This window comes from Pseudophryne corroboree, chromosome 4 (genome assembly GCF_028390025.1).
Source record: "Pseudophryne corroboree isolate aPseCor3 chromosome 4, aPseCor3.hap2, whole genome shotgun sequence".
Taxonomy (NCBI): Eukaryota; Metazoa; Chordata; class Amphibia; order Anura; family Myobatrachidae; genus Pseudophryne; species Pseudophryne corroboree.
Window position 1 is genome coordinate 206,772,219 of NC_086447.1, and position 144,179 is coordinate 206,916,397.

General features: G+C 46.7%; 1 protein-coding gene across 2 annotated transcripts; it reads left to right on the top strand.

Moving 5' to 3' along the window:
• Nucleotides 1–25,576: 25,576 nt before the first annotated feature.
• Nucleotides 25,577–116,951, top strand: LOC134909210 (coagulation factor X-like). Of its 2 annotated transcripts, XM_063915862.1 has the most exons (10): nt 25,623–25,655; nt 27,581–27,782; nt 90,455–90,522; nt 91,962–92,116; nt 94,342–94,366; nt 97,906–98,019; nt 99,361–99,495; nt 99,703–100,331; nt 113,836–113,953; nt 116,029–116,951. In XM_063915862.1, exons 3-10 carry the CDS (start codon nt 90,459–90,461, stop codon nt 116,604–116,606), a joined length of 1,818 nt encoding a protein of 605 aa, XP_063771932.1. In that variant the 5' UTR covers nt 25,623–25,655; nt 27,581–27,782; nt 90,455–90,458; the 3' UTR covers nt 116,607–116,951. The 2 variants fall into 2 exon arrangements, with proteins under 2 accessions (XP_063771931.1, XP_063771932.1); XM_063915861.1 differs by lacking the exon at nt 27,581–27,782 and having other exon boundaries at nt 25,577–25,655.
• The last annotated feature ends 27,228 nt before the right edge of the window (nt 116,952–144,179 follow it).

Below are 144,179 nucleotides of genomic sequence, written 5' to 3' on the forward strand. Positions count from 1 at the left end.
ACAGCGTGTCTCTGTCCATGAAGACGTTGCAGATACACGGCTGGACTCTCAATATACCGAAGTCCCAGCTAGTCCCTACAATGCGTCTGACCTTTTTGGGCCTGATTCTAGACACAGACCAGAAAAAGGTTTTTCTTCCGATCGAAAAGGTTCAGGAGCTCATAGCCATGGTCAGGAACCTATTAAAACCAAAAAAGGTTTCAGTGCATCATTGCACGCGGGTCCTGGGGAAGATGGTGGCTTCATACGAGGCCATCCCTTTCGGCAGGTTCCATGCGAGGACCTTTCAATGGGACCTCTTGGACAAGTGGTCCGGGTCCCATTTACGAATGCATCAAAGGATCACCCTGTCTCCCAGGACCAGGGTATCTCTCCTGTGGTGGCTGAACAGTGCTCACCTGCTAGAGGGTCGCAGGTTCGGCATTCAGGACTGGGTCCTGGTGACCACGGACGCAAGCCTCCGAGGCTGGGGAGCAGTAACACTGGGAAGAAATTTCCAAGGTCTCTGGTCAAACCTAGAGACTTGTCTCCACATCAATGTCCTGGAGTTGAGGGCCATATACAACGCCCTGTGTCAAGCGGAGGAATTGCTTCGGAGAAAACCGGTTCTGATTCAGTCAGACAATGTCACGGCAGTGGCTCATATAAACCGGCAAGGCGGAACAAGGAGCAGAGTGGCCATGGCAGAAGCGACCAGGATTCTACGCTGGGCGAAAGGCCATGTAAGCGCACTATCAGCAGTGTTCATCCCAGGGGTGGACAACTGGGAGGCGGACTTCCTCAGCAGGCACGACCAGCATCCGGGAGAGTGGGGACTTCATCAAGAAGTCTTCGCACAGATCACGGATCGATGGGGACTGCCTCAAATCGACATGATGGCATCCCGTCTCAACAAAAAGCTAAAGCGGTATTGCGCCAGGTCAAGGGACCCTCAGGCGGTAGCGGTAGATAGTCTGGTGTCTCCTTGGGTGTTCAGATCGGTCTATGTGTTTCCTCCTCTTCCTCTCATACCCAAAGTGTTGAGAATAATAAGAATCAGCAGGGTCAGAACAATCCTCATTGTTCCAGATTGGCCACGGAGGACTTGGTATCCGGAGCTGCAAGAGTTGCTCACAGAAGATCCATGGCCTCTTCCTCTAAGGCAGGACCTGCTGCGGCAGGGGTCCTGTCTGTTCCAAGACTTACCGCGGCTGCGTTTGACGGCATGGCGGTTGAATGCCGGATCCTAGCGGAATAAGGAATTCCGGAGGAGGTCATTCCTACCCTGATCAAGGCTAGGAAAGACGTGACGTTAAAACATTATCACCGTATATGGCGGAAATATGTTTCTTGGTGTGAGGCCAGAGCTGCTCCTACGGAGGAGTTCCATTTGGGCCGTCTGCTTCACTTCCTTCAAACAGGAGTGACTTTGGGCCTAAAATTAGGGTCCATAAAGGTCCAAATTTCGTCCTTATCCATTTTCTTTCAAAGAGAATTAGCCTCTCTTCCTATAGTACAGACTTTTGTGAAGGGGGTGCTGCATATTTAGCCTCCCTTTGTGCCTCCGGTGGCGCCTTGGGATCTTAACGTGGTGTTACGTTTTCTCAAGTCACCTTGGTTTGAACCACTCAAAACTGTGGAGTTGAAATACCTCACGTGGAAAGTGGTCATGTTGTTGGCATTAGCTTCGGCTAGACGTGTTTCAGAATTGGCGGCTTTATCACATAAAAGCCCATACTTGGTTTTTCACGTGGATAGGGCAGAGTTGAGGACTCGTCCTCAATTTCTGCCAAAGGTGGTCTCATCTTTTCATATGAACCAACCTATTGTCGTGCCTGTGGCTACACGGGACTTGGAGGATTCCGAGTCCCTGGATGTGGTCAGGGCTTTGAAGAGTTATGTGACCAGAACGGCTAAAATCAGGAAGTATGAAGCTCCGTTTGTTCTGTATGCGGCCAACAAGGTTGGCGCTCCTGCTTCAAAGCAGACTATTGCTCGCTGGATCTGTAACACGATTCTGCAGGCGCATTCTATGGCAGGATTGCCGTTACCGAAATCGGTTAAGGCCCATTCCACTAGGAAAGTGGGCTCTTCTTGGGCGGCTGCCCGAGGGGTCTCGGCATTACAGTTGTGCCGAGCAGCTACTTGGTCGGGGTCTAACACCTTTGCAAAGTTCTATAAGTTTGATACCCTGGCTGAGGAGGACCTCCTGTTTGCTCAATTGGTGCTGCAGAGTCATCCGCACTCTCCCGCCCGTTTGGGAGCTTTGGTATAATCCCCATGGTCCTTACGGAGTCCCAGCATCCTCAAGGACGTTAGAGAAAATAAGATTTTACTTACCGGTAAATCTATTTCTCGTAGTCCGTAGAGGATGCTTGGCGCCCGTCCCAAGTGCGGACTTCTTCTGCAAGACTTGTATATAGTTATTGCTTACATAAGGGTTATGTTATAGTTTATCGGTTGAACCGTGGCTATGTTGTTGTTCATACTGTTAACTGGGTAGTCTATCACAAGTTATACGGTGTGATTGGTGTGGCTGGTATGGATCTCGCCCTTAGATTTACAAAAATCCTTCCTCGTGCTGTCCATCTCCTCTGGGCACAGTTTCCCTAACTGAGGTCTGGAGGAGGGGCATAGAGGGAGGAGCCAGTGCACACCCAGAGTCCAAAGCTTTCTTAAAGTGCCCTATCTCCTGCGGAGCCCGTCTATTCCCCATGGTCCTTACGGAGTCCCAGCATCCTCTTCGGACTACGAAAAATGGATTTACCGGTAAGTAAAATCTTATTTTTTTTCTGATTATTAATTTTTGCTTCTTGGATTTTATACACCCTCATTGCTAAGGCCATTGCCCAATGTCAGCCGATGTTGATGGAATTGCATCGTCAATGTCATGACTGGTGGCAGCAGCAGCTTCAGCACTAGTACTAGGAACTGGAAGTGGTTCCTGATCTCCCACTATTTTTTCCTCCAAATTGTTGTTCTCAATTTCACAGGACAGCACTCCTTTATTATTACAGCACACAGAACAGTGCCCCTTTATTTTCGCAGCACCCCTGTATACTTACAGCATACAGGGCCAGTATAATGTTATTTGAACAGCAACACCTGTACATTTTACAGCACATAGCAGTGTGCTTTTAATTTTTAACAACTGCACCTCTGAATTTTTACAAGATACAGGGCCAGCAGCACCCCTATATTTTCCAGCATACAGGAGGATAGTGCCCCTACACCCTGTAGAACACAGTGACAGCCAGGACAGCAACACCCATGTACAGCTGCAGCACATGAAACACCAGTGACAGCCAGGACGGCACCCATAAAACAGCACAGGTACACCACAGTGACAGCATCAGCACCCCTACAGAGCACACACTAACCCAACCCGACGTCACCACCCTCAGAGAGAGACAGAGGTCTGTCTGCTTCACTCTCCAAGTCCGGAGTGAAAATGGGCGCGACGCGCGGCTGTTTATATGGAATCCAAATCTCGCGAGAATCCAACAGCTGGATGATGACGTTTTGCTTCGTTCTGGTTTCCAAGTCTGGTGGGAAGTCCCGAGCCGGTCTCAGGAAGTAATGTTCAGTGGGGTTTGGTTCTCAGGGAACTGAACCTGCTCATCTCTAATTACATCACACTGCCGCATTGCCGTTTACAGGTCGATGCCTGGGCCAGAATTTACTTCAGTCCCGGCAGCAGAGGACGCCGCAGCTTTATTCATGGTCTGATACATTTTTTTTTCAATATTAAATTTTTATTCAATTTTTCAAGACAAGAATCGGGGATAGTATACAAAAAAGAAAAAGGGAGGGAGACGGGAAGGGAGCACACATTTATATATTTATTGTACATAAAAGAGCAGAACAAAGCAGACACAGTGCTGCGACTGACAACTTGTAATACACATGCACAATAACAGCATTTGTTTAATGACAAAAAGTAAAAAAGATAAATGAAATTGAAGGGTCCTGAAGGATAGATAGTGACGAGCTCAGCTGTCACTGATACCGATAAAAGAAAGGTTCAGTACCTACCAACCTACCTCCAGGTAACAACAAATGAAAGGGTGGTGATATATTGATTCTATGGACTAGCAGTCCAGTAGTCATTCCATGAAAACCATCCAATTAAGGGTCTGGAGGCTGAGGCGGAGTAGGAACTACCTGCTGTTTCATTTTCATAGTGAGAGTGAACACTTGGTTCAATCTGAGCAATCGTTGGAATATGTGGAGATCGTCAATTTTGTGTAATCTAGGATTTTGTTGTGATGAGGATATGACCCATTATGTATCTATCGTTGTTTGGTAAGTCACCACGATACAGGTGGAACAATGTCAAAACCGGTCCGGGGTCATTGAAATATTGAAAACTTTAGAAATAAGAGCAAAAACTAAAGACCACAGTTGGGATAAGGCGGAGCACGCCTAAAAAATAAGATTTTACTTACCGATAAATCTATTTCTCGTAGTCCGTAGTGGATGCTGGGACTCCGTAAGGACCATGGGGAATAGCGGCTCCGCAGGAGACAGGGCACAAAATAAAAGCTTAAGGATCAGGTGGTGTGCACTGGCTCCTCCCCCTATGACCCTCCTCCAAGCCTCAGTTAGGATACTGTGCCCGGACGAGCGTACATAATAAGGAAGGATATTGAATCCCGGGTAAGACTCATACCAGCCACACCAATCACACCGTACAACTCGTGATCTGAACCCAGTTAACAGTATGATAAACGCAAAGGAGCCTCTGAAAAGATGGCTCACAACAATAATAACCCGAATTTTTGTAACAATAACTATATACAAGTATTGCAGACAATCCGCACTAGGGATGGGCGCCCAGCATCCACTACGGACTACGAGAAATAGATTTATCGGTAAGTAAAATCTTATTTTCTCTGACGTCCTAGTGGATGCTGGGACTCCGTAAGGACCATGGGGATTATATCAAAGCTCCCAAACGGGCGGGAGAGTGCGGATGACTCTGCAGCACCGAATGAGAGAACTCCAGGTCCTCCTCAGCCAGGGTATCAAATTTGTAGAATTTAGCAAACGTGTTTGCCCCTGACCAAGTAGCTGCTCGGCAAAGTTGTAAAGCCGAGACCCCTCGGGCAGCCGCCCAAGATGAGCCCACTTTCCTTGTGGAATGGGCTTTTACTGATTTTGGTTGTGGCAATCCTGCCACAGAATGTGCAAGCTGAATTGTACTACAAATCCAACGAGCAATCGTCTGCTTTGAAGCAGGAGCACCCAGCTTGTTGGGTGCATACAGGATAAACAGCGAGTCAGATTTTCTGACTCCAGCCGTCCTGGAAACATATATTTTCAAGGCCCTGACAACGTCAAGCAACTTAGAGTCCTCTAAGTCCCTGGTAGCCGCAGGTACCACAATAGGTTGGTTCATGTGAAATGCAGAAACCACCTTAGGTAGAAATTGAGGACGAGTCCTCAATTCCGCCCTGTCAGAATGAAAAATTAAGTAAGGGCTTTTATATGATAAAGCCGCCAATTCTGACACACGCCTGGCTGAAGCCAAGGCTAACCGCATCGACACCTTCCATGTGAGATATTTTAAGTCCACAGTGGAAAGTGGTTCAAACCAATGTGACTTTAGAAAACTCAACACAACATTGAGATCCCAAGGTGCCACTGGAGGCACAAAAGGAGGCTGTATGTGCAGCACCCCTTTTACAAAAGTCTGAACTTCAGGTACTGAAGCCAGTTCTTTCTGGAAGAAAATCGACAGGGCCGAAATTTGAACCTTAATGGACCCCAATTTTAGGCCCATAGACAGTCCTGTTTGCAGGAAATGAAGGAAACGACCCAGTTGAAATTCCTCTGTAGGGGCCTTCTTGGCCTCACACCACGCAACATATTTACGCCAAATGCGGTGATAATGTTTTGCGGTTATGTCCTTCCTGGCCTTGACCAGAGTAGGGATGACTTCTTCTGGAATGCCTTTTTCCCTCAGGATCCGGCGTTCAACCGCCATGCCGTCAAACGCAGCCGCGGTAAGTCTTGGAACAGACAAGGCCCCTGCAGTAGCAGGTCCTTTCTTAGAGGTAGAGGCCACGGTTCGTCCGTGAGCATCTCTTGAAGTTCCGGGTACCAAGTCCTTCTTGGCCAATCCGGAACCACGAGTATAGTTCTTACTCCTCTCCTTCTTATGATTCTCAGTACTTTTGGTATGAGAGGCAGAGGAGGGAACACATACACTGACTGGTACACCCACGGCGTTACCAGAGCGTCCACTGCTATTGCCTGAGGGTCCCTTGACCTGGCGCAATATCTGTCCAGTTTTTTGTTTAGACGTGACGCCATCATGTCCACCTTTGGTTTTTCCCAACGGTTTACAATCAGGTGGAAGACTTCTGGGTGAAGTCCCCACTCTCCCGGGTGAAGGTCGTGTCTGCTGAGGAAGTCTGCTTCCCAATTGTCCACTCCCGGAATGAACACTGCTGACAGTGCTATCACATGATTTTCCGCCCAGCGAAGAATCCTTGCAGCTTCTGCCATTGCCCTCCTGCTTCTCGTGCCGCCCTGTCTGTTTACGTGGGCGACTGACGTGATGTTGTCCGATTGGATCAACACCGCCTGACCCTGAAGCAGAGGTTTTGCTTGACTTAGGGCATTGTAAATGGCCCTTAGTTCCAGAATGTTTATATGAAGAGATGTTTCCATGCTTGACCACAAGCCCTGGAAATTCCTTCCCTGTGTGACTGCTCCCCAGCCTCTCAGGCTGGCATCCGTGGTTACCAGGATCCAATCATGAATGCCAAATCTGCGGCCCTCTAGTAGATGAGCACTCTGCAGCCACCACAGGAGAGACACCCTTGTCCTTGGCGACAGGGTTATCCGCTGATGCATCTGCAGATGCGATCCGGACCATTTGTCCAGTAGATCCCACTGAAACGTTCTTGCATGGAATCTTCCGAATGGAATCGCTTCGTAAGAAGCCACCATTTTTCCCAGGACCCTCGTGCACTGATGCACTGAGACCTGTCCTGGTTTTAGGAGGTTCCTGACTAGCTCGGATAACTCCCTGGCCTTCTCCTCCGGGAGAAACACCTTCTTCTGGACTGTGTCCAGAATCATTCCTAGGAACAGTAGACGTGTCGTTGGAATCAGCTGCGATTTTGGAATATTTAGAATCCACCCGTGCTGACGTAACACTACCTGAGATAGTGCTACTCCGACTTCTAACTGTTCCCTGGATCTTGCCCTTATCAGGAGATCGTCCAAGTAAGGGATAATTAAAATGCCTTTTCTTCGTAGAAGAATCATCATTTCGGCCATTACCTTGGTAAAGACCCGAGGTGCCGTGGACAATCCAAACGGCAGCGTCTGAAACTGATAATGACAGTTTTGTACTACAAACCTGAGGTACCTGTCGAAGTCAGAAAAATGTCTCTATGCACGTTGCCATATTTGCACCGCACACTGGTCCGTGCTGCGCATGCGTGCGCTCTCCCGTGGAGGCGCATACCCGCAATAGCGTGCACTCGCAGGCGCGGTATGCGTATTTACGGTAGAGTTTACGTAGTCGTAGCGTGCGACCCATTCGTTACAACTGTTCACAATTAATGTAGTTTATAGATCATGGTCCCTTTGATAGATTCTGAAAGTTTGGTTAAAATAGAATGTCCCTGAGCTGAGGAGTCCCTCTTTGCATCGTACGAAGGGTCTAACAGGAATCATACAGCAGTGTTTGGTACCCATCGGAAGAGTATTTAATTAGCAATATTCCGGTGTTGGTTTGGAGCGTATTAATTGCTCGTGCGAATAGTTATGGACATAAGAAGTTATGTCCATTTATTTATTATTATTTGTTCTTACTTAGTCATGCATCTGAACAGTTGGAGACAGGCATCAGTAGGTCTCAAATGTCTCTTTGACCTCAGAGATCCCCCAAACAATAGTTTGCATGTTAAGAGGGCCTCATATCTACACATGCATAAGGTAAACACAGGAATAGTAATTGAAGATCAATTGTACTCCAAATCAGTATCTTTCCCGCAGACGGAGTACAATAGCCTTTAATTACACTGAGCTTTTGAGACTCAATAAGGAGGGCCAACACCTGTGTTTACAAATGGGGCTGGATTTGTATACAGGAGAATGAGGGCTGAGATGTCATTGTCTCAACTGAAAGTGGACATCATGAATATAGAACAAAACCCAGACAGGATTCTGTTTTGTATTCGCCAAACAATAGCTTCTCACTAGACAGGAATGTGTTGGTCATCACCCATTGTGTTACATAACCAAGGCCACTGATGCAGCTGGCTCACATGCTGGGAGGGACACACACTTCCTGTGGTTGACACACCCCCACAGCTGGAATGCAGGTATGATATACCCACTGGAGATCACAGGGCTGACTGACACTCAGAACTAAGCTAGCATCAAGCAGCATGGCGGCTACATCCCCAGGACAGAATTCCTTCCCAAAGGCTAAGTATAGAATCACATGGCTATAGAAGGAAATATAGACATATTGCTTTCTGGTTTAAATAGGATATTGTAACTTGGCTGTGATGATTGTTGGGTGTTAGTGTTGGTGCCCTGTGGAATCTGTGATGGTAGCTGGGATCTTGTTAATCATAAATACCACCATGCAGTACTTTTGAATATGTGCTGGTAGCAATGGCAGGCTGATACTTGTGAGTACCTGGTGGTCTGGTCTTGTGATAACTCATATGCTCTGGTTATAGAGATACTGTGTTTGCTTGAAATTGTGAAAGGTGATTTAGATTGTTTGGAATTGTAAAATCAGAACATATGCATTGTTTTGAGGCTTGGACATTTTGGAATAAAATGGAGTCTAGCTTCTGCCCCATGCGGCATTGTAGGGACGATTGTGTAGCTGGGTGTTGTGTATATAGGGACAGGCAGCATGGGTAAGCTCAAGTACTTTCTAAACAAAGATTCTCAGCATTGATTAACTGCGCAGCGATTGTTCCTCACATGTGTAAGCTTCGCTGCAACCATATTGTCTTTTAATGTTATTGTGAGCCAATCTCTCTCAAATCTCTCTCTCTCTCTTGTCTTCTCATCTTCTCTTATTTCTCCTTAAACTTAACTGTATTGTATTGTAGTGTGTTTCCTGTATAGTTATCTGGTTAGGTGGTTTATGTTATACTGTAGTGTATCATTTGTACTGTGATTCCTTTTTGCAAGTATATTAGTTATAATACATAGTTAATAGGCTTTGGAACCTAAACCAGTATCTGTGTATTTTCTATAGTGTTAAGTGTTCACTTGAGCATCGGTGACGCTCAAGCAGCTTTGTAGTTAGTCAGGTTACACAAGGTTGCACTTACACCCTGTACTCACATTAAGGTATTCAGTGTATTTCATTGGTATAAGGTTTTAACATAAAGGTATAGTGTTGTGAGCGTCTGCATCGCTGGTGACCTCCTCGTGGTCTCGAGCGTAGGCTACGCTACAGCGAATCATTCCCCTAGACATAACCAATAACGTGTCCTGTGATCACTGGGCCGTGAGCGAACGTGACGCTTGAGCGTCTCGCCTACGGCTTAGCGATCGTTACGCAGATAGCGTACCCATACGGTATTTCTTAAGCAAACAGCGTACAGTGTTCTTAGCTTCATAAAGGGTTGTTTATACGACAAAAGTATTTAGTATTGTCATACCCTTGGTGAGAAGGGTATATTGGGACGTGGAGATAAGCATCTTTGATGTCCAGAGACACCATATAGTCCCCTTCTTCCAGGTTCGCTATCACTGCTCTGAGTGACTCCATCTTGAATTTGAACCTTTTTATGTAAGTGTTCAAGGATTTCAGATTTAAAATTGGTCTCACCGAGCCGTCCGGCTTCGGTACCACAAACAGCGTGGAATAATACCCCTTTCCCTGTTGCAGGAGGGGTACCTTGATTATCACCTGCTGGGAATACAGCTTGTGAATGGCTTCCAAAACTGCCTCCCTGTCGGAGGGAGACTTTGGTAAAGCAGACTTCAGGAACCGATGAGGGGGAAACGCCTCGAATTCCAGTTTGTACCCCTGCGATACTACCTGTAGAATCCAGGGATCCACTTGCGAGTGAGCCCACTGCGCGTTGAAATTCTTGAGACGGGCCCCCACCATATCTGAGTCTGCTTGTAAAGCCCCAGCGTCATGCTGAAGACTTGGCAGAAGCAGGGGAGGGCTTCTGCTCCTGGGAAGCGGCTGCATGGTGCAGTCTTTTTCCTCTTCCTCTGCCCCGGGGCAGAAAGGAGTGGCCTTTTGCTCGCTTGTACTTATGGGAACGAAAGGACTGAGTTTGAAAAGACGGTGTCTTTTTCTGCTGATGTGGAGTGACCTGGGGTAAAAAGGTGGATTTTCCAGCCGTTGCCGTGGCCACCAGGTCCGATAGACCAGCCCCAAATAACTCCTCCCCTTTATACGGCAATACTTCCATGTGCCGTTTGGAATCCGCATCCCCTGACCACTGTCGCGTCCATAACGCTCTTCTGGCAGAGATGGACATAGCACTTACTCTTGATGCCAGGGTGCAAATATCCCTCTGTGCATCACGCATATATAGTAATGCATCCTTTGAATGTTCTATAGTTAACAAAATATTGTCCCTATCCAGGGTATCAATATTCTCGGTCAGGGAATCCGACCATGCGACTCCAGCACTGCACATCCAGGCTGAGGCGATTGCTGGTCGCAGTATAACACCAGTATGTGTGTATATACTTTTTAGGATATTTTCCAGCCTTCTATCAGCTGGTTCTTTGAGGGTAGCTGTATCAGGAGACGGTAACGCTACTTGTTTTGATAAACGTGTGAGCGCCTTATCTACCCTAGGGGGTGTTTCCCAACGCGCCCTAACCTCTGGCGGGAAAGGATATAATGCTAATAATTTTTTAGAAATTAGCTGTTTTTTATCGGGGGAAACCCACGCTTTTTCACACACCTCATTTATTTCCTCTGACTCAGGAAAAAATATTGGTAGTTTTTTCTCACCCCACATAATACCCTTCTTTGTGGTACTTGTAGTGTCAGAAAGGTTCAATGCCTCTTTCATTGCCGTGATCATGTAACGTGTGGCCCTACTGGACATTACGTTTGTCTCGTCACCGTCGACACTAGACTCAGTATCTGTGTCAGGGTCTGTGTCGACCCACTGAGGTAACGGGCGTTTTAGCGCCCCTGACTGTGTTTGAGACGCCTGGACAGGCACTAATTGATTTGCCGGCTGTCTCATGTCGTCAACAGTTTTTTGCAAATTGCTGACATTATCACTTAATTGTTTAAATACAATCATCCAGTCAGGTGTCGACTCCCTAGGGGGTGACATCACCAACACAGGCAACTGCTCCGCCATCACATCATTTTCCTCCTCATACATGTCGACACACGCGTACCGACACACAGCACACACACCGGGAATGCTCTGATAGAGGACAGGACCCCACTTAGCCCTTTGGAGTGACAGAGGGAGAGTCTGCCAGCACACACCCAGCGCTATATATATATACAGGGATAACCTTATATAAGTGTTACTCCCTTATAGCTGCTGTTAATATATTTATTTGCTGCCAAACGTGCCCCCCCTTCTCTTTTTTACCCTGTTTCTGAAGCAGGACTGCAGGGGAGAGTCAGGGAGCCGTCCTTCCAGCGGAGCTGTGAGGGAAAATGGCGCTTGTGTGCTGAGGAGATAGGCTCCGCCCCTTCACGACGTCCTTATCTCCCGCTTTTTTGTGTAAAATGGCAGGGGATTAAAATACATCCATATAGCCCAGGAGCTATATGTGATGTATTCTGTTTTGCCACCTAAGGTATTCTGTTATATTGCGTCTCAGGGCGCTCCCCCCCCAGCGCCCTGCACCCTCAGTGACCGGAGTGTGAAGTGTGCTGAGAGCAATGGCGCACAGCTGCGGTGCTGTGCGCTACCTTAGTCTGAAGACAGGATGTCTTCTGCCGCCGATTTCACCGGACCTCTTCGTCTCTTCTGGCTCTGTAAGGGGGACGGCGGCGCGGCTCCGGTGACCCATCCAGGCTGAACCTGTGATCGTCCCTCTGGAGCTAGTGTCCAGTAGCCTAAGAAACCCGATCCACTCTGCACTCAGGTGAGTCCGTTTCTTCTCCCCTTAGTCCCACGATGCAGTGAGCCTGTTGCCAGCAGGACTCACTGAAAATAAAAAAACCTAACTAAACTTTTATTCTAAGCAGCTCAGGAGAGCCACCTAGATTGCACCCTTCTCGGCCGGGCACAAAAATCTAACTGAGGCTTGGAGGAGGGTCATAGGGGGAGGAGCCAGTGCACACCACCTGATCCTTAAGCTTTTATTTTGTGCCCTGTCTCCTGCGGAGCCGCTATTCCCCATGGTCCTTACGGAGTCCCAGCATCCACTAGGACGTCAGAGAAAATATGTAAGAGTGAACCCTCATTGCCACAGTTACGCTTGGGGCTCTATCAAGAGCGTGTACCACCATGTAATACCACCTTCACCTACATGTTTCAATCTATCATAAATAAATTTAGGGAGTGCTGATATCATATGTGGCATCTGAGTAATACTAAACAACCAATGTCTAAGATGAAGATACTTGAAAAAATCCCTATGGGAGAGGGAGTGTTGTGTTTAGATCTGGGTATAAGAGAGTAAAGCTCCTGATGAGGATGCTTCCGCTAGTGAAATTAAACCCTGGGAAATCCAGAAGTCGTACGAAAGATTTGGGATCAGAGAAGCCACTCCTGCATGGGAGAGGTGAGTACAGGGAAGAGAGATGCCTGGGCTAGCGTTAGCAAACTCCAGCCATGCCTTTCATGTGTTCAAAAAGATGTAACCCTGATTAATGGATGGGGTCTACCGATGGAGGAAGCCATAAGCAATCTGTCACAGGAAAGGGCGAGACCAAATCCCGTTCTAGGGTCACCCACACTTTAGGATCATCCGAGGCAAACGAAGCACCTACTTGTGAAAGAGTGCTCACAAGTTGGTAGTTATGCAAATCTTGGTATGCAACTCCTCCTTCTTGCTTAGGGAGAGATAGAATTTTCCTAGCTAGTCTGGGTTTTTTCCCTTTCCAGATGTATTTGATAAAAGCGGTATGTAATTTATTTAGAAGAGATCTGGGTACTATTAGGGGTATGGATCTAAATAGATATAAGATTTTAGGCAGTAGCATAATTTTCAGTGCTGCAATTCGACCCATTTTTAATTTAACTTATCCTGAAGTCCCTGGATTGGATGCAACAATCATAGTAACATAGTAATTGAGCTTGAAAAGAGTCAAAATGCCCATCATGTTCAACCTGTATTAAATTGTGTTGATTATAATGTACCTTCTGAAGTAATGTTTTATGAGTATTTAACAACTATAAATCATGTTACACCCAGATTAACAACGCCAATATTTTAAATGTTATAACCTTGTATATCATTTTCAATCAGAAATGTATTCAATCCTTTTTTAAATGCATTTATAGAGTCCACCATTACTACCTTCCCTGGCAGTGAATTCCAAATCCTTATTGCCCTAACAGTGAAGAACCCTTTCCTCCGTTGCGTATAGAATTTCCTCTCCTCCAGCCTCAGTGAGTGCCCACGTGTCCTAAAAAATAAGAATTTACTCACCGGTAATTCTATTTCTCGTAGTCCGTAGTGGATGCTGGGGACTCCGTAAGGACCATGGGGAATAGACTGCTCCGCAGGAGACTGGGCACATCTAAGAAAGATTTAGGACTATCTGGTGTGCACTGGCTCCTCCCCCTATGACCCTCCTCCAAGCCTCAGTTAGGAACTGTGCCCGGAAGAGCTGACACAATAAGGAAGGATTTTTGAATCCCGGGTAAGACTCATACCAGCCACACCATATAACACGTGATAGGAACCCCGGTTAACAGTATGATAACAAATGGAGCCTCTGAAGAGATGGCTCACAACAAAACCCGATTTTTGTAACAATAACTATGTACAGGTATTGCAGACAATCCGCACTTGGGATGGGCGCCCAGCATCCACTACGGACTACGAGAAATAGAATTACCGGTGAGTAAATTCTTATTTTCTCTGACATCCTAGTGGATGCTGGGGACTCCGTAAGGACCATGGGGATTATACCAAAGCTCCCAAACGGGCGGGAGAGTGCGGATGACTCTGCAGCACCGAATTAGAGAATTCCAGGTCCTCCTCAGCCAGGGTATCAAATTTGTAGAATTTTGCAAACGTGTTTGCCCCCGACCAAGTAGCTGCTCGGCAAAGTTGTAAAGCCGAGACCCCTCGGGCAGCCGCCCAAGATGAGCCCACCTTCCGTGTGGAATGGGCTTTTACAGATTTAGGCTGCGGTAAGCCTACCGCAGAATGCGCCAGCTGAATAGTGCTACAAATCCAGCGCGCAATAGACTGCTTAGAAGCAGGAGCACCCAGCTTAGCGGGTGCATACAGGATAAACAGCGAGTCAGTCTTTCTGACTCCAGCCGTCCTGGAAATATAAATTTTTAGGGCCCTGACTACGTCCAGCAACTTGGAATCCTCCAAGTCCCTAGTAGCCGCAGGCACCACAATAGGTTGGTTCAAGTGAAAAGCTGAGACCACCTTTGGGAGAAACTGAGGACGAGTCCTCAATTCTGCCCTATCCATATGGAAAATCAGATAAGGGCTTTTACAAGACAAAGCCGCCAATTCTGAAACCCGCCTGGCCGACGCCAAGGCCAACAGCATGACCACTTTCCACGTGAGATATTTTAAATCCACAGTCTTAAGTGGTTCGAACCAATGTGATTTCAGGAATGCCAACACCACATTGAGATCCCAAGGTGCCACTGGGGGCACAAAAGGAGGCTGAATATGCAGTACTCCTTTGACAAAAGTCTGAACTTCGGGTAGTGAAGCCAGTTCTTTTTGGAAGAAAATCGACAGAGCCGAAATCTGGACCTTTATGGACCCCAATTTGAGGCCCAATGTCACCCCTGCTTGCAGGAAGTGCAGGAATCGACCCAGTTGAAATTCCTCCGTCGGGGCCTTCATGGCCTCACACCAAGCAACATATTTTCGCCAAATGCGGTGATAATGTCTTGCGGTGACATCCTTCCTGGCTTTGATCAGGGTAGGGATGACTTCCTCCGGAATACCCTTTTCCTTCAGGATCCGGTGTTCAACCGCCATGCCGTCAAACGCAGCCGCAGTAAGTCTTGGAACAGACAGGGTCCCTGCTGCAGCAGGTCTTGTCTGAGCGGCAGAGGCCAAGGGTCCTCTGTAAGCATCTCTTGAAGTTCCGGGTACCAAGCTCTTCTTGGCCAATCCGGAACCATGAGTATGGTTTTCACTCCTCGCCTTCTTATTATTCTCAGTACCTTGGGTATGAGAGGTAGAGGAGGAAACACATAAACCGACTGGTACACCCATGGTGTCACTAGAGCGTCCACCGCTATCGCCTGAGGGTCTCTTGACCGGGCGCAATATCTTTTCAACTTCTTGTTGAGGCGGGACGCCATCATGTCTACCTGTGGTTTTTCCCACCGGTTGACCAGCATTTGGAAGACTTCTGGATGAAGTCCCCATTCTCCCGGGTGGAGGTCGTCCCTGCTGAGGAAGTCTGCTTCCCAGTTGTCCACTCCCGGAATGAACACTGCCGTCAGTGCTAACACATGATTCTCTGCCCATCTGCGAATCCTTGTGGCTTCTGCCATCGCCATCCTGCTTCTCGTGCCGCCCTGTCTGTTTACATGGGCGACCGCCGTGATGTTGTCTGACTGGATCAGTACCGGCTGGTTTTGAAGCAGGGGTCTTGCCTGGCTTAGGGCATTGTAAATGGCCCTTAGCGCCAGGATATTTATGTGAAGAGAAATCTCCTGATTTGACCACAGTCCTTGGAAATTTCTTCCCTTTGTGACTGCCCCCCAGCCCCGAAGGCTGGCATCCGTGGTCACCAGGACCCAGTCCTGTATTCCGAATCTGCGGCCCTCTAGTAGATGAGCCCTCTGCAGCCACCACAGCAGCGACACCCTGGTTATGGCCGATAGGGTTATCCGCTGTTGCATCTGGAGATGGGACCCGGACCATTTGTCCAACAGGTCCCACTGGAACGTCCTTGCGTGGAACCTTCCGAATGGAATTGCTTCGTACGAAGCTACCATTTTTCCCAGGACTCGTGTGCATTGATGTACCGACACTTTTCCTGGTTTTAGGATGTCTCTGACCAGAGATGACAATTCCTTGGCTTTTTCCAGTGGAAGAAACACTCTTTTCTGGTCTGTGTCCAGAATCATTCCCAGGAACAGAAGACGTGTCGTCGGGACCAGCTGTGACTTTGGAATGTTTAGAATCCAGCCGTGCTGTTGTAGCACTTCCTGAGAAAGTGCCACCCCCACTATCAACTGTTCTTTGGACCTCGCCTTTATCAGAAGATCGTCCAAGTACGGGATAATTAAAATAAGAATTTACTTACCGATAATTCTATTTCTCGGAGTCCGTAGTGGATGCTGGGGTTCCTGAAAGGACCATGGGGAATAGCGGCTCCGCAGGAGACAGGGCACAAAAGTAAAGCTTTCCGATCAGGTGGTGTGCACTGGCTCCTCCCCCTATGACCCTCCTCCAAGCCAGTTAGGTACTGTGCCCGGACGAGCGTACACAATAAGGGAGGAATTTTGAATCCCGGGTAAGACTCATACCAGCCACACCAATCACACCGTACAACTTGTGATCTAAACCCAGTTAACAGTATGATAACAGCGGAGCCTCTGAAAAGATGGCTCACAACAATAATAACCCGATTTTTGTAACTATGTACAAGTATTGCAGATAATCCGCACTTGGGATGGGCGCCCAGCATCCACTACGGACTCCGAGAAATAGAATTATCGGTAAGTAAATTCTTATTTTCTCTATCGTCCTAGTGGATGCTGGGGTTCCTGAAAGGACCATGGGGATTATACCAAAGCTCCCAAACGGGCGGGAGAGTGCGGATGACTCTGCAGCACCGAATGAGAGAACTCCAGGTCCTCCTTAGCCAGGGTATCAAATTTGTAGAATTTAGCAAACGTGCTGACCAAGTAGCTGCTCGGCAAGGTTGTAAAGCCGAGACCCCTCGGGCAGCCGCCCAAGATGAGCCCACCTTCCTTGTGGAATGGGCATTTACATATTTTGGCTGTGGCAGGCCTGCCACAGAATGTGCAAGCTGAATTGTATTACACATCCAACTAGCAATAGTCTGCTTAGAAGCAAGAGCACCCAGTTTGTTGGGTGCATACAGGATAACAGCAAGTCAGTTTTCCTGACTCCAGCCGTCCTGGAACATATTTTCAGGGCCCTGACAACATCTAGCAACTTGGAGTCCTCCAAGTCCCTAGTAGGTGCAAGGCACCACAATAAGCTGGTTCAGGTGAAACACTGACACCACCTTAGGGAGAGAACTGGGGACGAGTCCGCAGCTCTGCCCTGTCCGAATGGACAAACAGATATGGGCTTTCTTGAGAAAAAACCACCAATTTGACACTCGCCTGGTCCAGGCCAGGGCCAAGAGCATGGTCACTTTTCATGTGAGATGCTTCAAATCCACAGATTTGACTGGTTTTAAACCAATGTGATTTGAGGAATCCCAGAACTACGTTGAGATCCCACAGTGCCACTGGAGGCACAAAAGGGGGTTGTATATGCAATACTCCCTTGACAAACTTCTGGACTTCAGGAACTGAAGCCAATTCTTTCTGGAAGAAAATCGACAGGGCCGAAATTTGAACCTTAATGGACCCCAATTTGAGGCCCATAGACACTCCTGTTTGCAGGAAATGCAGGAAACGACCGAGTTGAAATTTCTTTGTGGGGCCTTCCTGGCCTCACACCACGCAACATATTTTCGCCACATGTGGTGATAATGTTGTGCGGTCACCTCCTTTCTGGCTTTGACCAGGGTAGGAATGACCTCTTCCGGAATGCCTTTTTCCCTTAGGATCCGGCTTTCCACCGCCATGCCGACAAACGCAGCTGCGGTAAGTCTTGGAACAGACATGGTACTTGCTGAAGCAAGTCCCTTCTTAGCGGCAGAGGCCATAAGACCTCTGTAAGCATCTCTTGAAGTTCCGGGTACCAAGTCCTTCTTGGCCAATCCGGAGCCATGAGTATAGTTCTTACTCCTCTACGTCTTATAATTCTCAGCACCTTAGGTATGAGAAGCAGAGGAGGGAACACATACACCGACTGGTACACCCACGGTGTTACCAGAACGTCCACAGCTATTGCCTGAGGGTCTCTTGACCTGGCGCAATACCTGTCCCGTTTTTTGTTCAGACGGGACGCCATCATGTCCACCTTTGGTATTTCCCAACGGTTTACAATCATGTGGAAAAAACTTCCCGATGAAGTTTCCACTCTCCCGGGTGGAGGTCGTGCCTGCTGAGGAAGTCTGCTTCCCAGTTTCCATTCCCGGGATGAAACACTGCTGACAGTGCTATCACAGCGAAAAGTCCTTGCAGTTTTTGCCATTGCCCTCCTGCTTCTTGTGTCGCCCTGTCTGTTTACGTGGGCGACTGCCGTGATGTTTTTCCCACTGGATCAATACCGGCTGACCTTGAAGCAGAGGTCTTGCTAAGCTTAGAGCATTATAAATTTACCCTTAGCTCCAGTATATTTATGTGGAGAAAAGTCTCCAGACTTGATCACACTCCCTGGAAATTTTTTCCTTGTGTGACTGCTCCCCAGCCTCTCGGGCTGGGCTCCGTGGTCACCAGCATCCAATCCTGAATGCCGAATCTGCGGCCCTCTAGAAGATGAGCACTCTATAACCACCACAGGAGAGACACCCTTGTCCTTGGATATAGGGTTATCCGCTGATGCATCTGAAGATGCGATCCGGACCATTTGTCCAGCAGATCCCACTGAAAAGTTCTTGCGTGAAATCTGCCGAATGGAATTGCTTCGTAGGAAGCCACCATTTTTACCAGGACCCTTGTGCAATGATGCACTGTTTTTAGGAGGTTCCTGACTAGCTCGGATAACTCCCTGGCTTTCTCTTCCGGGAGAAACACCTTTTTCTGGACTGTGTCCAGAATCATCCCTAGGCACAGCAGACGTGTCGTCGGGATCAGCTGCGATTTTGGAATATTTAGAATCCACCCATGCTGTTGTAGCAGTATCCGAGATAGTGCTACTCCGACCTCCAACTGTTCCCTGGACTATGCCCTTATCAGGAGATCGTCCAAGTAAGGGATAATTAAGACGCCTTTTCTTCGAAGAAGAATCATCATTTCGGCCATTACCTTGGTAAAGACCCGGGGTGCCGTGGACAATCCAAACGGCAGCGTCTGAAACTGATAGTGACAGTTCTGCACCACGAACCTGAGGTACCCTTAGTGAGAAGGGCAAATTTGGGACATAGAGGTAAGCATCCCTGATGTCCCGGGACACTATATAGTCCCCTTCTTCCTGGTTCGTTATCACTGCTCTGAGTGACTCCATCTTGATTTGAACCTTTGTAAGTGTTCAAAAAATTTTTTAGAATAAGTCTCACCTAGCCTTCTGGCTTCAGTACCACAATATAGTGTGGAATAATACCCCTTTTCTTGTAGTAGGAGGGGTAATTTAATTATCACCTGCTGGGAATACAGCTTGTGAATTTTTTTCCATACTGCCTCCTTGTCGGAGGGAGACCTTGGTAAAACAGACTTCAGGAGCCTGCGAAGGGGAAACGTCTCGACATTCCAATCTGTACCCCTGGGATACTACTTGTAGGATCCAGGGGTCCTGTACGGTCTCAGCGCCATGCTGAGAACTTGTCAGAAGCGGTGGAACGCTTCTGTTCCTGGGAATGGGCTGCCTGCTGCAGTCTTCTTCCCTTTCCTCTATCCCTGGGCAGATATGATCTTATAGGGACGAAAGGACTGAGGCTGAAAAGACGGTGTCTTTTTCTGCAGAGATGTGACTTAGGGTAAAAACGGCGGATTTTCCAGCAGTTGCCGTGGCCACCAGGTCCGATGGACCGACCCCAAATAACTCCTCTTCCTTTATACGGCAATACACCTTTGTGCCGTTTGGAATCTGCATCACCTGACCACTGTCGTGTCCATAACATCTTCTGGCAGATATGGACATCGCATTTACTCTTGATGCCAGAGTGCAAATATCCCTCTGTGCATCTCGCATATATAGAAATGCATCCTTTAAATGCTCTATAGTCAATAAAATACTGTCCCTGTCAAGGGTATCAATATTTTTAGTCAGGGAATCCGACCAAGCCACCCCAGCTCTGCACATCCAGGCTGAGGCGATCGCTGGTCGCAGTATAACACCAGTATGTGTGTATATACTTTTTATGATATTTTCCAGCCTCCTGTCAGCTGGTCCTTGAGGACGGCCCTATCTATAGACGGTACCGCCACTTGTTTTGATAAGCGTGTGAGCGCCTTATCCACCCTAAGGGGTGTTTCCCAACGCGCCCTAACTTCTGGCGGGAAAGGGTATACCGCCCATAATTTTCTATCGGGGGGAACCCACGCATCATCACACACTTTATTTAATTTATCTGATTCAGGAAAAACTACGGTAGTTTTTTCACATCCCACATAATACCCTCTTTTGTGGTACTTGTAGTATCAGAAATATGTAACACCTCCTTCATTGCCTTTAACGTGTGGCCCTAATAAGGAATACGTTTGTTTATTCACCGTCGACACTGGATTCAGTGTCCCTGTCTGTGTCTGTGTCGACCGACTAAAGTAAACGGGCGTTTTAAAACCCCTGACGGTGTTTTTGAGACGTCTGGACCGGTACTAATTGTTTGTCGGCCGTCTCATGTCGTCAACCGACCTTGCAGCGTGTTGACATTATCACGTAATTCCCTAAATAAGCCATCCATTCCGGTGTCGACTCCCTAGAGAGTGACATCACCATTACAGGCAATTGCTCCGCCTCCTCACCAACATCGTCCTCATACATGTCGACACACACGTACCGACACACAGCACACACACAGGGAATGCTCTGATAGAGGACAGGACCCACTAGCCCTTTGGAGAGACAGAGGGAGAGTTTACCAGCACACACCAAAAACGCTATAATTATATAGGGACAACCTTATATAAGTGTTTTCCCTTATAGCATCTTTTTTATATATTTCTAACGCCAAATTAGTGCCCCCCCTCTCTGTTTTAACCCTGTTTCTGTAGTGCAGTGCAGGGGAGAGCCTGGGAGCCTTCCCTCCAGCCTTTCTGTGAGGGAAAATGGCGCTGTGTGCTGAGGAGATAGGCCCCGCCCCTTTTTCGGCGGCCTCGTCTCCCGCTCTTAACGGATTCTGGCAGGGGTTAAATATCTCCATATAGCCTCCGGAGGCTATATGTGAGGTATTTTTAGCCAAAATAGGTATTCATTTGCCTCCCAGGGCGCCCCCCTCCCAGCGCCCTGCACCCTCAGTGACTGCCGTGTGAAGTGTGCTGAGAGGAAAATGGCGCACAGCTGCAGTGCTGTGCGCTACCTTTAGAAGACTGAGGAGTCTTCTGCCGCCGATTCTGGACCTCTTCTTACTTCAGCATCTGCAAGGGGGCCGGCGGCAAGGCTCCGGTGACCATCCAGGCTGTACCTGTGATCGTCCCTCTGGAGCTGATGTCCAGTAGCCAAGAAGCCAATCCATCCTGCACGCAGGTGAGTTCACTTCTTCTCCCCTAAGTCCCTCGTTGCAGTGATCCTGTTGCCAGCAGGGCTCACTGTAAAATAAAAAACCTAAGCTAAACTTTTCTAAGCAGCTCTTTAGGAGAGCCACCTAGATTGCACCCTTCTCGGCCGGGCACAAAAATCTAACTGGCTTGGAGGAGGGTCATAGGGGGAGGAGCCAGTGCACACCACCTGATCGGAAAGCTTTACTTTTGTGCCCTGTCTCCTGCGGAGCCGCTATTCCCCATGGTCCTTTCAGGAACCCCAGCATCCACTAGGACGATAGAGAAAACTCCCTTCTTGCGAAGGAGTATCATCATTTCGGCCATTACCTTGGTAAAGACCCTCGGTGCCGTGGATAACCCGAACGGCAGCGTCTGGAACTGATAGTGACAGTCCTGTACCACAAATCTGAGGTACTCCTGGTGCAGAGGGTAAATGGGGACATGCAGGTACGCATCCTTGATGTCCAGGGATACCATGTAATCCCCCTCCTCCAGGCTCGCAATAACCGCCCTGAGCGATCCCATCTTGAACTTGAACCTTTTGATATAAGTGTTCAAGGTTTTTAAATTTAAGATGGGTCTCACCGAACCGTCCGGTTTCGGTACCACAAACATTGTGGAGTAGTAACCCTTTCCTTGCTGAAGGAGGGGTACCTTGACGATCACTTTCTGTGAATACAGTTTTTGAATAGCCACCAACACTGCCTCCCTGGCAGAGGGAGTTGCCGGCAAGGCAGATTTTCGGAAACGGCGGGGGGGAGACGTTTAGAATTCCAGCCTGTACCCCTGAGATACTACTTGAAGGACCCAGGGATCCACTTGTGAGAGAGCCCACTGTGCGCTGAAAAACCTGAGACGTGCCCCCACCGTTCCCGATTCCGCCTGAGCAGCCCCAGCGTCATGCTGTGGACTTACCGGACGCAGGGGAGAACTTCTGCTCCTGGGAACTAGCTGTGTGCTGCAGCTTTTTCCCCCTTCCTCTGCCCCTCGGCAGAAAGGATGAGCCTCTAGCCCGCTTATTTTTCTGGGGCCGAAAGGACTGTACCTGATAATACGGTGCTTTCTTTTGCTGTGGGGTAGCCTGTGGCAAAAAAGTCGATTTCCCAGCAGTAGCTGTGGAAACGAGGTCTGAAAGACCTTCCCCAAAAAGTTCCACCCCTTTATAGGGTAAAACTTCCATGTGCCGCTTGGAGTCGGCATCACCTGACCATTGCCTAGTCCATAACCCCCGTCTGGCGGCAATGGACATAGCGCTTATTTTTTCTGCCAGCCGGCAAATATCCCTCTGTGCATCACGCATGTATAAGACCGCGTCTTTTATATGGTCAATCGTTAGCAAAATATTGTCCCTATCCATGGTATCAATGTTTTCCGACAGGGAGTCTGACCACGCAGCAGCAGCACTGCTGATGCAATAGCGGGTCTCAATATAATGCCAGTGTGTGTGTATATAGCTTTTAGGGTACTTTCCAGCTTTCTATCAGCAGGTTCTTTTAGGGCGGCCGTATCCGGAGACGGTAGTGCCACCTTCTTTGATAAGCGTGTCAATGCTTTATCTACCCTAGGGGGTGCTTCCCAGCGTGACCTATCCTCTGGCGGGAAAGGGTACGCAGCCATTAACCGTTTAGAAATGATCAATTTCTTATCTGGGGAAGTCCACGCTTCCTCACACACCTCATTTAATTCGTCAGATGCAGGAAAAACTACTGGTAGTTTTTTCTCACCAAACATAATACCCTTTTTTGTGGTACCTGGGGTATCATCAGAAATGTGTAAAACATTTTTCATAGCCTCAATCATATAACGGGTGGATCTATTGGAGGGTACACTCGTCTCATCATCGTCGACACTGGAGTCGGTATCCGTGTCGACATCTGTATCTGTCATCTGAGGTAGCGGGCGTTTTATAGCCCCTGATGACATTTGAGACGCTTGGACAGGCACAAGCTGAGTAGCCGGCTGTCCTATGTCGTCAAACTTTTTATGTAAGGAGCTGACACTGTCACGTAATTCCTTCCATAAGTCCATCCACACTGGTGTCGACCCCGCAGGGGGTGACATCACATTCACAGGCATTTGCTCCGCATCCACATCATTATCCTCATCATACATGTCGACACAGCAGTACCGACACACAGCAGACATACAGGGAATGCTCTTACAGAGGACAGGACCCCACAAAGCCCTTTGGGGAGACAGAGGGAGAGTATGCCAGCACACACCAGGGCGCTATATAACACAGGGATATCACTATACAGAGTGTTTTCCCCTATAGCTGCCTATAATATATATATATACTGCGCCTAAATTGTGCCCCCCCTCTCTGTTTTTTTCCTTTCTGTAGTGCAGGACTGCAGGGGAGAGCCAGGGAGCTTCCTTCCAGCGAAGCTGTGAGGGAATAATGGCGCCAGTGTGCTGAGGGAGTTGGCTCCGCCCCTTTTTCGGCAGGCTTTCTCCCGCTATTTTATCGTTTCTGGCAGGGGTTAATATACACCTATATAGCCTCTGGGGCTATATATGGTGTTAGTTTTGCCAGCCAAGGTGTTATTATTGCTGCTCAGGGCGCCCCCCCCCCAGCGCCCTGCACCCATCAGTGACCGCAGTGTGTGGTGTGCATGAGGAGCAATGGCGTACAGCTGCAGTGCTGTGCGCTACCTTGGAGAAGACAGAAGTCTTCAGCCGCCGATTTTCCGGACCACCTTCTTGTTTCTTGCTCTGTAAGGGGGGCGGCGGCGCGGCTCCGGGAACGGACGACGAGGTCGGGTCCTGTGTTCGATCCCTCTGGAGCTAATGGTGTCCAGTAGCCTAAGAAGCCCAATCTACCACCACTTAGGTAGGTTCGCTTCTTCTCCCCTTAGTCCCTCGGTGCAGTGAGCCTGTTGCCAGCAGGTCTCACTAAAAATAACAAACCTAAACTATACTTTCTTCTAGCTCAGGAGAGCCCCTAGTGTGCATCCAGCTCAGCCGGGCACAGAAATCTAACTGAGGCTTGGAGGAGGGTCATAGGGGGAGGAGCCAGTGCACACCAGATAGTCCTAAATCTTTCTTAGATGTGCCCAGTCTCCTGCGGAGCCGTTTATTCCCCATGGTCCTTACGGAGTCCCCAGCATCCACTAGGACGTCAGAGAAACAGTGTTCTTTTAAAGTGAAGTGAGCGACCCGCTAGATTGGCCTGCATGCAGGCCAATCTAGCACCAGCGATAGCGATGCGCGGGGCTGCGCATCGCTATCGCTGTGAGGGGTACACACAGAGAGATCACTGCTTAAAATCTAAGCAATCTAGTCAGATTGCTTAGATTTTAAGCAGCGATCGTTCCGTGAGTTTCCCCCTTAAGCCTCTCCTCGTAATCCAGTGTCTCTAACCCTTTAATCAATTTAGTAGCTCGTCTTTGAACTCTTTCGAGCTCACCGATATCTTTTTTATATAGTGGTGTCCAAAACTGAACACAATATTCCAGGTGCAGACGTACCAATGATTTATACAGCGGCAGGATTACATTCTCGTCCCTTGTCTCAATTCCCGTTTAATGCATGCTAGCACCTTACTTGCCTTCTTTACTGCGCTTTGACATTGTGTACGGTTATTAAGCCTATTATCAATGAATACCCCCAAATCTTTTTCCAGTACTGTTACCCCTAGACTTTGCCCGTTTAATATGTAGGATGCAAGTTTGTTTTTAGTCCCGAAATCCAGGATTAAAATCACAGACTTTTTGACACTAAATCTCAGCATACTGCGGATCAGGATCCCGAGATTGGCTTCCCTAGTTGCATGCATACTTTGGTAGTAAAGAACTATTTTGTTGTTTGGACACAGTTGTACGGTTATAAAAGTATAGTAAGCAGGCAGCCAGCTGCCATCACATTTTTGACTTCACTACTTCCTCCCCCTCAATGACAATTTGTACAAGATCTGATGCTGTGTGTTTGGTTTCTGCTCCATGTCAATATTTGTTTGGGATGATGATTAACTATGGTGCCTTGCAGCCCTCAGGGGTCTGGGCAGTGTAAAAGCACACCAGTTACACTTACAGACACATAGACCATCCGCAGCGCTCTCACACTCCCAGTAAGGTAGGTGCTGACATAGATCACATTTTAGAATTCATCTTGTGAAATTAATGTAAAATTCTAATCTAAAACAGAATATCAGTTCAGTTACAGAGCAGTGTCAAATTGAAAACACTGCACATGGGCAGCTAACATCCGCCTGTGGAACATTCACCTGTTCCAATAAAAAGCTTCTTTATAATATCATAGGTAATCTGGCAGGTTTCTGTGTCATAATGCCCACTGATAACTACTGTATTTAATAATATCATGCTTTGATGTTACCTGCTCTTTAGTGTTACTGCTGTGCACCATGTACTGGACTGGGCACCAAAGCAATCCTGTAATGTCGTCAGTGAATGTATTTAAGCTTCAAATTCCAACTCTACTCTAGAATGGGACATACTCTACAAATCTGGATAGCAGACAGCTTTTGAAAATATTTCACAATGTGCTTTAAGTATTCACAATGTGCTTAACATTTTGTAACATGAAACGCATAAAGAAACAAATGACAACTTGGTTGGTTTTATTAGTTAAGAAATTATGGCCTACACTATGCAATCGCATTTTTTATTGAAAAATAACCAGATTTAGAAAAATCAATTCACATGTTTTAACAGTGTCAGATTTTTAGACAATGCACATGTTCCTTAATCTATGAATTAATCTGTTGTAACAGGCGTTAAATCAAGTCAAGTACAGTAAGTAAAAAAGAATCTATGGAATACTAAAATCAGATTTGATCATACCTTCCAACTGTCCCCAATTTTGGCAGGACAGTCAAATTTTTCAGGCACTGTCACGCTATCCCACCCACGGGCCACAGTGTCTCACGTTCGGAGAGGGGGAGTTGAGAGGCCCCCTCTCACTTGCTAGCGAATAGATGCTGTATTTCTATTCATGGGAGAGAGAGGGACTGGGGGCATGGACAGCAGCTCACAGAGCTGTTAATTGACCAATTAAAGAAAAATGATGACATCACTGTATAAAAAAAAAAAACAACAAAACCTATGTTTCATATTTGGCTTCAAATATACCTTCCACTATTCTTCAATGAAAGCAGTTTGAACATAAAAAGTAAGGATAACTTCTGATCTGAGCAGAAAGAGAGAAAAAACAAAAAGCATTACAATTTTATTATTCTTCTGAGAAAGCCGCTGAGGTCAAACAAGCGGAGAAACGCGTAAAGAGTACGGTGGTCTGGAGTGAGCAGGCTGAGCATACCGAGGAGAGGTGATCGTTTGCTACCTATTGGGGAGAAGGAGTTCCGTCATCGAGCATAATACACCTAGATGCGGTGAGCTAATACCGGAATCAGCATACCTTAACCCATATTCATTTGGAGCACCCACTCCCGAACTATCACCTGCAGCCTAATAGGAGGCTCTACCGTTACATCAAATGAGCGCTGTTAAAGCATGAACTTACTGCAGCATGCGGTGCCTTCTTTCTAAAATAAGGCTGAGGTCGGATAGGACGATCATTGCACATTTTCTTAAGTGTGAGAACCTCTAATCTAAGAGTTGAAATTGCATTACCACCTATATGACTCTAAATTAAGTGACTGTGCTGAATATAGAGCTCTTAAATACATGTACTCATTGTTACCAATTGTAACAGATACACATTCTTTTGCTATAGAGAGTAATTCATTCAAGAAAAATATGGCTCTGTAGGAGCATTTATCTTCTTAACTGTTGTATTGCCCTGTTTTGTTTATTAACACCGGCCGAAGGTATTATATTGTATTGTACAATAAATATATGTATATTTTTTTCACATTTTATGAAGTGATTGCATTATAATTTCTGCATTGGAACAGCAGCGCTACTTATACATATATTTCTTTGTTAAGCATTAAAAACACATCTATTCTCCTATGCACAGTTTCTCAAACTCAGTCCTCCGGACCCCAAACAGTTCATGTTTTTCATGTCACCTAGCAGGAGAACATGTGTATTCATTACTCACTGACGCATTTGAAAACATCCACAAGTGACCTTTTTGGGCTCCTGAGGACCAAGAGTTTGAGAAACTATGCTCTAACGGCAGCTGGAAAATGGATAGTAGGCTACTCATCATCAATGTCTATGGATAAGGCACAACAAATTCCGCAAACAAAGTCAGTGCACAAATACTTGAATACAAGTAGGTATAATAACAAGAATGATAATAAATATAATGTAGACGTATGCTGTATGTGGATAGTGGAAGTTGCATCATTGGCATCTACTTTGTCATACAGGAAGTGTTTGTAATAGAGGAAGTGCCTCTGCAGTCATTATTTAGCATGACTGCAGTGAATAAAGACATACTTATACAGCTCTCCAGAGTCCTGTGGTGATTTGGACACAGACCACTTTAAAAGGTGTCAGAAGGCAGATAAAGCAGACACATTTGTCTATTTAGAGGTTAGAGATCTGGAGAATCCAGAAACACTAGTAAAAGTTTGATGAGATACGCTTATAAGTGAAAAATATTATAATGGACAGATATAAATATAACACTGCTGTGCTGAGCCTCTCTGAGAGTATCCAGTCGTATGCTGCAATGCTGGAACTTCCAGCAAAGAAATGTGATTATGGTGCATTAGCAAGTGAGCTCATCAGGGACAGGATTATGTGTTCAATATATAATGATGTCATTTGTGCACATTTATTACATAAGAAGGAATTAACACTGGACACTACTAGTTTAAAAGACAATCTGATGTATGCGACCTCCGGCATCACCTATAGCAACAGACACAATGTGTCAATTACAGCACCATACTGATGAATGCTACAGATGTCCTGCTTTCAATAAACACTGCAATGCTTGTGTCAAGCAATATTATTCTGCATTCTGATGCAAGTCCAAGTCCAAAGCTGATGACAATAATCTTAAATGCATGTACCAGTAGCCCACTGCACACTTCACCCTGTGGATGCCCCGCCAGAAAACACCCCACACACTGGTCTCCACAGTGAAAGTGTTGCCCTTTGTGCTGAACCAGTGAAATGTTTATCACCATAGCAGATAGGGAGAAAAATAATGTTATTATAATAAAAACTGACACTAACGCAGAGTGTAACATCATGTCTCATGAACTCCTTTAGTATGCAAACCCCCAAACACCTATTGACTGCTCTCATACTGGTAATTTAATTGCTTACTTTGGCCAGGTATGGTAATTAAGACCATAGACGCAGCCAGCCTCTAAGCCACAACAGTATCATATAGTGGACAGTAATGTCAAAACACTCCTATGTTTGCTGGGGTTAATAACTGCTAATAGTGCTGATGTGCAAGTCATTGAAGAGGATGTTCCAGGGTTAAAATACTTTGCTGATCTGTTCAACTTGTACTAAAAAAAAATTTGTGTTGTTTTGCGCTAGACAGACAGTGGAAAAATGCAGCATATACACCTCGGAAAAATCCACCAATTTTCCATATACAACTGTTTACAAATAAATTGGTGTACAGATTGCGCAAATTCTGTCCTAAATGATTACATAAAATAAAAGAGTGTTACTTCCCTTTTGTTTCTTTATGGGAAGGACAATAACTTCTCGGGTATCACCATATATTGAATTGTCTGAAAATGTGTCAATGGGTTGAAGGCATATAATGAGACTTTAACTTGAAGGAAAATGTTTCTATTGAATTCTTCTGATATCCACCTGGGCTTTAGGCTCTGCCATCTGTCCTGGATCCTGTGTCTTTCCTGCTCACTGGGATAAACAGCTTGCCAGTACCATGAGTTTCCTGAGTGCTGAGTTCTCTGCCTTATTTGCGTAGTTAATCTTAAAAGTCAGTAGATGCAATTGCTCTACGGTACTAACATCAGTAAAGTGGATCAACCACTATGGGCAAATAGCCAATAGTGCCTGGTCAATCAGGAGATTTAAGAAGATGTAAATATATGGTATTTATGGATTCAAAATCGAAAGAAAATTCATGTAACTTCCAACCTGATCAATCTTAAAAAACCAGCATGTGATAATCAGGAAATCAGATTCAGTCAAGAGGCTCAATGTTTTTGTGCCACTAGTATACTGTGCTGTGTGTCCTGGTATCACAAGTCACTTGGTTTTTTAAGATTGATCAGGTTGGAAGTTACATGAATTTTCTATCGATTTTCCTTCAAGTTAAAGTCTCATTATATGCCTTCAACCCATTGACACATTTTCAGACAATTCAATATATGGTGATACCCGAGAAGTTATTGTCCTTCCCATAAAGAAACAAAAGGGAAGTAACGCTCTTTTATTTTATGTAATCATTTAGGACAGAATTTGCGCAATCTGTACACCAATTTATTTGTAAAAAGATCTGTTCAACTGCAATATAATTGGGAAACTCCCATCCTCATGTCACGTGCCTATAGATGAGGCTGTTTCTTCCACAGTATGTGCTCCCAGATGTGTACCTCTGGCCATGAAGGACAAAATGATAGCAGAGATAAATCACATGACAGCATTTGATGTCATTGCTCCAGTGGTAGACCCTAAAGGGCCCTACACACCTAGCGACCCGCTGCCGAGCTGCCCGATGGCCGATACGGCAGACAGGCGACCTGGCGGCGGGAGGAGGTGACGGGGGGATTGAAGTTTCTTCACTCCCCCCGTCACCCGGCTCCATAGCACTGCATGCTAATATGGACGAGATTGTCCATATTGGCCTGTACATTTAAACAAGTCGGCGCCAGCGATGAACAAGTGCGGGGCAGTGCAATGTTCATCGCTGGTGTCTACACACTGAAAGATATGAACGGTATCTCGTTCATTAATGAATGAGATCATTCATATCTTTCACTGGTATCGACCAGTGTGTAGGGCCCTTAAGGTTTAGGCTATGGCTGCTGCATTAACAAAAGATGATTCAGTATGCATCTGCACAAAGCTCTGATGACATCTGAACAAAGTTCTGATGAGATCTCATCACCCCCTCCAAACTGTGGAGCAAGTAATAGCTGATATGACAAATGCAAATATATTTACCACTTTGGATGCCAAATGTGAATCCATTGGACAAGGATTCATCCAGGCTCACCACACCTACAGTATGGGCAGGTATGTATTTCTCTGAATACCCTATGGTATATTGACTGTCAAGTGAAGAATTCAAACATTGTAATGAGTATCTTGTTACATACTAAAATTCCGAAGGTACCACCTGAATGTGGTGCACAGATGTCACTGACGCCTTATAACGTGCTAACCTCCTGGCCTCAGGTGTCCCTGATGCTGACGATGATCTGAACTTTGATGTCCTCCCCTCCTTGCTCATGGAGGAGCTTCGTGATGCGACACTTTTAGATGAGCTCTACCAATTTTGTCCTGCACAGTTGGCCTTCTTTCTCCTGGAAACTGTCTTCAAATGTGACTTCAATTCTTTCTTCCCATTCTGCGATGAAATATCCCTCTCAGATGGCACCCTCCTGCATAGAAAGCAATTCATATTACCTTATGCCCTTCAAGATTCTATGCTGAACAGGCACACCAAGGGCACCCCGAACGTGAGACCACCATATGGCTGCCTAAGGATGCACTGTTGTGGCCCTCTATGGCTGCTGAATTTCAGCAGGTTGTTTCTGCCTGTGCCTAAAATGCTTTATAGGTCTATCGCTGCTGTAGATCACTTTGAATAGAGGGGGAAAGAGCACCTTGTGTTAGTGGATTCATATTCCAGTTTGTTAGAAATAGATTACCTTCTCAAACTGAGTGCTACAGTCATCAAGACAATGAAAAGGCGGGGCATGTCAGCCCCGTAGTCTGTGCGTGCTACAGCCAATGGCTGCATCCTTGGATTATTATTCTTAAAATTATAACACTTGCATTTTTTTTTCTGTGTATTCATGCCTATGACACTATTTCTACAATTGCATTACTATATGATTTCATTTCTAACTAACAAACTTATAGATGGCTAATGAAGGTCTTATTTATAAAACTGTAACACTGTGGTACATGCAGTACATACTGTATATGGATATATATTAGACATAATATATAAAATGTATTTAAATAACTGAAAATAATGTGATTGGGTGTTATACTATAATAACTTACATAGGAACATGAATGTTTACAAATGTGCTTTATAAACAAGGAGATCGCAATGTTATAAACTGTCCTTTGCTTTTGAATGTTTTAAGTAATATGCTGCTGGAAATATGTAAGGATTTATATTTTTTACTGACAATTGTATCATATGAAAAAGTGTTATACAATACACAAATGCACATGATACTGCAATAATCTGGAGATTAGCCGCTGCGTGATTAAAATAAATCTTTATACAAATTGTCACATTCCAATACACTGATTTACATGGTGTGATTTTCAGAGTTATAATATAAACTCTTCACTTCTAAACTTGTGTAAGATCCACAATTTATAATCATTATCATGTTTTATAGAATGCCTGTAACATTTTTATTGTCTATACTGCAAAGATGTAAGCCTCAAAATGGATATATATTTTTTAAGTATAGTTGGAGGTCAGGGATGGACTTGGGCCAGCACTTATGTGCACGTGTGTGCTGACCACGTGAAAGGGGACATGGTCTATGCTCACAGGGGCGTGCCCAAACTGAGCTGTTCAATTGTAGCTTCATTTGGGCGCAAATGGCTGCTGGCAAGGCATCTGCATTTTAGCTCACACTCCCAGGGATATGGCGAGCTTAAATGCACAAAAAAACTGCACTTTTTGCAATCACGCCCAGCACTTTGATTGGGTTTAACTGATTTACGTGGCTGAACCCGACCTCTTTGGGGCGCGATAACTGTGCTAAAAATGATCAATTGAATATCACCCTGCGATCTCCCGTCACTTTAGATGGGAGATCCAGCACGATATAACAATTGAATTCCACCCTTTGACTCAGCTGTTGATTGACTAATTGAATTCCGAGAGGCTTCTTCTTATTGTTAGACAGTGGATCACTCTGTGGTCTGTCTCCGTTCCCAGCACTTAGAGGCAGCTTCCCTGCTTTAGTGTTTTCCCTCCTAGTGGCTAATTCAGACCTGATCGCTGCTGTGTGTTTTCGCCCAGCGGGCGATCAGGTCTGAACTGCACATGTGCCGGCACTGCAGTGCGCCGGCGCATGCTAGAGATGCGATTGACAGGCAGAGGTGTTTGCTGGGCAGGGGGGGGGGGGGGGGGGGGGTTGGGCGGGCCGGTGGCGTTGGGCCAACGTTTTCGAGGCACGGTCCGGGCCTCGGCTGCGTGATGTCACACAACGGAGAGCAACGGATAGCTCCCTGCCAGCGCACAGGAGCTGCGCTGGTAGGGAGCTACTCTTCAGGTACAAAAGCAACGCCGCCATGTGATGCTTTTGTACCTGTGCGGCGGGGGGTGGGCCAGATATGCGGAGTGGACTATTTTGCACGGCTACGGTCAGCTCTGAATTAGGCCCCTAGTGTTAGCTCAGTGCAGGAGGAGGTACTTAGTGCACAGTCTGAGAGTGTTCTTTCTGGGAGAGACAACTGCACTGATGTGCAGCTTCTACTCTCCTGTGTGTGTGACCTTGTCTACCCTGCAGCAGCACCCTGTATGTATACAGCCGGCTCCTGTGTGTACTGAGATGCTGTGTTACCGCTGTACTGCTTCACATGTATACTGTGAGTTCCTGCTGCTGCAGAACATCTTCTATATACTACAAGCTGTTATCTCTGTTATCTGAATAAACCAATCATCCTGGTTAAGTGCCGTTATCTGGACTAACATCCCTATCCAACACCGCAACACTCTGCCAAAAGGTTATGGGCCCCAAGTCAGAAAAGGCATTCTAAAACAGAGGTACATAAATAAAAGTGCAGCTGATTAAAGAAGTACTTTTATTAATTATAGAGAAGAATGTACAGTACATGGAACAGCATAAACTTTATAAAGCTAAAAGGCTCAGAGAATTACACATTGTGGAAATTCGCCATGGAGATGCAGCTTAAGTGGGATAAGTTGTGGAAAGTCACAATTGATCCAGGAGCAGCCCCAAGCCCAGTTGAAGTGGATAGAGCCATTGGTATGAGGGGCTTGACCGTGGAACAACGCGTCTACTCCATTATCAGTGGGAATATGTCAGCCAAAGACATGTGGACATCTCTGCAAATGGCATATGAGGACAAAGGTCTGATGAGAAGAATAAACTTAAGGCGCATGCTGTATGGGACAAAGTTAAGTGCCTGTAAAGACATGAATGATTATATTGATAAAATACTGTCAATAGCTCAGCAGTTGGCATCTGTGGGGGCACAGGTGGACCACGAGGAAGTGGCAGTGGCGATGTTACAGAATCTGACACCAGAATTCTATTATCTGGTAGGAGCTTTGGAGTCAAACGATACCAAGCTGACAACAAAAATTGTAAGAGCCAAGCTGCTGCAGTTCTAAGAACGTATTCCTGTTGAGACACATGCTGAGGGTTCTGCTTTATTCACAAAAGGTACTAAGTACAGAAAGCTCAAGTTCAAGTGCTTTATATGTCACAAGGTGGGACACAAGGCCTCAGATTGCAGACTGAGAAATTGCAGTGGTACGCAGAAGAAAGTGACAAATCAAATGAGTCAGCATTGAATGTAGCAGATAGTCACAAGAAGGATTGCTGGTACATGGACTCGGGGGCCACTAGGCATTTTAGTTGTAATCAGGAATGGTTCAATTCAGCATGTGAACCCATTACAGTAAAAGGGATTGGAGACAAAGTCCTTACTGCTTCAAAATTTGGGACATTCACAGTGCGTCATCCAAGACATCTTGTTCGTGCCAGAATAGGGAAGCAATTTCATTGCTATAATCGTCCTGGAGAAAAATGGTTACAGAGTCCAGTTTGCAAAGGGCAAATGTATGGTGTAAAATGAGAAAGGGACTGTAATTGCTTCAGCAACCTGGTGCAACCAACTGTATATCCTAGACACCAAGCAGTGTTCTGCAATAGCAGCCTCTGATTCAAACCAGTCGATGGAGCTGTGGCACAGGCGCCTAGGTCATCTGGGATATGACAACGTCCAGAAACTACTCGATGGAATGGCAACTGGAATCACTGAGAGTAATACTGAGAGACCTGTGTGTGAGAGTTGTATAAAAGGAAAGCAAACTCGCACCCCATTTCTAAAGTCTACTAGTGAAGCGGAAATACCACTAGTCCTAGTGTATACTGACGTACAGTATGTAGTCCAATGGAGATGGAATCAATGAGAATCACAGGTATTTCTCATACGTCCTAGAGGATGCTGGGGACGACATCAAGACCATGGGGGTATAGATGGGATCCGCAGGAGACATGGGCACTCCAAAGACTTTTCATTGGGTGTGAACTGGCTCTTCCCTCTATGCCCCTCCTCCAGACCTCAGTTTTAGAAATGTGCCCAGGTCGACTGGATGCACTCTGAGGAGCTCTACTGAGTTTCTCTGAAAAGACTTATGTTAGGTTTTTATTTTCAGGGAGATCTGCTGGCATCAGACTCCCTGCTTCGTGGGACTGAGAGGGCAGAAGCAGAACCAACTTCCTCAGAGTTTCATGGCTCTGTTTCTGGCTGACAGGACACCATTAGCTCCTGAAGGGAACTGAACGCTAGCCGTGTCTAGATGCTCACTCCCACAGCACGCAGTCACCCCCCTCACAGAGCCAGAAGTCAGAAGACAGGTGAGTTGAGAAGAATGATCTTCAATCAAGTAAGTGACGGCTGAGGTGCGGCGCGGCTGGCGGGAGCGCAGCGCGCCATTGCTGCCCACACACACAGGCACTGCAGGGTGCAGGCGCGGGGGGGGGCCCGGGCAGCAAGAAAAATACCTCAAACTGGCTAAAAGGGGGCATAAGATGCCTCTGGCACAGCCCTACCCCCGCCAGTATAAATATTGTCATGGATACTGAGGGCCGAGCTTCTTCCTCAGGCAGCCAGCACACTACTCAGCACCATTTTCTCTCTCTCCTCAGGCTGCAGAGAACATGCTGGTCCTCTTCTCCACTTCTGACAAGTACAGGGTGCTATCAAGGGGGGGCACAAAGTGATTGTGGTGCATTTGATAGTGTATATTACTATTTAAAAGCGCTTTTGGGCTGTGGACATACTGTGTTAACAGGCAATACTGGCGCTGGGTTTGTGAACTGGCTGCTCCTATCCTGTGTCCCTCTGACAGATTTTACTGTGGGTCTGTCCCCAAAATAAGTCCCAGTGTGTCTGTGAGTGTGGTGTACACGTGTGAGGCATGTCTGAGGCAGGGAGTTCCTCCCCGGAGGAAGCCATTTTAGGGACACAGAGTTGTAATGTGGTGGCGCTACTGGCACACCAAGAGCCTGCATGGGTGAAAGAGCTACATGACAGTATGCATCTGATTAACCGTATATTAGATAAGTCTGAATCTAAGGCTGCATGCTGGAGAAAATCTGTTGAAGATGTGATTTTTCAGGATGCTGTTATTCCTTATGCGGGCGGCCCCTCTGGGTCACATAAGAGACCATTTGCAAATGTTGTAAACACTGATACCGACACGGATTCTGATTCTTGTGTCGACAATAGTGAATCCAGAGAGATAGATCATAAATTGGCAAAAAGTATACAATATATGATTGTGGCTATAAGGGACATGTTGGAGGTTACAGAAAGCACTCCTGTACCTCAGGAGAAAGCTTATTTATGTAAGGAAAAGAAATCCAAAGTCACGTTCCCTCCTTCACACGAACTAAATGCTCTGTTTGAAGGAATGTGGGTGAATCCTGATAAAAAATGTTGTATTCCCAAAAGGATTCACATAGCTTATCCTTTCCCGGTTGAAGACAGGAAAAAATGGGAGCCACCCCCTGTGTTAGACAGTGCACTTTCCAGGTTGACAAAGAAGGTAATTCTCCCTGCTCCTGGCACGGCTTCTCTTAAAGAGCCGGCAGACCGCAAAATGGAAACGACATTGAAATCCATTTATGTTACCAATGGTACACTGCTCAGGCTCACTATTGCCTGCGCATGGGTGAGTCGCGCTATTGAAAAATGGTCAGAAAGCGTGTCATCAGACATTGACACAATTGATAAAGATGAGATACTCCTTAAGTTAGGGAATATAAATGATGCTTCCGCCTACATGCTGGAAGCAATGAAGGATATTGGACTCTTGAGTTCACAAGCCGCTACCATGGCAGTATCGGCTAGGCGGGCGTTATGGATTCGCCAGTGGAACGCGGATGCAGATTCCAAAAGAAACATGGAGGCTCCCCCATATAAAGGTGAGGCCTTATTTGGCGATGGCCTGGATGCGTTAGTCCCGGCGGCTATCGCAGGTAAGTCAAAAATTTTGCCCTCTGCGCCTGCACCGGCAAAAAAGACCTATCACCTGCAAATGCAGTCCTTTCGGCCCAATAAATACAAAAAGGCGAGAGGTTCCCCCTTCTTTGCAGGTAAGGGAAGGGGAAGGGGAAAGAAGCCCACACTGGCTCCAGGTTCTCAAGAGTCAGAAGTCTACCCCTACTTCTGCGAAATCCCCAGCATGACGCTGTAACTCCCTTGCGGGAGGCCGCTTGGGTGGGGGCACGTCTCAAACTCTTCAGCCAGGATTGGATTCTGTCTGGACTGGATCCCTGGGTGTTGCAAATAGTATCCCAGGGATACAAACTAGAGTTTCAAGACGTTCCCCCATGCCGATTTTTCAAATCGACCTTGCCAGCTTCTCCGCCAGAGAGAGAAGCAGTAACAGCGGCAATCCAAAAATGATGTCAAGACCAGGTTATAGTCCTGGTACCGTTGTCACAACAAGGGCAGGGTTTTTATTCAAGCCTCTTTGTTGTTCCGAAGCCGGACGGCTCGGTCAGACCGATCCTAAATCTAAAAGATCTGAATTTCTTCCTGAAAAGGTTCAAGTTCAAGATGGAATCACTTCGGGCGGTGATTGCCAGTCTGGAGGAGGGGGACTACTTAGTGTCGGTGGACATAAAGGATGCTTACCTGCAGGGCCGGTGCTAGGGTGTTTGGCGCCCCCCTGCAAACTATAAATTTGCGCCCTCCCATATTCCTTTGGCGGGCACCGGGAAAAGGGGTGTGGTCTCACAAGTAAGGGGCATAGCCACACAATAGTACCCCCATTCAAAATTATGCCACAATGTAGCACAATCTTATTCATCTTATACGTAATGCCACACCCGTAGTAGTAGCGTCCTTATATGTCATGCCCACCAGTAGTAGTAGCGTCCTTATACATAGTGCACCCCCAGTAGTAGTAGCATCCTTATGCATAATGCCCCCCCAGTAGTAGTAGCATCCTTATGCATAATGCTCCCCAGTAGTAGTAGCATCCTTATGCATAATGCCCCCCAGTAGTAGTAGCATCCTTATGCATAATGCCCCCCCCAGTAGGAGTAGCATCCTTATGCATAATGCCCCCCAGTAGTAGTAGCATCCTTATGCATAATGCCCCCCCAGTAGGAGTAGCATCCTTATGCATAATGCCCCCCCAGTAGTAGTAGCATCCTTATGCATAATGCCCCCCCCAATAGTAGTAGCATCCTTATGCATAATGCTCCCCAGTAGTAGTAGCATCCTTATGCATAATGCCCCCCAGTAGTAGTAGCATCCTTATGCATAATGCCCCCCCAGTAGGAGTAGCATCCTTATGCATAATGCCCCCCCAGTAGTAGCAGCATCCTTATGCATAATGCCCCCCAGTAGTAGTAGCATCCTTATGCATAATGCCCCCCCAGTAGGAGTAGCATCCTTATGCATAATGCCCCCCCAGTAGTAGTAGCATCCTTATACATAATGCCCCCCAGTAGTAGTAGCATCCTTATACATAATGCCCCCCCAGTAGTAGTAGCGTTCTTATACGTAGTGCACCCCCAGTTGTAGTAGCGTCCTTATACGTAATGCACCCCCAGTAGTAGTAGCATCCTTATACATAATGCCCCCCCAAGTAGTAGTAGCGTCCTTATACGTAGTGCCCCCCCAGTAGTAGAAGCGTCCTTATACGTAATTCCCCCTAGTAGTAGTAGCGTCCTTATACGTAATGCCCCCCAGTAGTAGAAGCGTCCTTATACGTAATGCCCCCCCAGTAGTAGTAGCATCCTTATACATAGTGCACCCCCAGTAGTAGAAGCGTCCATATGCATAATTCCGCCCAAGTAGTAGTAGCGTCCTTATACGTAATGCCCCCCCAGTTGTAGTAGCGTCCTTATACGTAGTGCACCCCCAGTAGTAGAAGCGTCCATATGCATAATTCCGCCCTAGTAGTAGTAGCGTCCTTATACATAATGCCCCCCCAGTAGTAGAAGCGTCCTTATACGTAAATCCCCCTAGTAGTAGTAGCGTCCTTATACGTAATGTCCCCTCCAGTTGTAGTAGCGTCCTTATACGTAGTGCACCCCCAGTAGTAGTAGAAGCGTCCTTATACGTAATGACCCCCAGTAGTAGTACCGTCCTTATATATAATGCCCCCAAGTAGTAGTATCGTCCTTATACGTAATGCCCCCTCCAGTTGTAGTAGCGTCCTTATACGTAATGCCCCCCAGTTGAAGTAGCGTCCTTATACGTAGTGCACCCCAAGTAGTAGAAGCGTCCATATGCATAATTCCGCCCTAGTAGTAGTAGCGTCCTTATACGTAATGCCCCCCCCCCAGTTGTAGTAGCGTCCTTATACGTAGTGCATCCCCAGTAGTAGAAGCGTCCTTATACGTAATGACCCCCAGTAGTAGTACCGTCCTTATATATAATGCCCCCCCCAGTAGTAGCATCCTTATACGTAATGCCCCCCCAGTAATAGTAGCGTCCTATACATAATGCCCCCAAGTAGTAGTATCGTCCTTATACGTAATGCCCCCTCCAGTTGTAGTAGCGTCCTTATACGTAATGCCCCCCAGTTGTAGTAGCGTCCTTATACGTAGTGCACCCCCAGTAGTAGAAGCGTCCATATGCATAATTCCGCCCTAGTAGTAGTAGCGTCCTTATACGTAATGCCCCCCCCCCCCAGTTGTAGTAGCGTCCTTATACGTAGTGCATCCCCAGTAGTAGAAGCGTCCTTATACGTAATGACCCCCAGTAGTAGTACCGTCCTTATATATAATGCCTCCCCCAGTAGTAGCATCCTTATACGTAATGCCCCCCCAGTAATAGTAGCGTCCTATACATAATGCCCCCAAGTAGTAGTATCGTCCTTATACGTAATGACCCCCCAGTAGTAGCGTCATTACACGCAATGGCCCCCATTAGTAGCGTTGTTACACGTAATGCCCAACCTGTAGTAGTAGCATCTTTAAAGCACACAAACGCACACACACACACATTTCCCTCTCACACTTCACTTACCTAAGCCAGTCTCCCTACACTACAGCAGCCTGGTCCGTGTAGCTCCGCCCCCTCTGGCCCAGTTAGACCCGCCCCTTCCGCCGCTTAGCTCCGCCCCCTTATGTCCCGTGCACAGCGCTGTCCTGTCACACAGGGGAGGGAGGAGGATTTTCATGATGCAGGTGCCGCAGCCAGTGCCTGTCATACAGTGACAGGCACAGCAGCAGCAGCAGGGGGGACAGGACGGCGCAGCAGGGAAGGAATGCAGAGCAGGGGGAGCGCCTCTCCGTCCCAGCGCCTCCCTGCACTGCATCCCTTTGCTGAGCGGGTAGCGCCGGGCCTGCTTACCTGCATGTTCCCATTTATCCTCCTCACCAGGCTTATCTGAGATTCGCGATTCAGGATTGCCATTACCAATTCCAGACGTTACCTTTCGGTCTCTCCACGGCGCCGAGGGTATTCACCAAGGTGATGGCGGAGAGGATGGTTCTCCTTCGTCAGAAAGGAGTCAATATAATCCCTTATCTGGACGACCTCCTGATAAAGGCGAGATCCAGGGAGCAGTTATTACAAAACATATCCCTCTCCCTGTCAATACTCCAACAACACGGTTGGATCATAAATTACCCAAAGTCACAGTTGGAACCGACGACAAGGTTGTCTTTCCTCAGGATGATTCTGGACACAGAAGTTCAGAGAGTATTTCTTCCACTGGAAAAGGCTCTGGAAATCCAGAAAATGGTAAAACAGATATTGAAGCCATCAAGTGTGTCGATCCATCAGTGCATTCGGTTGATGGGGAAGATGGTGGCGGCCTACGAGGCCATACAGTTTGGCAGGTTCCATGCCAGAGTATTCCAGTGGGACCGTTGAACAAGTGGTCAGGGTCACACCTACACATGCACAGAGAGATAATCCTGTCGTCAAAAAACAGGATTTTGCTCCTGTGGTGGTTGCACAGCTCTCACCTGCTAGAGGGACGCAGGTTCGGGATTCAGGACTGGGTCCTAGTAACCACGGATGCAAGTCTCCGAGGCTGGGGAGCAGTCTCTCAGGGAGAAAACTTCCAGGGACGTTGGGTCACAACAGGAAGCCTGCCTTCACATAAACGTTCTGGAGCTAAGAGCCATTTACAACGGCCTTCAACAAGCGGTACATCTTCTTCAAGACCGTCCCATGCAGATACAGGCGGACAATGTAACAGCAGTCACATACATAAACAGGCAGGGCGGAACGAAAAGCAGAGCGGCAATGGCAGAGGCGACAAAAATCCTCCGCTGGGCAGAAATCATCTACAAGCTCTGTCGGCAATATTCATTCCGGGAGTAGACAACTGGGAAGCAGACTTCCTCAGCAGACACAATCTCCATCCAGGAGAGTGGGGCCTCCACCAAGAGGTCTTCGCAGAGGTGACAAGTCTTTGGGGAGTTCCTCAAATAGACATGATGGCGTCTCGTCACAACAAGAAGCTTCAGAGATACTGTTCCAAGTCGAGAGACCCTCAAGCAGTAGCAGTGGATGCACTGGTGACCCAGTGGGTGTTTCCGTCAGTATATGTTTTCCCTCCACTTCCGCTGATCCCAAAAGTACTCAGAAAGACAAGGGCTCAAGCAATCTTCATTGCCCCAGACTGGCCAATAAGGGCTTGGTACCCAGCTGTTCAGCAGTTACTCATAGGAGATCCTCGGCCTCTTCCTCCTCGGGAGGACCTGCTGTAGCAGGGGCCGTGTGTGTACCAAGACTTACCGCGGCTGCGTTTGAGGGCATGGCTGTTGTGCGCCGTATCCTAGCCAGGAAGGGTATTCCTAAGGAGGTCATCCCCACCCTTATACAGGCCAGAAAGGGAGTAACGTCAAAACATTACCACCGTATTTGGAGAAAATTTGTGTCTTGGTGTGAATCCAAGAAAGCTCCTATGGAAGAGTTTCACTTAGGACGTTTTCTCCATTTTTTGCAGGATGGTGTGGAGACGGGCCTACGATTGGGATCAATCAAGGTCCAGATTTCGGCCTTGTCAGTGTTCTTCCAAAAACAATTGGCCTCTCTTCCAGAGGTTCAGACCTTCGTGAAAGGGGTTCTGCACATCCAGCCTCCATTCGTGCCTCCAGTGGCACCATGGGACCTTAACGTGGTATTGCAGTTCCTTCAATCGGATTGGTTTGAGCCTCTGCAAAAGATAGAGTTGAAGTTTCTCACTTGGAAAGTGACAATGCTTTTGGCATTGGCATCCGCAAGGCGGGTGTCGGAATTGGGGGCCTTGTCTCACAAGAGCCCTTACCTGATTTTCCATGAAGATAGGGCAGAGTTGCGAACTCGCCAACATTTTCTTCCAAAGGTGGTTTCTGCTTTTCACATAAACCAACCTATTTTGGTGCCAGTAGTTACTGACACATTCACTGATTCAAAGTCTCTAGATGTGGTTAGAGCTTTGAAAATCTATGTTGCTAGAACAGTTCACATACGGAAAACAGAGGCTCTGTTTGTCCTGTATGATCACAACAAGATTGGCTGTCCTGCTTCCAAGCAGACTATTGCACGTTGGATTAGAAATACGATTCAGCAAACTCATACTACGGCTGGATTGCCGTTACCGACGTCGGTAAAGGCCCACTCCACTAGGAAGGTGGGCTCATCCTGGACGGCTGCCCGGGGGGTCTCGGCATTACAACTTTGCCGAGCAGCTACTTGGTCAGGATCAAACACATTTGCTAAGTTCTACAAGTTTGACACCTTGGCCGATGAGGACCTAAAGTTTGGTCAATCGGTACTGCAGGTTCATCCGCACTCTCCCGCCCGTACTGGAGCTTTGGTATAGACCCCACAGTCTTGATGTCATCCCCAGCATCCTCTAGGACGTATGAGAAAATAGGATTTTAATAACCTACCGGTAAATCCTTTTCTCCTAGTCCGTAGAGGATGCTGGGCGCCCGTCCCAGTGCGTACTTTACCTGCAGTTTAGTTATTACAGTTACACAAGTTGTGTTATCTTGGTTTCAGCATGTTGCTGCAATTAGTTCATGCCTGTTGGCGTGTGTTATGTTGAATGCCATGTGTGCGACATGTTATGTTGAATGCCATGTGTGCGACATGGTTGAGGGTGTGAGTTGGTAGATATCTCCTCGAAATGTCAGTCTCCCTGGGCACAGTTCCTATAACTGAGGTCTGGAGGAGGGGCATAGAGGGAGGAGCCAGTTCACACCCAATGAAAGGTCTTTGGAGTGCCCATGACTCCTGCGGATCCCGTCTATACCCCCTTGTCTTGATGTCATCCCCAGCATCCTCTACGGACTAGGAGAAAAGGATTTACTAGTAGGTTATTAAAATCCTATTTTTATAACATTTAATTGATGATGCCACAAGGATGACGCATGTGTATTTCATGAAAGCTAAAAGTGAAGTTGTCAACAAAATTGTGGAAGACAAGAAACTGGTGGAGACTCAGATGGGTCTGAAATTAAAAGTCTTGAGATCCGACAATGGTGGAGAGTATGACAACAGAGTTTTAGCACAGTTCCTGAAAAAAATAGGATTTTGGTACTTACCAGGTAAATCCTTTTCTTTGAATCCATAGGGGGCACTGGAGTACTCTTGGGATATGGACGGCTTCCACAGGAAGTAGGCACTGAATAAATTAATTTTGGAACTATACCTCCCCTCCATATCCCTGAGTACCTCAGTGTTTTTTACTGAGCCGAACAGGAGCGATAGAGAGGTTGACAATGGAGCATTACATATAACATAACGGACAACAATAAAGTTGACCCAACATTACTGAGAACTAAACAGTTGACACCATAACTTGTTAATCTGAACCAGTCGGTGAAAGTGTGTTACCATAAGATCTACTGAACCTACCCCAAACCAGGTAAACTGCTCTGGGTGGGTGTCCAGTGCCCCCTATGGATTTAAAGAAAAGGATTTACCTGGTAAGTACCAAAATCCTATTTTCTTTTTCATCCACTAGGGGTCACTGGAGTACTCTTGGGACGTACCAAAGCTTCCCCCGCGGGCGGGAGAGCTGTTTGGCACCTGTAACACTAGGCGGCCAAAGCTAGATGCTGATGCCGCAAACGTATCAAACTTGTAGAGGCGCACAAACGTGTGCACCGAAGACCATGTAGCCGCCCGGCAAAGCTGTGTCATAGAAACTCCACGACTCGCTGACCATGATGTTCCCACAGCACGTGTGGAATGAGCTGTTATCGATGTAGGCGGCTGTAACCTAGCATGAAGGTAAGTCTGACGTATGGTCACTTTAATCCAACTGGATAAGGTCTGCCTAGAAGCTGGCCAACCCATCTTGGCAGCATCATAGAGAGCAAACAATGTATCCGTCTTACGAACGGTCGACGTTCGGGATACATAAATGCGCAATGCGCGTACCACATCCAACCTACCAGAGTCTCCTGTTAACATAGGAACTACTATTGGTTGATTGATGTGAAAAGATGACACTACCTTTGGTAGAAAAGCAGAATTCGCTCGGAATTCCGCTCTGTCATCATGAAACACTAAATACGGTGGTTTGCACGACAAAGCACCCAATCTGAAACACGCCTTGCTGACGCTAAGGCTAAAAGAAACATTATTTTCCCAAGTGAGAAATTTAATATCCACTTGTTGTAAGGGTTCATAATAAAAAGACTAAGAAATCTAAAAACCAGATTCAAGTCTTATGGCGCAGTAGGTAGAGTGAATGGAGGCTGAACTCTGAGGACACCCTGCATAAAAGGTGTGAACCGACGGCAATAGGGCCAATCTACTATGAAAATAAATGGACAACGCCGATATCCGCACTTTTAGTGTGGATAAACTCAGACCTCTATCTAACCTAGGCACGCCAAATTCTGTAATAATGAGCTGCCGTAACCGGCTTCCTAGCTTGTAACATGGTTGGAATACCCGATTCTGGAATGCCCTCTCTTCTTAAGAGGGCTGTCTCAACAGCCACCCTGTCAAACGCGGCCGCGCTAAATCGGGTAAAAGGAACGGACCCTGCTGTAACAGGTCAGAACGTAGTGGGAGCGGCCAAAGACCGACTGCGAGTAGACCGCGGAGATCCGAGAACCAAGCTCTCCGAGGCCAAAGAGGCGCCACTAGTATAACTGTGACGGACTCTCCTTTGATCCGTTTTAGCCACAGAGGGAGCAGCGGAAACGGTGGAAATAGATACGCGAGACTGTATGGCCACGCGATTGTGAGAGCATCCACCGCCACTGCCTTTGGATCTCTCGTTCTGGACACGACCTAGGGCGTTTGATGATTGTGGCGAGATGCCATCAGGTCCACCTGCGGGTAACTCCACTTCTGGACCAGCATGTGAAATACTTCTGGATTTAATGCCCATTCTCCTGGATGAAAATTCAGACGGCTGAGATAATCCGCCTCCCAGTTGTCCACTCCCGGAATGACTACTGCCGACAATATCATTTGGTGATACTCGGCCCAATAGAGGATTCAAGCTACAGAATTGAAAAGGACGTGAGTGAAGTCCTCAGAACTGAAGCGCTTCGAAAGCCGCCACCATTGTCTAATAGGCGAATGCACAAGTGAACCGAGACTGTGCGTGGCTTGAGCACTAATTGTACCAGATGACGAATGACCTGTACTTTCTGTTCGGGTATGTAAATTCTTTGATTTACCGTATTGAGAATCATACCTAGGAATTGAAGTCGTTGAGACGGAATCATTCAGGAATTCGCGTAGACAATGGTAGGAAATAAGATTTTCCTCCCCACTTGGTCTGCGATCTATCTCGTTTGGAATCCGACTCCGCCTATTAGGAACATAGCCAAAGTGGACGTTATGCGCTACTAGCGAAGCTGAAACCGCAAGAACCAACTGCCAACGTCCAAAGAAGCTGTAGGCAGCAAGAAGTGTAAGGTGGTCTTTATTTAGGGCAAACCTGAACTGGAATGCCCTGCCACTACAGCCTTGTTACCTCAAACCCTTACCAAAGCAGGGCGAAGCAACAGCCCCACTGCTGTGTAGGGTATACTCCGATATGTAGTAAAACACCCAATAAATGCAATTGTCTCTGATTGGAAATTGTTCAGCCTTCGCTGAGAACCTGACGTACTGGCCTGGTGCTATGAGGGCTGGCGGCAAATCGACCACAACAATGTAACTGAAACTGTCTGTGCAGTCTTTACGCAGAGTACTAACCACTATACGATCACGGCAACTTAAGCAAGCCAGGTAGGAGACGAACCTACAATCTTGTTATGCATAGTCAGATGCGTTATACATTGCGCCACTGGCCCAGATTCGTATTTGTCCGACACACTGTGTGACCGACTTTGCAGCAAAGCTGCTTGTTTGATTATGCATAAATGCATATAGCAGAGGATAGTTTCAATCTGCCTACCTCTGGGTTATGGGCCCAGCATGCTTCCATTGCAGTACTCTGCTGCACATGTAAGTGCAAGAGATCATGTACTCCAACCAGTAAGTACACCACGGAAGTAACGTGTGTATAAACCTGCATTACCGTGCATGTGGTTACCAGCAATAGTGAATCTTCCTGTAGAGTCATGCTGTACAAAAACAATTAATAAATTAAACTCCTAACAACACCCCGCTCCTCCAGAGTCTAAGTGTTGTAGGGCAGCAACTTCCGAGAAAGAACCAGGAAGTAACATTAAAAGAAAAAATTGTCCTACCATGGATTTTATTTTTTTTAAACACCTGTTAAACCAGGATCTGAACCAGTGTCCATGCAAACACAATGTTCACTGTGGCCGGAAAGCCTAACCACTTGGCTACAGAGCCACCTGTAAAAACAATAAGCAAAGCTGCTGTGGTGTGGCCATGTTTGCAGTGCTCAACAGATAGTGTTAATAAGCACTGAGTGCTGACCAATTATTCTTGCTTACTGCAAAATAGACTTTTAATGTCAGCATATTATATATATATATACACACACACACACATTTTTTTTTTTTATAATAATATCAAACACAGTGCAACATCCAATTGAGGATACAACCATCATCCACAAACACATGTATGCTAAGCCATATGGAAGCATTTCCAATGTACTCACTGAGGAAACCCATGGCCAATTATGTACTGAGACTGTTAACACTATCTGGTGTATAGACAGTAGTTGAACCCAGGATTCGAACCAATGACCCTGCAAGCAGCATCTACACTGTTGGCGGGAAGCCTAACCAGTAGGCTACAGAGTCTCCCTGATACACAGGTATAACACATTTTTACAAGTCTGAAACTAAATGTGACCTCGCACAGGCTTAAAACCTGAGATGACTGCTGCTTGACCACAGCTTAGTTAATGGGCCCTTCTAGTGGCCGGCGCCGGGAGCGCGCTCTGGAGAGCTATCCTGACTGTAAAACCTATGGTAGGTTTATATTGATAGTGTAAGGCCAAACTGAGCTATTTTTAACAGTTTAAACTAGCATGTATTAGTATGCAATCTAGTTGGATCACCAGTTTCCCCCAGATGGCAAAACAGTATGCAACCCTGCTTAGCTTCCAAGCTCAGATGAGTTTGGGCGTATCCAGTGTGGTGTGGCTGTAGAATAAAAATACCTACAGCACCTTGTACTCCCAGGTGGCTAATCAGGCCCAACACTGCTTAGCTTCCAAAATCAGATGAGATTGGGCGTATCCAGTGTGGTGTGGCCAAGTGAATTAAGCCAAAGCTGCTGCAGGTGAGTGAACTCACACGGCTCCACAGATGCTGTTTTATAAGCACCATGTGCTGACCAATTGTTATAACATATCTTACTTTACAACAAATGAACAAAGCCAGTATTTGGCTGCCACAACCATGATTCAGATTTGCAGTCTTTAGGATAATATCATTATAAACAGTTATGATATAAATAATGTATATCCATGTTTTAGACATGGCAGGGAAACTGCTTATTAGTAATTGCCTCATGCAGACGGACAATACTCAAAACAAAAACAAAGACAGACAACTTGCACGACTTAGTACACTAAGGTGTCTCTATAAATATATATCTGGCCAAGTGCAGTGCACGCCAGCCATATGCCTGCTCCCAAATTCCCCTTAACACTAGAGATGAGCGCCGGAAATTTTTCGGGTTTTGGGTTTTGGTTTTGGGTTCGGTTCCGCGGCCGTGTTTTGGGTTCGACCGCGTTTTGGCAAAACCTCACCGAATTTTTTTTGTCAGATTCGGGTGTGTTTTGGATTCGGGTGTTTTTTTCAAAAAACCCTAAAAAACAGCTTAAATCATAGAATTTGGGGGTCATTTTGATCCCAAAGTATTATTAACCTCAAAAACCATAATTTACACTCATTTTCAGTCTATTCTGAATACCTCACACCTGACAATATTATTTTTAGTCCTAAAATTTGCACCGAGGTCGCTGTGTGAGTAAGATAAGCGACCCTAGTGGCCGACACAAACACCGGGCCCATCTAGGAGTGGCACTGCAGTGTCACGCAGGATGTCCCTTCCAAAAAACCCTCCCCAAACAGCACATGACGCAAAGAAAAAAAGAGGCGCAATGAGGTAGCTGACTGTGTGAGTAAGATAAGCGACCCTAGTGGCCGACACAAACACCGGGCCCATCTAGGAGTGGCACTGCAGTGTCACGCAGGATGTCCCTTCCAAAAAACCCTCCCCAAACAGCACATGACGCAAAGAAAAAAAGAGGCGCAATGAGGTAGCTGACTGTGTGAGTAAGATAAGCGACCCTAGTGGCCGACACAAACACCGGGCCCATCTAGGAGTGGCACTGCAGTGTCACGCAGGATGGCCCTTCCAAAAAACCCTCCCCAAACAGCACATGACGCAAAGAAAAAAAGAGGCGCAATGAGGTAGCTGACTGTGTGAGTAAGATAAGCGACCCTAGTGGCCGACACAAACACCGGGCCCATCTAGGAGTGGCACTGCAGTGTCACGCAGGATGGCCCTTCCAAAAAACCCTCCCCAAACAGCACATGACGCAAAGAAAAAAAGAGGCGCAATGAGGTAGCTGACTGTGTGAGTAAGATAAGCGACCCTAGTGGCCGACACAAACACCGGGCCCATCTAGGAGTGGCACTGCAGTGTCACGCAGGATGGCCCTTCCAAAAAACCCTCCCCAAACAGCACATGACGCAAAGAAAAATAAAAGAAAAAAGAGGTGCAAGATGGAATTGTCCTTGGGCCCTCCCACCCACCCTTATGTTGTATAAACAGGACATGCACACTTTAACCAACCCATCATTTCAGTGACAGGGTCTGCCACACGACTGTGACTGATATGACGGGTTGGTTTGGACCCCCCCCAAAAAAGAAGCAATTAATCTCTCCTTGCACAAACTGGCTCTACAGAGGCAAGATGTCCACCTCATCATCATCCTCCGATATATCACCGTGTACATCCCCCTCCTCACAGAATATCAATTCGTCCCCACTGGAATCCACCATCTCAGCTCCCTGTGTACTTTGTGGAGGCAATTGCTGCTGGTCAATGTCTCCGCGGAGGAATTGATTATAATTCATTTTAATGAACATCATCTTCTCCACATTTTCTGGATGTAACCTCGTACGCCGATTGCTGACAAGGTGAGCGGCGGCACTAAACACTCTTTCGGAGTACACACTTGTGGGAGGGCAACTTAGGTAGAATAAAGCCAGTTTGTGCAAGGGCCTCCAAATTGCCTCTTTTTCCTGCCAGTATAAGTACGGACTGTGTGACGTGCCTACTTGGATGCGGTCACTCATATAATCCTCCACCATTCTTTCAATGTTGAGAGAATCATATGCAGTGACAGTAGACGACATGTCCGTAATCGTTGTCAGGTCCTTCAGTCCGGAGCAGATGTCAGCATCAGCAGTCGCTCCAGACTGCCCTGCATCACCGCCAGCGGGTGGGCTCGGAATTCTGAGCCTTTTCCTCGCACCCCCAGTTGCGGGAGAATGTGAAGGAGGAGATGTTGACAGGTCGCGTTCCGCTTGACTTGACAATTTTCTCACCAGCAGGTCTTTCAACCCCAGCAGACTTGTGTCTGCCGGAAAGAGAGATCCAAGGTAGGTTTTAAATCTAGGATCGAGCACGGTGGCCAAAATGTAGTGCTCTGATTTCAACAGATTGACCACCCGTGAATCCTTGTTAAGCGAATTAAGGGCTCCATCCACAAGTCCCACATGCCTAGCGGAATCGCTCCGTGTTAGCTCCTCCTTCAATGTCTCCAGCTTCTTCTGCAAAAGCCTGATGAGGGGAATGACCTGACTCAGGCTGGCAGTGTCTGAACTGACTTCACGTGTGGCAAGTTCAAAGGGCATCAGAACCTTGCACAACGTTGAAATCATTCTCCACTGCACTTGAGACAGGTGCATTCCACCTCCTATATCGTGCTCAATTGTATAGGCTTGAATGGCCTTTTGCTGCTCCTCCAACCTCTGAAGCATATAGAGGGTTGAATTCCACCTCGTTACCACTTCTTGCTTCAGATGATGGCAGGGCAGGTTCAGTAGTTTTTGGTGGTGCTCCAGTCTTCTGTACGTGGTGCCTGTACGCCGAAAGTGTCCCGCAATTCTTCTGGCCACCGACAGCATCTCTTGCACGCCCCTGTCGTTTTTTTTAAAATTCTGCACCACCAAATTCAAGGTATGTGCAAAACATGGGACGTGCTGGAATTTGCCCATATTTAATGCACACACAATATTGCTGGCGTTGTCCGATGCCACAAATCCACAGGAGAGTCCAATTGGGGTAAGCCATTCTGCGATGATCTTCCTCAGTTGCCGTAAGAGGTTTTTAGCTGTGTGCGTATTCTGGAAAGCGGTGATACAAAGCGTAGCCTGCCTAGGAACGAGTTGGCGTTTGCGAGATGCTGCTACTGGTGCCACCGCTGCTGTTCTTGCGGCGGGAGTCCATACATCTACCCAGTGGGCTGTCACAGTCATATAGTCCTGACCCTGCCCTGCTCCACTTGTCCACATGTCCGTGGTTAAGTGGACATTGGGTACAACTGCATTTTTTAGGACACTGGTGAGTCTTTTTCTGACGTCCGTGTACATTCTCGGTATCGCCTGCCTACAGAAGTGGAACCTAGATGGTATTTGGTAACGGGGGCACACTGCCTCAATAAATTGTCTAGTTCCCTGTGAACTAACGGCGGATACCGGACGCACGTCTAACACCAACATAGTTGTCAAGGCCTCAGTTATCCGCTTTGCAGCAGGATGACTGCTGTGATATTTCATCTTCCTCGCAAAGGACTGTTGGACAGTCAATTGCTTACTGGAAGTAGTACAAGTGGGCTTACGACTTCCCCTCTGGGATGACCATCGACTCCCAGCAGCAACAACAGCAGCGCCAGCAGCAGTAGGCGTTACACGCAAGGATGCATCGGAGGAATCCCAGGCAGGAGAGGACTCGTCAGAATTGCCAGTGACATGGCCTGCAGGACTATTGGCATTCCTGGGGAAGGAGGAAATTGATACTGAGGGAGTTGGTGGGGTGGTTTGCGTGAGCTTGGTTACAAGAGGAAGGGATTTACTGGTCAGTGGACTGCTTCCGCTGTCGCCCAAAGTTTTTGAACTTGTCACTGACTTATTATGAATGCGCTGCAGGTGACGTATAAGGGAGGATGTTCCGAGGTGGTTAACGTCCTTACCCCTACTTATTACAGCTTGACAAAGGGAACACACGGCTTGACAAATGTTGTCCGCATTTCTGGTGAAATACTTCCACACCGAAGAGCTGATTTTTTTGGTATTTTCACCAGGCATGTCAACGGCCATATTCCTCCCACGGACAACAGGTGTCTCCCCGGGTGCCTGACTTAAACAAACCACCTCACCATCAGAATCCTCCTGGTCAATTTCCTCCCCAGCGCCAGCAACACCCATATCCTCCTCATCCTGGTGTACTTCAACACTGACATCTTCAATCTGACTATCAGGAACTGGACTGCGGGTGCTCCTTCCAGCACTCGCAGGGGGCGTGCAAATGGTGGAAGGCACATGCTCTTCACGTCCAGTGTTGGGAAGGTCAGGCATCGCAACCGACACAATTGGACTCTCCTTGTGGATTTGGGATTTCGAAGAACGCACAGTTCTTTGCGGTGCTTTTGCCAGCTTGAGTCTTTTCAGTTTTCTAGCGAGAGGCTGAGTGCTTCCATCCTCATGTGAAGCTGAACCACTAGCCATGAACATAGGCCAGGGCCTCAGCCGTTCCTTGCCACTCCGTGTGGTAAATGGCATATTGGCAAGTTTACGCTTCTCCTCCGACAATTTTATTTTAGGTTTTGGAGTCCTTTTTTTACTGATATTTGGTGTTTTGGATTTGACATGCTCTGTACTATGACATTGGGCATCGGCCTTGGCAGACGACGTTGCTGGCATTTTATCGTCTCGGCCATGACTAGTGGCAGCAGCTTCAGCACGAGGTGGAAGTGGATCTTGATCTTTCCCTAATTTTGGAACCTCAACATTTTTGTTCTCCATATTTTAATAGGCACAACTAAAAGGCACCTCAGGTAAACAATGGAGATGGATGGATACTAGTATACAATTATGGATGGACTGCCGAGTGCCGACACAGAGGTAGCTACAGCCGTGGACTACCGTACTGTGTCTGCTGCTAATATAGACTGGTTGATAATGAGATGTAGTATGTATGTATAAAGAAGAAAGAAAAAAAAACCACGGGTAGGTGGTATACAATTATGGATGGACTGCCGAGTGCCGACACAGAGGTAGCTACAGCCGTGGACTACCGTACTGTGTCTGCTGCTAATATAGACTGGTTGATAATGAGATGTAGTATGTATAAAGAAGAAAGAAAAAAAAAAACCACGGGTAGGTGGTATACAATTATGGACGGACTGCCGAGTGCCGACACAGAGGTAGCTACAGCCGTGGACTACCGTACTGTGTCTGCTGCTAATATAGACTGGTTGATAATGAGATGTAGTATGTATAAAGAAGAAAGAAAAAAAAAACCACGGGTAGGTGGTATACAATTATGGACGGACTGCCGAGTGCCGACACAGAGGTAGCTACAGCCGTGGACTACCGTACTGTACTGTGTCTGCTGCTAATATAGACTGGATGATAATGAGATGTAGTATGTATAAAGAAGAAAGAAAAAAAAACCACGGGTAGGTGGTATACAATTATGGACGGACTGCCGAGTGCCGACACAGAGGTAGCTACAGCCGTGGACTACCGTACTGTACTGTGTCTGCTGCTAATATAGACTGGTTGATAAAGAGATGTAGTATGTATGTATAAAGAAGAAAGAAAAAAAAACCACGGGTAGGTGGTATACAATTATGGATGGACTGCCGAGTGCCGACACAGAGGTAGCTACAGCCGTGGACTACTGTACTGTGTCTGCTGCTAATATAGACTGGTTGATAAAGAGATGTAGTATGTATGTATAAAGAAGAAAGAAAAAAAAACCACGGGTAGGTGGTATACAATTATGGATGGACTGCCGAGTGCCGACACAGAGGTAGCTACAGCCGTGAACTACCGTACTGTGTCTGCTGCGATTGGATGATAAATAATGATATAAAAAATATATATATATCACTACTGCAGCCGGACAGGTATATATTATATAATGACGGACCTGCTGGACACTGTCTGTCAGCAGAATGAGTTTTTTATAGAATAAAAAAAAAAACACCACACAAGTCACACGACGAGTGTTTAACTTTTTCAGGCAATCACAATATAGTATACTACTAACTATACTGGTGGTCAGGTCACTGGTCAGTCACACTGGCAGTGGCACTCCTGCAGCAAAAGTGTGCACTGTTTAATTTTAATAATATGTACTCCTGGCTCCTGCTATAACCTATAACTGGCACTGCTCCCCAGTCTCCCCCACAATTATAAGCTGTGTGAGCACAGTCAGATATATACATAGATGATGCAGCACACTGGGCTGAGCAGTGCACACAGATATGGTATGTGACTGAGTCACTGTGTATCGTTTTTTTCAGGCAGAGAACGGATTATATTAAATAAAACTGCACTGTCTGGTGGTCACTGTGGTCAGTCACTACTAAACTCTGCACTCTCTACAGTACTCCTAAGCTCCAGTAAATCAAGTGTCTCTGTCTCAAATCAATCTCACTCTCTCTCTTCTAATCTAAATGGAGAGGACGCCAGCCACGTCCTCTCCCTATCAATCTCAATGCACGTGTGAAAATGGCGGCGACGCGCGGCTCCTTATATAGAATCCGAGTCTCGCGAGAATCCGACAGCGTCATGATGACGTTCGGGCGCGCTCGGGTTAACCGAGCAAGGCGGGAAGATCCGAGTCGCTCGGACCCGTGAAAAAAAACATGAAGTTCGGGCGGGTTCGGATTCCAAGGAACCGAACCCGCTCATCTCTACTTAACACCCCTGCGCCTTCAATGGAGGAGAGATGTAACACAGGAAATTCTGGAAATACAACAGGAAACATGGTTAATCTTGTTTTAACAAAGACTTCATAGCCTTTTGTAATACATATGCAGCGCTGCTGTATTCCCTTATCAATAAGAGTTGAATCATGAGATTTTATCCAGTGACCCTGACATTTCTGTGTGCAGGGAACATCACTGTGGCAGCAAAGTTACTCACTAGGCTAAGAAACCTGCCTTTTGACTCTCATTTGTGTGTCCCCCCATGCTCCGTATACCGTTCTCTATACACGGAGCCGGGCTATGGTGGAGAGGGAGCCCGAAGCGGCATCGAGGGCCTGGGCCACACACACACACACACACACACACACAGTATCCCACACAGTGGGGTGGCAGCGTGAGCTGACCGCCCCGTTCAACATACCTGGACCCTGTGGTGAGGGCTATGACGGGGCTTCTCTGTAAGTTCCGTCCAGCCTTTACTGCAGGTTTTAGTCCTGCAGGTGGTAGTGAGGGAGCTCTTTTTAGAGAGGTCCGACACCCACAGCTGCTAAAGCAGCCTTCACTTATCCCGGACCCACGCCTATTGGAAGGGGGGAAGGGATGTGGTAAATCGTTGAAAAAAGAAAAACTTAGAAAAAATCCAATGAAATGTGGACCTCTGTGGCAGCAAAGCCACAAGCCTACTAACTGTGTCGAGCACAGAAAAAACACTGAGGTACACAGGGATATGGAGGGGAGGTATAGTTCCAAAATTAATTTATTCAGTGCCTACTTCCTGTGGAAGCCGTCCATATCCCAAGAGTACTCCAGTGACCCCTAGTGGATGAAAAAGAAATCTGGCAAACAGCATCAACTAACAATTGCTTGCACGCCAGAACAAAATGGTGTTATTGAGTGTGCAAATCGTACAATTGTTGAGAGAGCATGGACTATGTTGAGTGATGCAGGCCTGGAGAAAAGTTTTTGGGTGGAAGCAGTGTCTACTGCAGTATATCTTAAAAACCATGTGCCCACAGTAGCCGTGAAAGGTAAAACGCCACTGGAGGCGTGGTCCAGGAGAAAGCCAGTGGTCAATCATCTCTGTGTCTTCAGCTGTAAAGCTTATGTGCATATACCTAAGGAGACAAGATTGAAATTAGATCCAAAGTCAGTGGAATGTATTATGCTAGGATACTGTTAAGAAAGCAAAGGATTCAGGCTTTGGGACATTACAAACAAACGTCTTCTAAAATTTAGAGATATGGTGTTCCATGAGACAGCACCAATCACTGGAACAGTGGAACAAGAATCACAGCAACAATATGTATCACTGGATGTACAGGCAGCGGAAAGCATGTCTGAACCTGAAAGTATTAATGCGGATACCCAATTAGGAAACAAAAGTTCCATGAGAGGCACTAAAGGTGTTCCATCCAAAAGATATAGTGAGAAATATGCAAGTATAGCTTACTGTGAACCCCAAAATATATAGGAAGTAAAATCAAGTAGCAACTGGAAAGAATGGAAGTCAGCAATAGATACAGAACTGTCAGCTCTGGATGATAACAGCACACGGGCTGTAGTTGACAGGCCGAATAACCGTAAGAAAATCAAGAACAAGTGGGGGTTTTGCAGAAAGCTGAATGCGGACAGGACTATTGATCACTATAAAGCCCGCTTTGTTGCTAAAGGATACACACAAAAATCCGGGATCGACTACGGAGAGATCTTTTTGCCTGTTGCAAGGTACAGCAGGAAGTGTCCAATTTACAGCAAAATTCTTCCGGAGATATTCCTGTGGCATATAATAGCATTAGTGTGCTCCACCGATGGCATATGTGGTGTGATCTTATCACTATACCGGCGGGCTGGTAGTAGCGCTCAACAGCCACTTGAATTGATGACGCCATCTCTCCGAGTTCCACCCGCTGACGAAAGCACTTACAGAACTATCCGACTGAGCGCACCTGCTTGAGCGCTCCAGCCAGCGGTCACAATTCAAGCGGCTGTTGAGCGCTACTACCAGCCCGCCGGTATAGTGATAAGATCACACCATGTATGCCATCGATGGAGCACACTGCTGCTATTATATGCCACAGGGATATCTCCGGAAGAATTTTGCTGTAAATTGGACACTTCCTGTTGGTTCGGGTAATTATTACTAAGCGTATCCTCTGCACTGGGACGCCAGTTGCAGGAGGAAAGGAGAAACTGTGTTACCAATCTCCCACAGGCATTTGTTATTGTTGCAGACTTGTTGCACTTCATTAACAGACCAGGCGGGTCTGTTTAGTGACTCTAATATACAGTGTTGCTATATATTCACAGTCAATTCTTTTAATCAGTGCGCTCTTTATCAGTGTGGTGGTATTATATGAATTAATTTTATCATCTGTGCATTTAGGTACAATTGTGTGTTGTATTTGTGTCTAATTTTATTAAATAATATATAAATTAACAAGCAAGTTCCTATAAGTGTGTGAAGTCAGAGCAGACACCTGCCTGTATTTGTTAATTAACACATCTAGCGCAACACTATATCTTTTTGTATTTGGTTTTGTGGTCTTGGGGATTTTGCCAATCCTCTAGTGTGTGCAGCTGATGCCCAAATCAATCAATCAATTAATTAATTTATTCATTTATTTACTCATATTGTCTATTTGCGCCGGGAATTGGTGTGATTTCACCTCTAGAATTGTTGAGACTATTAACATTACATGTGGTAACAAGGGAGCAATTGATTTGTCTTCGAGCACCAAGCATTATGGACGGTCCAAACACATTGCCATTAGACATCACTTTATCCGTGAGTTAGTGGAAAACAAGTCTGTCAATGTGGATTACATAGCAAGCGAGAGCAATGCTGCTGATATGTTGACAAAGGGACTGTCATTATACTTGCTGAATATGTTCATGACAAAATGTGGACTAAAATACTTTTGAGAAATGTTGATTTGTTTTACTGTTTGCTTACCATGCTTTATTAATGTGCTTTCGGTTACAGGAAAACTTCATTGAGAAATGTTTTTTATAAAGTGTTATGCAATTGTATGTAACCAGAGACAGCCTTGAGCGAGGGGGGGGGGGGATGTTAGACAGTGGATCACTCTGTGGTCTGTCTCTGTTCCCAGCACTAGGGACAGCTTCAGTGCTCTAGTGTTTTCCCTCCTAGAGCTGCTTAGTGCACAGTCTGAGAGAGTTCTTCCTGGGAGAGACAACTGCACTGATGTGTAGCTTCTACTCTCCTATGTGTGACCTTGTCTACCCCACAGCCACACCCTGTGTGTATACAGCCGGATCCTGTGTGTACTGAGACCCTGTGTTACCGTTGTTCACATGTATACTGTGAGTTTCTGCTGCTGCACAACATCTTCTATATACTTCAAGCTGTTATATCTGTTATCTGAATAAACCAATCATCCTGGTTAAGTGCCGTTGTGTGGACTAACATCCCTATCTGACAACGCAACATACTGGCAACAAATTTAAGACTTTCATCTAGGACACCCATAGCAGCGGAACAACATACAGACATACCAAGGGATGCAGCTTCCCAGTCCTTTCACTCCATTGAGTCCACAGGGACTTATTTTTCTCGGCAGCATTGGGTGTGAGACTCACTCAAGGATACATTATTTTGTATTTTGTTCCTTTTATTCTCTCACTGCATTAACAGTGGAAGCGTGAACAAAAAAAGTCCTGGACATATCGTGAGATAGCTTGGGTTGCAGTTAAAATGCCAGCTGTCGGCATCCCGGGCGGCAAGCAGGTACTTATCCATCATGGAATATCATAAGAGAGGCGTCTGATTGGCTCCAAATTTATTCTGCAGCTGAACAATTACCCCAAACATACAGTCAATGTCATTAAGAACTATCTTCAGCATAAATAAGAACAAAGAGTCCTGGAAGTGATGATATGGCCCCTACAGAGCCCTGATCTCAGCATCATGAGTCTGTCAGGGGTTATATGAAGAGACAGAACTATTTGAGCAAACCTACATTCACATAAGATCTGTGGTTAGGGTTGCCACCTCATCCCTTTAATTCTGGACACATATTAATTACACAGATTCTGTGGCTGCTGACTTCAAGACTCCATTTCACCTGGTTTTAATCCGCCACAGAACCTGTGTAATTAATATGTGTCCAGAATTAAAGGGATAATGTGGCATCCCTATCTGTGGTTAGTTCTCCAACATGTTTGGAACGGGATGTGACGCTGGGAACAGTGAATAGCCTGACCGTCGAAATGGCGACCAACAGGGACTATTCCCACTCGTGGGTGTCCACGACATCCATAGAGTGGGATTAGATCCTGTGGCAAGCACAGCGAGCCCGCTGCGTGGCGAGCGCAGTGTACCCACAAGGGGTTTTGTTGCACTTGCCAAACATCTTAAAGTCGGGATCCGGCCGTCGATATGGTGACCAGCGGTCAACCAACCACTGGTCACACAAACCCAACCCGTTTGGAACAAGCTCCCTGCTGAGTTCCTTCAAAAACTGTGTGCAAGTGTACCTAGAAGAATTATTGCTGTTTTAAAGGCAAAGGGGGATTTAATATAGATATTAAAATATTAATGTAATTTACATTTCTCTTTAATCAATTCTGTTAATTGATAAAAATAAACTATTGAGACTTCTATTTTGAAAGCATTCTTTCTTTGCAGCATTTTTGCACACCTGCCTAAAACTTTTGCACAGTACTGTATCACTGACCTGGTTTGGAAGTGTTGTGGACTCGGGGTTTCTTCCGGTGACCGGGAAGAGGAACCACTACTGGGTCGCAGAAGAGAAGGCCGGATGTAGGTCTTCCTCATGCAGGATTCGGACGGTAGGCAGAAGGTACGGGTGGGTGCTTGAAGGATTCCTGAAAGACAAGACTTGTAAAGATGCTGATGAATTGGTGGAGAGTACCAAAAGCTCGCTGTGAGCGGTGTTGTGGTGCAGGAGGCACTGAGGTGCTAGAGGCACTGAAATGCAAGAGGTACTGAGGTGTTTTGAAGGCGCTGAGGCGCTTAGAGATGCTGAGGTGCTTGGAGGCACAGAGGTGCTGAGGCACGGAGGTGCTGGAGGCACGGAGATACTGAGGCACGGAGGTGCTGGAGGCACGGAGATACTGAGGCACAAAGGTGCTGAGGCACGGAGATGCTGAGGGACGGAGATGCTGAAGCACGGAAATGCTGAGGCACGGAAATACTGAGGCACGGAGGTCTGGAGATCACAGGTACAGCAGTAGTAGCGATGATACTCAGGCGCCGGAGCTCTGCCCGGCGTCTGAATTTGTACTTCCCACCAGCACCTGATTGGAGAGGCGCTGATGACGTCACCCGTCCCCAGTGAGCATCGGGTGCACCCGCGACATCCTCGCTACGGGCGCCGGACGGAGCATCGGAAGGCAGAGGCCGCCAGCGGGGACGACCGCCCGGGCAGCCAGCAGCCTCGGAGGGACAAGCCCGGCGGCTGCGGCGGTGATATGACAGTACCCCCTCCTCTAGGAGTGGCCCCTGGACACTTTCCTGGTTTCGTAGGATGTCTAGAATGGAAAATCCGGATTAGTCGAGGAGCCGAAACCTCAGAAGCCTTTATCCAACTACTCTCCTCAGGACCGTACCCTTTCCATTCCACCAGATATTGCAGATTCTTGTGAAGGTAACGAGAGTCTAGAATTGTTTTGATCTCGAAGTCTGTTCCTGTTTCAGCTTCCACTGAGGTGGGGCTAGAGGACTTTGAATGAAAACGATTAAGGATGAGAGGACGAAGAAGAGAAACATGGAAGGCATTTGGAATACGTAGGTGAGAAGGTAAACCCAACTTACAGACCACAGGATTCAGGACTTGTAGCACAGGGTAAGGACCGATGAATCTTGGAGCAAACTTCATAGTGGGTACCTTCAACTGGAAATTACGTATGGACAGCCATACCCTATCACCAACCTTGTATTGAGGAGCGGCTCGTCGTTTCTTATCAGCGAAGAACTTGTATTGGACAGAAACCTTTTTAAGACTAGCATGAATCCTACACCAAATTTGTCTGAAGTGTAGTAGAGTGGATGTTACAGCTGGAACCTCTTCTGTCAGAAGACTTGGTAACTCCGGAACTCGTGGATGGAACCCATAGTTGACGAAGAACGGAGACTCACCAGTGGAAGAATGAAATGAATGGTTATGGGCAAACTCCGCCCAAGGTAACAACTCCACCCAGTTGTCCTGTGAAGGGGAGAGATAAAGGCGAAGGAAAGTCTCTAGATCTTGATTGACTCGTTCCATTTGTCCATTTGTTTGGGGATGATAAGCGGATGAAAACTTAAGTTTAATCTGTAAGGCCGAGCAGAGGGCTTTCCAAAACCTTGCGGTGAACTGTACTTCTCGATCAGAGACTATTTCCTGAGGTAACCCATGTAACCGGAAATGTTCGCGGATGAATAGTAGAGCTAGTTTAGGAGCTGTCGGCAGACCAGTCAATGGAATGAAGTGCGCCATCTTCGAGAAACGGTCGACGATCACCCAGACGGTGTTGCAACCTTTGGAACAGGGCAAGTCAGTGATGAAGTCATTGAAAATGTGAGTCCAGGGTTTCATAGGAATGGGCAGAGGACGAAGCAACCCAGCTGGAGGCAGACGAGGAGATTTATGTTGTGTACACAGTGGACAAGAATTAACGTAATCTTGTACATCCTTCCTCATGGTGTCCCACCAGTAAGATCTTTGCAGAAACTTGTACATCTTCTGGGCGCCGGGATGACCAGAAAACTTGGAGATATGGGCCCACTGTAGTATTCTCGACCGGAATCTAGCTGGTACGGACATTCTTCCAGGAGAAGGAGCTGGAGTAGTTGAAGCAGCAGAGACAGAAATTGAATTTAGAATTAAACTCCGCTCGAAGGAATCATCCTCGTCTGTGGAAATTTGTAAACGGGACAGAGCATCCGCTTTAATATTGAGAGTCCCGGCCCGGTACTTGATAACAAAAGAAAAATCGAGTAAATAAAAGTACCCATCTCGCTTGGCGAGGATTCAAGCATTGTGCGGATTTGATATACAACAAATTTTTGTGATCCGTGTAAATGGTAATCACATGTTTGGCTCCTTCCAAGAGATATCTCCACTCTTCCAAGGCAGATTTAATTGCCAAAAGTTCCTGGTCTCCAATAGTGTAATTTCGTTCGGCCGGAGAGAATTTACGAGAGTGGAAGCCACACGGATGTAATTTCTTATCTGAGAAGTACTGAGAGAGAACGGCCCCAACTCCCACCGAAGATGCGTCAACTTCTAGGAAGAAAGGTTCATCGAAATTTGGTTGTTGGAGAACTGGAGCGGACATGAAAGCTGACTTCAAGTGGAAAAAAGCCTCAATGGCTTCGGAAGGCCACAAACTTGGATTAGAGCCCTTTCTCGTCAAGGCAGTAATGGGCGCAACAATGGTGGAGAAACCCCTACCGAATTTCCTGTAGTAATTCGCAAAGCCCAGGAATCTTTGTATTGCTTTTAAAGAGAGAGGCTGAGTCCAGTCACGAATGGCAGAGAGCTTCTCCGGATCCATGCGAAGCTCCGTCCCCGAGATGATATAACCGAGGAACGGAATTGATGTTACTTCAAAGGTACATTTGGAGAACTTAGCATAGAGATGATTCTCTCGTAAACGGTGGAGCACTTCTTTGACTTGAGTCCTGTGTTCAACAAGATCTTTGGAAAAAATCAGTATGTCGTCTAAATATACCACAACACTTTGATATAACATGTCTCGGAAGATTTCGTTGACGAATCCCTGGAAGACAGCAGGAGCATTACTAAGGCCAAACGGCATCACCAGGTATTCGTAATGCCCATCCTGGGTATTGAAGGCGGTCTTCCATTCATCCCCTTCTCGGATGCGTATAAGATTATAAGCTCCCCTCAAGTCGAGTTTGGAGAAAACTCGGGCGCCACGAACCCTATCAAATAATTCTGTGATTAGTGGCAAGGGGCATTTATTCTTGATGGTGATATCGTTTAAACCGCGGTAGTCGATACATGGTCTCAACCCCCCGTCCTTCTTCTTCACGAAAAAGAAGCCCGCTCCAGCAGGGGAGGAAGAGGGGCGAATGAATCACTTGAGCAGATTGGACTTAATATAGTCCGACATAGCTTGAGTCTCGGGAAGTGACAGAGGATATGTGCGGCCACGGGGTGGCATCTTCCCTGGGATAAGGTCAATAGGGCAGTCCCAAGGCCTATGAGGTGGTAACTGATCAGCCGCCTGTTCCGAAAACACATCCTTGAACCCTTGATACGCCTTCGGAATATGCTCTTCATCCGACTTAGAAGAGACACGGAGCGGACAAACGGGAGTGAGACAGTTAGCATGACAAAAAGGACTCCAAGACAGAATTTGAGAAGACTTCCAGTCAATATGGGGATTATGAATTTTGAGCCAAGGCATTCCAAGGACCAGATCGTGATGCATTTCCGGAATCACCAAGAGTTCCAGACATTCTTGATGTAGAGCCCCGACCTGCAGCTTAACTGGCTCCGTGCGCCACGATATGAGACCCTTGGAAATTCTAGTACCGTTGATAGCCGTCAACGAAATAAGCCGCTCGATAGGCCGTACCTTTAAATCCATGCTTTGGACACAAGAGGAAGAAACAAAATTCCCCGCAGCTCCGGAATCCAACAGGGCCTCGCAAGACTTGTAAACTGAATTGGTGATTAAAGACACAGGAAGCAAACAATCCAAAATAGGAGAAGATTTAGTCGTGACCCCCAACTTGACTCCTCCGGAACAAGCTAGGCCTGCCCGTTTCCCGGATGGGATTTACAAAACTTGAGGAAATGATCTGCGGCTCCACAGTAAAGGCAGAGTTTACCCTCACGACGACGCTGTCGTTCCTCCGGAGACAGTCGGGATCGGTTAACTTGCATGGGTTCGTCCGAGCTGGGCACAGCCGCCGGTCTAGGAGTAGAATGCCGGAACCTGGGACGATCTGAACGGCTACGTTCTCTTCCACGCTCCTGCATCCGAAGATCCACCTTGACGCAAAGGGAGATCAACTCTTCTAATGGATCAGGCAGATCCCTAGTAACCAACTCATCTTTCAGACGGTCGGAAAGACCGTTCCAGAAGGCAGCCCTCAGAGCGTCATTATTCCAGCGAAGTTCAGAGGCAATGGTCTGGAAATGAACCACGTACTGACCTATGGGGCGGGAGCCCTGACGAACACGGAGCAAGTCGGAAGAAGCAGTAGTCATCCTGCCGGGCTCGTCGAAGATTCTTCGAAAGGACGTGATGAAGTTGGTGTAGTTGGAAACCACGGGATAAGATCATTCCCATAACGGAGACACCCAATCCAACGCTGACCCTTCAAGCAGGGAAATGATATATGCTACTTTAGAGCGATCCGTAGGGAAATTGTGAGAGAGAAGCTCGAAGTGCACCTCGCACTGATTTAGAAAACCACAGCAATTCTTTGGGTTTCCATTATAGCGGGAAGGAGTAGGCAGCTGAAGACGAGACCTGGTACCAGCCGGAGGTTGAGCATTACTGGAAACAGCAACTGGAGCAGTTACGGGAACTGGAACCGGAATTACGGAAGCTAGGGATGCTTGAATTTGATCCAATCGGCCGGACAATTCCTGGAGATATTGCATCACCTGGCCCTGTGTCGCCTCTTGAGTCTGAACTCGGGAAGCCAAACTTTGGATGGCGCTCGACTCTGTGTTCCGATTCCCCGGGTCCATGGGGCCTGAGTATACTATCACTGACCTGGTTTGGAAGTGTTGTGGACTCGGGGTTTCTTCCGGTGACCGGGAAGAGGAACTACTACTGGGTCGCAGAAGAGAAGGCCGGATGTAGGTCTTCCTCATGCAGGATTCGGACGGTAGGCAGAAGGTACGGGTGGGCGCTTGAAGGACTCCTGAAAGACAAGACTTGTAAAGGTGCTGATGAATTGGTGGAGAGTACCAAAAGCTCGCTGTGAGCGGTGTTGTGGTGCTAGAGGCACTGAAATGCAAGAGGTACTGAGGTGTTTTGAAGGCGCTTAGGCGCTTAGAGACGCTGAGGTACTTGGAGGCACAGAGGTGCTGAGGCACCGAAGTGCTGAGGCACGGAGGTGCTGGAGGCACGGAGGTGCTGAGGCACGGAGGTGCTGAGGCACGGAGGTGCTGGAGGCACGGAGATACTGAGGCACGGAGGTGCTGAGGCATGGAGGTGCTGGAGGCACGGAGATACTGAGGCACGGAGGTGCTGAAGCACGGAAATGCTGAGGCACGGAAATGCTGAGGCACAGAGGTCTGGAGATCACAGGTACAGCAGTAGTAGCGATGATACTCAGGCGCCGGAGCTCTGCCCGGCGTCTGAATTTGTACTTCCCGCCAGCACCCGATTGGAGAGGCGCTGATGACGTCACCCGTCCCCAGTGAGCGCCGGGCGCACCCGCGACGTCCTCGCTACGGGCGCCGGACGGAGCGCCGGAAGGCCGCGGCGGTGATATGACATACTGTATATACTGACATAAATCTTGAGAAGTAAAATGACACAGGAAGTATGACTATAATAATTATAGCTCTTGTAAACGTCGGTTTACTTACAGGACTAAAAAGCTTATACTTTAAACACACTTGATACACTTTAATATTGAGCCGCTGCGGCCGCTGTAATTAACCTTTCACCCTTATATTGTTCACCAACCTTACGTACACAAGATCGTACAGTGTACGCACTCTGCGTACGTACACCGAAAGGGCATAGTGACTACGCAGTTTGCATACACAGGCCTATACACTGTTAGCATAATGCAGCAGCCCGAGTGGCTGTAAATACACAGGAAATGGGAGACGACACCAATTGTAAATCAAAACTATGTTGGGGTCTAACCCACCAACGGTTCTTTACAATATAAACAACACAATACAACAGAAAAATGGCTACAATCAATTGTACATACGTGTTTGGTTTCGCCTGCGCTTCCCAGTCTGGTCCTCAGTCATCAAGGTAGATGACCTTCAGAGTCTGTGTGTGGCTGGGCATGCAGCTGGCTCTTTTATACAATATTCCAAAACCTAACACAATGGATACTGTAATCTCTTTGTCCATTGGACACAGGGATGGTCATTTACAGTACAGGAGAGGTCATAGGTTGGTTTGAATAGGTGGGCGATGTCTGTTCCAGGTGCACTTGCAGGTGGTCTCATCTGGGTTCCCGCCGCATATCAAATGTACAGTAAACACAGTTAATATTTATATTCTGCTCCTGCGCATAACTATTCGCAGGAGCGTGCGATCTTCTGCAAACCAACACCGGAATATTGCCCTTAAAATACCCTACAGCTGGATACCAAACACCACCTTATAACCTTGTTCTGTCCCCTCCTATCCTGTAAAGGTGAATCCCTTTGTTCTGATATCATTTAAACTATTGTAACTTGCTGGTGTGATGCAGGGAGACTATGTGTACATTGTGCACTATTTGGATTAAATATGTAATGTGTTTTTATGGCTTTTCCATGCGACTACAAACACTACCATAAATACTCATACCACGCGCTAATACGCAGGACCGCGGGAGCGACCATACGCAAATTGCGAATATGCGCACGCACGGCAGAACAAGTACGCGCACGGAGGCAATCTGTGTGTAGTTTGTACGTGATGTGTGTACTGCAATATTTTTCGACTTCGACGGTCCACCCTTTGGCAGTCACCAATAACTGCCACTAACTAATCAATAAACAGAAAAATATCTATACAATAGATACAGAAGATCGGGGGAGAGTTGTAGGTGGAAAATGTATGACCTACTGGCATAGTATAAAGCATGTATGAATCCATGTCTGAGGGGCATGTATCATTGTGCCGTATATGTTCTAAATAAGCTTTGAGGTATTGGGAAGTATACATTAATTCCTTCTCATCCCGTATTAAGGGTCTGTAAATGGGCCAACAAACACTACCGAGCTCTTTTCAGCTTCTTGTTCCAACAAATGGGGTGCACATTTAGTTGATGATACATGGAGGGGGAATATATGTGAGTGCTAGTATATGTGGATATCACCTGTCGACTATGTGTGCCATTAACTGGAGGTTACAGAGATGAAGATAGGACACATATATAAAAATACATTCACCTGTCGACTATGTGTGCCATTAACTGGAGGTTACAGAGATGAAGATAGGGCACATATATAAAAATACATTCACATAAACATTTTGGGTAGGGCTGACGTCTTTTCCAGTTGGATGTATCTGGGCAGAGGGGGAGACAAAGAAAAATGGGTGAAAGAAACAGGCCATGAAATTCATTTGCAATCCTTATCATAACGCTGTCCCTATGGATGGCTCATAAATTAAATCTGCTGCCCTCGCTCCTTAGACTCATCAAATTTGTGCCGTGCTTGCGCGGCGTTACAATTTGAACACACCTAAATATCAAACCAATAATTATGATGACTCCAAGGATACAAAGGAGAAACTTCCCCACCATTTTGTGCCCACTCTCCTAAACCTGAGAACCATTTGCGTGAGTTCAACCATGAGACCCAGCCGGTCAGTTCATTACCCACAGTCGCTAAGGTAAGGATGTGCTTCCTCCTGAACTCCCACTTCAAAACTGCAAGATCTCGTCCATCTTTTGATCGATGATCTCCGTGGGGTCGTCAGTGCTGTTTGTAATATACATACAGCACTTCACACCATATTGAGTTGCCAGAGTAACACAGTACCCACCTGTCACGGCTGTGACGTAATTAAGGACTATCCTGTGCTGGATCAGTTCCTTCTTGTAGGCTTGTAACTCCCTTCCCGTATACCTGAAGGTGTCATCATACATCTCAGTGATATTATCTATCAAGTTCGCTAGCGCATGGATATACCTATAATTTATAGTTCCTCTGGCAGTACGGGTGATGTCTAATGCGAGAAGGAACTGAATCCCGGTGGATTTGTGGATCAAATCAGAGGCTGCGTGCTCTGCCCTATATATGAGGTGTCTCTTGATGATGTGTTCATAGTGAGTATGAGTATAAGGAGCCTGAGCACTGCGGTGAACGCCTTTCATTTTATCATGGGTTATGGTCATGACCTCTGGTAGTACTCTACCAATATAACACAATCCCTCTGAGCTCGGGGCAAGCCACTTGTACGCTTTCCTCCCACATATGAAATAGGCATCATCTGAGAGAACATAGGGGACAAAATGTAACATCACCATATTGCAAACTTTCCAAGTAAAGAAACCAATCCCTAGTTCTCCCATCTGCTCAGTACAAGTATCGGGCTGGATGATATGGGCACAATACCCTGACGATACTTTTCCAACCCACATGGTCTTGCTTCCACGGGTATACCTATACCGAAAATACCTCCCACTGTTGGCTATTTGGCGTACAAGTTCAGAGTCTATGGGTATCCTATCGGCTCTGTGTGAAAACGTCACTTCCCAATTTCCTGGTTTTCGGTAATTGGAAATATTAAAACACAATAAGGACCTGTCTACATGATACTGGTGGAGCTTCAATCTAGGGGGCCTAGAGATATTGAATTTCTTGTCCAATGGTCTCCCACCCCGTAATTCGAGTACCTCATCTATTGCTAAAGGGTATGGTACTAATCCTGACTTACTCTGACCTTGAGGTACTTGTGAGCACACCCAACATTCTATCTGGTTTAAGACCATACCCACTAGTGAGTGGTAATCACTCAACGGATGGCGGTCCATGTCGATATTAAGGTTGGACTGACATCTCTGGATGCACCCATCCTCGACTATATTCTCACAATTCCTACAAATACAATATTCATCAGACAATAACCCTTCACAGTGCCTCCGAGCTCCATGACTAGCAGAGCGCTTACTGATACCAGCCTTTACTCGAGTGATGTGCTGCTCCTGAGATCCTACAAATTCGTACTCGCCATCAGAACCCATTCCAGATCCCTGCTCGACCTTCCTGGGACCCTCACCAAAGCAAATTGTCCTGATCAAAACCAGAATTACTAGCAAAACCCGAAACGCAGTCTCTTGTGATAGATCCATTTCGTTAGGGGAAATAAGGAAAATAAGAAGGCAAAAAGAAAGGAAAATGTAGGGGGAGGTGAAAAAAGAAAATGGTGCGACAACCGTCCTGAATCTTGTTGCACTCCATGCTCAGATGCCTTTCAACAGTCCTGCCTCTCAACTTTCCCAGAACAAACACTCCAGTGATACGAGGTTCTCTACACTCTGCTCTTTGTCACGAGTTTTCTCCGGGTCAGCGACCTTCTTGCAGTGGGACGAGTGGACCCAAGTCTCTCTTTCGCGACCTTCAATGCTGTCGTGCTGGTTAACAAGACTTGATATGGTCCTTCCCACCTGTCTATGAGGCAACCTGAGCGTAAAAAATTTAGAATCATCACATAATCCCCAGGCTCAATGTCATGACAATTACTGTTCGGTAGGTCAGGAATCACCAGTTTTAGATTTCTTTGTTGATTTCTCAGCTGCTGGCTCATCCCAACCAAATATTTCACAGTCACTTCATTATTACATTTCAAATCCTCCTGGGGGTCTATCATTACATGAGGTTGTCGACCAAAAAGAATTTCAAAGGGTGATAAGTTAAGTGGAGACCTGGGAGTGGTTCTGATGCTGTACAACACTAGTGGCAAAGCCAGTGGCGTAACTACTGCCCCCGCAGTCCTCGCGGTGGCTTGGGGGCGAGGGGCTGCGGGGGCGCCACTGATTTAGAACAGATTGACATGCGGACGAGCGTCCGCATGTCAATCTGCGGTCTCCTCTCCCTCCTTGCTGCGGTGCCTGCTCCCCCGGCCCCCCCCTATGTGTTGGAGGGACACGAGCGCATCGCGCGTCTCTCCTGTGTCCCTCCTGGCTCTCCCCCGGCTGGTCTAAGGAAGCATGTGCTGTTCGTGAGCTCTGATTGGCTCACGAACGGCACTTCCTTTATTAGACAGCTGGGGGAGAGCCAGGAGGGACACAGGAGAGACGCGCGATGCGCTCGTGTCCCTCCAACACATAGGGGGGGGGGGGGAGCAGGCACTGGGGCATATACCCGGCACTGGGGACATATACCTGGCACTGGGGGGGCAGATCTGGCACTGGGGACATATACCTGGCACTGGGGGGGCATATACCCGGCACTGGGGGCATGTACCTGGCACTGGGGGCATATACCCGGCACTGGGGGGGCTTATACCTGGCACTGGGGGGCATATACCCGACACTGGAGGCATATACCTGGCACTGGGGGGAAGCAGGCACTGGGGGGAAATATCTGGCACTGGGGGCATGTACCTGGCACTGGGGGCATATACCCGACACAGGGGGGATATATACCCGGCACTGGGGACATATACCTGGCACTGGGGGGGCAGATCTGGCACTGGGGACATATACCTGGCACTGGGGGGGATATACCCGGCACTGGGGGCATGTACCTGGCACTGGGGGCATATACCTGGCACTGGGGGGGCTTATACCTGGCACTGGGGGGCATATACCCGACACTGGAGGCATATACCTGGCACTGGGGGGAAGCAGGCACTGGGGGGAAATATCTGGCACTGGGGGCATGTACCTGGCACTGGGGGCATATACCTGGCACTGGGGGGACATATACCCGGCACTGGGGGCATATACCTGGCACTGGGGGGGCAGATACCCGGCACTGGGGGCATATACCTGGCACTGGGGGGGAAGCAGGCACTGGGGGGGAATATCTGGCACTGGGGGCATATAACTGGCACTGGGGGGGCATGTACCTGGCACTGGGGGCATATACCTGGCACTGGGGGCATATACCTGGCACTGGGGGGGAATATCTGGCACTGTGGGAGAATATCTGGCACTGTGGGGGCATATACCTGGCACTGGGGGCATATAGCTGGCACTGGGGGGGCATATACCTGGCACTGTGGGAATATACCTGGCACTGGGGGGGCATATACCCGGCACTGGGGGCATATACCCGGGACTGGGGGGGCATATACCTGGCACTGGGGGGGGGAAGCTGGCACTGTGGGGGAATATCTGGCACTGGGTGCATATACCTGGCACTGTGGGGGAATATCTGGCACTGGGTGCATATACCCGGCACTGTGGGGGAATATCTGGCACTGGGAGCATATGTGGCACTGGGAGCACGGCCCTAGCAACAAGCACTACCCCCTAGCAACGAGCATGACACCCAGTGCATGAAACCCCTGGCAACGAGCATGACATCCTGGCACCGTGCATGGAACCAAGAGCATGAAACCCCTGGCAACGAGCAGGTAATTTAAGAGTAATTAGAAGCCTTACTGTAGAACTTAATGTGTAATGGGCATTACGGTGTGTGGCATAATGTATCACGGACATTGCAGTGTGTGTCATAATGTATCTGGCATTACGGTGTGTTGCATACTATGTCACGGGCATTGTGGTATGTGGTATAATGTCTCAGGATCATTGTGGTGTGTGTCATACTGTGTCACAGACATTGTATGTGCTATAATGTATCAGGGGCATTGCAGTGTAGAGATGAGCGCCGGAAATTTTTCGGGTTTTGTGTTTTGGTTTTGGGTTCGGTTCCGCGGCCGTGTTTTGGGTTCGACCGCGTTTTGGCAAAACCTAACCGAATTTTTTTTGTCGGATTCGGGTGTGTTTTGGATTCGGGTGTTTTTTTCCAAAAAACCTAAAAAACAGCTTAAATCATAGAATTTGGGGGTCATTTTGATCCCAAAGTATTATTAACCTCAAAAACCATAATTTCCACTCATTTTCAGTCTATTCTGAATACCTCACACCTCACAATATTATTTTTAGTCCTAAAATTTGCACAGAGGTCGCTGGATGACTAAGCTAAGCGACCCTAGTGGCCGACACAAACACCTGGCCCATCTCGGAGTGGCACTGCAGTGTCACGCAGGATGTCCCTTCCAAAAAAACCTCCCCAAACAGCACATGACGCAAAGAAAAAAAGAGGCGCAATGAGGTAGCTGTGTGAGTAAGATAAGCGACCCTAGTGGCCGACACAAACACCGGGCCCATCTAGGAGTGGCACTGCAGTGTCACGCAGGATGTCCCTTCCAAAAAACCCTCCCCAAACAGCACATGACGCAAAGAAAAAAAGAGGCGCAATGAGGTAGCTGTGTGAGTAAGATAAGCGACCCTAGTGGCCGACACAAACACCGGGCCCATCTAGGAGTGGCACTGCAGTGTCACGCAGGATGTCCCTTCCAAAAAACCCTCCCCAAACAGCACATGACGCAAAGAAAAAAAGAGGCGCAATGAGGTAGCTGTGTGAGTAAGATAAGCGACCCTAGTGGCCGACACAAACACCGGGCCCATCTAGGAGTGGCACTGCAGTGTCACGCAGGATGTCCCTTCCAAAAAACCCTCCCCAAACAGCACATGACGCAAAGAAAAAAAGAGGCGCAATGAGGTAGCTGTGTGAGTAAGATAAGCGACCCTAGTGGCCGACACAAACACCGGGCCCATCTAGGAGTGGCACTGCAGTGTCACGCAGGATGTCCCTTCCAAAAAACCCTCCCCAAACAGCACATGACGCAAAGAAAAAAAGAGGCGCAATGAGGTAGCTGTGTAAGATAAGCGACCCTAGTGGCCGACACAAACACCGGGCCCATCTAGGAGTGGCACTGCAGTGTCACGCAGGATGTCCCTTCCAAAAAACCCTCCCCAAACAGCACATGACGCAAAGAAAAAAAGAGGCGCAATGAGGTAGCTGTGTGAGTAAGATAAGCGACCCTAGTGGCCGACACAAACACCGGGCCCATCTAGGAGTGGCACTGCAGTGTCACGCAGGATGGCCCTTCCAAAAAACACTCCCCAAACAGCACATGACGCAAAGAAAAATTAAAGAAAAAAGAGGTGCAAGATAGAATTGTCCTTGGGCCCTCCCACCCACCCTTATGTTGTATAAACAGGACATGCACACTTTAACCAACCCATCATTTCAGTGACAGGGTCTGCCACACGACTGTGACTGATATGATGGGTTGGTTTGGACCCCCACCAAAAAAGAAGCAATTAATCTCTCCTTGCACAAACTGGCTCTACAGAGGCAAGATGTCCACCTCATCATCATCCTCCGATATATCACCGTGTACATCCCCCTCCTCACAGATTATCAATTCGTCCCCACTGGAATCCACCATCTCAGCTCCCTGTGTACTTTGTGGAGGCAATTGCTGCTGGTCAATGTCTCCGCGGAGGAATTGATTATAATTCATTTTAATGAACATCATCTTCTCCACATTTTCTGGATGTAACCTCGTACGCCGATTGCTGACAAGGTGAGCGGCGGCACTAAACACTCTTTCGGAGTACACACTTGTGGGAGGGCAACTTAGGTAGAATAAAGCCAGTTTGTGCAAGGGCCTCCAAATTGCCTCTTTTTCCTGCCAGTATAAGTACGGACTGTGTGACGTGCCTACTTGGATGCGGTCACTCATATAATCCTCCACCATTCTTTCAATGTTGAGAGAATCATATGCAGTGACAGTAGACGACATGTCCGTAATCGTTGTCAGGTCCTTCAGTCCGGACCAGATGTCAGCATCAGCAGTCGCTCCAGACTGCCCTGCATCACCGCCAGCGGGTGGGCTCGGAATTCTGAGCCTTTTCCTCGCACCCCCAGTTGCGGGAGAATGTGAAGGAGGAGATGTTGACAGGTCGCGTTCCGCTTGACTTGACAATTTTCTCACCAGCAGGTCTTTCAACCCCAGCAGACTTGTGTCTGCCGGAAAGAGAGATCCAAGGTAGGCTTTAAATCTAGGATCGAGCACGGTGGCCAAAATGTAGTGCTCTGATTTCAACAGATTGACCACCCGTGAATCCTTGTTAAGCGAATTAAGGGCTCCATCCACAAGTCCCACATGCCTAGCGGAATCGCTCCGTGTTAGCTCCTCCTTCAATGTCTCCAGCTTCTTCTGCAAAAGCCTGATGAGGGGAATGACCTGACTCAGGCTGGCAGTGTCTGAACTGACTTCACGTGTGGCAAGTTCAAAGGGCATCAGAACCTTGCACAACGTTGAAATCATTCTCCACTGCGCTTGAGACAGGTGCATTCCACCTCCTATATCGTGCTCAATTGTATAGGCTTGAATGGCCTTTTGCTGCTCCTCCAACCTCTGAAGCATATAGAGGGTTGAATTCCACCTCGTTACCACTTCTTGCTTCAGATGATGGCAGGGCAGGTTCAGTAGTTTTTGGTGGTGCTCCAGTCTTCTGTACGTGGTGCCTGTACGCCGAAAGTGTCCCGCAATTCTTCTGGCCACCGACAGCATCTCTTGCACGCCCCTGTCGTTTTTTAAAAAATTCTGCACCACCAAATTCAAGGTATGTGCAAAACATGGGACGTGCTGGAATTTGCCCATATTTAATGCACACACAATATTGCTGGCGTTGTCCGATGCCACAAATCCACAGGAGAGTCCAATTGGGGTAAGCCATTCCGCGATGATCTTCCTCAGTTGCCGTAAGAGGTTTTCAGCTGTGTGCGTATTCTGGAAACCGGTGATACAAAGCGTAGCCTGCCTAGGAAAGAGTTGGCGTTTGCGAGATGCTGCTACTGGTGCCGCCGCTGCTGTTCTTGCGGCGGGAGTCCATACATCTACCCAGTGGGCTGTCACAGTCATATAGTCCTGACCCTGCCCTGCTCCACTTGTCCACATGTCCGTGGTTAAGTGGACATTGGGTACAACTGCATTTTTTAGGACACTGGTGAGTCTTTTTCTGACGTCCGTGTACATTCTCGGTATCGCCTGCCTAGAGAAGTGGAACCTAGATGGTATTTGGTAACGGGGGCACACTGCCTCAATAAATTGTCTAGTTCCCTGTGAACTAACGGCAGATACCGGACGCACGTCTAACACCAACATAGTTGTCAAGGCCTCAGTTATCCGCTTTGCAGCAGGATGACTGCTGTGATATTTCATCTTCCTCGCAAAGGACTGTTGAACAGTCAATTGCTTACTGGAAGTAGTACAAGTGGGCTTACGACTTCCCCTCTGGGATGACCATCGACTCCCAGCAGCAACAACAGCAGCGCCAGCAGCAGTAGGCGTTACACGCAAGGATGCATCGGAGGAATCCCAGGCAGGAGAGGAATCATCAGAATTGCCAGTGACATGGCCTGCAGGACTATTGGCATTCCTGGGGAAGGAGGAAATTGACACTGAGGGAGTTTGTGGGGTGGTTTGCGTGAGCTTGGTTACAAGAGGAAGGGATTTACTGGTCAGTGGACTGCTTCCGCTGTCGCCCAAAGTTTTTGAACTTGTCACTGACTTATTATGAACGCGCAGCAGGTGACGTATAAGGGAGGATGTTCCGAGGTGGTTAACGTCCTTACCCCTACTTATTACAGCTTGACAAAGGCAACACACGGCTTGACACCTGTTGTCCGCATTTCTGTTGAAATACTTCCACACCGAAGAGCTGATTTTTTTGGTATTTTCACCAGGCATGTCAACGGCCATATTCCTCCCACGGACAACAGGTGTCTCCCCGGGTGCCTGACTTAAACAAACCACCTCACCATCAGAATCCTCCTGGTCAATTTCCTCCCCAGCGCCAGCAACACCCATATCCTCCTCATCCTGGTGTACTTCAACACTGACATCTTCAATCTGACTATCAGGAACTGGACTGCGGGTGCTCCTTCCAGCACTTGCAGGGGGCGTGCAAATGGTGGAAGGCGCATGCTCTTCACGTCCAGTGTTGGGAAGGTCAGGCATCGCAACCGACACAATTGGACTCTCCTTGTGGATTTGGGATTTCGAAGAACGCACAGTTCTTTGCGGTGCTACTGCTTTTGCCAGCTTGAGTCTTTTCATTTTTCTAGCGAGAGGCTGAGTGCTTCCATTCTCATGTGAAGCTGAACCACTAGCCATGAACATAGGCCAGGGCCTCAGCCGTTCCTTGCCACTCCGTGTGGTAAATGGCATATTGGCAAGTTTACGCTTCTCCTCCGACAATTTTATTTTAGGTTTTGGAGTCCTTTTTTTACTGATATTTGGTGTTTTGGATTTGACATGCTCTGTACTATGACATTGGGCATCGGCCTTGGCAGACGACGTTGCTGGCATTTCATCGTCTCGGCCATGACTAGTGGCAGCAGCTTCAGCACGAGGTGGAAGTGGATCTTGATCTTTCCCTAATTTTGGAACCTCAACATTTTTGTTCTCCATATTTTAATAGGCACAACTAAAAGGCACCTCAGGTAAACAATGGAGATGGATGGACACTAGTATACAATTATGGATGGACTGCCGAGTGCCGGCACAGAGGTAGCTACAGCCGTGGACTACCGTACTGTGTCTGCTGCTAATATAGACTGGATGATAATGAGATGTAGTATGTATAAAGAAGAAAGAAAAAAAAAACCACGGGTAGGTGGTATACAATTATGGATGGACTGCCGAGTGCCGACACAGAGGTAGCTACAGCCGTGGACTACCGTACTGTGTCTGCTGCTAATATAGACTGGTTGATAATGAGATGTAGTATGTATAAAGAAGAAAGAAAAAAAAAACCACGGGTAGGTGGTATACAATTATGGATGGACTGCCGAGTGCCGACACAGAGGTAGCTACAGCCGTGGACTACCGTACTGTGTCTGCTGCTAATATAGACTGGTTGATAATGAGATGTAGTATGTATAAAGAAGAAAGAAAAAAAAACCACGGGTAGGTGGTATACAATTATGGATGGACTGCCGAGTGCCGACACAGAGGTAGCTACAGCCGGGGACTACCGTACTGTGTCTGCTGCTAATATAGACTGGTTGATAATGAGATGTAGTATGTATAAAGAAGAAAGAAAAAAAAAACCACGGGTAGGTGGTATACAATTATGGATGGACTGCCGAGTGCCGACACAGAGGTAGCTACAGCCGTGGACTACCGTACTGTGTCTGCTGCTAATATAGACTGGTTGATAATGAGATGTAGTATGTATAAAGAAGAAAGAAAAAAAAAACACGGGTAGGTGGTATACAATTATGGATGGACTGCCGAGTGCCGACACAGAGGTAGCTACAGCCGTGGACTACCGTACTGTGTCTGCTGCTAATATAGACTGGATGATAATGAGATGTAGTATGTATAAAGAAGAAAGAAAAAAAAACCACGGGTAGGTGGTATACAATTATGGATGGACTGCCGAGTGCCGACACAGAGGTAGCTACAGCCGTGGACTACCGTACTGTGTCTGCTGCTAATATAGACTGGATGATAATGAGATGTAGTATGTATAAAGAAGAAAGAAAAAAAACCCACGGGTAGGTTGTATACAATTATGGATGGACTGCCGAGTGCCGACACAGAGGTAGCTACAGCCGTGGACTACCGTACTGTGTCTGCTGCTAATATAGACTGGTTGATAATGAGATGTAGTATGTATAAAGAAGATAGAAAAAAAAACCACGGGTAGGTGGTATACAATTATGGATGGACTGCCGAGTGCCGACACAGAGGTAGCTACAGCCGTGGACTACCGTACTGTGTCTGCTGCTAATATAGACTGGATGATAATGAGATGTAGTATGTATAAAGAAGAAAGAAAAAAAAACCACGGGTAGGTGGTGGTATACAATTATGGATGGACTGCCGAGTGCCGACACAGAGATAGCTACAGCCGTGGACTACCGTACTGTACTGTGTCTGCTGCTAATATAGACTGGATGATAATGAGATGTAGTATGTATAAAGAAGAAAGAAAAAAAAAACCACGGGTAGGTGGTATACAATTATGGATGGACTGCCGAGTGCCGACACAGAGGTAGCTACAGCCGTGAACTACCGTACTGTGTCTGCTGCTAGTATAGACTGGATGATAAATAATGATATAAAAAATATATATATATCACTACTGCAGCCGGACAGGTATATATTATATAATGACAGACCTGCTGGACACTGTCTGTCAGCAGAATGAGTTTTTTATAGAATAAAAAAACACCACACAAGTCACACAACGAGTGTTTAACTTTTTCAGGCAGACAATCACAATATACTGGTGGTCAGTGTGGTCAGGTCACTGGTCAGTCACACTGGCAGTGGCACTCTGGCAGCAAAAGTGTGCACTGTTTAATATGTACTCCTGGCTCCTGCTATAACCTATAACTGCTCCCCAGTCTCCCCCACAATTAAGCTGTGTGAGCACAGTCAGATATTATACATAGATGATGCAGCACACTGGGCTGAGCACAGATATGGTATGTGACTGAGTCACTGTGTATCGTTTTTTTCAGGCAGAGAACGGATTATATTAAATAATAATAAAACTGCACTGGTGGTCTCACTGGTCAGTCACTAGTATAACTAACTAACTACTATCAGCAAAATTCTGCACTCTCTGAGTACTCCTCCTAAGCTCCAGTAAATGAAGTGTCTCACTCTCACTCTCCTATCTATTTCTAAACGGAGAGGACGCCAGCCACGTCCTCTCCCTATCAATCTCAATGCACGTGTGAAAATGGCGGCGACGTACGGCTCCTTATATAGAATCCGAGTCTCGCAATAGAATCCGAGCCTCGCGAGAATCCGACAGCGTGATGATGACGTTCGGGCGCGCTCGGGTTAACCGAGCAAGGCGGGAAGATCCGAGTCGCTCGGACCCATGTAAAAAAACATGAAGTTCGGGCGGGTTCGGATTCAGAGGAACCGAACCCGCTCATCTCTATTGCAGTGTGTAGCATAATGTATAACGGGCATTGCGATTCCTGTCATAATGTGTCACAGGCATTACGGTGTGTGGCATAATGTGTCGGGGGCATTACGGTGTGTGGCATAATGTGTAGGGGGCATTACGGTGTGTGCATATTGTGTCATGTGCATTATTGTCAGTGATCGCAAAAACGCGCTATGGCGCGTATTTTACCCAGAAACAGCCGCCCGGGACTCACATTTAGAAGATGAGCGGGTCCCACAGGACGCGCTCATCTGAATATGTGTTTGCATGTGTTAAGCCTGTCAGCGGAATGCAGGAGGTGACTGGCTGTTTCCTCGGCCAATCACCTCCTGTAGTCTCCATCCAATTACAGCCTGCAGCATCTCCCGCTTTGAATCCTGCTCCCCGCCAGCACATGAATCTGTGCTGCAGGGCTGACAGACTGGCCCCGCTCATCCGGCTCCACTGCCGCTCTCCCGCCAGCACCCTCCTCTGCGACTGGGAGTACAGCTCCGGATCTGCCCGCCGCCACCCCCCTACCCGGGACCCGCTCAACGCCCCACCGAGACCCGACAACTACCTTCCAGCAGGAGCCGGCCGGGCTGCGCAGCTCCCGCTGTAGGTAAGCAGTAGACAGTGCTGCATCGCCCCGCTTCACCTGGAGTAGCTGGTGCAGATGCGGGATGTCCGGGGGCTGCAAGCTCCGTGTGTGCAATGTGAGGCCGCTCAGAGTGTCAGGGCCTCACTGACACCATTTTTCTGACAGCACAGTGCAGTGAGTGCACTGGCACAAGTAGCCAGCCGGCGCAGCAGCATGAAGGAGCTATCTGTGAAATCGCAAGCAGAGGCTGGCAAGAAGGAGCTCCTCCGATCGCTTCCCCTGACGGGCTGGCCACTGCTAAATATACCAGTAATCAGTACAGCTGTGCAGTGACACTGACTTTCCCATTGCACCTGGGGCTCCACTACTTTACACAGTTGGAACTGATTATCGGTATATTTAGCAGTGGCCAGCCCGTCAGGGGAAGCGATTGGACGAGCTCCTTCTTGCCAGAGAAGAGCCTCTGCTTGCGATTTCACATAGAGCTCCTCCAGGCTGCGGCTACTACAGGCGCAGGCTGGCTACTTGTGCCAGTGCACTCACTGCACTGTGCTGTCAGAAAAAATGGTGAGTGTCAGTGAGTTGCTGCTGGGGGCGGAACCACTTGTGTCAAACGGCCCCTTCGTGCAACTGGAGGTGATAAGTGAGTGGTTACTGCAATGTGCCTCAGTGCTCTACCAGGCGCATTGTGTATAATAGCGTGCTCTACCAGGCGCATTGTGTATAATAACGTGTTCTACCTGGCGCAATGTGTATAATAACGTGTTCTACCTGGCGCAATGTGTATGATAACGTGCTCTACCTGGCGCAATGTGTATGATAACGTGTTCTACCTGGCGCAATGTGTATGATAACGTGCTCTACCTGGTGCAATGTGTATAATAACGTGCTCTACCAGGCGCAATGTGTATGATAACGTGCTCTACCTAGTGCAATGTGTATAATAACGTGCTCTACCAGGCGCATTGTGTATAATAACGTGTTCTACCTGTCGCAATGTGTATGATAACTTGCTCTACCTAGCGGCAATGTGTATGATAACTTGCTCTACCTAGCGGCAATGTGTATGATAACATGCTCTACCTGATGCAATGTGTATGATAACTTGCTCTACCTAGCGGCAATGTGTATGATAACATGCTCTACCTGGCGCAATGTGTATGATAACGTGCTCTACCTGGCGCAGTGTGTATAACGTGTTCTACCTGGCGCACTGTGTATGATAACGTGCTCTACCTAGCGGCAATGTGTATGATAACGTGCTCTACCTGGTGCAAAGTGTATGACGTGCTGTACCTGGTGCAAAGTGTATGACGTGCTGTACCTGGTGCAAAGTGTATGACGTGATCTACCTGGATCAGTGTGCATAGGAGGTTCTACCTGGTGCAATGTGTATAAGCGCCACTACTGTGTGGTGTAATGTGAATTGACACTATTATGTGGTCACGCCCCTTCCCTATGAAGCCACGCCCCTAAAATTTTGCGGCGCGCCTACGGCGCGCACTACCTGTTCTTTATGGTCTAAGTGGTCTAACACCAATTCACTTTCTGCCCAAGGGCACCAAAATGTCTAGTTACAGCTCTGCAGGGTGTCCTGCATGCTACTCAGCCCAGCAGCATTGTCACCCCATCCCCCCCATCTTGCAACACTTTTGTAGTGTCCAAACAAGATTAAAATTAATAAGAACCTTCATTCCGATGGGACCCAGAAAAAGACCGGTAGGACCCCAATTTTTAAAAGTGAAGGGTCCCTGGGACCCACGTTTTTTTTTTTTGGCTCAGCGCGATCACTGATTGTGTGTGGAATAATGTCTAAGAGCCATTGCAGTATGTGGAATAATGTATACTGGGCATTACTATAAGGAGGAAAAATGACAAATAATGTAAGGGGCATGAATCAGGATTATTTTTCTTTCCTGTGGTGGCCAACGTCTGGGCGTGCAGGTTGCAAAACTGGGGTATACGGTAGTCTTTTCCTGCAATGCCACGCCCTCCACGCAATGCCACGCCCATTCCGACAAAGCCACCCCCCCCCTTTTTGCCAGCGCGCGCCTGCGGCGCGCGCATTTTTCTACCTTTGCTAGTGCCAATTACGGGGTGTATGGGGGGGCGCCGAAGGATTTTTTGGCTTGGGGGAGAAAAATTTCTAGTTACGCCACTGGGCAAAGCTTCTGGCCACAACAATCCACCAGTTTCAGCCATTAATTTGCTCAGCTTGTTCTTAATAGTGCTGTTCACTCTCTCTACCTTTGCACTCGCCTGTGGCCGGTACGGAGTATGCAGCTTGCTATTAATTCCCATCAGTTTGCACATGACCTGAAAGACTTCACCTGTAAAGTTGGTACCCCTATCACTTTCAATTACTCTAGGGATACCATATCTACACACAAATTCCTGCACAATTTTCTTTGCAGTGAACGTAGCAGTATTTGTGGCAGCAGGGAACGCTTTTACCCAATTGGAAAATACGTCAATACAAACTAACACATATTTCAAATTCCTACAGGGTAGTAACTGTATGAAGTCAATTGTATTACCTGAAAAGGTCCATCTGTCGGAGGGATATGGGATGGCTCTGTTGGTATTGTCTTTCCAATATTCTTCCCCAAGCAAGTAAAACATGTCATTGCTCTCTTACCTGCATGAGAAGAGAATCCTGGTGCACACCAGTAGGCTCTTACCAACTTGTACATACCCTCTTTGCCTAGATGAGTCAGACCGTGTGCCACCTCAGCTAGACTTGGAAGATATGCTCTGAGGGCTACTGGCTTACCGTGTCCACCTGTCCAAAGTCCTGAGGACTCCTGGCCATACCCCTTTGCCCTCCAGACTGCCTTTTCCTGTAGGGAGCACAAATTTTGAATGTGTTTAACTGTTGTGTGTTATCAGTTGTGTGAAGTAAACCGTCTCTGGATGAGAGGAGAGAGGGGAAAAATAGTAAATACAAAAAGAAAATGTCAGGTTTGGCATTCACCAACAGGCTGTCACACCATCATGCATATTGGTGTCTGTACACAGTCTCCCTTCACCAGTATTCTCATTCTTCACCCTTTATGCATGACCAGGCACACTGCGTAAATACTGGTGTCCTTGTTCTGGTGAGATATACTGGATTTGAGCAGAACTCTGACAGACCGAGTAGGCATGTGGCGTTTGAACTGTAATCGGGTCCATGTATTGTACCCTCCTGTCGGTGAACGTAAGAGATGAGGAGAAAACTTTGAAGAAAAATCACATAGAGGTTAGTAACAGATAAGTTTGTAGAGGCAAAGAGGATTTTATAAAATTTGACAACTGGATTGGACACTATGGGGAAGTGATTCTCTACTGTCTATACCCCTTAAAAAATAAATTCTATGTGTCATATCTCTACTGGGACTATCCCAGCCATCAATCCAGTGTCCTGTCCATCCTAAGTTCGTAGGGAACCCGGTATCTGTGAGATAATTTCCTCTACCTGTGATGGACATGCATCTAGAACCGTGAAATGCAACATTAGTCTTCGTGGGTATCCAACATACTTTGTGCTTCCTGGGCGGGAGCACGCTATATGTTTACCATCTCTAACAAAACTCCTGTTAAGTTAATCAGGGGCCATTTCTGCTAGAGAAAGAAGCAAAAGTTTAGAGGCCTCATCTTAACCCCAGCAAGTTTTTGTAAAAAGGGTAAAGTTGCATTTATTCCGTTCTTCCCATTAGCCGAATCTGTGTTTTCTATATGGATCGTGATTCCTTACTATATGTCCCTTGATCCCGTCTGTGTGTTTAATAATGTGGCTTGTTTTCTCTGTCTAGGGGTCTATATTGACTATGTGTTCTACTACTCTTACAGTCTCTAACAAAATGTCCTTCCTTTCTACAAATGTAACATATTCTCTGTCTTTTCCAAACAGCAGGGGTCTGGGGTTTGGTCTGATGGGGCTTTCCTGTCAGAGCCTGTAAACTTATTGTCATCAGTTTTCCCTCCTGTTGTTTTCTGCGCTTAGCAATATTCTTGTGGTGTTCAATTGCGCACTCTCTAAGACAAGCTACTGTGGCCCCTCTCCAATTAGGCAAAGATGTTTGTACCCTGTCCCTTACTGTCTTATTGAGTCCGTTCATTAGCACAGAGACAGCCACCTCCCTGTAATTCGCATCGTTCCCTGTATCTGATATCCCAACGTATCTATCCATTATTTGCAGGGCCCGATGGAAATATTCAGATGCCATTTCATTTTCTCTCTGTTTTATGGAGAAAATTCTTCTCCACTTAACAGTAGTGGGGAAATACAACTCTAGTTGCTTGTTAATTCGTTCCACATTCTCCTGATTGTATTCATCAGTCATAGGACTATTCGACTCTAATCTACAATCAGTGATACATTTTTGGGTGTCAATATTAGGGGGTAGGCACGCTTTCAAAAATATCCGCCAATCTTTGTTAGCTGGTTCATGAGCATTACCCAGATCTCTGATAAACTTCTGACATCTGGCTAAATGCTTCCGGGGATCGGGGAATTCTGAAATGATTGACCTCAGCTCTGGACCACGGGCAATACATTGCATTATTCCTGGTGAGGATTACTCCCTGGCTATCGGTTCCCCCCATTAGGAGTTACTATTTCCAAGACAGGATGTAATCCTACCATTCCGTTCCTAATCTGTTTTCTGTAAGGTGTTGTTGTCTCTGTGCAATGACCCGTCTCACACTTACCAGTAGCTGTGATCTCACCAGTTCTTTCAGTGGGGAATACTGTTACTGCTCTAACTGGATGGACAGGCCCCACCTGAGTTTCCTGCAAGGCGACTGCCTGAATGAGAGCTGCGATTTGGCTGGGTCCTTCATCTTCCTGTGACCTATAACCTTGAAAAGACTTCAAAACAGGATACATCTTGCAAAAATTAGGGTTAATACATTTCTCTTACATTCTACTATCATTCATAGATATACCATTAACTGTAGCCATCTCTTCCCTCTCGACCTGTGTCGATAATGGTGTGTTTGTGTCCTCATTCCTGCTAGGTTTGGAACTTGCTTTGCGAGTTTGTTCCCTTTGCATCTCCCCCTCTTGTTGCCACAGTTTTAAATCGTTATGTCTAATCCTTTGTTTTCTGGATTTAAGCAGACATATTGTTTTCTGGATTTAAGCAGACATATTTTACTGCCTACATTCTGCAGTACCTCTGGTTCAAAGCTGCCCACCCTAGGGAATGATACCCTATCGTTGTCAGTCATACGTACTCATTCGTCACAATAAACTTTAGTGTGTGGACCATATTTTCCACACATAATAAACCTCGCTGACCCCTTGGGCCGCGTCTCTTGAACATGAACCCTGGCTACCAAACGTCCCCTAGTTGAGCAACTGGCTCCCATAATTGTGGGCCTTTTCCCACAAACACCAAAATACTCAATATAAGCAGACGGTGAAAGTTCTCTGAGAGCTTTCACCCACTCTCGCCCACGTTGGCCGGTACTACCATACACTGTCGATAACGAAGGCGATGTACCCAACTTAGGGCCCCTAATTGACCTATACTGGAAATTTTTAGGAGTAACTTACCCTTTCCAGTAAATATCTGTCGTTGGAAATTTTCCTGAGAGAGACCAGCGAAAACTCCCTTTATGCACTTGTACACAAATCACGCTTGCGTATGCTCTATTCAGCGCTAATGATACCGCGATTTTATGCAAAAGCTTGTAAACAGGGTATCAAGTTGAGCTATATATCGCACCCACAAATGCGCGGTCCAATCGCACAGCGTATAGGTACTTGTTACCTATCCACCTTATGACCACTGCAATCGAATCACAAGCTGCGAAACCTCAGCCGGAGCATTATCAACAAAACTATATGGGTCACAATCACACTTCCCTACCATGCTCCTGTGTAAGTCTCCTCATGACTTACGTATTCCAAATCCTATACTAACGTGAGTCAGCCGCCTCACGCCGCCAAGCCTCCACTCACTTGGTGTACCGAACGGGATCCCGAATTCCGGGGTTCAACCCACTCACTCCCGCTTTCACTCACTCAAATACGCTTTGTTTTTCTGTACAGAAAATTTTCACTCGTTCTGATCGGCAGCTTTACCCCCAGAGGCAATACAGTTTAAACAAAAGTTTTATACTAATCTGCTTTTGAAACCGGGTAGTTATGTGCTATTGTAACATGGCTACTGTCCCACCTTTTAACTGAACAAAACTATCGTGTGGTTTTATTATGCGCACACAACCCTACGCAAGCTTGCGTAATTACGCAACCGTGCGTACCCTTATGCCACGTGTGCGGCCTTGCGCCACGTGCACGTTTTTGTACGCTGTCCTCCCATTCCGTACCATGTGTACCAATGTGCGTATGCAATAAAACAAGTCATACAACTCTATAAATGTGAGCAATGCTAACTATACTCGCTCACAAGCACAACTGCTTGTTCTGTGTAATCTTTAACGACAGGGCCAGACCTGCGTGTTGTGCTTTATATTTACTTCCTTAAACACTTTTATTTCAAATTTAACTATATAGCAACAAATGTATCTGATTTCACACAGACCTAAACAAATCTAGCAATCTAAATCTTTCGGCAACAATGTGAGAGGGTATGCAAAGTATCGGTGCCCTTTGTGTATGCTTTTGGCGCCCATAAAAAAATTCACAGATTTTTAAATAGCTTTTTTCCTGTTTTACGGGTTCTATCAGCACCTCTGCAGACCAGACAGAGCAGACGTAATCTAACAGCACACAAATAGGATTTTCAGCACATCCACCGACCAGGAAAAGGTTACGTAGGATAACTTTTAGCCCTTTGCTGATAGATTAAGTCTGCTATAACCTGTTAGGCTGTGAGCATGTGAAAACCCGAGGAGCCCCCAATTGTAAACATCGGTTTACTTACAGGACTAAAAAGCTTATACTTTAAACACACTTGATACACTTTAATATTGAGCCGCTGCGGCCGCTGTAATTAACCTTTCACCCTTATATTGTTCATCAACCTTACGTACACAAGATCGTACAGTGTACGAACTCTGCGTACGTACGTACGTACGCCGAAAGGGCGTAGTGACTACGCAGTTTGCGTACACAGGCCTATACGCTGTTAGCACAATGCAGCAGCCCGAGTGGCTGTAAATACACTTTAAACCTTAGCAAGGAAATGGGAGACGACACCAATTGTAAATCAAAACTATGTTGGGGTCTAACCCACCAATGGTTCTTTACTTGCAGGGGGTTACAATATAAACAACACAATACAATACAATAGAAAAAGGGCTACAATCAATGGTACATACGTGTTTGGTTTCGCCTGCGCTTCCCAGTCTGGTCCTCAGTCATCAAGGTAGATGACCTTCAGAGTCTGTGTGTGGCTGGGCATGCAGCTGGCTCTTTTATACAATATTCCAAAACCTAACACAATGGATACTGTAAACTCTTTGTCCATTGGACACAGGGATGGTCATTTACAGTACAGGAGAGGTCATAGGTTGGTTTGAATAGGTGGGCGATGTCTGTTCCAGGTGCACTTGCAGGTGATCTCCTCTGGGTTCCCGCCGCATATCAAATGTACAGTAAACACAGTTAATATTTATATTCTGCTCCTGCGCATAACTATTCGCAGGAGCGTGCGATCTTCTGCAAACCAACACCGGAATATTGCCCTTAAAATACCCTACAGCTGGATACCAAACACCACCTTATAACCTTGTTCTGTCCCCTCCTATCCTGTAAAGGTGAATCCCTTTGTTCTGATACCATTTAAACTATTGTAACTTGCTGGTGTGATGCAGGGAGACTATGTGTACATTGTGCACTATTTGGATTAAATATGTAATGTGTTTGTATGGCTTTTCCATGCGACTACAAACATTACCGTAAATACTCATACCACGCGCTAATACGCAGGACCGCGGGAGCGACCATACGCAAATTGCGAATATGCGCACGCACGGTAGAACAAGTACGCGCATGGAGGCCATCTGTGTGTAGTTTGTACGTGTGTACTGCAATATTTTTCGACTTCGACACTCTTTAGGAAAAGGTGGCATTTATGGGGTTGGTAATAACTCCTTCATGATCTGAAGAAGATATGTACATTTAAATGAGACACTTAAACTACATGTTTGTCCTTGCCTATCTCATACTGTACATTTGTGTTCGGTGCTAGGCGCCAGTAGCGGATCTTGCCACGGGCAAGCAGGACTTTTGCCTGGGGCGCCGCCTTCCGGAGGGCGCCGCACCAGGACAAGATCCGCTGTTGCTGTGCCCCCCGCTGCCCGCTGTGTCCCGCTGCCGCTGCCCACTGTGAAGGTCTAGTTTCCCTTTGTGGAGAGGACCTTTGCTGTGCTGTGCGCGATGACGTCATTGCGCACCACACATCATTTCAGCGGCGCTACTACTGTAAGGGGGCGTAACTGACCATGCCCCCTGTATGAAGCCACACCCCCTATTGCCGCACGGGGTGCAAAAAGCCCCTGACCCGGCCCTGCTAGGCGCCTTCCTTGAGGAATATATTGATATAGCCTGACAGGTTTGAGGTAATGGTGCTGATAACCAAGACTAGGTGGATTCTGGATTTATTTATGGATTTTAGCCAGGGCTTACTGATATAAACATTGGAAACACAATAAGTGATGCATGAGAGCAAGCTAAAACCTCAAGATGACTGAATGCTGTCATCCCCTTATCACACATATTGGGCAAGGAGTGCTGCCATCCGCTACCACACATATTCAGCAAGGAACACTTCTATCCACTACCACACTTAGGGGCATGTTCATCATCACTTAATTTTCACCTACTTTTGTGGAATTTAACATTTTCACCTACTTTTGTGGAATTTAAGTTTTGGGTCCATTCGTCATGAAGATAATACAGGAGATATAGTATCACAGATATCTCTTCTTTCCCTAGCTGACACGGCATCCCCACACACTAGTATGGGGACCTCATTCATCAAGCTCCGGAAATACAATATTTTCTGAGCTTGACTGCGGGAACATACTGTATGCCATCTTCAGATGGCAAATGCTCCCTCACCCCTGCTGCTTACCTATGGGAAGCAGGTCCAGATTGCAATCAAGGGTCCTCCTGGATCCCTCCGCCTCTGTCCTTTATTTTCTGCCAGATGCCGAGGACTTGTGCACCTGCTTGAACCCTGGTAGCAGTATAAAATTTGTGGAGACAGATGATTTTTGCATTAGCTGTCTCCATGCCAGAGCAATGATGAAGTGCTCCGGCACTATCGGTGAGTCAGAATGTTAATAATTGGGTGCCTCCCAGCGACCGATGATTAGCATGATGAATATGCCTCATATTCAGCAAGGAACGTGCCATATTCTACCACATATATTCAGCAAGGGCCGTGACATCCATTACAGCCAGTGGTGGTTTATACCTATGTGCTGCAGGACTGCAGCCCCCCAAATCCACCACTCACCTCGCTGTTAGTGAAGTCAGATGCAGTCCGTGAGACTGCACTAGCTTCACTGTGACTGGCAGTGACTTCCTATTGGAAGTCCTACCTGTAAGTCACAGACACACAAGGCAGTCCCATTGGGAGGTGTTTCCTCTCTCTGGAACTGCCAGACTGCGCTGCGATTAGCAGAGAGCTAACGTCCTGTAGGAAGCCAGCTCCCTGCATCAGAGCCGGCCATAGGCATAGGCAAACTAGGCAATTGCCTAAGGCATTTGATATGCCTAGGGGCATCAGCAGCTTCTGCTGATTAAAATGATATGCGGCATGCCTATATTCTGTGTGTAGCATTTCATATGCAGATACAGTCACAGTCTCACACAGTATATAGGCATGCTGCATATCAGTTTAATTAGTAGAAGCTGCTTGTGCATCCTAGCCACATACCAATGTAAATAAGATGCATTTTCATAAAAAAGGCGCCCGACGTTAGCATTGAGGCAAGATTTATGAGGACACATCTGTATCCAAGCAGAGTCAGAGATCACAGTGTTAGTGGCAGTGTGAGTGCTGTGTGCATGTGAGTGGGTTGGTTGTGCAATAGTGTTCAGAATATGTGTAAGGAGCATTATGTGTGTCATGTAAAAATGCATTAATAATGTGCAACATATGTGTAAGGGGCACTATGTGTGTCATTATGTGTATAAAGGCATTAATAATGTGTGGCATATGTGTAACAGAGTACTACTGCGTGTGTGTCGTTATGTGTATAGGGGCACTAATAATGTGCAGCAAATGTGTAGGGGGCACTATGTGTGTCATTATGTGTATAAGGGCATTAATAATGTGCAACATGTGTAAGGAACATTATGTGTGTCATTATGTGTATAAGGGCATTAATAATGAGCGGCATATGTGTAAGGGACATTATGTGTAAAAGGGCATTAATAAAGGTTGTCATAATATGTAAGGCGCATTACGTTTATAAGGACATTAATGTGTCTCATGTGTATGGGGCATTACTGTGTGGAATTATGTTTATAAATGCATTACTGTGTGGCATTATGTGTAAAAGGTGCTCTACTATGTGGCGTTGCATATAGAAAGGGCACTACTGTGTCATCTAATGTGAATAAAGAGCAATAGAGAGTGTAGTGTAATGTGAATAAGGAGCAATTCAGTGTGGTGTAATGTGAATAAGGAGCTCTACTGTGAGGAGTAACGTTTATAAGGTAAAGTGCTACTGCTGTGGGATGTAATATGAATTATGGACACTATCGCATGATCAAATGTGAATAAAGTTGCAGTACTGTGTGGCGTAATTGGAATTGGGGTTATTATTGTGTGGCCATGCCCCTTGCCAGCAAAAACACACCCCTTTTTGGGCTGTGCGCCAAATGTGCGAACTGTTCCTATTTAAAATATAGGGGGTACAAACACCAAAATAAGGACTGCTATAGGTGAAGGGTGATGGTGCTGGTAAAGAGGGGCAAGGTCAGAGGCGGAAACAGCGGTGGTGGTGCTAGGGGGCACCAGCCAAAATTTTGCCTAGGGCATCATATTGGTTAGGGACGGCTCTGCCCTGCATCATAAGACCTAGCTGGCTTCTATGGACTGCAATTGATGCAGCCCATAGAAGCCGTGGTTTTCGTGCATGCTCAGTACCGTCACCACTTCCACGCATACGCTGGGTCCCAGCGTCTGTGAACTGTACATAGAGTAGGGTAGGAGCTGCCACTGACTTCCACACATATTCAGGAAGGAATGCTGCCATCCACTACCATACATAACTTCTAAATATGTAAAAAAATATACCACATATTGGCCCTCATTCTGAGTTGTTCGTTAGCTGCTTTCGTTCGCAGCGCAGCGATCAGGCTAAAAATCTGCATTTTTGCGCATGCGTATGGGCCGCAGTGCACACGCGCGAAGTACTTTGACACAAAACTATGCAGTTTTACACAAGGTCTAGCGGTGCTTTTCAGTCGCACTGCTGATCGGTGAGTGATTGACAGGAAAGGGGTGTTTCTGGGAGGTAACTGGCCGTTTTCCGGGAGTGTGCTAAAAAACGCAGGCGTGTCAGATGAAAATGCAGGCGTGCCTGGGGAAAAGGGGGAGTGGCTGGCTGAACGCAGGGCGTGTTTGTGACGTCAAACAGGAACCAAACTGTCTGCAGTGATCACAAGGTAGGAGTAGGTCTGGAGCTACTCAGAAACGGCATGAAAATATTTAACAGCAAAACTGCTATCCTTTCGTTCGCACTTCTGCTAAGCAAAGATACACTCCCAGAGGGCGGCGGCTTAGCGTTTGCATTGCTGCTAAAAGAAGCTAGCGAGCGATCAACTTGGAATGAGGGCCATTGTGTATACCATTTTGAGCATCAAGAATACAACCTATTTTTCGATTCTCAGGAAAGCCACTATGCTCATACATTAATGTGAAAAATAATTAAAACAAGTGGCTGTTTAGAACATGGCGATAGATGGCACACACCTTTCTAGTATATAAGGTCACTGATGAAGTTCACAGGGTACACATGGATAGAGCAGCATTTCTTGTGGTCACATACCATTGTTGTTACACACAGTAAATGATGGATTTCATGTATTCTAGGTACATGAAGATGAGACACTTTCTGTCTGTCACACTGTTTCTGCTGTCTACCTCATCCTGTTTCTCAGGTACATTACTGTGTTTTCTTACATAAGGATATATATATATATATATATATATATATATATATATATATATATGTTGGGTTTTAACCCAATTTAGCAGTTTCAAATGCTCTATTAAATGTGAATGTATAACTTACTTGTGAATTATCACCATTGACCTGGGGAAGTCAATGCTTTATAGCAGGGGTGGGGAACCTTTTTTTTACCGAGGGCCATTTGGATACTTATAAAATCCTTCGGGGGCCATACAAAAATTCTCAACTTAAAAAATTACCCTACCCCCCAGTAGGTCTGCCCCTTAGAGGTACTGCGCCAAAAAAATGGGTGTGGCGAGTTAAAATGGGACGTGATACACATATGCCCCCAATAGTGCAGTGCCAGATCCACAATTGCCCCCACAGTGCCAGGTATACAAATGCCCCCACAGTGCCAGGTATACAAATGCCCCTCACCATGCCAGGTATACAAATGCCCCCACAGTGCCAGGTATACAGATGCCACCCACAGTGCCAGGTATACAAATGGCCCCCACAGTGCCAAGTATACAAATGCCCCCCACAGTGCCAGGTATACAAATCCCCCCACAGTGCCAGGTATACAAATCCCCCCACAGTGCCAAGTATACAAATGCCCCCCACAGTGCCAGGTATACAAATGCCCCTCACAGTGCCAGGTATACAAATGCCCCCACAGTGCCAGGTATAGAAATCCCCCCACAGTGCCAGGTATACAAATGCCCCTCACAGTGCCAGGTATACAAATGCCTCTCACAGTGCCAGGTATACAAATGCCCCTCACAGTGCCAGGTATACAAATTCCCCTCACAGTGCCAGGTATACAAATGCCCCCCACAGTGCCAGGTATACAGATACCCCCACAGTGCCAAGTATACAAATGCCCCCACAGTGCCAGATATACAACTGCCCCTCACAGTGCCAGGTATACAAATGCCCCTCACAGTGCCAGGTATACAAATGCCCCTCACAGTGCCAGGTATACAAATCCCCCCCTCCCCCCGTGCTGCTGCATTCTGCGGCGTTTCTCGTGTGGACAGGGAGGAGAGTGCGGCTGTCGGGCGGCGGCATGTAGGACTTCAAACCAGCCGCCGGTTCGAGAGCCAATCAGAGCTTGCGGACCGGCAGCCGCGGCTCCTGATTGGCTGCTGGTCCGCGAGCTCTGATTGGCTCACGAACCGGCGGCTGGTTTGAAGTCCTACACGCCGCCGCCGCTCTCCTCCCTGTCCTGACAGCTGAGACACGCTGCCGCCGGACTGAGCGGCAGCGTGTCTCACTGGCAGAAGCGGGTGGGCCGGAGGTTCCCCACCCCTGGTATAGAGGATTATGTACTATGGGCTAGATTTATTATGCGTCTGTTTTTCAAAGTGCATTGTGGGATTAACTTCATGTACACCAACTAGAATATTTTGTCTGTATACCCCTCAGTGTTTATAGGCAGAGAGAAAGCTCATCATGTACTGCAGAAACGTGCTAATAATTTTCTAGAGGAAATACTCCCAGGAAATCTAGAGCGGGAATGTTATGAAGAGACGTGTTCTAAAGAGGAGGCTCGAGAAATCTTTAAATCCCAGGAGAAAACGGTCAGTATAACACACAGAGCAAAGGGCAGAAGAGAATGACAAGACTCAGATCTCAGGAACAGATATTACATGGATCTGGGGATTATTTAGTCATAAAGTGCAGATGCCAGTATAAAATAGAAATCAGACAATAGCTCATACTTGCTTACTCTTCTGGGTACTGCGGGAGACACATTGTTTTTTGGGTAGTCCCCCGCACCCCTGGAAGAGTAGGCACCCCTCCCGCATTCTGCTTACTTCATAGTGAAGTGGGCAGAATTCAGAGATGAATACAAGGAATCTGCAGAACTGACGGAGGGGGTGGGGCCCAATGATGCAGTTGTATGCAATTTAATCAATTTAGCCCCACCCATATGTAAATGTTAGCCACTCACACTGGTTTCCCCATGAGGGGGTGGGGCCTAATGACACAATCATAGTGAAGTGGGCAGAATTCAGAGATGAATACAAGGAATCTGCAGAACTGACGGATGGGGTGGGGCCTAATGATGCAGTTGTATGCTAATTATTCAATTTAGCCCCACCCATATGTAAATGTTAGCCACTCACACTGGTTTCCCCATGAGGGGGTGGGGCCTAATGACACAATTAGCCTGGCCCCACCCTTGTCACCGTCCACCTGCTTCACCTCTCCGTACATCTCCCAGAAAGGAAAGCTTCGAAGTAGGTGTGCACTAGTATTTATTGTCAAACTTACACATACTTTCAGAACACTTCAAGTAATGGATTTGAACACCCAACCTTATATACCATATTCATATATTTAACTTGTGAGCTATCAGAAATTTGTGTGCACCATGTCCTTCAATATTAATCCCCTCTATGGGCTACTGTTACGCAATTTACTGCAATTTACTATTTATTCTCCCTCCAGGCTATGTATGCAACTTCAACAGGCAATTTAAGGCAGATGTCATACTGTATTTCAAGTATTAACAGTATTCCAGTAAATTGTGGTATTCCTTATAAAGATTTGTGTTACGCTACATAATTTTTGAATTTAGTTATTCCGTAATAATGCATAAGGATGAATTTTGGGGAAATAATGTGCACAAACCAGAAGTTTGCTTTTTTTTTTTTAAACTGCCTTATAAAATTGGCAGCAAAAATCTAGTTGCCATGGATTACACTATAGCACGTTTGTACACATTAAATAAATTCCTATGTGTTTTTGTCTGGGGAGGATTTTACCTTTGGGCTACAGGACTGCAGCTCCCCCAGGTAATATCCGCCACCCACTCATTGTCAGTGTAGCCAGATGCAGTCCGTGACTGCACTGGCTTCACTGTGACTGGCAGTGACTTCCTGTTGGAAGTCCTCCCTGTCAGTAACAGACAGACAAGGCAGTCCCATTGGGAGGTGTTTCCTCCCTCCGGAACTGCAAGACCGGGTTGAGATTAGCAGAGAGCTAGCTTCCTATAGGAAGCCACTCCCTGCCTGGTCGTCATCCCAACACAGCTTCTATGGGTTGCAGCCGATGTAGTCCATAGAGACCAGGGATTGGCGCATGCGCACTCAAGCCGCCGCTTGTGCACATGCGTCAGTCCTGGTGCCTGTCAGTTCCATTGTGTAGGGACCCGTGACTCTCCTCGGGTGTGGATTATCAAATCGACAGTGTCTAGCTCAACAATGTTTAGGTCGACCACTATAGGTCGACAGTCACTAGGTCGACAGGTTTGGAAGGTCGACAGGGTTTCTAGGTCAACATGTGCTAGGTTGACAGGTCAAAAGGTCGACATGAGGTTTGTTTGTTTTTGTGTCATTTTCTTCGTACAGTGACTGGGAAGCCGAATTAGTGCACCGTGTCCCCTCGCATGGCTCGCTTCACTCGCCATGCTTCGGGCAAGTTGCCTCGCTCTGCTACCGCTTCGCTCGGCACAGATTACCGTTCCAATCGTAGTCCACGTGGATCGTTAAGTATTAAAAAGTTAAAAAATGTGTTAAAAAAACCTCATGTCGACCTTTTGACCTGTCGACCTAGCACATGTCGACCTAGAAACCCTGTCGACCTTCCAGCCCTGTCGACCTAGTGACTGTCGACCTATGTGGGCGACCTAAACATTGTCGACCTAGACGGTGTCGATCTTCAGACCGGATCCCCTCTCCTCTCTGGCATGGGTAGTGGCAGTCCCCCTTACTGTACCTAAAAAGGTAGGAGCGGCCGCTATATGCTACTAGTGCTTTAGCAACATTTTGTCATTTTTTTTTCTTTATTTGCTTTGCAGACAGAGTTTTGGTTTCATTATAAAGGTGAGTGACATAGATAGATAAAATATTGTAATACCAAATATTGTCTAACATTGATTTTGCTAGAGCTTAGAATGTGTCATTAGTGGTACTAAGTAAAGCAGGGTACACACTAGCCGATGTGGGTACCCGGCGATATTGGCTGCTTAGGGGACCCGGCAGGGAACCAGCATCGGCAAGTACATACACACTTGCCGATGCCGGCAAGTGAACGACGGGGGGAGCAGGGTCGAGGTATTTATATAGCACAAGGCCGGATTAAGGACCACATGGGACTTGGGCTGAAGATATTCAAGGGCCTATTGTTAGAACTGGGGAGGTGTGATAAGTGCTGTGTGGGTGTGGCCAGAGCCATATGGGCATGTACTCCCCTACAATACAAGCATCATTTTGTGGGAAAAATAGAAATAGATCTCTTAATAGATATAATATGATGGCTGGTCATCATCATACTGTCATGACCAGGGCAGCCATCAGGGGGGGACTGTGGGGACTGGTGTCCCGGGCCCTTACAGAGAAGGGGGCCCACCACTGGCTCCTACCGCCAATGCCTGCCAAGCTGCACCAGTCTGTGAATCAACAGCAGGCTGATGCTCATGGAGGACTTCTTAAAACAAGCCTTCCCTGTGTATCAGCTCTCTGTGAACCATTCCTGTATGTCCGCAACGTTCCATCTATATGTAATGTCACAATGTATGACATCACATAGGGGTGGAGCAGTGTGGCAGAATCTTTTTTGGGAGGGAGGAACCCTGTTTATTTTGTCAGTCCCGGGACCCACAATTTCTGATGGCAGACCTGGTCATGATGATGGGCCTATGTGTATGTGGAGGCCTGGAGCTGGAGCTCCAGCCACCCTATTGTTAATCTGGCCCTGATATAGCACACATATATTACAGACATTCACATCAGTGGTGCTTACAATCCATATTTCCTATCACATGGACCTATATATACACATTAGGATTACCTTTATTGTCAGAAGCCAAGTAACCTACCAGTATGTTTTTAGAGTGTGGGAGGGAACCAGAGCACGCAGAGGATACCCTCAAAACATGTTTAAAACATACAAACTCCACACAGATAATGCTGTAGTCAGGAATTGAGCTGATAACATCAGGGCTGTGAGGGAGCAATCTTAACCACTACGCCAACCATACAGTATCGGATTTAAGCGGCATGGCGTGACATCATGACATCACGTGCACTAAACCACAATAAACACTAAATAAATAATAAAGTTTCCTTATTTCTTGCAGCAGAGTGCACGTGATGTCATGACGTCATGCTGCTCTGCATCTCACTGTGTGTGCACGTGCAATACGGATCCTGTGCGTTCACACTGGGCATAAATACTTTAGTATGTGATCACATCGCTGATGTGATCCATATTAATTAAGGCCCATGGTACAACATGCTAGCCTTAAATGATCATTAAATTAATTATGCTGTTATACACTGCTCAAAAAAATAAAGGGAACACTAAAATAACACATCCTAGATCTGAATGAATTAAATATCCTTATTAAATACTTTGTTCTTTACATAGTTGAATGTGCTGACAACAAAATCACACAAAAATTATCAATAGAAATCAAATTTATTAACCCATGGAGGTCTGGATTTGGAGTCACACTCAAAATTAAAGTGGAAAAACACACTACAGGCTGATCCAACTTTGATGTAATGTCCTTAAAACAAGTCAAAATGAGGCTCAGTAGTGTGTGTGGCCTCCACGTGCCTGTATGACCTCCCTACAATGCCTGGGCATGCTCCTGATGAGGTGGCGGATGGTCTCCTGGGGTATCTCCTCCCAGACCTGGACTAAAGCATCCGCCAACTCCTGGACAGTCAGTTGGTGGATGGAGCGAGACATGATGTCCCAGATGTGCTCAATTGGATTCAGGTCTGGGGAACGGGCGGGCCAGTCCATAGCATCAATGCCTTCGTCTTGCAGGAACTGCTGACACACTCCAGCCACATGAGGTCCAGCATTGTCTTGCATTAGGAGGAACCCAGGGCCAACCACACCAGCATATGGTCTCACAAGGGGTCTGAGGATCTCATCTTGGTACCTAATGGCAGTCAGGCTACCTCTGGCGAGCACATGGAGGGCTGTGCGGCCCCCTAAAGAAATGCCACCCCACACCATTACTGAACGTTCTCCTTGGTGTCTCCAGACTCTGTCACATGTGCTCAGTGAAAACCTGCTTTCATCTGTGAAGAGCACAGGGCACCAGTGGTGAATTTGCCAATCTTGTTGTTCTCTGGCAAATGCCAAACGTCCTGCACGGTGTTGGGCTGTAAGCACAACCCCCACCTGTGGACGTCGGGCCCTCATACCACCCTCATGGAGTCTGTTTCTGATCGTTTGAGTAGACACATGCACATTTGTGGCTTGCTGGAGGTCGTTTTGCAGGGCTCTGGCAGTGCTCCTCCTGTTCCTCCTTGCACAAAGGCGGAGGTAGCGGTCCTGTTGCTCTCCTACGGCCTCCTCCACATCTCCTGGTAGCGCCTCCATGCTCTGGACACTACGCTGACAGACACAGCAAACCTTCTTGCCACAGCTCGCATTGATGTGCCATCCTGGATGAGCTGCACTACCTGAGCCACTTGTGTGGGTTGTAGACTCCGTCTCATGCTACCACTTGAGTGAAAGCACCGCCAGCTTTCAAAAGTGACCAAAACATCAGCCAGAAAGCATAGGAGCTGAGAAGTGGTCTGTTGTCACCACCTGCAGAACAACTCCTTTATTGGGGGTGTCTTGCTAATTGCATAGTTGCCAACCCTCCCTCATTCTGCAGGAGACTCCCTGAAATAGCAGCAATCTCCCTCACTCCCTGAATAGTCCTGCAATCTTCCTGATTACACCTTATCACCATTATGTAGCTCTTACATTCTAGGGGGGGAAAAGAAATCAGAGATATATACATTCAAATGGGATCATCAGTGCCATTTCCCTGTATTGGTTATAAAGCACAATGATCCCTATGGCTACATGCATTTTAAATAATGTTTCTCATGGCCACTTATAGTATATGGAACCTCTTGCAAAACACAATACATGAACAAATCCTGCGAAATATCAGCGTCTTTTACTAACTTTGGGACTCATTTACATTTGGATGTAAGTCATTTTCATGACACGCCTCTCAGATGTAGCAGTACGCGTCCGCGCTGATAGGTGTCACTTTCATAATCTCCCTGAAATACTTTTTCAAAAGTAGGCAAGTATGGCTAATTGCCTATAATTTCCACCTGTTGTCTATTCCATTTGCACAACAACATGTGAAATTGATTGTCAATCAGTGTTGCTCCTAAGTGGACAGTTTGATTTCACAGAAGTGTGATTGACTTGGAGTTACATTGTGTTGTTTAAGTGTTCCCTTTATTTTTTTGAGCAGTGTATTTAATAAAAAAGCTTATATACGGACATTATTACAGTCTGCCATATGTTACCTTTTATTCCATTTATATATGATCTATATGCTGGAAACTGTTGTATATCTAATTTGAACACAAATGCTATTGCCTCTTTTTAGACCTCAGTCCATGTAAAGAAAATCCATGCATTAATGGGGGGATCTGCCAGCAGTATCACTACACTTACACATGCCTGTGTCCCCCGCGTTACACTGGGAGGCACTGTGAAAATGGTGAGGAATATATTTTTTCTGTGATTGGTTGTAGAAATGTTTTTATCAATCCTCAAAAAAACAAGCATCGCATTTTCTGAATGTAAATGCTTGTACTGTCTGATGTTACCCTAAGTTATTACCCTCTCATCAGTGTGTTCTTATTGGCCTTATACTGTAAATGGTGTTGGCATAATAGAAACCTTTACTCCATATTCACCATTAACCAACCACAGAGACAAAACATTGGGCCTAATTGAAATCTGATTGCAGCAGAAAATTTGTTAGCTAATGGCAAAACCATGTGCACTGCAGGGGAGGCAGATATAACATGTGCAGAGAGAGTTAGATTTGGGTAGGGTGTGTTCAAACTGAAATCTAAAGTGCAGTGTAAAAATAAAGCAGACAGTATTTACCCTGCACAGAAACAATATAACCCACCCCAATCTAACTCTCTCTGCACATGTTGTATCTGCCCCACCTGCAGTGCACATGGTTTTGCCCATTAGGTAACAGATTTGCTGCTGCAATCAGGTCTGAATTAGGCCCATAATACATATCACCAGTATTGTAGTAATACTTCAGTTATTATAGTTTTGGTTATAGTAACTCTACCATTCACACAACAGTCGAGTGGTCCATCTAGCGCAGGCATTCCCAACCGCGGTCCTCAAGGCACACCAACAGTGCAGGTTTTAGTGATATCCAGGCTTCAGCACAGATGGTTAAATCAAAATAACTGAGGTACTAATTAAGTCACCTGTGTTCAAGCCTGGATATCACTAAAACCAGGACTGTTAGTGTGCCTTGAGGACCGTGGTTGGGAAACACTGATCTAGCAGTTGTATTGTAGTTATTGTTACAGTAGCCCAACATCACTCACTTCATCTCATATTTGCATTTAATTGCCCCAATAATATTGGTGAGGTTGTGGCTCCAGTTTTCTGACAGCCATGATTGCACAACCCACACACGTATAACCCTCCACTGAAAACCTTGCCTCCATTATTTATCAGGAGAATAAAATGGATTTTAAAGTCATATAACTGAAAAAATATATATATAAACCAATTCTAAAATTACCTACAAATAATTCTATATGGTCCCTTGAACAGTGTTGTCCTAGACACAATACTTGTTTGTCTCACATTGAAAATACCTAAATACTACTATCAAATAAAATCCATTTGCCTGTTATCTCCATGACTTTCCCAGCTGTCCTACCGCCCTTTGTGTAGAACTGTTAACGATTGTGGTAGGAGAGATATTTTACACTGAACTTGAAGAAAGCCAAGGTTAAACCATTTTTACGCATGTACATTCTACTGTATTATTGTAAATTGTAGCATGCCTTTATTGCAGTGCGGTATGAGTGCTGGTACAACAATGGAGGTTGCTGGCAGTACTGTACAGATACTGCCCGGTCACTCAGCGTGAAATGCTCCTGTGCACGAGGGTACACGCTAGAAGAGGATGGCAAGAAATGTGTCATATCTGGTAGGTGTCAGCTTTGCTTAGCTCATACTATTTCAGCAAGTCTAACATGATAACTTATTAATGCTTACAATAGAAAATGGAGATATACTGTAATATATTTAGTTAACAACTATTTTTAACCATAAAGGCCTTAATAGTGCCATGTTTGTTCAGTTCTAACTATTGGAAGCCTCATGGACACAAGCCATATATTTCTTTCATTTCCAGATCGTTTTCCTTGTGGACTGATGTCCAGTTCCTCACGCTCTCTGCTCGATCCAGACTTAGAATCTCTAGAACATCCCACTTCTGACACCATTGGCACAGAGAATTCTCATCCTAATACAACAGCTATGATGCCCACACCAAGGCATTTAAATGATAGCATAGACATGCTCCTCACAAATGAGACTGCATGCAATCCTAATACAACAGCTATGATGCCAACGCCAAGGCGTTTAAATGATAGCATAGACATGCTCCTCACAAATGAGACTGCATGCAATCCTAATACAACAGCTATGATGCCAATGCCAAGGCGTTTAAATGATAGCATAGAAATGCCCCCCACAAATGAGACTGCATGCCCGCAAGCAATGGACAAACCTGTTGACAATGGCACTTCTCAAGACTTAACTGGAACAGCCAGGTTCATTAGTCCTAATGAAAGTGGTAGTGTCAATAAAACTCTGTATGGCTCAACAAATAAGACAGACAATAAGGACAGTACTGCGGGTGGTGAATCTGTGGATCAAAGTACTTTAAATGAAGACTCTATTGGACATGTACTGGGTGTTGAAGATGGAACTCGGATAGTCGGTGGGATGCGCTGCGAGCTGGGACAGTGCCCCTGGCAGGTGTGTAAATCCATAGAGACAGACATATTTGTGTGTGTGTGTGTGTGTGTGTGTGTGTGTGTGTACACACATACATAGTGGTCTTTACTATTAATGAAAGCTCAACTTATATCAGAAAATACAGCATTCTTTATATATGGGGCCTTATTCATGCCCCAATGCATAAGTGGCGCATGCCGCAAAGTACCATTGTTCAGTACTTTGCGCATGCGCTGGCCCCATATTGCGCATGTGCAGTATGGGTGTGTGACAGCGGGTGCAAGGCGGCATCAGACTGTCAGTGATTGACAGCCTGATGCTGTTTGGGGGCGATGAGAGGGCGGTGACAGCCTCCGTTTCTAAAAAAAGGAGGCGTGTTGCTGTCATTGTGGGGGAGGGACAAGGCCATGATCTGTCAGAAGATGGAGATTTCCTGGCCTCTTGGCGGCGCAGACCCCATGGGTCAAGCAGCTAGCTGTTGGTGTTGCAGATGATCCAATACTGCGTCACTGGACGCAGCTCAGGTCAGTAATGCACGTAGGAGGCATGACGCCCCCTGCTGTATTACCATATTAGTGCTATCACTGCTGCTTCTACTGTATGTAAGCAGGCCCATAGTGTAGATACTCTGAACAGAGGAATAGATAGTCACATTATTGTATAGCTTTTTCCTAATATTAAACTTGATTTTAAACTCAGTGGGAGGAATTCAAATGTTTGAAAAGTCGGTTGGGTCTATTAGATAAGAAAAAAATGACACCCAACTGACTTTTCAAACATTTGAATTTCCCCCAGTGAATACTGTACAATAGGAATGTTTACTGATAGCTAGTGCGACAGCAAGAAATCAGTGCATTCTCTCAATTGACCCCCTGCGTCTGATATAGGGGGCCATTCCGAGTTGATCGCTCGCTGGCGATTTTCGCAGCGCAGCGATCAGATGAAAAAACGGCATTTATGCGCATGCGTATGCTCTGCAATGCGCACGCGCGATCTGTGGGTACAAAGCCCTTTGTGGTTGTGCTCAGGTTCTAGCAAAGTTTTTCTTCGCACTGACGGCCGCAAGACGATTGACAGGAAGGGGGCATTTCTGGGTGTCAACTGACCATTTTCAGGGAGTGTTTGCAAAAACGCAGGCGTGTCTGAAAAAATGCAGGCATGGCTGGGCGGGTGTATGACGTCAAATCCGGACACGAATAGGCTGAAGTGATCGCAAGCGCTGAGTAGGTTCAGAGCTACTCAGAAACTGCACAAACTGTTTTTGCAGAGCTCGGCTGCACAAGCGTTCGCACTTCTGCTAAGCTAAAATACACTCCCCAGTGGGCGGCGGCATAGCGTTTGCACGGCTGCTAAAACTAGCTAGCAAGTGATCACCCGTGTAGAACAAACAGTTGCAATACTTTTTAAAATCAAAACCAAACATTCTTTGTTGTCACCCTCAACTCTCCTGTGATTAGTTTATGTGTTTCTGACACTGTTTTATGATTATTGAGTTGGCTCTGCTAATTTCTACCTTAAACCCAGAATACTTGTACAACTTCCTTGTCTAGGGGGCATCTGCTTGTTCTAAAATGAATCAAACTATACCAAACTTTCTGTATAGAAAAGTGTAAGCACCTTTGTACTCAATTCTTCCCTTTCCCATATTGCAATAGGCCCCTAATTTGCAGCAATTTTACGCATATTGTACGCTTGCTACATATTTTTATGATCGGGGACTTTTATCTACATCTAAAGTAGTATTTCTATCCAAAAACAGCATAAATATTGAGCTGTCTTTGCTCCCTTCATATGTGTGGTCACATTAGTTTGTTTGTACAGACTACTTTTCTTTGGAGTCCTGCTATGACTTGCAGAGAGACATTTATTTGAAGCTCATTATTATTATTATTATTATTAAATTTTATTTATAAGGCGCCACATGTGTTTCGCAGTGCCGTACAAAGGACAGTACAGGGAGACAAAACATAGCATTACAGTAAATAAATAACAGAAATAGAGTACAGGTAACAGAGCACCACACATTCTCAAGACATAATACAGCTAAAATGTAAGTATTGAGGGATTGATCATTGTACTACTAGAGGCTGGTGGCCATAGATGGAGGTGAGTCTTTACTTGCAGGGTAAAGATGGTCTTTGAGTAGGGGAGAGCTGCGAGTGAAATGTGTCGAGACGAGGGCTTAGATAACAAGAGGAAAGAGGGCCCTGCTCTGAAGAGCTAACAATCTAGTGGGGAGGGGCGACAGACAGATGACAACAGGTGCAGGCAAGCGGGAGTTAGTCTGATGGCAGTATGCAAGCAAAGCGGAGATGTTCACGGCATGAGGCAGGGGGGTGGAGGCGCGACTTCAGGACTAGGTTATGCATCGGGAGGGTATGCTTTGATGAATAGGTGGGGTTTTTAGTGCCCGTTTGAAGCTTTGCAAGGTCGGGGAGAGTCTAATGGAGTGGGGGAGTGCGTTCCACTGAAGGGGAGCAGCACGGGCATAGTTTTGAAACGAGCATGGGAAGCAGTGACCAGGGCGGTGAAGAGGTGGACATGTTACATGTCCCAAATTTAGTGGTGGTTATTACCTATGGACTGCAACCCCCGAGTAAAATCTGTGACCCAGCTCAGTGACAGTAAAGCCAGATGCGGTCCATGAGACTTCACTGGCTTCACTGTGACTGGCAGGGACCTCCTATTGGAAGTCCTACCTGTCAGTCACAGACACTACACAGAGGCGTCACCAACGCCTTGTACACCCAGTGCGGCGCCGCCGCCATAAAAAGGGGCGTGGCTTCGTGGGAGGGAGGGGCTTTGATTCCCGACCTCCGTTTTTCATCACTTGGGGGGTTCGAGAGGTGCGTGCTGCCTCTCAGGGAGTGTTTTATGTGCAGTGCTCTGGACAGGAGCCGAGTTCTGCACACAATGTAACAGTGCAGCACTCTGCTCCTGTCACTGAGCAGGAGCAGGCATTTTGGTGTCATCCCTCGGCGGGTGACACCCAGTTGCGGGCCGCACCCCCCTTGTGACGCCACTGACACTACAGGCAGTCCTATTGGGAGGTGTCTCCTCCCTCTGGAACTGCCAAACCAGGCTACGATTAACAGAGAGCTGGCTTCCTGTAGGAAGACACTTCCTGGCTCATCAGCCCGAGCTGGCTGCAGTCCATAGAAGCCTGGGTTTTGTGCATGCGCAGTACCATCGCTGCTACTGCGCATGCGCCGGATCCTTGCGTCTGTGAACTACATAGTACAGGTGCCGGGACCAAGTCAGCGGCGGGGACCAGACAGCATGGCCAGCGCAGGAGGAGCCGCCGCTGATCCCAGTGTAATCTATATGCGAACCCATGGCAAATGGATGTAGGAAGAGGGTATGTGGGTTGGTATTAAGGAAGTTTACAAATCTTGTGATATGCCTCCTGCAATGCACACCTCTCTACAGAGATACAGATGCAGATTGGCATAAGAAAAAGAAAAAAGCTTGTACTAGATACTTGTGTCAGTTTTTGTCCAGTTGTTCTAGTACACCAACAACTATTTATTTTGTGTGATGGGGAGCTTTAAGAAATTAATCACTCCTCAGTATGAGACTATAGACCAGCTGCGGCTCCTACCTTTTTTAAGTAGGGGGGTTTACCACTACACATGCCGATGAGAAGAGAGTGCCCTGTCCCTATACCTGCACAGGTCCCGTTGCCAGTGTCGGACTGGGGCATGATGGGTCCACCGGGAGGAATGCAGTGGTAGGGGCCCATGTGTACGGGTGTGGCCAGCCACCACATTGGTTTGTCTAACCATTATAGAGTGCATGGGCTGGGCCCCTTGATAAATATATATAGTAAATACTGCTAGTGAATGCATGATAATGTACCAAATAAATAACAGCAATGCATTGTAGAAAATTTATTACAGTCCTGTGAATGTAGGGTAACATATGTTTAATGTATAATTCAAATGCATAGTCTGGAACCTGATCGCTAGAGGAGGTGGGGGCCCAGGCAGTGGGGCCCATCGGGGGTTTCCCTGTGCCCCTGAGGGCCAGTCCAGACCTGCCCATTGCATGCGCACAAGCAGCAGTTTGAGTGGCTTCTATGGACTGCATTGGCCGCAGCCCATAGGAGCTGGATTGGGCTAACGACCAGGCAGGGAGTGGCTTCCTACAGAAAGCCAGCTGTCTGCTAATCGCAGCCCAGTCTGGCAGTCCCAGAATGAGGAAACACCTCACTCCCTGTCCTGTGGGTGGCTGGCAGTGAAGCAACTGAGCCAGTTCAATCACATAGACTGCAACTGGCTCAACTGGGCTAATTGAAGTGGCAGATTTTACTGGAGCCCATAGGCAGTGTCGTTTCTTGTGGTGGATGAGCCATGCAACCGCACGGGGCGCCTGCCATGGCACTTTGTCCCTTTACTGTTCCGGGCTCCCCTTCCTTCGTCCTCTTCCCGAGTACTCTGCTTGGAGGTCAGGGTTTCGCGGAATGACTTGGTTGCGTTGTGACGTCACGACACAACCGCGTCATTCCATGATTCCCCCCCCCCCCCCCCCCACGAGCAGAGTACTAGGGAGGAGGAGGGGGAGCCCAGGACACATCCCGCGTGCTGGTCCTGGATGGATACATTACATACCTGACATCCTTGCTGGCAGCAGCAACAGCCCCGGCGGGTGCAGCTTTTCCCCGTTGCCCCACGCACCGACAGGACGATGCAACCATCCCTCAGCTGGCTGTCCCAGGTGCAGCTCTTCTCCACTGCCCCACACACTGGCAGGATTATGCAGCCATCCCTCAGCTGGCAGCCCCAGACTCCCAGCACATGAAACCCCTGGCAACAAGCATGACACCCAGCGCATAATACCCGTAGCAACGAACAGGTAATTTTAAAGTAATTAGAAGCTTTACTTTGGGGCATAATTTATGACGGGCATTGCAGTATATGGCTCAATATGGTGCAGGGAGCATAATATGGTGCAAGGGGGCATTACTATGTGGGGCTTGAAAAGGTGGAATTTATTTTTTTCCCTGTGGTGGTGCAGGGTCAAAAACAGGGGTGTAAGGTAGTCTTTTTAGGTGAGACTACACCCATTTTACCGAGTCCATGCCCATTTTAGCGAGGTCGTGCCCCCTCGCCGGGAGAGCATGCACCCAGTGGCATGCATAAATTTGCTCTCTTATAACTGGGGTGGGGGGGTGGATACATTTTTAAATCTTGCACTGGGAGTCAAATTGGCTAGGAACAGCTCTGCCCATAAATCCGCCACTGCTAGAGATACCACGCTACAGTTGACCTGGGAGGGTTGAGGTATAGCTACGCTGTTACCACTCAGAAGCCAATGCTTTAGAGTAGCTTATTTGCATACTTGTTACTGGTTATTTCAGACCCTTGTCAACCATTTTCATTATTTTTGTGAGTTTATTAAAGAACATTACGTACTTTCCTGTTAAATGGACCTGTTATCGTTCTTTTTTTTTTTTTTTACACAGATAATGATCTCTGTTGCTTTTCCTGTGGCAGAAAAATGCACATTGATCCATTGTGGATCCTTTCTCTGCTCCCCATTCGCTGGTATAAGTGAAAATGGGGGCTTTGTTGTTAATTATAGCAGCACTTTTGCAGTTAATTAACTGTTCTCCTGCAGTTCCTTTTTTTCCACTGTGGTGGTTGTTAAAGGAAGGGATGATCAAAATGTAGGATTTGTGTATGACGTAGAGGGTAGCTCTGGCATTTCTCCAGAAGAAGGGCATTTTCAGCTGTGTAGGAGTTGATTTTTTTCACTTTCCCCCTTTTTGATTACTGTGTTAGGATGTGCTCAAACCTACATGTAGCGAAGTTATTTTCTGGAAGTGCAAAAATGTCAGACTAAAGTGTACCCGATAGTGGTGAATTGGTTTGATGGCAACCGGATCCCCTTTATCAGCCCTCTCTGCTTCATCTATTGCTGGACAGAACGGCTGACATCAATTGATTGATGCTGATGGCAGCTGGATCTGTTACAGCAGCACGGTGCATACCCTCCAACATTTTACACATAAAAATCGGTACAAATGTAAAAAAGGGGCGTGGTCATGGGCAAAGGGGGCGTGGCCACATCCATTTTCCTATACTTTTAATGGAAGTTTGGAGAGCCAAAAATCAGTACAGACCATATAAAAAGGTACTGTACCTGCCAAAAAGGTACAGCTGGAGGGTATGATGGTGATGGACTGTAACAACTACCTGGGGGAGGTTTTCTCACCCCAACTACAAAGTTTGCCTCTGCTGAAAATCGGGGTCCCCGGACTGATCGCAGAGATCGACGATAGCCTCTTCACCAAGCGAAAGAACAGCGCAGGCAGGGTGCTTCTGCAACAGTGGGTCTTCAGGGGCGTGTGTCGTGAAACTGGCCACATCTTCCTGATTGAGGTTGCGGACAGACTGCCAAAACCCTGTTACCTGTCATTGCCGACAATATAACCAAGGACTCCTTATTTATTCAGATCCCTGGCGCGGTTACAAGACCATGGAACTAGAGCAATAATAAAGCACTTTCAGATAAAATAGGATTTTAATACCTACCGGTAAATCCTTTTCTCTTAGTCCGTAGAGGATGCTGGGGACACTTCAAGAACCATGCGGTATAGACGGGATCCGCAGGAGACATGGGCACTTTAAGACTTTGAAAGGGGTGTGAACTGGCTCCTCCCTCTATGCCCCTCCTCCATACTCCAGTTATAGGAACTGTGCCCAGGTAGACGGACATTTCAAGGAAAAAGGATTTATTTTGATTTAAGCTAAGGTGAGATACATACCAGCTCACACCTCAAACATGCCGTACAACATGGCATTCAATCCAATGCATGCAACGGCATGAACAATGACAGCAACAGGCTGACTATAACCACAACACATGTGTAACCATAACCAATAACTGCAGATACAGTACGCACTGGAACAGGCGCCCAGCATCCTCTACGGACTAAGAGAAAAGGATCTACCGGTAGGTATTAAAATCCTATTTTCTCCTTACGTCCTAGAGGATGCTGGGGACACTTCAAGAACCATGGGGTTTATACCAAAGCTCAAGAATGGACGGGAGAGTGCGGCTGACTCAGCAGCACCGATTGACCAAACAAGAGGTCTTCCTTAGCCAGGGTATCAAACTTGTAAAACTTTGCAAAAGTGTTTGAACCCGACCAAGTAGCTGCTCGGCAAAGCTGTAATGCCGAAAAAACCCCGGGCAGCCACCCAGGATGAGCCCACCTTTCTGGTAGAATGGGCCTTCACCGATTTCGGTAACGGCAATCCAGCCATAGAATGAGCTTGCCGAATCGTATTACAGATCCAGCATGCAATAGTCTGCTTGGAAGCAGGTGCCCCAATCTTGTTGGGATCATACAGGGTAAACAGAGCCTCCGTTTTCCTAATCTGAGCCGTTCTGGCTACATACATTTTCAAAGCTTTGACCACATCTAGAGGCTTCGATTCCTCAAAGGCGTCAGCCACTGGCACCACAATAGGTTGGTGCATGTGAAACGATGACACCACTTTAGGCAGAAATTGCTGACGAGTTCTCAACTCTGCTCTGTCTTCATGGAAGATCAAATAAGGGCTCTTGTGAGACAAAGCCACCAATTCAGACACCCGCCTTGCAGAGGTCTTGGCATGATCACTTTCCAAGTGACGAATTTCAACTCTACCTTACGTAAAGGCTCAAACCAATGAGATTGCAGGAACTGCAACACCACGTTAAGATCCCATGGTGCCACCGGGGGCACAAAGGGAGGTTGGATGTGCAGCACGCCTTTCACGAAAGTCTGAAATTCCGGAAGGGAAGCCAATTCTTTTTGAAAGAAAATTGACAAGGCCGAAATTTGTACTTTAATTGAGCCTAACTTTAGGCCTGCATCAATCCCTGCTTGCAGAAAATGGAGAAAATGCCCCAGCTGAAATTGTTCCGTAGGAGCCTCCTTGGATTCACACCAAGATACATATTTTCTCCAAATACGGTGATAATGTTTCACCGTTACCTCTTTTCTAGCCTGAAGCAGAGTGGGAATTACTTCACCGGGAATACCATTTCGGGCTAGGATCCTGCGCTCAACCTCCAAGCCGTCAAACGAAGCCACGGTAAGTCTTGGCACACGCACGGCCCCTGCTGTAACAGATCCTCTCATAGAGGAAGAGGCCAGGGATCTCCTATGAGCAATTCCTGAAGATCTGGATACCAGGCCCTCCTTGGCCAGTCTGGAACAATGAGGATTGCATGAACCCTTGTTCTTCTTATGATCTTTAACACTTTTGGAATGAGTGGAATCGGAGGGAACACATATACCGACTGAAACACCCACGGTGTCACTAGGGTGTCCACTGCTATTGCTTGAGGGTCCCTCAACCTGGAACAATATCTCTGAAGTTTCTTGTTGAGGCGAGACGCCATCATGTCTATTTGAGGAATTCCCCAACGACTTGTCACTTCTGAAAAGACCTCTTGATGAAGACCCCACTCTCCTGGATGGAGATCGTGTCTGCTGAGGAAGTCTGCTTCCCAGTTGTCCACACCCGGAATGAAGACCGCTGACAGAGCGCTTACATGTCTTCCCGCCCAGCGGAAAACTTTTGTGGCTACTGCCATTGCCGCTCTGCTCTTCGTTCCGCCCTGGTGGTTTACGTACGCCACTGCTGTTATATTGTCCGACTGAATCAAGACGGGCAGATCGCGAAGAAGATGTTCCGCTTGTAGAAGGCCGCTGTAAATGGCCCTTAATTCCAGAATGTTTATGTGTAGACAAGCTTCCTGGCTTGACCATTTTCCCTGGAAATTTTCCCCCTGTGTGACTGCACCCCAGATTCGGAGACTCGCATCCGTGGTTACCAGGATCCAGTTCTGGATCCGAATCTGAGTCCCTCTAGGAAGTGAGAGCTGTGCAGCCACCACAGGAGTGAGATTCTGGTCTTGGAAGACAGGATTATCTATCGGTGCATGTGCAGATGGGATCCGGACCATTTGTCCAACAGGTCTTACTGAAACACTCTGGCATGGAATCTGCCAAACTGAATGGCCTCATAGGCCGCCACCATCTTCCCTAGCAACCGAGTGCATTGATGAATCGACACTCTTGCTGGCTTCAGAATCTGTTTGACCAGGTTCTGAATTTCCAGAGCCTTTTCCACTGGAAGAAAAACTCTCTGTAATTCGTGTCCAGAATCATACCCAAGAACGACAGCCTTGTCGTCGGAACCAACTGTGATTTTGGCAAGTTTAGGAGCCAACCATGTTGTTGCAGAATTGTCAGGGAGAGCGTCATGCTCTGGAGTAATTGTTCCTTGGACCTCGCTTTTATCAGGAGATCGTCCAAGTACGGGATAATTGTGACTCCTTGCTTGCGCAGGAGAAACATCATTTCCGCCATAACTTTGGTGAAAACCCTCGGAGCCGTGGACAGACCTAACGGCAACGTCTGAAATTGGTAATGACAATCCTGAACGGCAAACCTCAGGTAAGCCTGATGTGAAGGATATATGGGGACGTGCAAGTAGGCATCCTTTATGTCGACCGAAACCATAAAATCCCCTTCTTCCAGACTGGAGATCACTGCTCGGAGAGACTCCATCTTGAATTTGAATGTTTTTAGATAGAAATTGAGGGATTTTAAGTTCAGAATAGGTCTGACCGAGCAGTCCGGCTTCGGGACCACGAACAGGCTTGAATAAAAGCCTTCTCCCTGTTGTGACGGGGGCACCATGACAATGACTTGATTTTGACATAGCTTTTGTATAGCACCGCATACCACCTCCCTGTCCGGAAGAGAAACTGGTAAGGTTGATTTGAAAAATCGTTGAGGGGGCACGTCTTGAAATTCCAGCTTGTACGCTTGGGACACTATTTCTAATACCAATGGGTCTAGGGCCGAACGAACCCAGAAATGACTGAAGAGTCGGAGACGTGCCCCCACTGGTGCGGACTCCCACAGAGGAGTCCCAGCGTCATGCGGTGGATTTGGTAGAAGCCGGAGAGGACTTCTGCTCTTGGGAACCTGCCACAGCCGGTGACCTTTTTCCCTTTCCTCTTCCTCTAGAAGCAAGGAAGGAAGACCCTCGTCCTCTCTTGTATTTATTGGGACGAAAGGACTGCATCTGATAGTGGTGCGTTATCTTTTGTTGATCAGGAACATAAGGTAAAAGGGATGACTTACCCGCGGTAGCCGTAGATACCAGGTCAGCGAGGCCGTCACCAAACAAGACACCACCTTTATACGGCAGAGACTCCATAGCTTTCTTAGAGTCAGCATCAGCATTCCATTGATGAATCCACAATGCTCTCCTAGCTGAGACTGCCATAGCATTGGCCCTTGATCCCAAAAGGCCAATGTCCCTCGTAGCTTCCTTAAGGTAGGCTGCAGCATCCCTGATATGACCCAGTGTCAAAAGAATGCTATCCCTATCCAGGGTATCTAACTCAGATGACAAGTTATCTGCCCACTTTTCAATAGCGCTACTCACCCACGCCGAAGCAACGGCAGGTCTGAGTAGCGTACCCATAATGACATAATTGGATTTCAATGTATTTTCCTGCTTACGATCCGCAGGTTCTTTTAGGGCTGCCGTGTCAGGTGACGGAAGAGCCACCTTTTTGGACAGCCGTGATAGAGCTTTGTCCACAGTGGGGGGTAACTCCCACTTTTCCCTATCCCCAGAGGGGAACGGATATGCCACCGGAATTCTCTTGGGAATCAAACTTCTTGTCAGGATTTTCCCAAACCTTTTAAAAAAAAGCGTTCAGTTCTTGAGAGGGAGGAAACATTACTGTACCTCAGGTTTCTTTCCTTTAAACATACAGACCCTTGTATCAGGAACAGCAGGGTCCTCCGTGATATGTAACACGTCTTTTATCGCTACAATCATGTACTGAATGCTTTTAGCCAGTTTTGGATTTAATCTGGAATCACTATAGTCGACACTGGAGTCAGAGTCTGTGTCGGTATCTGTATCTGCTATCTGGGTAAAAGAACGCTTTTGTGACCCCGAGTGGGTCTGAACTTGTGACCATACATCCTCCACGGATTTCTTCCATGCCTGGGTCTGAGACTCAGACTTATCCAATCTCTTATTTAATAGAGCCACATTCACATTCAAAGCACTCAAAACATTTACCCAATCAGGCGTCGGCGGTGCCGACAGGGTCACTCCCACAGTAGTTTCTTTCCCTAATCCAGTCTCCTCCTGGGAAGAGCACTCAGCCTCAGACATGCCAACACACTTGTACCGACACCACAAACACACTGGGCATATAGGGGGACAGACCCACATTAAAGCCTGTCAGAGAAACACAGAGGGAGTGTGCCAGCTCACAACCCAGCGCCTATCCCGGTTCTGAAACTTTTATATATAATGCCTCAGACCTGTTAGCGCTTTTATATCAATAATCCAGCACCAAATTAACTGTGCCCCCCTTGTTTTGCACCCTGTTACTTGAAACAGCAGTGTTGAGGAAGGACCAGCGTCTCTGCAGCTCTGTGAAGAGAAAAATGGCGCTGAGTAGAGCTGTGAGGGCTAAGCCACGCCCCCTTAATGGCGCGCTTCAGCCCCGCTATTTTTTTAATTATTTATACTGGCGGGGTTCCGGATTTAGTGCCTAGGCACTTAAATACCACATAGCCAGTCTTAAAAATGAGGATTTATGCTGCCCAGGGCGCCCCCCCCCCCCCCCCCGCGCCCTGCACCCTATAGTGGCGCTGTGTGTGTGGGAGCATGGCGCGCAGCGTGGCCGCTGTGCGTTACCTCAAAGCCGTCACTGAAGTCTTCAGATCTTCGTCTACTCACCTGTCTTCTGACTTCTGGCTCTGAAAGGGGGGTGACGGCGGGCTCCGGGAACGAGCATCTAGGCGTACCTAGCGTTCAGACCCTCAGGAGCTAATGGTGTCCTGTAGCCTAAGAAGCAGAGCCTTAAAACTCACAGAAGTAGGTCTGCTTCTCTCCCCTCAGTCCCACGATGTAGGGAGCCTGTTGCCAGCAGGTCTCCCTGAAAATAATAAACCTAACAAAACTCTTTTTTCAGAGAAACTCAGGAGAGCTCCTCAGTGTGCATCCAGTCTCACTGGGCACAGATTCTAAACTGGAGTTTGGAGGAGGGGCATAGAGGGAGGAGCCAGTTCACACCCCTTTTAAAGTGCCCATGTCTCCTGAGGATCCCGTCTATACCCCATGGTTCTTGAAGCGTCCCCAGCATCCTCTAGGACGTAAGGAGAAATCACACTTACCATTACATAGACCCGGACAGCAGCACCCGCATACAGTACAGCACATACAAAGGATGTGGTGTAGCCAAATGGCGCAACTAATAGCACAGAGGTACAGCAAGACGCTACCCCAAGATTCTGTGGTGGATGAAATTAAAAAACCATCAATGCAAGGCACCAGATATACAGTACTACACACTGCTTAGTATTTGGTTAAAAAACTATTTAAATGCTCTGTACAAACCAAAATGTTACAATTTTGTTAGGAAGATGTTATTAAAACATAGTTAATAGCATGATGAAAAAAAATCAAACAAAAATAGCAATAAAAGGTAGGGGTCATTCCGAGTTGATCGCTTGTGCAGGGGAGCTGTGCAAAAAGTTTTTGTGCAGTTTCTGAGTAGGTCAGAACTTACTCAGCCGCTGCGATCACTTCAGCCTGTCCGGTCCCAGAATTAATGTCAGACACCCGCCCTGCAAACGCCTGGACAAGCCTGCGTTTTCCACGGCACTCCCAGAAAACGGTCAGTTGCCACCCAGAAACGCCCTCTTCCTATCAATCTCCTTCTGATTGGCTGTGCGAATGGATTCTCCGTTAAATCCATTGCACATCAATGATCCACTTTGTATCTGTACAAAGTGCCTGCGCATTGCGGTGCATGCACAGTAGTGATCTGATCGCTGCGCTGCAAAAAACAGCAGCGTGCGATCAGGTCGGAATGACCCCCGTAGTCCCTTCAATAGCAAAGCACTGACAAGTATGTTATGGGGTATTTTATTTATTTTATAAACTTTAGCTGTATCAGGAAAAGCAAGTAAATGTTGTAGGATCAGTAAAGAAATATGCCATCTAGATAACATACCAGTGGGTTACACTTCAGAGATACTATGGGCCTGATTCTGAGTGGGGTGCTAGCCACAAGCAATGACGATATGCTGCGCATGCATCTGAGTTGCACAGAGATGCAGAAGGAATTTGGATGCAATGAGTGTGGGTTTCGCTGGGTGTTCCTGGAAGATAAAGTGAGGTGGCTATGCAGACAGGCGTATGTCGGGTGGTGGGGTATGTCATTGACACTGGATGCGTCTAAAGATGCACTACCACTCCCACAAAAAGCCTGCCTGCAAGTTTTGATGGTGCACCTAAAGTAGAACTGATGGATTTGCAATGCCATAGGAAAGTTTGAGTGGGTGTCTCAGTCATGAAGAAATTGGCCGCGGCATTAGCATAAAGTTGCAGATACAGCTGCATTCAACTCAGATTCAGGCCCTATGCCTCTACACTGCAATTCTAAACTGATATTTTGAGTACTATGCTGCCTCTTTCAGGTTTTGATTCGTAATTCTCGAGGAATAGATTTCTGTGGTGGAAGTCTGATCAGCCAACGCTGGGTAATGTCTGCTGCACACTGCTTTGAAGGTATTGATCCACATCATGTTACTATCGGTGAGTGGTCTTACTATTACAGCCAACGAATTATAGCAATTATGGGTTAAATATGCTAATAAATTGTCAATCACCATTAATTATTGTTATTTCTTTAGTAGAGTATTGAAAACAACCAAGGACGGATTGGGAATAAAAAGCGGTCCTGGAAAAATTTGTACTAGTGGCCCCACATGGGCAGCACCAGAGGTGTAAGGTCTAGCCATGGCAGCAGCACCCTCCCCCCAAAACTTTCCAGATAGTGGGCATGTCCAGCATCAAGGGGGAAGTTAAAAATAAATAAAATTAAATATTATGAGCACATTATATGATACATCTTCAGAATTTAGGGAACTACAGTATATAATTCTTTAGAAAGGTATATTTTCTTGCTTATTACACCAACCGTATCCCAATCACTATTCACTCAATCTTATATGTCAGCCAAGCAGGCAGACAGAGCATACACTAGATCATCTGCAATCACAGGCTAAGTGGCAAAGTCATTTTCATATATGTAAATTATTTTGCATCTTATTCATTATGTCTATAAAAAGGACCACGTCTTGAAACAAAACAGGCCCCACTGGTGCGTCGGCCCACTTCCCTGTGAACCCTATGGCCAATCCGCCTCTGAAAACAACAATAAATCACTAGAAAGGGGACCCAGCCTATGACGGGTCACCTCTTACTGTCAGATCCTCCCTGCTCTGTCTGGTCCTGCCAATTTCCGATGCTCCACCCCATCTCTGACTGCTGCTTGTCCTCTACCACACCATCCTGACCTCCCCTGCTCTGCCCTGTATTCCCTCCCCCTTTCCCCCTTCCACTCTAGTCTCTCTGCTTAAGACTATTTTGCCCTTTAAGTCAGTGTGGGTCATAGGTCAGATTGGAGAGCAGCATTGCGCACCTGCAGTCTCTCGAGCGACCTGATGGTTCGCATGATCATCACTCCTCAGGGAAGTCTAGCTTTGCATTGCAATGTTACAGTTTGCCCGAGTTCAAACACGCTGGAGATCCATCGGACGCTAGAGAATTTTTCTTAGTCTTTCTGGGATCGCGGTTTTCAATGGCGTATGTCAGATTTGTATTTGTCAGCCATGTTAGCTGTGTCTACACTCACGAACATGAAGCCTGCACAGGTCAGTGAGATCCATGGAGGCTTCCATGTGTGTGCACAGTTTAAAAAAAAAAAAGTGTAAGAAATATAAAAAAAGCAAATAAAAAAAGCATGGGGTCCACCCCACCAAAGCGTAACCAGCACCAAGCTTTTATAGCCGGTACTGGTTCAGGAAATACTGGAAAAGATGGTGTGAGGGGTTCCTCCGTAATTCAGTGACCCAGCACAGGGCTCTAAAGCCAGTCCTGGTGCTGGAAAATAGAGGGATGAAATTGCGTAGGGGTCCCCATATCTCTAGGAGCAGCACCGGGCTCTTACTAGCAGGGGATAATGATGCAGCAAGTGGACGCAGTTCAGTGGTCACCCTGGCCAAAGCCCTAACTAGTCAGCCCAGGCTTGGGATTCCTGGGAAGTGAGGACTTAAATAAAAGGGTCCCCCTTTCCAGTCTAATCCAGGCCTAGGCTGATGACGTGGATCAAATCGGCAATAGAGATCTGATTTGTGGTGGGTGGCGGGAGGCCTTCTCAGAGTGAGAGGCTGAGAGGTACTTACCCCTAGAGCCCTCCCTCCTGCTTTGGGGGTCTATTCAATTATTGTCGGATCCTCTCTGACGGAGAGGATCTGACACACACTTCAGTATTCAATTTGCGGTAATTTCCGACAGGTTTTTGCCCGTTTTCGACAATGCTGTTGGAAATGCCTGCAAATTCGACAAAATATATTGATCCGTGGCTAATCTGCCGATCAACCTGTTTTCCGACAAGTTGGAAAAACGGCACTGGTCTTGAATAGGTCGACATAAAAAAGTCGGAAAGTGACGTTTTTCCGACAACTTGGGAATCCCAGCAATAATTGAATAGACCCCTTAATCGACTCTGAATAACCCATCTTGTTTTTTTATTATGTGTTTGTTATAAGTGGAGCACTTTAACTGTTCATATAATTAATATTTTAATATTTCTACCTAACTTCTAGGAGACTATGACAAATATCTACGTGATAAGGATGAGCAGAAGATTGCGGTGCTGGAAGTTTTCTCTCACCCATATTATCTGGCAGAACATTATGACAATGACATTGCACTTGTTTACCTACGCAGCCCAGCTATCTTCAGCGAATACACGCGACCTATTTGCTTACCTAGCCCTAGCCTTGGGCAACTACTCACCCAAGAGGGAGAGGTAGGACTAGTAAGCGGCTGGGGAGCCACGCGACATTTAGGTCGTTTTACTCGCTTTTTACTAAAGGTCCGGCTACCTGTTGTCAGCCAAGAGACTTGCATGGCCTCCACTAATATGGTATTAACAGGAAACATGTTCTGTGCTGGATACGCTATGGAAGCCAAAGACGCTTGCAACGGGGACAGCGGTGGGCCATTTGCTGTATTATACCGCAACACCTGGTACCTGATTGGAGTGGTGAGCTGGGGAGAAGGATGTGCAGATGACGGAAAATACGGTGTATACACAAGAGTGGCTAATTATATTTCATGGATAAAGGAGACTATTATAGATACAGAGGGGTTTGATGAGTCGCTTGTACAAACATTATGAGATCAATCAATCATTTCTAGTGTTTAAAAAGACTAAATGCAGTTAGGAGCCGAAGGATGAAGATTAGGAAAAGGATAAGTTTGTGCTAAACAGAAACCACATCCAGCAAGAGGTCTTCAGTAAGAAAGAAAACTATTCAATTGTGAGAGTAAAGCATTGTACTTTGTAAATAGATTGCAATATTATTTTTCCAACAACATTGTGGAAAAACAGACTCATGACAGCATTTGTAAAAGTGCTAATGGAGGATCATTAAGTAGGAGGTTCCAGTATCATTCTCTGTGAAATGTAATAATTAATTGTGCACTTACAGTATACAAGGCATAAAACAATATACAAACACAATTCTACAAGTTACTTACATTGTTAGCTCATTGTTACTGAGCCAGAGAGTCCCAGCACTGGGAAAAATTAGACTGTAACAGCAAAGAAACTGGGCACTATTCATGCATTAGATTAAAGTCCAGGCACCTGTGATAACCAGGGTCTGTCTGGGGGGCAAGCATACAGTATAGTAGTAAGCTAGCCAGGAACTGAACCCAGAGTTAAAAAAAATTACAAGTCTCTCTCTCTCCACATACAGGTATACAGAATTGGTCTTCAGTGTTGCCTGGGTTTTTTTTTCTCTCTCCCTCTCCTACTCCATCTCACATGTTATCTTGCTATCTCTTCCCATCTCTCTCCCTTTATCTCTTGAACATTCTTGTCCTTTTTTTTAGGTCCATTTTCTCTCTCTCTCTTTCTTTCTCGTCACACTTTCTCTATATACCCTAGCACTAATACCCTTCTCAGTCCAGCTGTCACCCTTCTGCCCCTCTCTGTCCCGGATGCCCCTCAGTCTCTCTTTCTTTGTCATGGCCCTTTGTCACGTGGGCTGAGGAGTTATGGATAGACACTCAGTGCAAAGAATGACAAATCAGGCACCAAGTAGTTACCAATGTTTCAATGTTACGACAACATTTTTGTCAGAGCACAACATTGACTGCTTGCATGCCGCCATGGTATATATGTAGAGAGAAAGAGAAAGTAGAGTGATGGGCGCTCTTTCTAATACATTTCAAGTAGATGGGTGCCAGAGGAGGAATCGATAAAGTAGGGATGACCACTGACCATCAGTGATGATGAAGCATCAGATGGTGTTTATTTTTTACTAGTGCTGGGACACAGAGCATAGCCCCACCCCCTGACACTATCAAAGCCCCACCCCCAGGATGTGATTGGTCAGCAGGCCAATCAGAGAAAAAATAGGGATGACCATCGTCGGGAAAATTATCAGTGGTCTTCTATAACATAGTTTGTTACCATTAATGGCCACTCATAGCTTTGCAATTGATGGTAACTATCGGTGATGAGCACACTGATGGCCATCCAAAGAATAGAGCAAAAGAATAGCCTCGGAACTCCAGCAATTGATGCTTAAACAAGGATTTTGTTAAATTGGAGAACTTTTCAAGCACATATGTTTGTGTATGATCTTAAAAACTTTTAAAACATGAAGCACTTTTGAAAGGATGTAGGCCCTCATTCCGAGTTGATCGCTCGCTAGCTACTTTTAGCAGCCGTGCAAACGCATAGTCGCCGCCCACGGGGGAGTGTATTTTCGCTTTGCAGGAGTGCAAACGCCTGTGCAGAAAAGCGGCTGCAAACACATTTTGTGCAGAACAAGACCAGCCCTGTAGTTACTTATTCTGTGCGATGATTGCTGCAACGAGTGACACGGTAATGACGTCAGACACTCGCCCAGCAAACGCCCTCCAATGCTTGCGTTTTTTCCCAAACACTCCCAGAAAACGGTCAGTTGCCACCCATAAACTCCCACTTCCTGTTAATCTCCTTGCGTCCGCCAGTGCGACTGAAAGCGTCGCTAGAACCGGCGCAAAACCACGATGCTCATTGTACCCGTACGACGTGCGTGCACAATGCGGTGCATACGCATGCGCAGATTAGCCCCGTTCTGCTATAATCGCTGTGCTGCAAAAATCCGTAGCGAGCGATCAACTCGGAATGAGGGCCATAAAGAGGTGTGCCACAACAGGAAAGTGCGTGGTTGGGGCACATGGGAGAGGAAGTACGGGGTAGAAATGGGATGGGGGACACCAAGGGGGTAGAAAATAAAGGAAAGGGGCACATACTATTGGTGTATATTTACTAAGGTGCAGGTTTATAGAAGTGAAGATGTTGCCCATAGCAACCAGTCCCAGCTATTACATCCTAGAAGGTGCTTGAAAAATTATGTCAATCTGATCAGTTGCTATGGGCAACATCTCCACTTCTCTAAATCTGCAACCTAGTAAATTTATGTGGAGACAGAGTTACTGTAGATAGGTATACTACACACTGGAGATAGATATAGTAAACACGCAGATACAGCTGCAGTCGCACACAGATTATAAGCATGCCACATATCATTTTAATCAGCAGAGTCTGTTTGTGTGTCAGCTCACTCACACCAGTCATCTCCCGCTGCATGGCGTAATGAGGCAAGATGTATGAGGACACATCTGTACATTGATTTATGGCTATTGAGATCATTGGAATTGTGCAATCCATGCCAGATTTGCCACAATGAATACAAACAGGCTTGAACTGGCCCACAGGGGTACAGGGGAAACCACCGGTGGACCCTACTGCCTGGGGACCCACCTTCTGCTCCAAGGATCAGGTTCTAGACTGTGCACTTGAATTATACATTATACATATGTTATCTTATACTGGACTATGGTTTATTTTCTACAGTGCATTGCTGTTATTAATTTGTTATTAATCTGGTACATTATCATGATTGCAGCAGCTGCATTTACTGTATATTATATTTATGAAGGGGCCCAGATGTTGCACTCTCCAATGGTTAGTCAAGCCAATGAGGTAGCAGGCCACACCCCCTCTGCAGACTGGCCACACCCCTAACATGGGCCCCTACCAATGCATTCCCCCGGCGGGCCCTACATGCCCCAGTCCAACACTGAATACAAAAGTGGATTTTGTTTTTGTGTGTACATGTTCCTCCCAGTAAAAATGTTAATCCTACTTCAGTTTGTATATAAATTTCTTCCATGTTTCCATTCCAATCACTTTAGATTGGAGATGTATGCGGATTCCCTTGTTTTGGTTTCGAACCTAGGTCATTATCGGGTTTTGTTTTTGGCAAAACCACCCTCAAGTGTTTTGGTATGGAGTTGGTTTTTGGTTTGGTTAAAAATCGATAAAAAAATAAATAATTATTGCTACATTTTTTAAAATAAAACAGCTAAAATTATGATCTTTTTGCAATCCAAAACCCGAAATTCAGAATTGAAATCTGATTTCTGAACTATGGGAGATCAGTACTGGAACTTGGTTCGGATTGGAACTCCTTTGGAGATCCAGATCGTTTTTTGATTTGGTTTGGATCCGCAAATTTCGGGTGGATTCAGATTTCTGGAGAACTGAACCGCACATATCCTCTGTAGATAGATACATTAAGATTGTTTAACCAGTATGTGTATATTCTTGTAAACTTTTACGGCTCAATCTGGTCCATAAAAGAAGTACATAAAAAACCTGTATGACAGGCTCCCCTAGCAGTACAGACTGTCATCATTTGCAGGCGTACCTATCTTGCATCTTCTACTAAATTACTTATTTGGAATATAAATAGTAAGGTAATCGATAAAAAGATATTTACCTACTCAAACAATAAAATGTATTATTAAACTCCAGTGGAAGCAGGTGAGAGTTTCCCTGTGTAATGTTCTAATTGATACATGAGGACTAGAGCTTCATTACAACACAAATGTGATGTGACCCACAGATTATTACACAGCACTGCAGCCAGGAGACATACACAATACATTATACAATGGGCTCTAGTTATGAAAGCACTTTTTTCTCCTGCTTTTTTAGAATAAAGGAAAGGTGCCTACTATTTAAATGTTGATTGATGCTCCCCATAATCTCCACCTATGTCACCCCAACAAACTGTTCTTAGCAACTTCCTTCTCACCCAACACCTCCTATTTGATACATGTCTGGTGGAAGATCCCATTGTTAGAGATTTTGGTGTCTATGCGCGAAGCAGTGAAAAGAATGTGAAAAGAGTGGAGAAGTGAGCCATTGGAGAAGTTGTTTGGCAACCAATCAGCGCTGAGATATCATTTATCAAGTACATTCTATAAAATTATACGTAGCAATGGTGCTGATATCTCAGTACCCAGAAACCCCCCCCCCCCCCCCTGATGGTTTTTTTTTTGTGGGCAGAGAAAGCTTTTCACACAGTGATTGCCACCTGCGGCTCCTCAGGCAGAGAATGCTGATGGTTGTGGGAAGCAGCAGGCACTGAGCAGTGATGGGCACTTGGAAGCTGCAGAAGCTGCGTCACTTGACAGTGGCAGGGGAAGCAGGACCTCAGCAGCAGCAGGTAAGGGCGGGCACTTGTAAACATGTGAGACCAATGCAATGGCGGGACGGTAGCAGCGGTTGAGGGGTGCAGTCGGCAGTGGCAGGAGCTGTGGGACTTCGACAATGGCAGTACCGGTGGGCACTAGGCAGCGGTGGGGGAGGCAGACAGTTGACAGCAGTGTAGGGAAGGTGGGTGCAGATGCTTAAGTGTGTATGTTTATGTATGTATGCATATTATATTTATATAGAGAGTAAAAGCTGCAGCTTATTGTATCAATTTCTGACTCTGAAAAGTCCTGCAATATATATATATATATATATATATCTATCTATATACAAAACCACGTTACCCGGCACTCCTGTGTGTTCCCTCCGTCAGGTAAAGGCTGCTCCCGTGCCTTCTTAGACGAGAGTGCATACTCCCGTATACAGAACATCCATTAAAGCGGCACTGGGAGACTTAGTTCAAGTGATGAAAAAAAGTGCTTTTATTGTAGCATAATCGATCTACGAAGGGGCTGCGACCCCGATACGTAGATCGATTATGCTACAATAAAAGCACTTTTTTTCATCACTTGAACTAAGTCTCCCAGTGCCGCTTTAATGGATGTTCTATATATCTATATATATATATATATATATATATATATATATATATCTCTATCTATCTATCTATATATATATATTAGTGATGTGCACCGGACATTTTTCGGGTTTTGTGTTTTGGTTTTGGATTCGGTTCCGCGGCTGTGTTTTGGATTCGGACGCGTTTTGGCAAAACCTCCCTGAATTTTGGATTCGGGTGTTTTTTTTTACAAAAAAACCCTCAAAAACAGCTTAAATCATAGAATTTGGGGGTCATTTTGATCCCATAGTATTATTAACCTCAATAACCATAATTTCCACTCATATCCAGTCTATTCTGAACACCTCACAATATTATTTTTAGTCCTAAAATTTGCACTGAGGTCGCTGGATGACTAAGCTAAGCGACCCAAGTGGCTGACACAAACACCTGGCCCATCAAGGAGTGGCACTGCAGTGTCAGACAGGATGGCAGATTTAAAAAATAGTCCCCAAACAGCACATGATGCAAAGAAAAAAAAAGAGGTGCAATGAGGTAGCTGTGTGACTAAGCTAAGCGACCCAAAAGGCCGACACAAACACCTGGCCCATCTAGGAGTGGCACTGCAGTGTCAGACAGGATGGCCGATTTAAAAAATAGTCCCCAAACAGCACATGATGCAAAGAAAAAAAGAGGTGCAATGAGGTAGCTGTGTGACTAAGCTAAGCGACCCAAGTGGCCGACACAAACACCTGGCCCATCTAGGAGTGGCACTGCAGTGTCAGACAGGATGGCAGATTTAAAAAATAGTCCCCAAACAGCACATAATGCAAAGAAAAATGAAAGAAAAAAAGAGGTGCAAGATGGAATTGTCCTTGGGCCCTCCCACCCACCCTTATGTTGTATAAACAGGACATGCACACTTTAACAAACCCATAATTTCAGCGACAGGGTCTGCCACACGACTGTGACTGAAATGACTGGTTGGTTTGGGCCCCCACCAAAAAAGAAGCAATCAATCTCTCCTTGCACAAACTGGCTCTACAGAGGCAAGATGTCCACCTCCTCCTCATCCTCCGATTCCTCACCCCTTTCACTGTGTACATCCTCCTCCTCATAGATGATTAATTCGTCCCCACTGGAATCCACCATCTCAGGTCCCTGTGTACTTTCTGGAGGCAATTGCTGGTGAATGTCTCCACGGAGGGATTGATTATAATTCATTTTGATGAACATCATCTTCTCCACATTTTCTGGAAGTAACCTCGTACGCCGATTGCTGACAAGGTGAGCGGCTGCACTAAACACTCTTTCGGAGTACACACTGGAGGGGGGGCAACTTAGGTAAAATAAAGCCAGTTTGTGCAAGGGCCTCCAAATTGCCTCTTTTTCCTGCCAGTATACGTATGGACTGTCTGACGTGCCTACTTGGATGCGGTCACTCATATAATCCTCCACCATTCTTTCAATGGTGACAGAATCATATGCAGTGACAGTAGACGACATGTCAGTAATCGTTGGCAGGTCCTTCAGTCCGGACCAGATGTCCGCACTCGCTCCAGACTGCCCTGCATCAGCTCCAGCGGGTGGGCTCGGAATTCTTAGCATTTTCCCTCGCAGCCCCAGTTGCGGGAGAATGTGAAGGAGGAGCTGTTGACGGGTCACGTTCCGCTTGACTTGACAATTTTCTCACCAGCAGGTCTTTGAACCTCTGCAGACTTGTGTCTGCCAGAAAAAGAGATACAACGTAGGCTTTAAACCTAGGATCGAGCACTGTGGCCAAAATGTAGTGCTCTGATTTCAACAGATTGACCACCCGTGAATCCTGGTTAAGCGAATTAAGGGCTCCATCCACAAGTCCGACATGCCTAGCGGAATCGCTCTGTTTTAGCTCCTCCTTCAATTTCTCCAGCTTCTTCTGCAAAAGCCTGATGAGGGGAATGAACCGACTCAGGCTGGCAGTGTCTGAATTGACTTCACGTGTGGCAAGTTCAAAGGGTTAAAACAGGAGAAGAGAAAGACTATATTGGGGCACTCTTAATCAGATATTAGACATCTAAAACTTAACTTTTAATAATTATATTAAAAATAAAGTGACACAGAACAAATTATTTAAATGAAAGTAGTAACAAGTGCCTAGGTGAAAATTATTTGTAATTAATAAATTTGCTGGGAAAAAGTCTGTCAATAATATATGACAGGTTATTTTTTATTCCCAGAGAGAAAATATCTTGGTTTAGTTATCTCCGTATTTATAGATGCTTTAGATGAAAGGGAGGATATATGTGATATAACAATTTTGACAATTTTGAATGTTGCCTATGTGGGTTCTTATACACCTTCTGCTCTATGTTTAGGCAGCCGTGTACCCAGGAAGGCTTTTGCTTAATGAATATTGTATCATTCGACTTTTTGCTACAGACAGAAGTCTGAAAGTGCGAACAAATGCTGATTTGGTATAAATATGTATTAATCAAACAATTTTTATGATAAAGAAAGTCAAAAAAGAAAGAAAAAAAGAAGACAAAAAGAATCTTATGTATATAATGTGTTAAATAATAACTGCTAGAATTTTAAAATACAAGATAGACAAGGTGAAGAGAAGAAAGAAATATTTAAAGGGGGGTGTCTTACTTCTGCTGTTCAGCTGGGTTGTTTACTGCACCTGGTGTTCACTGCTGGTCCCCCACACAGTTACTGACCAGGCCTGCCACAGATTTGCTTCCAAGATCGAACGGGATCAGGCGTATCCTGTGGAGTATGGCCGTAATCTGCTGAATGAGAGAGTATGACTACCAAGATGCTTCTACTGTCCAGATTAGTGGATGAGAGAGCATGAAAATTGTAGTCTGTCTACCAGAAAGATACTAAACTGATAATCTTTTGGCCAATATCGCTGATAAGGGACTCAAAATCCTGTGATCTTGTCAATGTTATTGGTCTGTACAGTTATAGTAACAAATTAAATTACAGTTGGTAAATTGAGAATAGCAAAAATTCAGAGCACATTGCTGTTCTCTTTGTGAAATAAAGACTGATGTGATGCACAGGTTGCTAATTTAGAGATAAAGGCTGGTGTTATATTTAAATCACATAAATATGTTCATAACAATTTAATCTCCATGAACTGAGATTATTAGTGTACAAAAAAAAGAGACACATTCAGCTTTGAGAGAAAGAAATTATGATAATAAGAAAAAACCCTTAATCAAAAATTTTTAACAATGAAGATATTTTGCTGAGAATGAAGTTTTTTCTAGTGCAGAGCAAACATCAGTGCATTATTGTTAATGATACAATAGAAAATAGCAACAGTTCAGAACACACTGGTTAGCAGTTTATAAGGTAAAGGCTGATATAATACATAAATTGCTGCTTTAAAAATAAAAGTTAATGATGTGTTTGGATCACATGGATATATTCATAAGAATTTGATATCAGCAGGTTGAGATTAATAGTGTTCAGAAAAAAGACACCTTAGGCTTATTTGAGAGGAGAATGAAGATAAATTTCCTCTATCTAACAGAGATATTTCACTGAAATAAGGTATTTAAACCCCCTTGGTGCAGAGCAACTGTAAATGCACTCTTTGTTATGAGATTATTATACTCCTATTGCATGTTACTGCACATGAGCAGAATAAAATATCAATTCCTGAATAAATGCAAAGTGAAAATACAAAGTACAGAGAGATGATATAATAAATCTTATTGCCCTAAATGGGCGCTTACTAAACCGTTGTATTCCTTATCTGGGAGTGGGCTGCGCAGTCCCACTGGATCCCACTAAACCAAACGGACCGTTTCACCGTAATGTAGGCTTGCTCACTGGTTCAAAGGGTTGCAGAGCCTTGCACAACGTTGAAATCATTCTCCACTGCGCTTGAGTCAGGTGCATTCCCCCTCCTTTGCCTATATCGTAGGTAGCTGTATAGGCTTGAATGGCCTTTTGCTGCTCCCCCATCCTCTGAAGCATATAGAGGGTTGAATTCCACCTCGTTACCACCTCTTGCTTCAGATGATGGCAGGGCAGGTTCAGAAGTGTTTGCTGGTGCTCCAGTCTTCGGCACGCGGTGGCTGAATGCCGAAAGTGGCCCGCAATTCTTCGGGCCACAGCATCTCTTGCACGCCCCTGTCGTTTTTTTAAATAATTCTGCACCACCAAATTCAATGTATGTGCAAAACATGGGACGTGCTGGAATTTGCCCACATGTAATGCACGCACAATATTGGTGGCGTTGTCCGATGTCACAAATCCCCAGGAGAGTCCAATTGGGGTAAGCCATTCTGCGATGATGTTCCTCAGTTTCCGTAAGAGGTTATCAGCTGTGTGCCTCTTATGGAAAGCGGTGATACAAAGTGTAACCTGCCTAGGAACAAGTTGGCGTTTGCGAGATGCTGCTACTGGTGCCGCCACTGCTGTTCTTGCTGCGGGAGGCAATACTTCTACCCAGTGGGCTGTCACAGTCATATAGTCCTTAGTCTGCCCTGCTCCACTTGTCCACATGTCCGTGGCTAAGTGGACATTGGGTACAACTGCATTTTTTAGGACACTGGTGACTCTTTTTCTGAGGTCTGTGTACATTCTCGGTATCGCCTGCCTAGAGAAATGGAACCTAGATGGTATTTGGTACCGGGGACACAGTACCTCAAGCAATTTTCCAGTTTCCTGTGAATTAACGGTGGATACCGGAAACACGTTTAACACCGCCCAGGCCTGAGTTATCCGCTTTGCAGCAGGATGACTGCTGTGATATTTCATCTTCCTCACAAAGGACTGTTGGACAGTCAATTGCTTACTGGAAGTAGTACAAGTGGTCTTCCGACTTCCCCTCTGGGATGACGATCGACTCCCAGCAGCAACAACAGCAGCGCCAGCAGCAGTAGGCGTTACACTCAAGGATGCATCGGAGGAATCCGAGGCAGGAGAGGACTCGTCAGACTTGACAGTGACATGGCCTGCAGGACTATTGGCTTTCCTGTCTAAGGAGGAAATTGACACTGAGGGAGTTGGTGGTGTGGTTACAAGAGGAAGGGATTTAGTTGGCAGTGGACTGCTTCCGCTGTCACCCAAAGTTTTTGAACTTGTCAATGACTTCTGATGAATGCGCTCCAGGTGACGTATAAGGGAGGATGTTCCGAGGTGGTTAACGTCCTTACCCCTACTTATTACAGCTTGACAAAGGCGAGACACGGCTTGACACCTGTTGTCCGCATTTCTGTTAAAATAATTCCACACCGAAGAGGTCATTTTTTTTGTCATTTGACCAGGCATGTCAATGGCCATATTCGTCCCACGGACAACAGATGTCTCCCAGGGTGCCAGACTTAAACAAACAACCTCACCATCAGAATCCTCCTTGTCAATTTCCTCCTCAGCGCCAGCAACACCCATATCCTCATCCTGATGTACTTCAACAGTGACATCTTCAATTTGACTATCAGGAACTGGACTGCGGGTGCTCCTTCCAGCACTTGCAGGGGGCGTGCAAATGGTGGAAAACGCCACCTCTTCCCATCCAGTGTTGGGAAGGTCAGGCATCGCAACCGACACAATTGGACTCTCCTTGGGGATTTGTGATTTAGAAGAATGCACAGTTCTTTGCTGTACTTTTGCCAGCTTAAGTCTTTTCATTTTTCTAGCGAGATGATGAGTGCTTCCATCCTCGTGTGAATCTGAACCACTAGCCATGAAAATAGGCCAGGGCCTCAGCCGTTCCTTGCCAATCCGTGTCGTAAATGGCATATTGGCAAGTTTACGCTTCTCATCATGCGCTTTTAATTTAGATTTTTGGGTCATTTTACAGAACTTTTGTTTTTTGGATTTTACATGCTCTCTACTATGACATTGGGCATCGGCCTTGGCAGATGACGTTGATGGAATTTCATTGTCTCGGCCATGACTAGTGGCAGCAGCTTCAGCACGAGGTGGAAGTGGATCTTGATCTTTCCCTATTTTACCCTCCACATTTTTGTTCTCCATTTTTTAACGTGTGGAATTATATGCCAGTAATATATCAATAGCAATGGCCTACTGTACCGTACTGCTATATATTATATACTGGTGGTCAGCAAAATTATGCACTGTCCTCCTACTATATATACTGCGCACAACTAAAATGCACCACAGGCATGGATGGATAGTATACTTGACGACACAAGTGGACTACTGTACCGTACTGATATAATACTGGTGGTCACTGGTCAGCAAAATTCTGCACTGTCCTCCTACTATATACTACAAAGCAGCACAGATATGGAGCGTTTTTCAGGCAGAGAACGTAGATATTTTCAGCACACTGAGCACAGATATTTGCAAGCACACTGAGCACAGATATTTGCAGCACACTTAACAGAACTGAGAGAACGCTGCACGTCCTCTCCCTATCATCTCCAATGCACGAGTGAAAATGGCGGCGACGCGCGGCTCCTTATATAGAATACGAATCTCGCGAGAATATGACAGCGGGATGATGACGTTCGGGCGCGCTCGGGTTAACCGAGCAAGGCGGGAGGATCAGAGTCTGCCTCGGAACCGTGTAAAATGGGTGAAGTTCGGGGGGGATCGGATTCCGAGGAACCGAACCCGCTCATCACATATATATATATATATATATATATATATATAATAGTTCAAAGTGCACTCACCAATCCAATATAACTCCACCAAAGCATAGACATCATTCCGACGTTTCGGTCCCCCCTGGGACCTTTGACAAAGAAAAATATTCATGCCAGAGGATTGCTTTTCTCTAAACATGAAGATTTGGTGACACCCCAACAAGCTGCTATAGGAATTGTGTGTGCAGACAATCTCTGCAGAGTATTCAAATGTACTCTTGTAGAACTTGATTGGAACCCCAGCCTGGGGCTCTTAACCAGCACTTGATTTATACTCAGCCGAGTGGTGATCTGGAATATACCCTCACACCAGTACAGACACCCAAAATATGTCACCAAAGGCCTTTGATAAATAGAACATTTTATATTTATGCATGATATTCAATAAAATAAAGTACAATGATATTTTGTTTTTCATCTTACATCATGAGAATAATAAGAATTTACTTACCGATAATTCTATTTCTCGGAGTCCGTAGTGGATGCTGGGGTTCCTGAAAGGACCATGGGGAATAGCGGCTCCGCAGGAGACAGGGCACAAAAAAGTAAAGCTTTACTAGGTCAGGTGGTGTGCACTGGCTCCTCCCCCTATGACCCTCCTCCAGACTCCAGTTAGGTACTGTGCCCGGACGAGCATACACAATAAGGGAGGCATTTTGAATCCCGGGTAAGACTCATACCAGCCACACCAATCACACCGTACAACTTGTGATCTAAACCCAGTTAACAGTATGACAACAGAAAGGGCCTCTTAAAGATGGCTCCTTAACAATAACCCGAATTAGTTAACAATAACTATGTACAAGTATTGCAGATAATCCGCACTTGGGATGGGCGCCCAGCATCCACTACGGACTCCGAGAAATAGAATTATCGGTAAGTAAATTCTTATTTTCTCTATCGTCCTAAGTGGATGCTGGGGTTCCTGAAAGGACCATGGGGATTATACCAAAGCTCCCAAACGGGCGGGAGAGTGCGGATGACTCTGCAGCACCGAATGAGAGAACTCCAGGTCCTCCTTTGCCAGGGTATCAAATTTGTAAAATTTTACAAACGTGTTCTCCCCCGACCACGTAGCTGCTCGGCAGAGTTGTAATGCCGAGACCCCTCGGGCAGCCGCCCAAGATGAGCCCACCTTCCTTGTGGAGTGGGCTTTTACAGTTTTAGGCTGTGGCAGGCCTGCCACAGAATGTGCAAGTTGAATTGTGTTACAAATCCAACGAGCAATCGACTGCTTAGAAGCAGGTGCGCCCAACTTGTTGGGTGCATACAATATAAACAGCGAGTCAGATTTTCTGACTCCAGCCGTCCTTGCAATGTATATTTTTAAGGCTCTGACAACGTCCAACAACTTGGAGTCCTCCAAGTCGCTAGTGGCCGCAGGCACCACAATAGGTTGGTTCAGATGAAATGCTGATACCACTTTAGGGAGAAAATGCGGACGAGTCCGCAGTTCTGCCCTATCCGAATGGAAGATTAGATAAGGACTTTTATAAGATAAAGCCGCCAATTCAGATACTCTCCTGGCAGAGGCCAGGGCTAGTAACATAGTCACTTTCAATGTGAGATATTTCAAATCCACCTTTTTCAATGGTTCAAACCAATGGGATTTGAGGAAATCTAAAACTACATTTAGATCCCACGGTGCCACCGGAGGCACCACAGGAGGCTGTATATGCAGTACTCCCTTGACAAAAGTCTGGACCTCAGGGACAGAGGCCAATTCTTTTTGGAAGAATATTGACAGGGCCGAAATTTGAACCTTAATGGATCCCAATTTGAGACCCATAGATAATCCTGATTGCAGGAAATGTAGGAAACGACCCAGTTGGAATTCCTCCGTCGGAACCCTCCGATCCTCGCACCACGCTACATATTTTCGCCAAATGCGGTGATAATGTTTCACGGTGACTTCCTTCCGTGCCTTAATCAAGGTAGGAATGACTTCTTCTGGAATGCCTTTCCCTTTTAGGATCTGGCGTTCAACCGCCATGCCGTCAAACGCAGCCGCGGTAAGTCTTGAAAAAGACAGGGACCCTGCTGTAGCAGGTCCCTTCTCAGAGGTAGAGGCCACGGTTCGTCCGTGAGCATCTCTTGAAGTTCCGGATACCAAGTCCTTCTCGGCCAATCCGGAACCACTAGTATTGTTCTTACTCTTCTTTGCCGTATGATCTTCAATACCTTTGGTATGAGCGGCAGAGGAGGAAACACATACACTGACTGGTACACCCAAGGAGTTACCAGTGCGTCCACAGCTATTGCCTGTGGATCTCTTGACCTGGCGCAATATTTGTCCAGTTTCTTGTTGAGGCGAGACGCCATCATGTCTACAATTGGTCTTTCCCAACGGTCTATTAACATGTTGAAGACTTCTGGATGTAGACCCCACTCTCCCGGATGAAGATCGTGTCTGCTGAGGAAGTCTGCTTCCCAGTTGTCCACGCCCGGGATGAACACTGCTGACAGTGCTATCACGTGATTCTCCGCCCAGCGAAGAATCTTGGCAGCTTCTGCCATTGCACTCCTGCTTCTTGTGCCGCCCTGCCTGTTTACATGGGCGACCGCCGTGATGTTGTCCGACTGAATCAACACCGGCTTTCCTTGCAGGAGAAGTTCCGCCTGGCTTAGAGCATTGTAGATTGCTCTTAGTTCCAGAATGTTTATGTGAAGAGACTTTTCCAGACTCGTCCATACTCCCTGGAAGTTTCTTCCTTGTGTGACTGCTCCCCAGCCTCTCAGGCTGGCGTCCGTGGTCACCAGGATCCAATCCTGAATGCCGAATCTGCGGCCTTCTAATAGGTGAGCCTTCTGCAACCACCACAGAAGTGACACCCTTGTCTTTGGTGACAGGGTTATTCGCAGGTGCATCTGCAGATGCGACCCTGACCATTTGTCCAACAGATCCCTTTGGAATATTCTTGCATGGAATCTGCCGAATGGAATTGCTTCGTAAGAAGCCACCATTTTTCCCAGGACTCTTGTGCATTGATGTACTGACACTTTTCCTGGTTTTAGGAGGTTCCTGACCAGATCGGATAACTCCTTGGCTTTTTCCTCTGGAAGGAAAACCTTTTTCTGAACCGTGTCCAGAATCATTCCTAGGAACAGCAGACGAGTTGTCGGGATTAAATGGGATTTTGGAATATTCAGAATCCACCCGTGTTGTCTTAGCACCTCTTGAGATAGTGCTAAAGCTGTCTCCAGCTGTTCTCTGGACCTTGCCCTTATTAGGAGATCGTCCAAGTATGGGATAACTAATACGCCTTTTCTTCGAAGAAGAATCATCATCTCGGCCATTACCTTGGTAAAGACCCGAGGCGCCGTGGACAATCCGAACGGCAGCGTCTGAAACTGATAGTGACAGTTTTGAACAATGAACCTGAGGTACCCCTGGTGTGCGGGGTAAATCGGAACGTGTAGATACGCATCCTTGATGTCCAAGGATACCATAAAGTCCCCTTCTTCCAGGTTCGCTATCACTGCTCTGAGTGACTCCATCTTGAACTTGAACTTTTTTATGTAGAGGTTCAAGGATTTCAGATTTAGAATAGGCCTTACCGAGCCATCCGGCTTCGGTACCACAAATAGAGTGGAATAATACCCCTTTCCTTGTTGTAATAGGGGTACTTTGACTATCACCTGCTGAGCGTACAGCTTGTGAATGGCTTCCAACACCCTCTCCCTTTCGGAAGAGACGGTTGGTAAGGCAGACTTCAGGAAACGATGAGGAGGATCCGTCTCTAATTCCAACCTGTACCCCTGAGATATTATCTGCAGGATCCAGGGGTCTACCTGCGAGTGAGCCCACTGCGCGCTGTAATTTTTGAGACGGCCCCCCACTGTCCCCGAGTCCGCTTGAGAGGCCCCAGCGTCATGCTGAGGTTTTTGCAGGAGCCGGGGAGGGCTTCTGTTCCTGGGAAGGAGCTGCCTGTTGGTGTCTCTTCCCTCTTCCTCTGCCTCGTGGCAGGTACGACAAGCCCTTTGCTCTCTTATTTTTGTAGGAGCGAAAAGGCTGCGGTTGAAAGGTCGGTGCCTTTCTCTGTTGGGGAGTGACTTGAGGTAAAAAAGTGGATTTCCCGGCAGTAGCCGTGGCCACCAAGTCTGATAGACCAACTCCAAATAACTCCTCCCCTTTATACGGCAAAACCTCCATGTGACGTTTTGAATCCGCATCGCCTGTCCACTGTCGTGTCCATAAGGCTCTTCTGGCTGAAATGGACATAGCACTCACCCGAGATGCCAGTGTGCAAATATCCCTCTGTGCATCACGCATATAGATAAATGCATCCTTTATTTGTTCTAACGACAGTAAAACATTGTCCCTATCTAGGGTATCAATATTTTCAATCAGGGATTCTGACCAAACTACTCCAGCACTGCACATCCAGGCAGTTGCTATAGCTGGTCGTAGTATAACACCTGCATGTGTGTATATATTCTTTTGAATAACTTCCATCTTTCTATCTGATGGATCCTTAAGTGCGGCCGTCTCAGGAGAGGGTAACGCCACTTGTTTGGATAAGTGTGTGAGCGCCTTGTCCACCTTAGGGGGTGTTTCCCAGCGCGCCCTAACCTCTGGCGGGAAAGGGTATAATGCCAATAACTTTTTTGAAATTATCAACTTTTTATCAGGAGCAACCCACGCTTCATCACACACGTCATTTAATTCTTCTGATTCAGGAAAAACTGTTTGTAGTTTTTTCACACCATACATAATACCCTGTTTTACGGTATCTGTAGTATCAGCTAAATGTAACGTCTCCTTCATTGCCAAAATCATATAACGTGTGGCCCTACTGGAAAATACGTTTGAATTTCTACCGTCGTCACTGGAATCAGTGCCCGTGTCTGGGTCTGTGTCGACCGACTGAGGCAAAGGGCGTTTTACAGCCCCTGACGGTGTTTGAGGCGCCTGGACAGGCATTAATTGATTGTCCGGCCGCCTCATGTCCTCAACTGACTGTTTAAGGGAAGATAAACCATCACGTAATTCCACAAATAAAGGCATCCATTCTGGTGTCGACCCCCTGGGGGGTGACATCTGCATATTTGGCAATTGCTCCGCCTCCACACCAATATCGTCCTCATACATGTCGACACCACGTACCGACACACACCGCAAACTCACAGGGAATGCTCTAATGAAGACAGGACCCACTAGCCCTTTTGGGGAGACAGAGGGAGAGTCTGCCAGCACACACCACAAAGCGCTATATATACAAGGGATATCCTTATATTAAGTGCTCCCTTATAGCTGCTTTAATATATATATATATAGCCATTAATGTGCCCCCCCTCTCTGTTTTACCCTGTTTCTGTAGTGCAGTGCAGGGGAGAGACCTGGGAGCCGTTCTGACCAGCGGAGCTGTGACAGAAAATGGCGCCGTGTGCTGAGGAGATAGGCCCCGCCCCTTTTTCGGCGGGTTCTTCTCCCGCTATTTTTCCAGTCAGGCAGGGGTTAAATATCTCCATATAGCCCCTATGGGCTATATGTGAGGTATTTTTAGCCTTGTATAAGGTTTATATTTGCCTCTCAGAGCGCCCCCCCCCAGCGCTCTGCACCCTCAGTGACTGCCCAGTGAAGTGTGCTGAGAGGAAAATGGCGCACAGCTGCAGTGCTGTGCGCTACCTTATGAAGACTGAGGAGTCTTCAGCCGCCGGTTTCCGGACCTCTTCACGCTTCAGCATCTGCAAGGGGGTCGGCGGCGCGGCTCCGGGACCGGACTCCACGGCTGGGCCTGTGTTCGATCCCTCTGGAGCTAATGGTGTCCAGTAGCCAAGCAGCAAATCCACTCTGCATGCAGGTGAGTTTACTACTTTCCCCCTAAGTCCCACGTTGCAGTGATCCTGTTGCCAGCAGGACTCACTGTAAAGAAAAAAAAAAAAAAACCTAAACTAAACTTTCTCTAAGCAGCTCTTTAGGAGAGCCACCTAGATTGCACCCTTCTCGTTCGGGCACAAAATCTAACTGGAGTCTGGAGGAGGGTCATAGGGGGAGGAGCCAGTGCACACCACCTGACCTAGTAAAGCTTTACTTTTTTGTGCCCTGTCTCCTGCGGAGCCGCTATTCCCCATGGTCCTTTCAGGAACCCCAGCATCCACTTAGGACGATAGAGAAAAGATGTTTTCTATGGAACCAATGCTACACTGGAACAGGTGTAATGGTGAGGCACCCACCACCCTAAGATATGAGCTCAGTGGTGGAGGCACTCAATGCAGACAGTGATTGCAATCACCTTTATACCCTATGTGTTTTGTCCTACAGGACTTTCTCAGGGGTAATATCAAGGTATAAAAATGGGTGGGTAACTGTAGTTTCCACCAGCCAGAGTACCTGTCCTCAGGCAGATCAAAATGGTCCAGGAGAACAAATGACTACAAACTCCATCGGTTAGGAGGGCTGTGTTTAAGTAAAGCAGTAGAGCCACAAAATTGGGTAAAAAAGGAATAATCCCTAGTGGTGGTCTCTGGCCAAACATGTTCTCTAGAGGGTCAAATTGGCACAAAGAAATACTTCTGCAGATGTGAACACCAGTGGGGAATGGGATCCTAATCCTCTTGAGGCTGCAGAGGAAATATATAGTAGAACATAATGTGGCGGTACTCAGAGTCTGGTATCAGGCAGTTTACGTGTATTTAAACACATGATAAATGCACCAACGTTTTGGGGCCAAGTGCGCCCCTTTGTCAAGTTTCACTCATTAAGGAGGGCACCGGAGCACATACACATACGGAGCACATGCCTGCCTACATTGTTGATATCTATATATCATATATCTGGAGACCCCCATTCAGAAGTTCTGCGTATGCCCTGGGACCCTTATTCTTGTGGTGATTGTTATTTCCGTGGTGCAGGGAAGTTTTGTTAGGACTGTTGTTATAGTTTGTGCAGCACTACACACACAGTGGTAGGTTAAGGGCAATGCTGTTGTAGCCAGTGTAGTCATGTGCCGCGTTAAGTTTCAGCCCTGCATGCACTGGCACATCTATAATGGGTGTAAGGTGCTGTGCACATGGGCCCCTGTACACACAGCACACCATGCACCCATTTAATTATACTTATCGCTGCGTCAGCCCGATGCTGTTGCAGAGCTTAAAATATTACTTGGAAAATGGCCGCTTCTGGTTCTGAGGCCAAGAGTGTAGAAGATGACCTTCACTTAAGCCCGAAATCCCTATTTGGGAAACATCTTGGTTCAGTGGGGTACGTCGGTCTACTGTCAAGAAGGACGATTCTCACATTATCTCCTTACGTCTAGATCCTCGTCTCCCTGTCCAGTTGAAATACCAGGAGCGTGTTTTTCTCATACAGCCTGAAGGTGAGAGGGTGCGATGCAAGGTAAGTAGCAGGACTACACCCGCACGGTAGTACGGTAGTAGGCACCGCTCCCCTCCCACATAACCATAAAAGAATTGTTACAATTCATAAATTACAAAGAATCTGAGAGCAATTCAAAGCCTTGTTTTTAATTAATATGTAATTCACAAAATGTTTTCTTTTTCTATCACGTTATTCGTATTGTTTATTTTCTTTATATTTCGCTTGCAAGAGCCCTATTATAGGGCATACTTAACAATACATATGCAATAAATAGCATTTACTGTGTGAAATTACGGTATTGATACCATTTTAAAGAATGTCTAATGAAAATTATTTTTACATTTTATTAAGAAGGATTGAGTGCACCCTCTTTATAACAGATTCCCTTTTCTTTTGTCCATGTCAGGGTGGAAACGCGTCAGCGGCTGGTGGAGTGGTCACTAAGAATAAAGAGAGATCTTCGTGTCCATTTGGAGGCAGTGCGGGAGATTGGCAGCACGGCATTTCTTGGCTTGAAATCGGTTGTGAGAGCAATAGCTGGCAGTACAGCTACGTTTAAAAACGACTGTGAGAGTGCAGTCGATAATATAGCTGTACAAGGAGCCATCAGCCGGTGGTGTAGCCGTGTCCATTAACTGTGGTGAGAGCCATCAGCTGGCAGCATAGCCGCGTCTAACAACCAGGGCCGTTTCTAGACAATTTGGCTCCCAGTGCGAAAAACAAAAAAAAATTGTGTGCCCCCCCCCCATATAGCTATAAAAAGAAAAAGCATGCGCGCGCCGAAGGCGCACGCGCTCCCGACAAGGGTGTGTGGCCTGATTAAAATGGGTTGTGGGCTCATTAAAGTGGGCGTGGCCTCGTCTGATATCATCACGCCCACTACAGGGAAAAAAAAAATAACAAAAGTCCCCATTTTACACATTACAGCAGGCAAGTGTCCCCATTTTACACAGCGCGGCAGGCAGGTGTCCCCATTTTACACAGCGCGGCAAGCAGGTGTCCTCATTTTACAAAGTGCGGCAGGCAGGTATCCCCATTTGATTTTACACAGTGCAGCAGGCAAGTATCCCCATTTTACACAGTACGGTAGGCAGATATCCCCATTTTATACAGTACGCAGGCAGGTGCCCCCATTTTACAAAGTTCGGCAGGCAGGTATCCCCATTTTACACAGTACGGCAGGCAGATATCCCCATTTTACACAGCGCGGCAGGCACGTGCCCCCATTTTACACAGCACGGCAGGCAGGTGTCCCCATTTTACAAAGCGCGGCAGGCAGATATCCCCATTTTACACAGTGCGGCAGGCAGATATCCCCATTTCACACAGTGCGGCAGGCAGATATCCCCATTTTACACAGTGCGGCAGGCAGGTGCCCCCATTTTACACAGTGCGGCAGGCAGGTATCCCCATTTTACACAGTACGGCAGGCAGATATCCCCATTTTACACAGTACGCAGGCAGGTGCCCCCATTTTACAAATTGCGGCAGGCAGGTATCCCCATTTTACACAGTGCGGCAGGCAGGTATCCCCATTTTACACAGTGCGGCAGGCAGGTATCCCCATTTTACACAGTGCGGCAGGCAGGTATCCCCATTTTACACAGTGCGGAAGGCAGGTATCCCCATTTTACACAGTGCGGCAGGTATTCCCATTTTACACAGTGCGGCAGGCAGGTATCCCCATTTTACACAGTGCGGCAGGCAGGTATCCCCATTTTACACAGTGCGGCAGGCATCCATCCCCATTTTACACAGTGCGGCAGGCAGGTGTCAAGTGGGGGGGGAAGGAAGGGGGAGAGAAAGATAGAGATAATACTTACATCTTCCCGCTCTTCGGGTCCCGCCGCCTCACGTCCCTCGCGCCGGCCGCCTCCTCCTTGCAGGCTAATCTCCTCTCCTCCCTCTCCCCGAGCGCTCCTGCTCGGGGGGTGGGGCTTCGCGGAATGACGTGTTTGCGTTGTGACGTCACGACGCAAACGCGTCATTCCGCGAAACTCCGCCCCCCGAGCAGGAGCGCTCGGGAAGTGGGAGGAGATTACGGACACACAAAGTGCCGCGGCGGGCGCCCCGTGCGGTTGCACGGCTCGCCCGCCGCTAGAAACGGCACTGTTAACAACGGCTGTGGGAGAGTAGTTAGAAGCGCGATTATAAGATAAACAACTGAAATCTGGAAAACCAGCAGTGTCATTGAGTGGGAATCCAGGGATTAAGATCTTCCTGTAAAGTGTGGAATACACTGTGCACATAGGACTTCCAGAGGTCTAGTGAGCTCCCTTTCATTTAATTTGCTATGAATCTATATGGGTACCTCCAAAGTCACTAAGTATTTTGTACTTTGGAACCATGATTCATTTTTAATGAAAAAACTTTTTGTCTTTTGGAATAAATATTCTAATTCTATATATATATATATGAAAGCCTTTTTGGGGACATTTTTATTATGGGACACATTGGTAAAGTTTTATTTGATATAGCATTGCATCATAAAACCTCTGCAGCACAGAGATGGAGGAGGTGACATCTAATCAGTGGTGTCACAAGGAGGGTGCGGCCTGGAGGGGGGTGACACCAAATGTCAGCTCCTCCGCAGTGACAGGAGCCAGGTGCTGCAGTAAGAATGTCTCCTACAGCACCCAGCTCCTGTCATAGAAGAGGAGCCGACAGCGCACGGAGACTGTCTCTGGGGGAAGCCCGGCATCTCCGGAGATACTGGGCATGCCCTTAGAGTGACGATTCCGGGATCACCACGAAGCCACGCCCCCTGTGTATAAGACCACGCCCCCTTTTGCAGCGAGCGTGGCAGGAGATCAGGGGTGCGCACCGTGTGTCACCACATCCGGTGACGCCTCTACATCTAATGCATACGTAATGGGAATTTTTTTTGATCAGCCTAATGTTTCACCAGGTACTATCATTCAAAGAAGGAGTACATTAATTTCCCATAAGCTACCAGCTTCAGGGTAGGTTCTGAATTGGTTAAATACAATATAATGCAGAGCAGGGGTGGGGAACCTCCGGCCTGCAGGCCGTATAAGGCCTGCAAAGCCATTCGTTCCGGCCCACCCGCTTGTGTCAGTGAGACGCCGCCGCTCAGTCCGGCGGCGGCGTGTCTCAGCTGTCAGGGCAGGGAGAAGAGTGCAGCGACATGTCCGGCGGCAGGAAAGATCTCAAACCAGCCGCCAGTTCATGAGCCAATCAGAGCTCGCGGACCGGCAGCCAACCAGGAGCCGCCGCTGCCGGTCTGTGAGCTCTGATTGGCTCACGAACCGGCGGCTGGTTTGAGGTCCTACACACCGCCGCCGCCCGACATAGCCGCACTCTCATCCCTGTTCTGACAACCGAGACACGCCGCCGGGTGGAGCAGCAGCGGTGAGCAGCACAGTGGGGTGGGGGGGCACTGTGGGGGCATTTGTGGATCTGGCACTGTGGGGGCATTTGTATACCTGGCACTGTGGGGGCATTCAGAGCCGGCCCTAACCAATATGATGCCCTAGGCAAGATTTTGGCTGGTGCCCCCTAGCACCACCGCTGGTTCCGCCTCTGACCTTGCACCTCTTTCCCAGTACCACCACCCCTCATCCATAGCAGTCCTTATTTTGGTGTTTGTACCCCATATATTTTAAATAGGAACAGTTCGCACATTTGGCGCACAGCCCAAAAAGGGGGGGTGTTTTGGCTGGCAAGGGGCATGGCCACACAATAGTAACCCCAATTCCAATTACGCCACACAGTACTGAAACTTTATTCACATTTGATCATGCGATAGTGTCCATAATTCATATTACATCCCACAGTATCACGTTATCTTATAAACGTTACTCCTCACAGTAGAGCCCCTTATTCACATTACATCACACTAAATTGCTCCTTATTCACATTACACCACACCCTATTGCTCTTTATTCACATACGACACAGTAGTGCCCTTTCTATACGCAATGCCACATTGTAGAGCACCTTATACACATAATGCCACACAGTAATGCCCCTTACACATATGAGACACATTATTAATGTCCTTATAAACATAATGCGCCTTACAGATTATGACAACCTTTATTAATGCCCTTTTACACATAATGTCCCTTACACATATGCTGCACATTATTAATGTCCTTATACACATAATGACACACATAGTGCCCCCTACACATTTGCTACACATTATTAGTGCCCCTATACACATAATGACACACATACAGTAGTACCCTGTTACACATATGCCGCACATCATCAATGCGCTTATACACATGACACACATAGTGCCCCTTACACATATGTTGCACATTATTAATGCATTTTTACATGACACACATATTCCGAACACTACTGCACAACCAACCCACTCACATGCACACAGCACTCACACTGCCACTAACACTGTGACCTCTGCCTCTGCTTGGATACGGATGTGTCCTCATAAATCTTGCCTCAATGCTAACGTCGGGCACATTTTGTTAATGAAAATGCATCTTATTTGCATTGCTATGTGGCTAGGATGCACAAGCAGCTTCTGCTGATTAAATGGATATGCAGCATTCCTATATACTGTGTGAGACTGTGGCTGTATCTGCATATGAAATGCTACACACAGAATATAGGCATGACGCATATCATTTTAATCAGCAGAAGCTGCTGATGCCCCTAGGCATATCAAATGCCCTAGGCAATTGCCTAGTTTGCCTATGGCTGGCTCTGGGGGCATTTGTATACCTGGCACTGTGGGGGCATTTGTGGATCTGGCACTGTGGGGGCATTTGTGGATCTGGCACTGTGGGCGCAATTGTGGATCTGGCACTGCACTATTGGGGCCATATGTGTATCACGTCCCATTTTAATTGGCCACACCCATTTTTTGGCACTCAGTACCTCTAAGGTGCAGACCTACTGGACCTACCTTACCTGCAGGGTAATTTTTAAGTTGAGAATTTTTGTATGGCCCCCGAAGGATTTTATAAATATCCAAATGGCCCTTGGTAGAAAAAAGGTTCCCCATCCCTGTTGTAGAGGATATTAGTAACATTACACGCTCAAGATGATGAAGAGGAAGTTGCTCCCTGGATAGAGACTGTAAATAGAGTTAATGTAGGTTATATCTAAGGATCCCCAGTGTGAACTATCTAAAAATTCATAAACAAGTTTAAGACCCATCATTTTTTCCTGTTTGGTGACTATTGAATCACGCGGGGGAAAAACCCCATGAAGTCTATCTTATATTGGTGTTAGGGGAGAAAGTAATATTGTCAATTTAATGATCTTTGTTTATTATGTCTATGGAAGACTACATAATTTGCCTATCTGCTGTTATGGACAAACCATAGTGCTGTAGGATCTTAGCCCAATATGGACATCATTGAAACATCATAAGTAGTTTCAATTTGAAGCCAGCTAGGCATAAAGGGATTCTCAACGCAGGCCGCAAGTTGGCTTAAATGGTTAGTGCAATACTATTCAGGAAGCCCTATGCTCCACCAGGGGCGGATTGGTATGCCGGGACGCTGGACTGGATTCCGTTTGGCCGGTCCGGTCATCCCTTCATTGGCTGGCTGTCACCACCCTATGCAGGCTGCCGCCGCTAGCCGCAGCAGCAATCGCGGCAGCGTTAACTGAAGCTTCTGTGCATGCGCAGAAGCTCATTGAAGCATTTAAAAAAATGGCCGCTGTCAGATCTGCTGCGCATGTGCAGCTGCTCCGACGATGGCCATTTTTAAATGCTTCACTGAGCTTCTGCGCATGTGCAGAAGCTTCAGTTACCGCTGCAGTGATTGCAGCTGTGGCTGGCGGCGGCCTGCATAGGGGGTGGTGACGGCCAGCCAATGAGGAGCAACAAGCAACATTACTGACGGCTCCGCAGGTGAGTGCTGCTGCTGCAGCAGCATATGGGTTGATAGGGAGGGAGGGAGGAAGGAGGAGGCAGTGACAGGGCACTACTGTGTGGCACAGTGGCAGTGCTGCTAAATGTGCATGGGATGTTACTACTGTGTGTGCAATATCTGTATCTAAAAGGCATTATTACTACTGTGTGCAATTTAGTCTAGTCCCTTACCCTAACCGTCCCCACCCACAGCCTAACCCTCCCCCTGCAGCCTAACCCTAACCTCCCACCATCCTAACCCTAACCTCCCCACTCAGCCTAACCCTCCCCCCGCAGCCTAACCCTAACCTCCCCCTCTCAGCCTAACCCTAACCTCCCCATATCAGCCTAACCCTAACCTCTCCCCGCAGCCTAATCCAAACCTCCTCCCCTGCAGCCTAAGCCTAACCTCTAACCTCCCCTCCCGCAGCCTAACCTCCCCTCCCGCAGCCTAATCCTAACCTCCTCTCTCACAGCCTAACATTAACCTCCCCCTCCCACAGCCTAACCCTAACCTACCCCACTGCAGCTTAACTCTAACCTCCCCCCCTCAGCCTAACCCTGACCCTTCCCGGAGCCTAACCCTAACCCTCACCTTGCAACGTCAGATAAAATGCCTGTCAGTCTGATAGGCATTTTATCTGCCTGTGCAGCGGCAGATTGGCAATGTGTATAACATGCTCTGCCTGGTGCAATATGTAAAATGTGCTTTACCTGGTGCAATGTGTATAATGTACTTTACATGGTGCAATGTGTATAATGTGCTCTACCTAGTGCAAAGTGTATAACGTGCTCTATCTGGTGCAATGTGTATAATGTGCTTTACTGGTGGCAATGTGTATAATGTGCTCTGCCTGGCACAAAGTGTATAATGTGCTTTACCTGGTGCAATGTGTGTAATGTGCTCTGCCTGGCGCAAAGTGTATCTCATGCTCAGTGGCGTGCGGTGAGGTCAGTGGCTGGTGAGGCACTACAGCCATAATGTCTGCCGAATCCTGCCGATGACCTCTACCGCCGCCGAGCTAATGCCCGCTACTGCCCCTGCGCCGATGCCTGCTGCCACCGCCAATGGCTTACAAACTCGCCCACCATCAACTGACCCAGCCCTCCGCCACTAATTTGCATCTCAGTCCGATGCTGCCACTGCTGCCAAAGCCCGCTGCCTGCCTGCTCATCATACTTGTGATACATTGTACATTTTTATAGAAAAATAAAATAAAATTAGTGTTTGGGACTGGGAAGGGAGTGGTAGGAGGACATGAATGCAATTTTGTTGTCCAGGCCTTCCGTTAGTCAAATTACGACGCACAGTAGCGCCACTTACATAAATTACGCCAGGCAGAGCTCCCTTTTACACATTACGGCAGGTAGAGCCCCCTTTTACACATTACGGCAGGTACAGCCTCCTATTACACATTACGGCAGGTAGAGATCCCTTTTTTTCACATAATGGCAGGTACAGCCCCCTATTACACATTACAGCAGGTAGAGCCAGTGGCGGAACTAGCGAGCAATGGGCCCAGGTGCGACAAAATGCTTTGGCTTCCCCCCATCCCATCAAAGTCCACCCCCTCACCCCTGGAGAGGATCTGGTGAGAGTGACCTGCTCAGGGCCAGGGAAATGGATACCTAGCAACAGTGCCTTAACTAGACATTTTAGCGATGTGTACAAGAAACGCATTGGAGCCCCCCTTTATGTAAAACAGGGGCAGTGCACGCCTCAGTCGCGCGCAAAAAGTATATAGGGGCGTGGCTTCATGGGGAAGGGGTGTGGCCACAAAAATAGGATTTTGGTACTTACCAGGTAAATCCTTTTCTTTGAATCCATAGGGGGCACTGGCGTACTCTTGGGATATGGACGGCCTCCATAGGAACAGGGCACTGAATATTTAAATTTAGAACACTCCACCCCTCCATATCCCAGAGTACCTCAGTGTTTTTTACTGAGCCGAACAGGATCTATAGAGAGGTTGACAATGGAGTATTACATATAACATAACAACAACAATGAAGTTGACACATAACGTTACTGACAACTAAATAGTTGACACCATAATGATAATTTGAACCAGTCGGTGAGAGTGTGTTACCATAAGATCATCTGAACTTACCACAAACCAGGTAAAACTGCTCTGGGTGGGCGTCCAGTGCCCCCTATGGATTCAAAGAAAAGGATTTACCTGGTAAGTACCAAAATCCTATTTTCTTTTTCATCCACTAGGGGTCACTGGAGTACTCTTGGGACGTACCAAAGCTTCCCCCAGTGGCGGGAGAGCTGTTTGGCACCTGTAACACTAGGCGACCAAAGCTAGATGCTGATGTCGCAAACGTATCAAACTTGTAAAAGTGCACAAACGTGTGCACTGAAAGACCATGTAGCCGCACGGCAAAGCTGCGTCGTAGAAGCTCCACGACCAGCTGCCCATGTAGTTCCCACAGAACGAGTGGAATGAGCTGTTACTGATGTAGGCGGCTGTAACCTAGCATGAAGGTTAGCCTGACGTATGGTCAGTTTTATCCATCTGGATAAGGTCTGCTTAGACGCTGGCCAACCCATCTTGGCAGCAACATAGAGAACAAACAACGTATCCGTCTTACGAACTGTAGACGTTCGGGATACATAAACGCGTAAAGCGCGTACCACATCCAGAGTTCCAGAATGTGCTGTTAACACAGGAACTACTATTGGTTGATGTGAAAAGATGACACTACCTTTGGTAAGAAAGCGGGATTCGTCCGAAGTTCCGCTCTGTCATCATGAAACAGCAAATACGGTGGCTTGCATGACAAGGCACCCAACTCTGAAACACGCCTTGCCGAAGCTAAGGCTAGA

Excerpts from the sequence above, each read along its gene's own strand:
- LOC134909210 (XM_063915861.1), top strand. The coding sequence starts at position 90,459 with ATGAAGATGAGACACTTTCTGTCTGTCACACTGTTTCTGCTGTCTACC. Across the intron at positions 100,332-113,835 it reads TGGGACAGTGCCCCTGGCAG|GTTTTGATTCGTAATTCTCG; the intron begins GTGTGTAAATCC and ends TGCCTCTTTCAG. Across the intron at positions 113,954-116,028 it reads TCCACATCATGTTACTATCG|GAGACTATGACAAATATCTA; the intron begins GTGAGTGGTCTT and ends CCTAACTTCTAG.